Source organism: Acinonyx jubatus, chromosome A1, assembly GCF_027475565.1.
Source record: "Acinonyx jubatus isolate Ajub_Pintada_27869175 chromosome A1, VMU_Ajub_asm_v1.0, whole genome shotgun sequence".
Lineage (NCBI taxonomy): Eukaryota > Metazoa > Chordata > Mammalia > Carnivora > Felidae > Acinonyx > Acinonyx jubatus.
This window is the reverse complement of record NC_069380.1, coordinates 231,186,715-231,329,428: the sequence shown is the minus strand read 5'-3', so window position 1 is coordinate 231,329,428 and position 142,714 is coordinate 231,186,715. Positions and strand designations below refer to the sequence as shown.

General features: G+C 50.1%; 2 protein-coding genes and 1 long non-coding RNA gene across 5 annotated transcripts; 1 reads left to right on the top strand and 2 right to left on the bottom strand.

Moving 5' to 3' along the window:
- Positions 1-33,802: 33,802 nt before the first annotated feature.
- On the bottom strand, positions 33,803-61,750 carry NSUN2 (NOP2/Sun RNA methyltransferase 2). 2 transcript variants are annotated; one of them, XM_027074010.2, is made up of 19 exons: positions 61,419-61,748; positions 61,144-61,301; positions 60,433-60,537; positions 55,208-55,313; positions 52,809-52,880; positions 51,985-52,069; positions 50,699-50,891; positions 48,679-48,753; positions 47,481-47,611; positions 45,332-45,405; positions 44,625-44,755; positions 43,910-44,006; positions 41,202-41,353; positions 40,855-40,947; positions 39,993-40,128; positions 39,234-39,314; positions 38,833-38,971; positions 37,697-37,736; positions 33,803-34,569 (listed from the first exon to the last, which is right to left on the bottom strand). In XM_027074010.2, exons 1-19 carry the CDS (start codon positions 61,506-61,508, stop codon positions 34,278-34,280), a joined length of 2,250 nt encoding a protein of 749 aa, XP_026929811.2. In that variant the 5' UTR covers positions 61,509-61,748; the 3' UTR covers positions 33,803-34,277. The 2 variants fall into 2 exon arrangements, with proteins under 2 accessions (XP_026929811.2, XP_026929802.2); XM_027074001.2 differs by lacking the exons at positions 33,803-34,569; positions 37,697-37,736 and adding an exon at positions 37,743-38,024 and having other exon boundaries at positions 61,419-61,750.
- Positions 61,751-61,939: 189 nt separating this feature from the next.
- SRD5A1 (steroid 5 alpha-reductase 1) lies at positions 61,940-86,932 on the top strand. Its single transcript, XM_027074022.2, has 5 exons — positions 61,940-62,302; positions 73,589-73,755; positions 77,613-77,714; positions 79,182-79,332; positions 85,030-86,932. The coding sequence occupies exons 1-5, from the start codon at positions 62,022-62,024 to the stop codon at positions 85,094-85,096; spliced, it is 768 nt and encodes a 255-aa protein (XP_026929823.1). The 5' UTR covers positions 61,940-62,021; the 3' UTR covers positions 85,097-86,932.
- Positions 86,933-87,061: 129 nt separating this feature from the next.
- Positions 87,062-103,343, bottom strand: LOC128311594 (uncharacterized). 2 transcript variants are annotated; one of them, XR_008290100.1, is made up of 6 exons: positions 103,140-103,343; positions 94,240-94,446; positions 92,351-93,266; positions 91,875-91,996; positions 89,574-91,099; positions 87,062-87,385 (listed from the first exon to the last, which is right to left on the bottom strand). It is a non-coding gene; the product is annotated as an uncharacterized LOC128311594 (long non-coding RNA). The 2 variants fall into 2 exon arrangements; XR_008290099.1 differs by having other exon boundaries at positions 89,574-91,996.
- Positions 103,344-142,714: the final 39,371 nt, after the last annotated feature.

Here is a 142,714-nt window from a genome sequence, read left to right as displayed (position 1 = left end):
TAAAAAAAAAAAGTCATTTCAGTGGAAGCATTGGCAGAATCCTGTGAAAAACTGTACACGGGAGGTGACGAGGGTGGAAGGGGATCCCACGGGCTGTAGGCACAGCCTTGGGGTCACAGGACTCTGCCCTATTCTTGTCTCCAGTCTCCTCCAGTTCCCTTTGGGCCTGTAGCCTGCTGGGCTCCAAAGTAAATAAGGCGCAGGGGGGGGGGTGGGGGGTAATGTTACAACAGGGAGTTGCTCAAACCAGAGGCAGGAAGCTACCCACGGAGGGAGGAGGAGGGGGGAGGGCCCCAAAGCAGGGAAGGGATGCATTCTGTTTTGCAGGAACACTAGTTCCAGCCCGGGAGACACCCCTCCTCCCCAGCTAGGTGTTTCCCCTGGTGGCCCCTTTCGTGAGCCAGTCTGAGCAGGTTTGGAGCTGGGCACCTGTGCAGCAGCCCCCCGAGTTGTCCTGAACTTACCTTTAGCTCATGATAATACCAAGATCTCCTCCTGTGGACACAGTTTCCTGCCAGTGTTTGAACACAGGACGCAGGCACCACATGCGGACATTTAACGCAGGTACCTAAGTAATAGGACACAAATAGAAGATGTGAGAATACGGAGAAAGGGGAACGCTTTTTCCTGTTGGTGGGAATGCCAACTGGGGCAGCCGCTCTGGAGAACAGGATGGAGGTTCCTCAGGAAGTTAAAAACAGAACTTCCCTACGACCCAGCAATGGCACTACTAGGTATTTATCCAAGGGATACAGGTGTGCTGTTTCGAAGGGACACAGGCACCCCAATGTTTATAGCGGCACTATCGACAATAACGAAAGTATGGAAAGAGCCCAAATGTCCATCGATGGAGGAATGGATAAAGAAGATGTGGTTTATATCCACAATGGAATACTACTCGGTGATCCAAAGGAACAAAATCTTGCCATTTACAACGACATGGATGGAATAGAGGGTATTAGGCTAAGCGAAATAAATCAGGCAGAGAAAGACAAATATAATTTCATTCATGCGTAGAATTTAAGAAACACAGCAGGTGAATGTAGGGGAAGGGGAGGAAAAATAAGATAAAAACAGAGAGGGAGGCAGACCATAAGAGGCTCTTAAATACAGAATACAATCTGAGGGTTCCTGGAGGGGAGGCGGGTGAGGGGGCTGGGCTAGATGGGGGCTGGGCGTTGAGGAGGGCACTTGCTGGAATGGGCACTGGGTGCTGTATGTAAGAGATGAATCACTGGGATCTCCCCCTGAAACTAACTTGAAGTTAAATAAACAAAGTTTTAAAAAGATGTGTAATACCCCAAGGCACATGCATGCTTCCAGGGGTACTGAACAGGCTTCCGGCACCAACCCCAAGGGGAGGCAGTGCTTTGGGAGCCACCTCCTCGCTGGCTCCTCAGTTGTCGCACATAATAAAAACCATTTGCTCAAAGCAAGAAGACGCGGGCTGATCTTCTGGCCGAGGCACCCCAAGCTGCGAGCCCTCTGCGTTCAGTGACAGTCAGAGGAGAAAGCGGAAGAGCCAGGGCGGGAAACGGGGAGCTCGTCAGCCCATGGCCCGGATACACACAATCACAAATCTGCGGGAAGGCAGAGGTGAGGCTGAGCCTTCAGCCACAGAATTTCGGCATTTCGAGAGCTAGACGAGCGAAGACATCCGTCCTCACCCAGTGCACGAATCTCACCGGCTCCCCGTTAGCCTGAGATGTTCTCAAGGCTTGGGCAGGAAAGTGTTTTGAAAGTGACAGGTAGATTTAGACGCCTGAGGGTAGCAAAGCCCTCGTCACTGTCACCGCCGCCACCGCTCGCTCCCCAACCTGGAACAAGCCATCCCGTCTTCCAGCCCGTCCTCCTCACCACCAGCGGAGGTCACAGAACAGATCTTTCAGGGACTCGTTTGTGCTGTGAATGCAATAAAAAAAAGTTACCGTGAAGCATTTCTACCTGCCAAGTGTCTGAAATGTGCTGAGGGCTGATAAAATGCCTCTGTCAAGGCTATGGCCGGCTACCTCTGATGATCCATTTTGCAGAAGAGCAGCAGAGGAAAGCCCAGAAAAGTTGTATTCAAAACTGGACACTTGGAGCAGGCAGGGGATTTTTCCCCAACATTTCCCCAATCACACTTTTTCCTTTCTTATCACAGTAGGTCCACATGTGGCTTTCTCCAGCTGTTACCTTGTCATTTCTGTACCGCCCCCTTTGACACTACGGGAGTGGAAGAACCAGGCAGTAAGCACGACCTCCGGGACGTCTCGCTGTGGACAGCAACTCTGCAGGAACCAGAGAAGCAGGCACCCTTGTCCTCACCTTGTTTTCTCCTCACGCATCGCATCTCAGGCGGAGCATGCAGACGGCGTCTACTCGAGGCCTCGCCTGCAGGCCAGCTGCCCATCTATTCCCAGCGTGACCAACGGAAACAAAGAAAGAAGCAGACACAGGAAAGGATGGAAGCAAGGATGTGGAGGAAAGGGACCTGAACTGTTCGTGGACTCGCAAACTGGTGCGGCCACCCCGGGGAACAGCGCGGGGTGTGGGGGGTCCTGAAAACATCACAAACAGAAATAGCACTTGATCTGGCACTCCCTCCCACTTCCGGGTAGTTATGCACAGAAAACACTAATTTGAAAAGATATCTGAGACCCCATGGCCACAGAGCTATTCACAATAGCCAAGACATAAAACAACCTAAGTCCCATGGATGGATGGACAGGAGGATGTATGGACAGATGGGTGGCTAGATGGATGGATGGATGGATGGATGGATGGATGGATGGATGGATGGATAAAGCCATTCAGCCATAAGAAAGAAAGACATCTGGGGCCTGGGTAGTTCAGATCAAGCATCTGACTTCAGCTCAGGTCATAATCTCACAGTTCATGAGTTCGAGCCCCACATCAGGCTCTGTGCTGACAGCTCAGAGCCTGGAGCCTGCTTCGCATTCTGTGTCTCCCTCTCTCTCTGCTCTGCTCCTCCCTCGCTCACACTCTGTCTCTCCCTCAAAAATAAATAAACGTAAGAAAGAAAGAAAGGAAAGAAGAGAAAAGAAAAGGAAGGAAGGAAGGAAGGAAGGAAGGAAGGAAGGAAGGAAGGAAGGAAGGAAGGAAATCTTGCCACTGGTGACAACATGGATGGACCCTGAGGGCATTATGCAAAGTGACATAAGTAGACAGAGAAAGACAAATACTGTGATCTCACTTATATGTGGAACCTAACAAAACAAAACAAACAAACAACAACAACAAAAATGAGCTCATAGATCCAGGGAAACGTTGGTGGTTGCCAGAGTTCGGGGTGGGGGGAGGAGGGGGGGGCGGGTCAAAGCACAAACTTCCAGTTATAAGATAAATAAGTCCTGGGGATATAATGATCAGCCTGGTGACTAGTTAGCTATTTGTAAATCGGTGAAAAAAAATTGCATAACTGTGTGTGCTGACAGATGTTAACTCAACTTTTGGGGGAGATCATGTGACCATATACACAAACAGCAAATCATTATATTGTACAGCTTGGGCTCATACAACGTTAGATGCCAATTATATTTCAATAAAACTGGAAACAAAACCAACAAAAATAATTCTTTCGTGTGGAGATTAGAGAAGAGAAATGAAAACCAGATTGCCAACCAACAAAAACACTGTGGATCTTTCCAGAGCCGGTTCAGTGGCTGTTCATCCTTGGGGGGAGCAGGAGAGAGGACAGGGAGCCGGGGGGACGCTGCCTGGGGCCTGCGGGACCCCCGCGTGCCCCCCTGAGCCGCAGCAGGCAGCCCCGACCGCAGGGACAGCTGTCCTGGCTGTGACTTACTCCCCTGACTCACCGGTCGGCTGCCCAGGGTAACAGTGCCCCTCACCAGCTTAGCGGGTTGAGAAGCCAGCCTGCAACTGGCTCATCGCGTAGCTCTCTGTGCCTTGCCTTCTTGGGACATTGTGGGTCAGCCCCAGAAGGGGGATGGGGGCTTCTGGCCAGAGACCTCTCTCCCCTCCCCTGCCCTGCAGGCCCCAGGGAAGCTGCATCCGGCTTCCCGCTGGGGCTGTCCTGAGATGGAAGAGGCCCTTCCCCGTGGGGCCACAGTGCCAATGCCGCCAAGTGCAGAAGGGGGCAGCCAGGGGCACCGGGGAGGGCACAAGGCCCCACGCTTGCCTCGCCAGCTGTCTGAATCCCCCGAAGCCACAGGATGATGGTTTCTCACCTTCAGCTTTGGGGAGCCTGCCTCCCCCCCCCCAGGGGCTCTGGCCAACACGAAACCTGTCCAGGGTCTAGAGTCTGACCTCTCCAGTCTGTGCTCACGTGGACGGAGGATGCCGGGTCCCTGGGAGAGAAGACACGGGCACTGCCCTGGACTCTGCAGAGCACCTGACACAGGAGCTCACCTATAAGGGTTTCCCTCCAGCAAAGCCTCCGGAAGCCCGGGTTCCCAGGGGATTGTGCCTTGGCTCGGCTGGTCCACCTGACGTGCCACCAAGCCCCATCACCCCCCCCACCTCCAAGATGGGTGCCCCGCTTGATGGACGGGGCTGTCTGCAGGGCAGGAGGGGCCCCTGCCAGCTGAGTGTTCTGCCCCCACTTACCCCATGGCGCTTGGAGCCGGTGGCAGTGGTGGTGGCACCCAGCAGGCTCTGCCTCTTCTCTGCAGGGCTGGGCAGGGGTGCGAGCGTCCCTCCCGACTCAGCGGCAAGCGGCTCTGGGATCCTTCGTGTTTTTCCAGACACAGCGTTGCCTCACCTGGATCTGGGTTTCCGTTGGGAAGAAAGTGGGGAATGAACGCTGACCCAAACGTGGAGAAGGTCTCTTGGAAGGAAACGGGGGGGCCCGGGGAGCCTGCAGCAGTTGGGGAGAAGGCGTGCCTGGGAAGGACAGGCGGCAGGTGCACGCAACGTTCTCAGGTTGCAAAGTGGAGAAAGAAGGCTGTTTGCCTACTTAGGACAGCAGGAGCAAGGCGGCATACTCTGGTAGGGGGGAGGCTTGTAGGGGGGACGGGGTGAATAACATCCCAGGGACAGAGGGGCTGTGGACCCCATCCCAGAGGAGCACGGGACCCAGGGGTCTTGCTCACTCCCTCCTCCTTCCTCCCAGGTGCCGCCCCGGAGCTGAGGCCCCTCCCCTCCCACCTGCTACAGCCCCTCATGGGGTCCCCTCCCACCTTCTACGGCCCCTTGGCCCCTCGGCCCCTCGTGGGGTCCCCTCCCACCTGCTATGGCCCCTTGGCCCCTCGGCCCCTCGGCCCCTCGTGGGGCGAGCTTAGTCTCCGAGGATCCAGCCCCAGGCCAAATCCTACCCGTGAGCTCTCAGGCCAGGCCTCAGAGGGGCAGAGGCTTTGCCCAGTGGGCCTCCTGCGGAGAGCTGCCCCCTAACCTGCCCAGGTGGGCAGCAGGTGCATTGGTTTCCCAGAGGGAACTGCAGTCTGGATGAAGCCCCCGGGCAGATGTGCTCACAGGTGTCTGAATCCCCAGCTCAGGCGCCTGCACTCACCTCCTCGCTGGCGCCCTGCTCTCCACTCCGCCCAGCACCCCGCCCCTGTACTTCTCCGCCCTGCTTCCCTCTCCCCCAGTCTCTCCCCCTCCCCCTGCCTGGAGCCCCCAAGAGCCATGGCAGCCAGTGAGCCCCTGAGCCCCTGAGCTCCTGAGCCTGGGGAGGAAGGGAGCTCTGGGAGCCCGCCCTCCTTCTGTCCTTGCGCTGCCACCAACACCAATGTCTGTTACCTTCCCTTTGGCTCCTGGATCTAATCGACCATTTTCAATGTTGATCTGGGGGCCTGCAGACTCCCTGTGTGGGGTGCAGATGCCGGGAGGAAGGCAGCTGCGAGCCAGCCTCGAGAGGGAGAGTTGGGGCTGCAGCTGACCCCCGCCCAGGCTGAGCCATGGCAGCCCCCCCCGCCCCCCCCTGCCATGGGACCTCTCTGCAAAGGTCAGCCCCTGCTGCCAGCTGCCAGCCACGTGGACCAGCTCTGTTGCATATCACGGCTGGCCCGGCCGGGAGGCACCGTCCCCAGATATGGGGAGGGAGAGGATGGGGGACAGAAGCCAGCCCCATTTCCAGCTTTGCTCGTGCTCCCCGACCCCAGCGCCAGCATTCAGGGCACTCAGCCGATGGAAGGCATCCCCCCGTCCCCCCCGTCTGCCACCTCCCTCTGAAACCCTTCCCCAACTCAAGCCCCTGTGCAAATGGGTCCTCCTCTGTGTGTTCACACCCTGGAGCCGAGCACGACCCCTGGTGCCGCTTCTGTCCAGCCCAGGACCCGAGAAGAGAAGCTTCTTAATTCTGTGTCTTGGGACTTAGTCCTACCCAGCCGCCATGCTGGGGGGAAGCCCGGGCCACCTGGAGGGGCCGCAGGGAAGTGTTCTGGCCGACAGCCCGCCCCCCACCCCCTGAGATAGACACCCGCCCCAATCGCCCCCCGAGTGCAGTCATGCAACATCCCCCAAAAACCACCCTGCAGAGCCCAGCCAAGCCCCTGAAGGAAGGGGAAGAGAGGGGCAACAGCGTGAATAAATAAAACCGCTGTTTTCACTTTAGGAGGATGAGACATTCAGCGATAGTAAGTGCGACAAATAGCCAGCCAGGAAGGGATTCTGGAACTGTAGTAACAGCTCATCCCCTGGCCGTCTTAGAGCAAGCACGCTGAGCTACCCCACTTAAACACAAACAAGTCGTACTTCTTAGCAAAACCTCAGTCCTCTCCTTTGTCCCTTTGAATCTCTTTTGAGAGATACCAGTAGGCATCACCCACCTCGTGTGCCTGGGCAGAAGGCAGCTGGATCATTTAAGGGGTCTTTAAATTTTAAAAAGTCCGTTTGCCATGCATGCCCTCAAGGCTACACATACTAAATACCTCCGTGAATCTGTTCAGCTTGCTCATTAATACAGTATTTTCTGCCAGGCTCTCTCTTTGAGCAACATAAAACTGTTTGCTCACAGACCCGGTGCTTGAGCACGGACAGGTTGCTTTAATAATTGATCACTGAATAACTTCAGTCAAGGACAGAAGTTAGACTGAGGCATGGGAGAAAAGCAGCAACACCAATGAAGATGGGCAGAATCGCTGCGGACAAGACCCCCCGACGCCAAGCAGGTCAGTGCTTCTCCACAAAAAGTCGGTCACCCCTTAAGCACTACTTAAAGAGGGTCAGAGTGTGTTGGCCAAGAGCAGAGAGCTTGGCAAGGGGCAGTTCGGTGGCTGGAAGGAAGCTCATTGCATGTCAGCGGGGACTTCTCCCAACAGTGAGTGTTTACAGAGCACAGGCTCTGGACCACGCGCACACGAGCCCCCAGGAACACGATGCCACTTCCCGGTGCCAGAAAGACAAAATCCAAACATTTCCGGAGGAAGCTGCTGACAGCTTCCTGGTGGCTCCATGCAGACTCTGTACCTGGATCCTCGAGCAGCCCAGAACACAGTAAGCGTTTACGGGGTGGGGATGACCAACATTGTCTGGGAGATGTTTATCGCATCCTGTCTCCAGACCTGTCCATCGTTCATGACACACCCTTTGATCAACCACATCTGTCCATCTTAGAAGGTAGATTTGGAAACAGACCAACCCACCAGATTTGTAAACAGTGCATTTGTTCCTGCGCTTCCTGACAAGTGTAGTAGCTCAATTCAAGTAAGATTCATTTTCTCCTTTTCAAAAAAAAAAACTGGACCTCATGGGCGCCTGGGTGGCTCAGCTGGCTGAGCGTCCACCTCTTGATTTTGGCTCAGGTCATGATCTCACGGTTTGTGACTTTGAGCTCTGAGTCAGGCTGTATGCCGGGTGTGGAGTCTGCTTGGGATTCTCTCTCTCTTTCTCTCTGTCTCTCTCAAAATAAATACATAAACCTAAAAAAAAAAATTGGACCTCAGAGGCACAGAATTGGGTTCTGTGCATGAACCTAGATTTGGGTTCCAATATCAGCACTGGTCCACACATGGCCTGGATTGTTGTGTCCCACCATCCCTCCTCTGTACTCAGCATCCAACCCAAGGCTGAGGACACCGCAGATAACAAATACCTCCACGTGCATGCTTCTCATTACCACTCTGCCTCTCCCCAGAGGCAGCCCCCACCTTGAACTTGGGGTTCACCATTTCTTTAAGAAAAATCTGTTATAACATACATACGGAGGCCTAAACATATTTTATTCAGCTGTACATTTTTAAGACCATATAATATAAAAAGAATCTCAAAAAATACTGTATAAAAAAGATCTCATACTATAGAAAGCCTTTCAGGATTTGCTTTCTCATCCATGTTCTTTTTTTAAAATTTTTTAAATTTATTTTGAGAGAAAGAGGTGAGGGAAGGGCAGAGAGAGGGGGAGAGAGAGAATCCCAAGCAGGCTCCACACTGTCAGCACAGAGCCCAAAGTGGGGCTCAATCCCACGAATGGTGAGATCATGTACTAAACCCAAATCAAGAGTTGGATGCTCAACCAACTGAGCCACCCAGGCGCCCCTCTTATCCGTGTTCTTAATGAGGCAATGACTACAGTTCATTCCTTTTCACTGCTATACAGGACTGTCTTGTGGGGATAGACCCCAATTTTTATAGGCATTGAGATGTTCCCAGTTTTGTTTTACAAATAGCCCTGCTATGCATGTTCTCGTTCATAACTTCTTACATGCATCTGTGTTTGTCTTAGCTAGATACCTAGAAATGGAATTGCCAGATTCCATTAGGTGTGCTAATGTTCCAATTTACAAGAGTGATTTCCAAAGTGGTTGTAACATCTTGCACTCCCACAAAAATATAATGTTTAAAACCTTTTTTATCTGAGTATAGTTGACACACAATGTTACATTTGTTTCAGGTGTAAAACAGAGTCACTACGGGAACAAATATCGTCTTAGTTCACTTCCTCTCCAACACTTGGACTTCAAGAATCAGACTTAATTATCTTGCTAACCAAACAAGGGTGTACAATCGCAGATCATTGCGTGACTCATATGCCTCTGATTTCTAGTGAAGTTTATCATCTCCTCTTTGCCTATTGGTTCCACATATTTCCTCATCTTTGAAATGCCTGTTCCTGTCTTTTGCTCATTCTTAAAAATTCAGTTGTCTTTTCTTATTAACTTGTGGAAGCTCAAAGAACCGTTAAATTTTTGGTATGATGTGAGGTGGGAAATCCCATTTTACTGTCTTCTGTATGAACAAAGGAAAACCAAATTCTTCTGCTCCATTTACTGAGCAGTCTCCCCTTCAACCAATGATGTTCCATCTCATTTCTGTCATGTACCAACTGGTCGTGCACCTGTGGTTCTTCATTACATCCCATTGGTTGATTTGTTATGCTTAGTCCAAAAGCAGACTGCCTTATTACTACTTACTGCTATGTATGATAAGACGAGGTGTCTGCTAGGCAAATCCTCCTCCCCTTCTTCTTTAGAATAGTCATGGCTTGGGGGTGCCTGGGTGGCTCCGCCTGATAAGCATCAGACTCTCGATTTTGGCTCAGGTCATGATCTCATGGTTCATGAGACCGAGCCCCACATCACGCTCTGCATTGACAGCAAGAAGCCTGTTGTGTGGTTCTCTCTCTCCCTCCCTCTCTCTCTCTGCCCCTCCCCTGTACTCTCTGACAGTGCGGAGCCTGATGTGGGGATCAGACTCATGAACCATGAGATCAAAACCTGAGCTAAAGTCAAGAGTAGGACGCTTAACCCCTTGAGCCACCCAGGGACCCCTCTCAAATAAATTTTGTCTCCACTGGTTGACCTCCTCAAGTTAACCTGGCCATCTCAGTAAGATGGGAAGGAGTTTAAAAAGAAGAGGAGCTGGGGTGCTTGGGTGGCTCAGTCAGTTGAATGTCAGACTTCAGCTCAGGTCATGATCTCACGGTTCATGAGTTCGAGGCCCATGTCGGGCTCTGTGCTGACAGCTCAGAGCCTGGAGCCTGCTTCGGATTCTGTCTCCCTCTCTCTCTGTCCCTCCCCTGTTCACACTCTGTCTCTCTCAAAAAGAAATAGACATTAAAAAAAAAGAGAAAGAGAAGCATTCCACAAGGTATTAAGATATGAACATGCAACTGTTTTATAAAAACTGCCTATGTTATCAGTCAGTGCTCATGGAGTTGCTGATGAAAAAATATTTTTAAAATTTTTAATTAAAGCAAAACAAACAAACAAACGAAAAACAGCTGCCTATTCCAGTGTCTCTACCCTGGCTGCAAATTAGAAAGAGCTTTATAAAACAAACAACAAAAGGAAGGAAAGGAAAGGGAAGGGAAGGGAAGGGAAGGGAAGGGAAGGGAAGGGAAGGGAAGGGAAGGAAAGGAAAGGAAAGGAAAGGAAAGGTGGAAGGAAGGAAGAAAGAAAAAGAAAGAAAGAAAGAAAGAAAGAAAGAAAGAAAGAAAGAAAGAAAGAAAAGAAAAGAAAAGGAAGAAAGGAGGGAGGGGGTGGGAGGGAGGAAGGAAGGGAAGGAAGGAAGGAAGGGAGGGAGGAAGGAAGAAAGGAGGGAGGAAGGAAGGGAGGGAGGGAGGGAGGAAGGAAGGAAGGGAGGGGGGAGGGAGGGAGAGAGGGAGGAAAGAAAGAAAGAAAGAAAGAAAGAAAGAAAGAAAGAAAGAAAGAAAAAGGAGAAAGAAAGAAAGAAAGAAAGAAAGAAAGAAAGAAAGAAAGAAAGAAAGAAAGAAAAGAAAGAAAGAAAGAAAGAAAGAAAGGGAGAGAGAGAAAGACCTATGATGGGCACACTCGGGCCAATTAAATTCCAATCTCCTGGGTTGGGACCAGTAGTTATTAAAAGCCCCACAAGTGAGTCTAATCTGCAGCCAGGATTTGAAATAGTGGCACGTCAGAATCTGAATTTTCTTTCCATGAAGCGGTCCCACAGATGTCCATCCTATTAATGGGTCAATCAATATACCACCCAGTATCTGCCAAATGCTGGCATATTTTGCATGCTAACGAGGGTGCTGATCACAACAGACACTCAACAACACATAGTCAGATAAACTGTGGCTCGTTTATCTGATGAAATCTCTGCAGCCCCCCAAAGAAAGTTCTAAAAGTTGCTAGTGATCTACAGTTCACGCACACGACAAAACAGTAGGTGTTATAAATTTTCAGAAAATATTTAGGTACAGAAAAAAGTTGCATAGAAAAAGCAACAAATACACACGTCCGCTGATTTATGTTGAAAGCAGGAATTGTTTTTAGTTTGCTTCTATGGGTTTTTCCCCCTAGCTTGTTTGAAATGCATAAAAATTTCTTATGCAAAAAGGAAAGAATAAATACAAAATATAATAAGAGATCGTTACGTAATCACCGATTTTATTTAAGGCCTTTCTGTTGCAAGGAAAAGTTCGCTCCTGTTAGCTCTAGTGTCTGGGGTGCAGGGGTTTTGTGTGGGACTTTCACAGACATGGAGAAGTCAACGAAGTCAAGCCGGTGTGGACGTAGGACCTGGAAATTCAGGTGCTGTCCCTTGTCTGGGGTCCTGCCTCGCTGTCCCCAGGAAACTGCTCCTGCCTCCGCCTCCCCAGAAGTCCCGTTTGCCCGGGTGCCTGGTCTCCGTGGAGGGACTCGGACACCGGTCAGGACCGCGTGATCTTTTGAATCCAGTGTCATCCCTTTAGGCAAACTGCTAACTTCCACAAACCTTAGTCTGTCATGTGTAAACAGGGACATAACTGAACCACCACGAATATTTGAGAGTTAAATTTTTAGCAAGGTACCTGTTGTATTACAAACTTTCAGCAAATGTTCCCTATAAACCAGTAAGTGTTATGACTTGCTGAAGATGTGCAATTTTTCAACTTTATTCATTTACTTTGAGAGAGAGAGAGAGAGAGAGAGAGAGAGAGAGAGAGAGAGAGAGAGAGAGAATTCCAAGCAGGCTCCATGCTGTCAGCAAAGAAGAGCCCACCATGGGGGTCAATCCCATGAACCATGAGATCCTGACCTGAGCCAAAACCAAGAGCTGGACACTCAACCAACTGAGCCACCCAAGCGTCCCTGAAGATGGGCAATTAGACCTCAGCATTGCTCTGGGGGCAGAGGGGAACAGGGACATTCTGGGTGGGCGCGACTGTGTGAACCGACCTTGGCTGTCCAGGGGACCAGCAGGGAGGCAGGCTGATGGCAGCGGGGACAATGGGCTCCTCGGAAGTCAGATAGAGGAGCTGGATGTGGGAGGACCAGGACCCAGGGCTCTTCCGAGCATGAGGCTCGGTGGGCAGTGGCGGGCCCTCTACCGTCAGTGTCACCGAGCCATCACCACGAGCCTGGATGTGACCGTCCTGGCCAGCACACGGAGACAGTCTGGGCGCACGGACAGAAACAGGAGCGAATGCTCACTGCAGAGACAAAACGAAGCCCCTTTCTCCAGCTCTCTGCAGAATGTACCCCTGGCCGGCAGGTTTATGGAGCGCTCGCTCTGAGTCGGACTGTGTCAGGCGGGGCCTTTGCGCCTGCTGACCTACTGAGTTCTCTGACCCGCGGAGGCCACTGTCGTCCCCCCTTGTACAGGAAAGGTGTGAGGCACAGAGGTTCGGGGCACATATCAACCTCCATGTTCAAATCAGCCACGGTGACCATTTAAACCGCCCGCCTGGCCATGCCAGCCCCCCGGTTCCCCATTACCCGCAGCCACGCTTCCTAAGGCAAGACCTTAGAACTTTATTCCCGGGAGATGCTCTCTGCAAAAGTTCTTTCGAGCAAAAGTACTGCGGCTCAAATACATCTGGTAAGGGCAGCACACCGCCTGCTCCTCCTGGGACCCGCGGAGCAGGTGAGCACGTTCAAGGCTCTGAAGCGGCCCGCTCCTCCCCCCTCACCTTCTTCCCCTTCTGTGTCCATACAACCCCTCCAAGCAACCCCTCACACCCCCTAACTCCACGAGATCTTCCTCCAATCCTGCCGACTGAGCCCAGCGCTTGGCCCGGGGGGAACGCTCAACAGCTTATCACATACTCCCATCCAACCAGACGGGAGAGAGACTTTGATGCAAAACCAACGTTCATGCCCTTCATCCCGTTTCTCCTTTTCAGCTAGGCGGCAGCTGAAAACAAAACTGTCACCTTAAAAGTGTCTCCCTTCTCATGGGTATGACCTCCGTAGACCTTCAGTCTAAGTTAAAATGCATGGACACCCTCCAAACTCATTCTAGAAGCATCACCAACTGTCATGGCCATCAGCCTGCAAGTGTGATATGTTCTGTAGAAACACTTTCAAGAAACAAGCTCTCCATTTGATTTAAAAATACGTGGGGCGCCTGGGTGGCTCAGTCAGTTGAGCGTCCGACTTCGGCTCAGGTCATGATCTCGCGGTCCATGTGTTCGAGCCCTGCGTCGGGCTCTGGGCTGACAGCTGGGAGCCCGGAGCCTGCTTCGGAATCTGTCTCTCCCTCTCTCTCTCTCTCTGCCCCTCCCCTGCTCATGCTCTGTCTCTCTCTGTCTCTCAAATACAAATAAACATTAAAGAAAATTCGAAAATACATGCTGTTTATCCCTTGGCTGTTTCCAAGGGTTTCAAAGGAACTATTTTCAAAAATATATCATCATAATACCCTGAGGTGAAGGGCTGGGATTTTAGGGCCACCCCAGAGAAAGAGCTGCCCGCCAGTGGCCTCACAGCCTTCCTGCGCTCCAGCCCGGGGGACACACGTGCTGCCCTTTCTTTTCCTGCAGGTCCTGGCTCAGGCGGGAGCCCACTCGGCCGTGACCCCTGACTGACCAAGGACGACCGTATCCCCAGCACAAGGCACTGAGTCACAGGGACATGCTGGTCTGGACGAGGCGGGGGGAGGCTCGAGGAAGGGCAGCTGGCTGCAGAAGGACTGTTTGCACGAGACTTACACCGTGCGACCCAGCATGCCAGAGGTGGACGGGGCCACTTCTGCACATGCTCCCCACCCGCGGCTGCTGGCAAGGTCAGCAGGACAACTGTAGACAAGCCCTGGGACATTTACAAAGCCTTTGGTCTACAAACACAACACACGACATGAAGAGTTCCTTCTAGAACCGACTTTCCCTTCTGTGTCAGTTTTCTGTGGCTGCATAACAGATGACAACACATTCCGCAACCTGGGAACTAGAGCACATTCTTGTCACCCTCGTTCACAGCGGTGTTATTCACGATGGCCAGAAAGTGGGTAAACACCAGGGGGGGTCTGTCTGTAAAATGCAATATCGTCCAACCATAAAAAGGAAGAAAAATCTGACACGTGCTCCAACATGGGGAGAACCTTGAAGACATTATGCTGAGATAAGCCAAAAGAGGCAAATACTCCATAGATTCCAGTTAGAGGAGGGACCTAGAATAGTCAATTTCCTAGAGGCCGAAAGTAGAAAGGAGGTTGCTGGGAAAACAGGGCGTTAGGGTTTACTGGGAACAGTGTTTCAGTTTGGGAAGGTGAAACACTTCTGGAAATAGTGGTGATAGCCACACAGAACTGTGAATGAATTGAATGCCACTGAATCGTATGCTTAAAATTGATTTAAGTGATACATTATATACATACATATATACATATATATATACATATACACATATATACATATATGTGTGTGTGTGTGTATATATATATATATATATATATAACACAAATAAACCTAAACCAACAAACAAAAACCCACAAGTGTATTATCTCACTGGTTTCCATGGAGTCTGACACGCATTAGCTGGGTCCCCTGCTCAGGGTCTCAGCCAACGACGTCCTTATCCGGAAGCTCAGCTGGGGAAGGACCCACTGCCAGCGTCTGTCCCTCAGGTTGTTGGTAGGACAGATTTCCTTGTGGTCATAGTACTGAGGTCCCCATTGTCTTGCAAGCTGTCTCTAGGTCACCCTCAGGTTCTTGCCACGTGGTCCCCCCCTCCATAAGCCTTTCAAACTTCCAAGCTCTCCCTCCAGGAAGGGCCCAGTCCCTGGTGAGGCTCACCTGATTAGGCCAGGCCCGCCCACCAGGACTGGCTCCCTTTTGATTAATTCAAAGTCAACGGACTAGTAACCTAGTAACTAGTAACTCACAGGCATGATATATCCCATCATAGTTGTCAGTTCTGCCTGCAATCCAGGGAGGGGGGAGGCTTAAAGGGCATACCCCCCAGGGGACAGGGATCATGGGGTCATCCTAGAATTGTGTTGTGGAAATCCCACTAAATCTGATTTAACCTACAATTACCAGGTGATGACAGGTGCCCGCTGAGGTTCTCTGCATGGCCTGTAGCACCTCTACTGAGGGACGCAGAAGGCATAAAAAAGAGTCTTTACCTTTCTGAAGGGCCCAGCCTGCTTTGAAGTCGTCAGGAGCATCAAATACAAGACTCAGACGGTGGGGGAGGGCCTGTCGGAGCTGCTCATCTCTCTGGGAAAGAGCCCCTCGTGGTTTTCAATTAGCTGTGCCGGCTGGCTTCACGGCCTGGCTCCAGCTGTTGCCTGGGCTTGAAAATAAAATCCGAGCCAAACAGATGATTTCAGGCATCCCGAGCAATATTTCTGCTGGTCAGCGGGTCTGCGGCCCGGACGCTGTCACTGCTTGGAGAATGCGGGGACAGCGGTCTCCACCCAGGCCGCCCGGTGGATCCACGGAGGATCCTTGTGAAACCCCCGGCCTCTGCTCTGCGTGCCCAGACCCACAGTATCCGATTCTCTAGGGAGGTCTCGCGGCCACTCAGGTGATTCTAATGGGCGGCCAGGGTGGAGAACCAGTAGGTTGGATAATCATTTGGGGAACGAGTCCTAATAAGATAAAAATTGGAATGCCAGCTGATTCCACTGAAGGGTGCTCAGCTTACTAGAGCAGGGAGCGAAGTCCTGCAGGGAGCGGTAACGCGGTCCGGGGAGAAATCGGGGAGGAAACGGCTTATTTCGGGACATCCACAGTCATCCGATGAGGGTTTCCGGAGCTCTCCCAAGTGCAGGTGCCGGAGATACAGACGATTGTGCATGAGATCGACACGGCCCCTCACGGAGCTGACGGTCTCCTGGGAACGTGCAGTGACAACACGGTGAGCCCGGAAGGCCGCCGCGATCCTGGCTGGCTTTTTTTAACTGGGGCATGACAGGATTCGACTCTACCCACCTTGCACTTTTTAGGTGAGCAAACCGTATCAGGGTGTGGCAAGAAAAAAAACGCGTCTGTTTCTCCTGGAAATTTGTGAATGAAACGATAGACCGTGTTGGGTTTGCTTCAAAATCACCTGGGGCAGGTGTGTGTTCGTCTCAGGAAGGAGGGTCTGTGTGCGGACATAACACGATGAGACGAAATGTCGCTTGTTGGATTGTTGCGTGGGGGGGTGGGGGGGTGGGGGGGGGTTCACGGTACCGTCCTCCCCGCGTATGTATGCTCGAAATTTTCCAATACAAAAAGTCAACAAAAATTGGTGAATCAAGAGACAAAAGACTAACGTATCAATTAAAATTTCCAGGTAAATGAAAAAGCAAAAGCTGAGTTCAGAGGGGGGCAGACGATGAGTGTTGGGGACAAGGCCCTAGACAACATGGGATTTTTAAACCACGCGAATCATTACTTGATGCAAATGTGCAGTCGCCACGCGGGGCTGGGAGCCCTGCCCCTCCCGGCTCTCTAGGTCAGACCTGCGGGGAGCCAGCCTCTGTCCCTAGTGACAACCCAGGAAGCTAATGGACAGCACTTGGGTAATAACTGACAGCTGCCATTAGGTTTCGGTTTTTCTTTTTTTCTTTTCTTTTTTTTTGCTGTTTCCTACTTAGGACCAGCCAGAGAAAGCCAAATGTGCTCTCTGCAGTCAGCACGGAGCCTGCTTTGGATCCTCTCTCCCTCTCTCTCTCTCTCTCTGCCTCTCCCCTGCTCGTGCTCGCTCTCTCTCTCTCCCTCTCAAAAAATAAACATTAAAAAAAAAACAACAGAAAAAGCGTGCTGGGGCAGGGGCACGGGCAAGTGGTGGCCGATGGAGCCTGCAAGATGGCACCTAACCAGAAGCTTGTCCACCGTGGTTTCCAGACAGAGTGTTTCCCCCCCGCCCCGCCCCCGGCAGGCTGATTAGGAACCTGTGCTTCCTGACCTGTGCTCCCGGTGTGGTGCTGCCTCCTGGTCTGGAAAGCAGAGGGGCCAGGGCTCTTCTGGGATCAGTATTATGTCCCCCTGGGGACAAGCCATCCCCCACTCCCTCCCCAAACAACGAGGCAGGTGGACCAGGGGCCCTAAGCCTCAGCTACGGGGAGAGGCTATTTCAAACCTCCCCAAAGCAGAGTGATGTTGTTCCTCACAAGCATTAGTCAAAATGAAGAGCCCAGTGCTAACCCCAAAAGGCACTGTTTTTTCATAGATCTCAGCCGTCGGACGTTAGAAAAGAAAGCGTCTTCTCAAACTAATCTCTTTTGCCCCCTTGGCCTTCAAGGGTCTCCTGTCAGTTTCTTTCTCTCCATTCAGTTGCTCCTCGATCTGCTTCAGATTCACAGAACCGTGAAAAGGAAAAACATTCCCCTTCCCCCTACTTCTCACCTCCGAAGGGATTCCAAAAGCAATCTGGAGGGGAAAACCTATCAGAAATAAACAGGATGGATGCTGCATTACAAATGAAAATTGAATGGTCAGGGTTTGGGAGGGCAGCCTGTCACCCAGGCTTCCTGCAGACAGACGGGAAGAAAACCAGCAGAACATCTACAGAGGGGCAGAGGGAGGGGAGGGGGCGGGAGAGAAATTTAAAGGAATGGCTCCTGCAGTCGTGGGGCTGACACGTGTGGAAGCCGTGGGGCAGGCCGGCAGGAAGGGCGGGCTGGAGACCCTCGGCAGAGGCAGATGCAGCAGTCTTGAGATAGACTCTCTTCTTTCTCAGGGAAACCTCAGTTCTGCTCGTAAGGCCTTCAACTGATTGGATGAGACCCACCCACACCATGGAGGGTAATCTCCTGGACTACAAAACAGTGCCATGGCAATACCTAGATTTGGTGTGGTCCCTTGGCCAGGGTGTCACGTGAAACTGCCCATCGCAAACACAAACTGACGTTCCCAGCAGAGCAGACATCATTCCCGCCTTTGCGAGCTGCCTAGCATCAGGAGAGCCGGGGTGCAAGCTGCCCCCTGCACCGCAGACACACACCGCGGGCCCTCAGTCACCCTCCGAACGTGTGGGGGCAAGAGCCCCGTCTTCCAGCCTCCCGCCCCAAGTGCGAGACCACTGGGCGAGAAGACACCGGCAGCTTTCAGCTCTCAGCCCCCGTAGCGCCGTGCGAGCCCTGCTGTCACAGGTGAGAAACTGAGGCCGAGAGCCAGCCCGTATGACTGTTCGGGGCGCACGGATACAGGACTGGACGCCATCCTAGCGAAGGAGTAACAGGGACCTCACACGCCGTCAGTTCCTCCTCATTCTGGATGATGTGGAGGAGACAGGGCTGCCCAGGCAATTCCCCGCCTCCCCCACCGCAAATCCCGTCCACACCCAAGTGTAAGAAATATGATCAGCGAAGCGTTCCTCGTTTCGCGGAGCCGGGATATAGGTCTCAGGCAGGTGGGGATGTGTGATCCTAGGGGCGACGTTTCCATGTGTGGGGTGCACCGGCTGGTCACCTGTGGGCCCCCTGAACTTGGGCACAGCACCCCCTCACTCGGAAGGCAGTGCTGCGTGGAAAGTGCCGTTTCTGGGGGAGGACGCCCGCATGTCCCCGGGCCCCTGCCCTGCTGTGTCCGGCTCTGTGACTTTGGATGAGAGCCCTTGTCTATCGGGAACACCGTTTCCTTACCTACAGGCGGGGACGGAGGGTGAAGCGGAGCTCCAAAATTCGTGGATACGGATGTTCATTCCCTTCATCACTGACGTTTACTGTCGCCTCGCTTCTGTGTTCATGACACGTGTTTTGGTTTCGGCTATGACTGATTTGGTGCCGGGTCTTTGGTACAACAGGCAGCCCCCAACCATTTCCTGCCGTATGTTATTCCTTTGGGAAAATGCTGCCTGCCTTCCAAAGCAGTTTCTAGAAAGGCGCTGCAGCAAAATGCGTGTGGTGGTTGTGCCTCGTCTCTCCTGGCCACCTGGGTGCTAGAGTGGCCACGGCGGCCAGCGGGGTCAGCCTGGGAGCTCTCTGCCATCGGTGACTCCAGGGGACTAGAAAAACACATTCCTGAAAGCTGGTCCTGGCCGTGGCTCTCCCTGGAAGAGTGAGACACGTAATGGTACAGGACGGAGAGCTCGGGAAGGAGGGGGCACACCTTGCACCCCCACCCGCAGCCCTTGGGGGGAGAGGGGGTGCGCAGAATGGAGGCACTGCAGCTCTTTTTGGCTCGTGAGGATTAATTGGTGCTTGTTTGCAGCTGAGTGGAATCCAGACCACCGGCCACCTAATTTGGTCCATGAGAAACCCCCAGGGGAGGCGGGTGGCTGATGTGCGGCAACATGCCTTTCTTTGTCTATAAGACAGAGTCATTCGTTGTGCACCCCATGGCGACCATCCTCTTCCCAGTGCCCCTACATCACAGCAATGCTGTCGAAGCCTCTGCTACCTGCCCTCAAATAGATCCGTGTGACCTTCTGCTCCACCCTGTAACTCACTGGGGCCAGGACTAGAGGGTGGGTCCAGGGCCCCCCTCTGGTTAAGGCAGCAAACCACCCCCCACACGCGGAGCTGGTTGCCATGAGCCAGGTCAGGGGACGTCAGGCGATGGAGGGAAGCCTGCTCAGCGCATCCCTGGTGCTGTTCCCACCAGGCAGAGTTGAAAATGGGATGGAAGGCTGGAGGTGAGGGGGTGGGGGGCACGCGGGGAAGGAGGACGGTCAGGGGCATCGTCACCCCCCGTTGGTCTGATCTTTGTATTCACGTTTATCAGGGGCCACATGGCCTGCGGTGCAGGCCCCGCACAAGAACATGTGGAAAGGCCACGTACCCGTGTGGCCTCCTAGGGCTGAGCTGGCCCCTACCAACCCCCCATCCCCAGCGCCCAGGCCTTCCCCGGGGTGTCCCTGTGAGCGGAGCCCACGCTCCCAGGCTCCAGAGGCTCATCCCGCCCGGTCATCGGGAAGAAGCCATGGAATGCACCGCGATCCCGAGGCACAGGGACCCGGCCGGCTCCCACCACCCCCTCTGTCCTGGGCCAGCCGAGGGTCACCTGGCAGGTGAGTCCTTCCTCTGCCGCAGCCCACCCAGCCACCCTGCCGTCCCTCAGCTGACAGCCTAAGGGCCGCACACATGGGGACCAGAGCCAGCCTGAAGTCCCGGCACGGGGTCCAGGGGCGCAGATGGTCTGCAGTCTACACTTCCTTCCGCAGCCACTGGTATCGGTGCGTTTCTTCCTGATATTGGGGGTCTCTGGTCCCGCTGCACATGCACCCCGACTGAGGGCAGGCCAGTGAAGGTGGCAGCCCCAGCCACACCCCAGACCGCTCCACGGGACTCAGACGCCGGTGGCCGCAGTGCCCCCTCCAGATGACAAAGCATGAGACGGGCGTGGGTGCAGGAGGCCCCACCCCAGGCCCAGCCCGGCCCCGCCGTCTGGCTCCAGGAACCCCTACTGTCCCTTTCAGAGGAGGCCTGGCCTGTGTCCCCTGCCCCAGCCCTGGAGGTTTGGCCCCTGAGGTTTGGTGGGGAGCCGCCCGGGGGTGGAAGGGGAATCATCTCCATCTCCTCCCCCTCCTCCTTTGTGACATTACCGGGAAAGAGACAGGTGCTCCCTGTCTGCTAGATTTGCGGGGGTTTTCTTTTAATAATTTATTTTTTAATTTACATCCAAGTTAGTATATAGTGCAACAATGATTCAGGAGTAGGTTCCTTAATGCCCCTTACGCTTTTAGCCCATCCCCCTTCCCACAACCCCTCCCGTGACCCTCAGTTTGTTCTCCATGTTTATGAGTCTCTTCTGTTTTGTCCCCCTCCCTGTTTTTATACTATTTTTGTTTCCCTTCTCTTATGTTCATATGTTTTGTCTCTTAAAGTCCTCATATGAGTGAAGTCACATGATTGTTGTCTTTCTCTGACTAATTTCAGTTAGCATAATACCCTCCGGTTCCATCCACGTAGTTGCAAATGGCAAGATTTCATTCTTTTTGACTGCCGAGGAATACTCCATTGTATATATAGACCACATCTTCTTTCTCCATTCCTCCATCGATGGACATTTGGGCTCTTTCCGTACTTTGGCTACTGTTGATAGTGCTGCTGTAAACATGGGGTTGCATGTGCCCCTTCAAAACAGCACACCTGTATCCCGTGGATAAATGCCTAGTAGTGCAATTGCTGGGTTGTAGGGTAGTTCTATTTTTAGTTTTTTGAGGAGCCTCCATACTGTTTTCCAGAGTGGCTGTACCAGTTTGCATTCCCACCAACAATGCAAAAGAGATCCTCTCTCTCCGCATCCTCGCCAACATCTGTTGTTGCCTGAGTTGTTAGTGTTAGCCGTTCTGACAGGTGTGAGGTGGTATCTCATTGTGGTTTTGATTTGTATTTGCCTGATGATGAGTGGTGTTGAGCAGTTTTTCATGTGTCGGTTGGCCATCTGGATGTCTTCTTTGGAGAAGTGTCTATTCATGTCTTTTGTCCATTTCTCCACTGGATTGTTTGTTTTTGGGGTGTTGAGTTTGGTAAGTTCTTTATAGGTTTTGGATACTAAGCCTTTATCTGATAGGTCATTTGCAAATATCTTCTCCCATTCTGTCGGTTGCCTTTTAGTTTTGCTGATTGTTTCCTTCGCTGTGCAGAAGATTTTTATTTTGATGAGGTCCCAGTAGTTCATTTTTGCTTTTGTTTCCCTTGCCTCTGGAGACGTGTTGACTAAGAAGTTGCTGTGGGCAAGATCAAAGAGGTTTTTGGCTGCTTTCTCCTTGAGGATTTTGATGGCTTCCTGTCTTACTTTTAGGTCTTTCATCCATTTTGAGTTTATTTTTGTGTCTGGTGTCAGAAAGTGGCCCAGGTTCATTCTTCTGCACGTTGCTGTCCAGTTTTCCCAGCACCACTTGCTGAAGAGACTGTCTTTATTCCATTGGATATTCTTTCCTGCTTTGTCAAAGATTCGTTGGCCATACGTTTGTGGGTCCATTTCTGGGTTCTCTATTCTGTTCCATTGACCTGAGTGTCTGTTTTTGTGCCAGTACCATACTGTCTTGATGATTACAGCTTTATAATACATCTTGAAGTCCGGGATTGTGATGCCTCCTGCTTTGGTTTTCTTTTCCAAGATTGCTTTGGCTATTCGGAGTCTTTTCTGGTTCCACACAAATTTTTGGATGGTTCTAGCTCTGTGAAGAATGCTGGTGTTACTTTGATAGGGATTGCATTAGAATATGTAGATTGCTTTGGGTAGTATCGACATTTTAACAATATTTGTTCTTCCTATCCAGGAGCATGGAATCTTTTTCCATTTTTTTGTGTCTTCTTCAGTTTCTTTCATCAGCTTTCTCTAGTTTTCAGTGTATAGATTTTTCACCTCTTTGGTGAGATTTATTCCTAGGTATTTTACGGTTTTCGGTGCAAGGGGAAGTCTTGTACACAAGCCAAGAGGATTGTAATGAGCTTCATTTCCTGCAACTAATGTTTGTTTTTTTTAACATTTGGGTGTCATCTTCCAAATGTACAATTCATATTCGTAAGCTGAATAAATAGGTTTTTTTCAACTACATGCCCAAAGGTCTCCAAAAGGAGTGTCTGTTCCCACTGCTGCCCTCGGGAGGCAGGAGACCACGCCCCCAGGGAGCTTCCTCATTCTGAACCGTGCCAGGTAACGGGGCCCACCTCCGAGCACGTTTCTCTGTTGAAATGAGGCGATGGGCACTCGGCACTTGCTGGCTAAGGAGACGAGCGGGGGATCCAGGTGGGGAATCACCGGCCAGGTACAAGCTTCACAAAGCACTGCCTGATTCAGGGCCAGCTCCTGCAGTGGAGGAGGACCTGGTGGCCCAGGGGCAGGTGGCCTGGTAGCCTGAGACAAGCTCCGCCCCCTCCCTGAGTCTCGTGACAGGAGGCAGGCGAAGCAGAGACTCCCCCACTTCCTCCCTTCCAAACTGTACCCCTGAGGCTGAGACACCTCACCTGTCACCAGGACAGAGAACTCAGTGTCCCCCACGAGAGGCCGCCATCGCACAGGGCACCTGCCGCTGGGTATTCATTCACCAACGTTCGCTCAACAGAGGCTCGCAGATTGCCCCCTGGGCACCAGGCACTGGCACCAGGCACTGTCTTCGTGGGGCTGGCTGTCTGGAGGGAGGGGGGCTGATGGGAAGCAAAACGAACTAGCCAATGGACAGCATGTCAACGAACAGGTGCAATGCTGCTCGCGCGGGTCTGCAGTGAGCGGGCGCGGCCTGAGAACTTCAGCTGGTCAAAGAACGTGGGGACCTCTCCGCTCTCCGACTTTCGGGCGATACTGGAGAACAGCCATATGGCTTCTGCTTTGACCCTTTGCATGTCTCACGCTAGTGAAGGACTCCACTGGGATTATCACCTTCAGAGGTGTCACAGCCAGCAGGACGGAAACTAAATGCTGCCCACAGACGAGCTCGGCCACCGTTGGGCACCGTGAGAGGGACGAGGCTGCGGGGAGGAGGCTCCCCATCCATCCGACTCCTGGCTTCCGGCAGCTCCTGGGACCCAAACCCCAGAGACAGCAACGGTGACCCACGTGCTCAGACGTTCACTTAACCCGAAGGCACGACGGTGGCCTCAGAAACGGCACCTCCCCTGAAGTGAAGCCAGGAGCACGGGGAAAGCCCACCTTCCAAACAGATGGCGATGAATGAAGCTGCCCACTTTCTCACACCATCATCATCACCGGATATTATTACTCCTTAAACTTTTGTCACTCTGATGAGTGAAAAGTGGAATCTATGCGCGGGGCTGTCTACTGTAGGTCTTCTGCAAATTACCTCTTCATATCCTTTGTCTGCTTGCAAACTGCTCATATTATTGATTAGTGGAGGCTATTTACATATGGACACGTGTCATCTACTACGTGTATATACGTAGGTGGTGAATATTTTCTCCCCATGTGTCAATTTGTTAAAAACCTTGGTCTTTCATCTTCATTCAATTGCTAAACTAGTATGAGCTTGTATACCTTTCCTGTTTATTCTCTGGGGTTTTCACCCATGGATAATGATCTGACCTGCACAGAACGGCATTAGTCTCCGCTCTCTCCCTGCTACACCTGATCTCTTCTTGTGGTCCTCTTGCACTGACGGGGATTTCAGTGTGGACTAGCTGAGGTGAAGTGAGCAGTATGCGTTACCCGGTTCCTGTCTGTCGCTAATATTTTACTATTCAGTAGGTTGTGTGACACAGGATTTCTGACAAATATCCTTCGTCGAGTTAAACAGGTTTCCCTTCCATTCTTAGCTTACTGTTGTTTTTCAAAATAAGGGATGAGTCTTGAATTTTATCAAACCGAGGTTTTAATTGTTCTCCTTTATCCTCTTAATATTTATAATTCCTATATAGTTGTGTTAAACCATGTAAGTTCATAGCTGATGCATTTTACAATATGGATATATAATAAATACTATCTATGATATATGGAATAAGGGCGTCGTATAAAGTTTAGAAGTCCTCTTTTTCCATGAATACATAATGATGAATCCATTTTGCAACTGCCTGCTCCTTCTGTTTCGCTAATATTCACTTAGTCTTACATGAGTGGTTTCGCAACAACGTTTCCTTTTCTGTATGGACCCTTGTCCGTGGGGGGGGGGTCTCCCAGGTATGCCAGCATGGAATAATGGGGGAAACGTTCTGACTTTTTCTATAAAATGAATTTAACATAGGAAAGAGGTGTTTTCCTGGAAATGTGGCAAAGCCAACCTCAAAAATCTCCCTGGGCCCGGTGTCCACGTTGGGGGTGGTGTGAATGTGGACACATCTCCAGCTGACTGTTTCTTCTTTCTATGGTTATTATTCCTGCCGACATTTTTCTCCTCTTCTTGAAATAATGCTGGTAACTTGTGCTTTCCTGGGTGTTTTTATTTCAGCTGTTTTCAAACTGTTGGCACGAAAGGCAACGTCGTGTTCTTGTAAGCTTGAGAGTCTCTCCAGTGGCGTAATGGTCTTTTTCTTTCTTGAGTAGGTACCTGAGATTTGTCTATTTTATCGGTCTTTTCAAAAGCTTCCGAATTATTGAGCACCCTAAATATATTTTCTATTTCATTGCTTTGTGTTCACTCGCATTTGTTAACTGATACCCACATCCCTTTATCCTACTGTCAATTTCCAATTGATGCTGTTATTAAAATTTCTTGTTTTTAAAAAAAAATTTTAATGTTTATTTTTGAGAAAGAGACAGAGAGACAGAGAGACAGAGAGTGAGCAGGGGAGGGGCAGAGAGAGGGAGACAGAATCGGAAGCAGGCTCCAGGCTCTGAGCTGTCAGCACAGAGCCTGACATGGGGCTCGAACCCACCAACCGTGAGATCATGACCTGAGCCAAAGTCGGATGCTTAAGCGAATGAACCACCCAGGCGCCCCCCAAATTTTTTTTTCCCCAAAATTTCTTAATATAAATGTAGACTTGCCAATTTCTTCTGTTGGTAACATTTCTTTGTTTTCAGTATTTTGCTTTAAGGTTAAAGTATGTCGTATGTTCTTACAAAATATGTTCTACAATTCATTGGTATAAAACCTATAAAGTATTCGTGTTTTTCCCATTTAACGTGTCTTGCTACAAACTCCATTTTATTTGATATTAATATTGATACACGTAATACCTATTATAATTAAAAACGCACATCCTCCTTGACCAACAAGTAGTACTTCCAGGAATTATCCTAGTCCATGTGCATGTGCAACATTGGAAATGAGATGTACGGTTATTCACTAGATTTTTGGGTAGTAGCAAAACACTGGAACCACCCCAAGTGTCTGTTCACAGGGTCTGGTTAAAAGGACCCTCTGCACCTGGTGAAGGAATTGGAGCTCCTGGGGCATCTGAATGGCTCAGCAGGTTGAGCGTCCAACTCTTCATTTTGGCTCAGGTCATGATCCCCGGGTCCTGGGTTCAAGCCCCGTGGCGAACTCTGTGCTGACCATGGAGCCTGCTGAATATTCTTTTGGTCTCTCTCTCTGCTCCTCCCCCACTCTCTCTCTCTCTCTCAAAATAAACTTTAAAAAATAGAAAAATAAGTTTTAAACAATGATTGGAGCTCCTGATGTACTGATAGGAAGTAATCTCCAAGCTCTATTATCAAATGAAAACAGCTGGCAGCTGAACGTTCTGTACAGATGTCAGCATCTAATAGGGGGAACATCGACCCGTGTCTGCTGTGTGGGACACTTCCCTGGGAGGACAGTCTTCCTGCTGGTGGCCTCGGGGAGGAGGATCGGGCTGGAGGCGGCCCATTGACTGGAACCCCTCAAATACTGAGCCCTCTGCACGTCGACCTCTTCAAAACACACAAAAAACCCCAAAAAAACCCACCCGCACCTCCCATTAGTATAGTCAGTCCTGTTTCCGTTATTTTGAGCTATTTGCGTTTTCTGTTTATTATGTTTCCTCATCTCTAACTTCTTCCCCTCCCCCCCATCCTTGGTTGGACTCATACAATTTTGTGACTCTTTCCTCCGGCCCTTGGGAAGGCACAGTGCCTCTCTCGGTCTTCCTGCCATGTTGGCAAGCGGGTCTCACTGGCGGAGCAGATGTGAGCCTGCACCTGCGTGTGTGTGACCCAACCCCAGGGGACGGAGCCAAACCTCCCGCATGCAACTCTCCAGCCCACGGTCCGTCTCCCGGGGAACCTGCGGAAACAAAAACACTGCTGAATCAGCCTTAATGCAAACTCCGGCCTCCCTCCCAGGCAGGCCGGTCCGGCTCACCTTGGCCTTCCCTCACCCACCCAGACTTGATGTCCCGGAGCAAAAGCACTGGGAGCAAAAGCCTGCACGGTTACACGTGGTATGTACTGTGTGACTCTTCTGCACGGGTGGCTTGTCTAACAGTTCGAAGAGCCCCCCGCCCCAAAATGTAAATGGATCCAATGCTATCAGTGAGAGATGACTGATTATTAAAAAGCGTAGCCGTCCCCGGGTACCGAACAGACCCCTTTGCTGTGCGCTCTGGACTCTTGTGGTTGTCGTTGTTTAAAACCGGTGGAACTCCTTAGAAACTTTATTACCATTTTACTTTAAAAAGTACAGTCCAGGAGCGCCTGGGTGGCTCAGTCGGTTGAGCGTCCGATTTCGGCTCAGGTCATGACCTCGCGGTCCGTGAGTCCGAGCCCCGTGTCGGGCTCATTGCCGACAGCTCGGAGCCTGGAGCCTCCTTTGGATTCTGTGTCTCCGTCTCTCTCTGCCCCTCCCCTGCTCATGCTCTGTCCGCCCGCCCCCTTCAAACATAAACAAACATACAAAGGTTTTTTTTTAAAGTGCAGTCTTTCTCCAGACGCCAACAACAATCTTACAAAAAATCTAACCGGGACACAAATTTGTGTTATTTCCCAGGTGGTTGGATACTTTTAATGCGAGGCCAACGTTTACCAGTTTCTGTTAGTTTTTCATCCACGAGTTTAAAGCAATCTTCACTACTGCAGTTTGGCTCTGAGGGCGGGAGGGACAGGGACTGGGGCCGTATTTGCTGCTGCGGCCAGCTCCTGGGCTGTGCGCCCCTGGCCGCTTAGGAGATGCATCCTGAACGCCCCGTCCCCAAACCGAAGGAAGGAGAACGAGAGCACAGGAACCACGCATGGATGCTCGGTTGTAAGGGCCCCACCGTCGGGACCGACCGTACCACTGAGACTCAGCACCGTCCCAGGAGCAGACCGAGGGGGCAAAACCCACAATTTCACTTCACCCGCGTGACCGGTCTCCCTTGATCAAAAGGTTTTACTCAATCCCAAAAGGAACCAAGGCCTGAGCCCAAAAGCCCAGCCTCCACCTTGAAAGGCTTGCTGGTCCAGGGCTGTTTACACTCAGCATGTCTCACACGGTCACAAAGTCAGCGCTCAGCACCCCCGATCGGGAGGGTGCCATCGCTATGCTCATTTCACAGATGAGGAAATGGAGGTCTGGTGACATTAAGAAACTTGCCCAGGGTCACACAGTCAGTAACCTACTGTGTCTGTCGTCTACGGCCGCACGACGGTCACCCCAGCATCTGGGGGCTTGGACCATCTCGTCTCAGATTCTGTGGGTCAGGAATCTGGGTGAGGCTCACGGGGGGTGGGGGGTGGGTCTTCTGCTTCAAGGCCTCTCCCGAGGCTGCGGTCCTCTCAAGGAGGGGCACAGACGGCGGCCACGCTTGCGGGGAGCATCGCATGACGAATAAACTTGTCACGTCACTACGTCATACACCTGAAACTAATGGAGAATTGCGTGTCAACTGTACTCACATTTTTTTATTTTTAAAAAATTTTTTTTTCAACGTTTTTTATTTATTTTTTTGGGGACAGAGCGAGACAGAGCATGAACGGGGGAGGGGCAGAGAGAGAGGGAGACACAGAATCGGAAACAGGCTCCAGGCTCTGAGCCATCAGCCCAGAGCCCGACGCGGGGCTCGAACTCACGGACCGCGAGATCGTGACCTGGCTGAAGTCGGACGCTTAACCGACTGCGCCACCCAGGCGTCCCATGTACTCACATTTTTTTAAAAACTACAAAAAACAAAGACTCTGCTCGGGAAGGACCCACTTCCAAGCTCAAGTACACGGCTGTTGGCAGGATTCAGGCGCACAGGGCTTGAGGGACGGAAGGGCCTTCATCAGTTCCTGTTCTCCACGCGTGGCACTCACTCCATCGGTGACTGAGCCAGTGCGGGGAAGGGTCGGCACAACAGGGCCGAAACCGCCATCCTCGGAAGGCGCCGGTACGAGGCCGGCCTTTGGTCGGCATCTGGAAATGTGGATTTGGGGAGTGTCTCCCCACCCTAACGGATAAGGAGGGTTCTCTGTGCCCGAACCGCTCATGCTGAAGATACACAGGGCACCTGCTTTCCTGGTGGAGCTCTGGAGCTTTCCACGTGCCTGTGTGGCCCCGGTGTGGAGTCTCTCGTGAGCTTCCCCAGCAGACATTTCACACACGCCGTCCCGTCCTGCTGGGTGAGCCAAGCGTGTGCTGCGCGACTCCCCTGGGCTGGGGCTCTTGCACCGTGGGGCCTGGTTTCTCCTGGAGGTCACCCCGCGCCCCCTTCCCTCTGAGTCTGCACTCCTTCCCAGTACGAATCAGGGCTGGGAGCCCAACCACAGTCTGAGTCCGGGGGAACCATGGAACCTAAGAATGGTCTTGGGACTCTGGACTCCACCAGGGAGAGTTCTAGCAGGACAGAAGCCACCGCCTCTAAAACCTTACATTAGAAGTACGTGTGCCATCCGTCCTGACTTGGAAGCCACTCACCAGGTCCAGCCTGAGCACACAGAGGGGGTGCCGGGGGCGGCATCACGGGGGGCAGTCTGGGAAGCGGTTACCCCTGGGGGTGGGCGGCGGAGACAGGATTCAACGTGGACGACTGCCTCCAGGGGCCCACCCTCCACGCCACGCCACTCACCACGTGCCACAGATACCCAGAAGGGCAGCTGGAGATCTGTTTCCTGAGAAGTGCTGAGGACGGAATTGGATTTTCTGGTGTGAAACACGACCACGGGTCACTGGCGCCCTCTGGACTCATAGGCACGGCACGCTTTCTGCGTCACTTAAATTTATTGACAAAAAAACATTTTTAAATGTTTATTCTTGAAAGAGTGAGAGCAGGGAAGGGGCAGCGAGAGAGGGGGGGGACACAGAATCCGAAGCAGGCTTCAGGCTCTGAGCTGTCAGCACAGAGCCCGACATGGGGCTCGAACCGACAAACTGTGAGCTCATGACCTGAGCCGAAGTTGGACACTCACTTAACTGAGCCACCTACTCGCCCCCTTAAATTCATTTTCTGAATGTGTCCAACACTCCCATGGTTCAGTGTTCAAAATCTCCATCCTGACCCTGGGCCTCGGCCCACCTAGATCCCCTCCCACGAGGCAACCAGAACAGTCAACTTCTTCCATACCCTTCCTGAGTCAGCTGACGCACTTTCCGAAGTTCAAGCGTGTGTAAGCGTGTGTTTCTTCCTGCTCACACAAAGGGCGGCGGAGTAAACACACTTCGCGCACCCGGCCTTCGTCTCTTACGTTTCTTGGCGACCCCTTCATTTCCAGCACGTGCCCAGTGGTGGCGACGCCATGCTCATTTCACCAGAGCCCCTTGGGGAATCCAGGGTGTTCCTGGTTTTCTGCTACCGTAAACGATGTCACAGCAAATGGCACTGGGGACGCGTGTTGCACATTTGCCGTCCTTTTCTAGGAACTTTCTTTTATTTGTCTCAATAGGGATTCCAAAGTTCAAAGGGCACAGAAGGGCTTCAGTGAAAAATCTGTCCTCCAGCCCACCTGCAAGAACAGCGATCCCCTGGCCCGTGGGTCCATCCAGAGGCGTCCCAGGCCCGCGCAACCTGGCGGTCCACGGACGAGAGCCCTTCTTCAGCCACATCTGCCACCTGCAATGCCTTCTTCGGGAGAAGCCGTGCTGCCACGCTGTCGATTAAAATTGGAGGAAAAACCTTCAGTGTAATTGTTCATGTCGGCAACACCTTTTTTTTTTAAAGGGTCTCATCAGGCTTCGTCCAGCTTATTTTTCAGTAACAGGGATTTTAAATTAAAAAAAAAAAAAATTTTAATGTTTATTTATTTGAGAGAGAGAGAAAGAGAGAGAGAGAGAGAGAGAGAGAGGGAGACACAGAATCCAGAGCAAGCTGCAGGCTCCAGGCTCCGAGCTGTCAGCACAGAGCCCAATGCGGGGCTTGAACTCATGAACCACGAGATCGTAACCTGAGCTGAAGTCGGATGCTTAACCGACTGAGCCACCCAGGCGCCCCTAAGTAACAGGGATTTTTAAAAACGTTCCTGCTCCCTGCACGTCTGTGCCTCTTCCTAGCTGCTTTTCCCTGTTTGCTCTGATCCCCGTATTCGGTGCCAGCAGCTGCTGCCAGGTGTCCCCGATCCCGGCTGTCTGTCCCTGATGAAGAGGGGGGCTCCGTGCCATCCGGGATGAGCAGCACTGAGTTGGAACAACCCGTCCTCTCTGCGGGGACGTGACAGGCTGTACCTTGAGAGATGCGGCAGGGAGGCCACTATCTTTAGGTCTTTTCTCTGGAGCTGGACAGGTTCCAGAACAGCGTCTTCCAATGATGTCAGCTGGGAAAGCGAGGTTCTGGCTGCCCGAAGCATGCTGGGAGTGGAGGCAAGAGGGGCGTGCAGACAGCCGCTCGCCCCCAGGCCAGCAGTGCGGAGGAGGGACCCCCGGAACCGGCCGCTCGCAAACCCGGCCAGGTCTGACACTTAGAACTCTGTGGGACGCAGGGACCGCCTCTCCGGGGCTCTGCCCTTGCTTCTGCGGAACCGCCTGCCCATTTGCTTGCCAGCTTCCCGAACTGCACCATGCCACACTCCCCTTCCCTGCTTTTAATTCCGTTCGTGTAGTTGTCCTCGGGTTTGGGAAGCAGCAAAATTGTACATGTGGATTCAATTCACATCTCAACCCAGACAGACCCTAATTATTCTGTGCTTTGATGAAAGTGAAGTTTACATGCGACCAAAAAAAACTTAGAGATTTTAAAAAGCCTTAATTAAAAAACAAAACAAAACCATACATATATAAATACGACACTTGTCCCTCTGCAGATTCCTTCATTTCTGGCAATTTCGAAAAGCGGCTAAAATCTTGAAAGTCACAACAGCGTGGCTGCTGCACTGCGGACGGCCCATTAAAAGGGATGTAATTCAAGGCAGAGACCCCCACGTACAGACCAACTGGCTCTACTTCTGCTGGCCAAGACTTCTTTAAAAACTGCACTCCTGTCTTTTGTCACTTCTCCTGTGACATTACTGCTTCAGTTTTCTTACCTGTAAGTAAGGTTAGTCACACCCCTCCACCTCTATTAGGTTGTTGGATTAAATGAGCCACAAATTAGTAATCACTTTGGGTCTCAGGGCTCTACGCCAGTCACTGCCCTCCATCCAAAGGTCTGCGCCCTTGAAATGCTCTTTGCCAGCTGGCCCCGCGCTGCACTGGGTCTGTAGGGGGCACCAGAGAGACACCGCAGGAAGCTGGCCTTGTGTCTCTGGGCTGTGGTGCCCTGGGTCCCCAGGGTTCTCCACTGGGAGCGGTGCACTCAGGCCGTAGAAGCCCAGGTGTGGGGCTGACATCTGCTGTACTGGTGTGACGTGTGTGCGTTTGTATGCGTGCAGGGCGTGTGTCCACAGACACATTTAATTCCTAGTTCTGTGTGATTCGTAAGAAACGACCCCTCGTGGGGCGCCTGGGAGGCTCTCCGTCGGTTGAGCATCTGACTCCGGCTCAGGTCACAGTCTGTGACTTCAAGCCCCACGTCAGGCTCGGTGCTGACGGCTCAGAACCTGGAGGCTGCTTCGGATTCCGTCTTCCCCTCTCTCTGCTCCTCTCCCCCTCGCTCTCTCTCGCTCAAAAACAAGTAAACATTAAAAAAATTTTTTTTTTTTAAATAAAAAAGAAATGATGCCTCAGTAGCTATGCACACACCTACCTCCAGATCTTGGTTTCCAACCACCGTGCTCCGTGAAAGCGGGGGCTCCCCAGGGGTGACTCCAGGACCCGGCATCTCACCGTATGAGAAAGCAGCATGACGGGTGTGTGTGCAAGGCCAGGGGGACCAAGTGGAAGCAGCTCCCAGCAGCCATTTCGGGGACAAGGTGGGCAACAACATCAGGGATATACATAAATGAACGTGAAGTGACCGGAGGAGGAGGAGGAGGAGGAACAAGGAACGTTGAGGACAAACCAGTAACATGGCAGGGCGGTGGGGGACAGACCGCCCAGAGACGCTGCAGCCGGGAAGCCTGGTACGGAACAGGTGCACGCAGTCCTGCGGCGTCTCCCGGCAGAGTGCGGGACCTTCTCGTGGGGACACAAGGCCAGCACACGCCACGCGAACCATGGGAAACCACGGGAAACCTACCAGGAGGCGGACAAGTCCACGAGGGCCTCGTCCCACGTCCCAGTGAGCGAGCGGAGCTCCTCTGCGGTATTCTTGCTGAACACAGGACACAGACCAAAACCGAAGCAGTCCACAAGGTAACTGACCTGTGACCCCCAAAAATGTCACGATCACGGAGGACAGACAGCCGCTCCGCATCGGAAGGGACTCAAAAGGCGGGACAGCTGGACCGGGCCGACAGGCGGGATGGGGGCCCAGGACTGAGGGTCATCTGACGTCAACGTCAACGCTAACATTTATGCTGCAACCACCTACCAGGTGCCGCAGGAGGACACGGGGTCATTTGCCACAGAGAAAAAAGGTCCTCATCTTGGGAGTTGTGATTCAAAGAGGTGGGTGGGGGAAGGGAATCAGCAGGGGCCCTGATAACTAAGATGGTAACAACTGGGCCAGCGAGGGGGCAGGGACCTGATGGTTCTCCACACCGCACTCTCCTTTCTCACAACCATCACACTTCTGGAAAACCCTCGCCACCAGCCCCAGGACCTTGCCTGGCACGTGGCAGGAACTCAGGAAGCAATTGAGGGCAAGGGCCCCCTGCAGCACCTGCCTGAAGTGTATCACCTGCAGGCTGGGAACCACGGTGCCCCAGGGGCCCAGGTGAGCCCCCAGCCAAGCCCACACCTCCTGTGACCCGACCGACTGGACCCTCTGGCACAAGGAGGGCGAAGCCCACAGGAATGCTTTGTGACACCTTCACGCTAAAAGTCCTTTGACCAGCTAAGAATGCGTGAATTCTACCATTTCCATTTGCCCAAAAGGAAGTTTAGTCCTTCCGCCTCCTGAAGACTGAAATGGGTCATTCGCACATACACATCGTCATCAACAATTTATTTAAACGTTCCAAGGATCCCAACCCCATTTAAAGACTAAAACCGCAACGTCCCCCATTCAATAAAAGCACACAAAGCTCTCAGAGTTAGTACCACAGCCCACGAGACAGCTCTTCCTCTGAGAAAAGTTTATTTGACTTTTATTACGAAGGCACACAAGTCATCTGAGGCTTCAGATATTAGCCCACCGCGTGTGAACGTCACACTGTTAACGTGCAACTTCACAGCTATTAAGGTTTACAAAACGGTCTTCCGTCGATTCAGGAGTTAGATTCTTTCCATAAATAATAATTAAAACAATAATTAAGCCCAATAGAGGCGTAGCAAAAGGGACCTGAAAATTCCTTCAAGGGCAGTTTTGTTTCTCGATAGAAGTTTAAGACCTTAACGGTGAAAGTCTACGACTGCCTGAAACACGCACCATGGACCAGCTTTGCCAAAGAAACTGTAAACGGGCTAAAAAAGTATCGTGAAAGCAGCACTGAGGTCATTTACAGACTGTTCTATCATTTCACCAGTTTTCAAAAATATGCACTTTGTGGGTCACAAGCTCCGGGTTTGGCTCTGGGCACCAAGGCGGAGGCCTCCTCACCGGGGCAGGGCGCCCTCGGCCGGGTCGGGGCCCGGGGCCGCGTCCACGCTGGCACTGGCGGCCGGCTCCACGCCGTGTTCGGCCCCTGCCTCCTCGGCCTCCGGCGGCCCCGAGCCGCCCGCGCTCTCAGGCGCCAGGACGGCCCCTTCCTTCTTCTTCTCCGCCAGCACCTCCAGCCCCATCATCCTGAGATAATGAAGCCGTTCGTTCTTGGGCACGAAAGTCCGAATGGAGGCCTTTCCCCGCCATCCACATAACACGATGGGACACTGGAGGGTGTCCGGTTTCCTACGAACAAGATGGCTGTGCGTGAGCGTTAAGCGTCCTCCCTTCATCTAGAGAGGGGAACACGCAACCTCTCCAGAAACAACATGCCCAAACCCCGGGGGGGCATTTTAGTCTGTGATCCTACGGAAGGTTTTCTCAAAGCCGATCAGCAACTTCCTCACGTCCTAAATATCCTCGACATCCTCGCGTTGGCCGGTTTTTCTTTCTACAAGCTCCCAGTGGAATAAGCCCCAAATCCAGAGTTCACACACACTGCCGATGCCAGAATCTCTAGATTCTTCCAGCTGCTCAAATGCGAACACGGGTCACACCTCACACCACCGACAACAGGCACGGCTGCCCGGGGCCTCCCCGCCCATCGTCGGAGACGAGGCTCCTTGCAGGTTGCAGAGCCGGGCCTGGAGCCACACAGCCCTTCCTCGCCACCCTCAGTGCTTCCCCTACCTCGGTCCAGGTGACCCCGAGTCTCCTTGGCCCCCCCCACCCCGCAGAGCAGCGTGGGGCCCCCACACACCGTGCTCACTTGTTTCCAGCCCGCTGGGTCACCGCCTCCCGCAGTCCAGGGATCCGCCTCAGACCCACCCACCCGCTGGCCTTTCCTCGGCTGACGTGGCAGTGACTGTCCTGCCCCCGTGTCCCTGACGAGCACTACGCAATCATCACTGCCTTTCAAACGAGACTCTGGTCTGGTTTTGGGGCTCCTAAAGCCCTGCTCCATTAACCCCACGTCCCACCGCCGTGCGACGCCAGGCATCAGTGACGTGGGCGGAGAGAGGAACACACTCTAGGTTAAAAAAGCAAACAAGGAGGCTCCCGGGTGGCTCGATCCGTTGAGCGTCCAACTTGGGCTCAGGTCATGATCTCGCAGTCCGTGAGTTCAAGCCCCGCGTCGGGTTCTGGGCTGACAGCTCAGAGCCTGGAGCCTGCTTCGGATTCTGTGTCTCCCTCCCTCTCTGCCCCTCCCCTGCTCGCTCACTCTCTCTCTCAAAAATAAATATTGGGCACCTGGGTGGCTTAGTCGATTAAGCGTCTGACTTCAGCTCAGGTCATGTTCTCACAGCTCTCGTGAATTCAAGCCACGTCAGGCCCTGTGCTGACAGCTCAAGAGCCTGGAGCCTGCTTTGGATTCTGTGTCTCCCTCTCTCTCTGCCTCTCCCCTGCTTGTGCTCTCTCTTTCTCTCTCAAAGAATAAATAAACATTAAAACAAAAAAATTTTAGGGGCGCCTGGGTGGCTCAGCCAGTTAAGCATCTGACTTCAGCTCAGGTCATGGTCTCACTGCTCGTAGGTTCGAGCCCCACGTCAGGCTCTGCGCTGACAGCTCAGAGCCTGGAGCCTGCTTCGGATTCTGTGTCTCCCTCCCTCTCTGCCCCTCCCCTGCTCGTGCTCTGTCTCTCAAAAATTAACAATGAAAAATAAATAAAAACAAACAAACAGAAAAAGGGGCTGAACCAACACGAGAAACAAGCCACTACCAAGAGAGGGAAGGACACCCGTGTCCGTCTCTCCAGGGGGGTGGTGGGGAAACGTGGACAGCATGTTGGTAAGAAGGATGAGAGGAATCGACCGGAATTCCCAAACTCCCACTGGCTTTTTCTGTGCTTTCTCCCCAGTAATCCCCGCAGCTGTCTTCCCGCTCGTACAACAGGTCAGCACGGGAGAAGCACCTGGCATCACTATGGCTAAAGACCACATCCGGGTCCTTGTCTGAGCAGTTCTGCGAAACCGCCCCCTGTTCCCGACACCACTGGCCCTTCCTTTTTCCTTTCTGTGGACCTTCCGGGGGTCCGGGAGCGGGAGAGGCATCTCCCACCTAAACCACCTCCTGGCCTGGCTGCGCCAGGAAAGCCCGTCTCCGTCGTGCACAGAAGACACCTGGCAAGTGAGGTCGACACGGGCGCTCCGCGGCTCGGCGTGTGCCTGGGTCTCCTCTGTCCTGCTTCGTGCCCCTCCCTTTTGTGCCCGTGTCACAGATGCGGACCTCGGATGCTGGCCCAAGAGCCCGCGAACCCTGGTTCCCGTCTACACCGCCCTCCGGAGCTCCGGCACCGTGCTTGTGGCGGACGCGGCATCAACATGCTCGGGCCCCGAAGGTCCACACCTGGGACTCCGAGTCCCCTCGCTTCCCAAAGCGTGTGAGCGGCGGCCTGCCAGCGTCTCTAGCACGTACCGACCCAGCAGGTGAGCTCTGCCCTCACTTCCCCCTTCATCAGACGACACCTGCCCAGTCAAAAGCCAGAAGCCGACCCATGAGCTCCCGTGCCTTCGCCCCCACAACCCACCTTGTCTGCACCAGCCCCAGACGCACCAACCCTTGGTCCCCGGCACCCGGCTCCCACTCCCCAGCTGCCCGATGCCGCACAGCTTGGGCCACCGTCTTCACAGCAGCCGGAGGCCGTGGAGACCGTGCAGGGTGCTGGGGCCTGCCGCACCTCCACAAGCTCCACCCAGGCTGCCTTCCGGCCCGTTCCATCCCCTGGACGGGTGCTTCTCAGCTTCCTCGTCACCACCCAGAGTCAGGCCAAACACACCTCCCCGAACACGGCCCGTGGCCCCACCTAAGCTCTCCTGCAAACCCCTCTCCAGTCCCGTGTTTTTACTTGAGAAAGCGGCCCTGGGTGCAAACCCTCACTCCCCTCTACCTAGCGGGGTACACTGGCCACGCCCCCTGGGCTCCTCGCCCCGCTTCCAGCAAGTGCTGCCCACGGGACCTAGTGTCCGCGGGCACGCGAGGGCCGCCAAGGAACAGCGGTCAGTGAGTGAGCTGTCTGTCTGCTTCAGCGAAACCCCACACCCGGCCTTCGAACAACGCTGCCTGACGCGTGACAAGAAGCCCACGGACACTGGCCGACCCCTCGGTAGAGACAGGACTCCACGTCTCCTGACTGTTCAACCTGTATGCCCCTTTTGCGGGAGACAGAAATCAGAGCTAGATTTCCCAGGCACAGGGAGAAAGTTCTATACGTTTAATTCTCTAGGTAGAAGCTGAACGTTCTAGGAGAAGACGACGTACCGGAACACCTGTCCTCAAGTTCCCACAAGGCCGTCTTCTGGAGCATGTTCTCGACAGGCCCCACGGCCACCCACAGCCCCCCCCACCCCCCGCTGGCAGGAGCGCCCGCACTTACGTGGGGTCCGGCTCGTACTTCAGGACGATGCTCCCCTTGGCTGGAAAAGAGACAGACAAGCGTGGGCCAGGCTGCCGGTCAACGGACGCCGTCTGCGTGTCCGGCACTGTGGACGGCCAGCAACACACAGCCTGCACTCCTGGCCTCTAGGACCTCCGTGCGGAGATGGGGACTCTTTGCACCCGGACACGCAGAGCCTCTGGCAAGCCCGGCACCGAGTGGGCGGTCCACGCAGCCTGGCGGAGGACGGGTGGGACCCTCAGGCATTTCCGGGAAGCCTCTCCGTCACTCTCAGCAGCAGGGGGATGGGGAAAACTACGGGTGAATCCTCAAAATTTGAGACGAAACACGTAACTGCTCCAACTTCCAGAAACAGCATGACACACACGTGAGAACCGTCAACAACGAGACTGCCACCACCCCCCTGCAGGACGAAGACGAAGAAGAAAACAAGACGGTGCCCTCGTCCCTGCGATCGCGTCTGCTTCAGGTGCGGCTCCTGCCCGAGACCACGGGACACCGCGTCCACCCAGCACGTTTTACGCCCTTCCGTTCCGAACAGAAAACACAGAACCACAGAACCACAGTAACTTCGTGGGTGCAGTGTGTGTGCAAATTGAGCCAGAAACCGTGAACACGTAATAAACAACAAGAAATGAAAAGAAAACTTAGCACCTCTGGTGGGATTATTGTTATTCTTAGGTGAAAACATCACCAGAATAACTTGAAGTAGAAAGTTTATGAAATACCCAAACAACTTGACCCACAACCTTTTTTGGCGGGCTAGGAAAGCAGCCTGCTTCAAGCTGGCTGATTCCATGCCAAACGAACCTGACGGCCTGTGCTGGTGAGTGCCCTGTGCCTCCGCACAGGACGGCCAGGCCCCAGCACCCACAGAGCACCCCCCCTGCCCCCATGAAGGCCTGGGGAAGCAGGGCAATGTAACGGATGCCTCTGACCCTCAGCGTGCTAAGACACCAATCCCATTTCCACAGAGCCCTCTGGAAAATGACAGGGAAAAGAAAACCACGCTGTGTTAAACGTGAGACGGAGGAAGATCTAAGCAGCTTGAACGCCGACATCCTCACTGTCTTTAGAAGAGCAAATTACGCTTCTATGCAAGTTAAACTGCTTACCCAAGTCCTTGGCTTGGCTGTAGGTCTCACTGCTAAGTTTTCTAAAAAATGGGTTTTCCTGGGTTAACAGAATTTTAACATCTTCCATTGACACAGTGATAATTCTTGAATTAATAAATGGATACAACGTGTATATTCCCTGCGGGGAATAAAGAGACGCCACCATTATGAACGGTAACAATCACCCACTGTCCCCAGGGCCTTTCCACATGCCACGCCCAACCCTCCCCTCACCACAGCCCCTGGAGAATGTGTAAGCAAACGAGCCCAGGGGAGTCAAAGAGGCCGGCAGGGCTCTATTCGCCCGGACCCATCGGACTAGCTCAGCAACAGCCGTCTGCCACAGAGCACGGCAGGTCAGCTCACGGCTGCTGCTACCCCAAGTCTCTTTCCCAAATTACCTCCTGCGCTAACCGAAAAGCACAATCAAACTCTTCGCCACTGTTATTCCGACACCAGACTTTTATCCCAGTGTTTATAACCTGTCGGTGAAGACATAAGACGAAACACGTATGACCAAAAGCCAAACAGTCGATTACAATACTCCCTTCCACCACAAGGCAGAGCCGCGAGGACGTGCTGACAGAGAAGAGACGGCAAAGCTGTGAAAGTCGTGGGATCGGAGCAGGGGTTCTCTAGCCTGGCGCTCTCAAATGGCGTTGGTTTTAGGTGGCTCAGATCGACTAACAATCACCACAACAGACATTAAAACCAGGAAAGCTCTGAAAACGCAGGGACGTGACACACACATTCCACGGGCCGTCAAGAGCCAGGAGGCGTCCGCCCTGGAAAACACCGGGGGACACCCAAGCGAGCAGAGCAAAAGGGGCGGAAATGAGGTCTCAGCATTGGTTCAGAAACAATTTAGATGTCGTGCACCTCCAGACCACACCTGGAGATCTGCCAGGGAGGAAGCAGTTGGGAAAAGAGCAGAGCAATGAAGGCAGGGCCTAGGGGCAGAGAAACGAAGGGGAACAGAAGGGCCCGCAACAGCAAGAGCGCCCAGGAGCAGCAGCGGAGCTGTGGACGCCCCATTCCGTCCTCCCGGACACGCCCGCCGAGCGCAGCCCGCACCTGCTGGGCGGGGCTCAGGGCCCCTGTGCGAGCCACCCCAGAAGCGCACCCAGCCGGACCGTCTGGCAGTCCCACGCACGGCGTACCTTCACCCTCTCACTGTTATTCAGCAGGACGTTCCTCAGCTCCTTGGAGACCATGTAGAGTTGCCTTTTCTTCCCTTCTGTGGTTCGAGTCAACAAATTCATCTTTGGGAACGAAGGATCCAACGCGTAAAATTTCCTACGCACAAGACAGAGCTGCTGACGAGTTCGGTTCAAGTGTGACAGACGGTCTCCAAGCAGGACGCTCTTCCCCGACAGAATTCGGTTTCAAGACTGTGGCTTACGGCACTCGCTCTGCTGTGCGGTCCGTCTCCTAAGCTCGATCGAATTCACCCAAAACCCCAGGCAAGTTTTACTTGCGGCACAACTAGACCAGGGACGTGGGCAGACAAGTGCGAGGCCTCTCCGTCACCTGCTGCTCCAGTGACCAGGACCTGAGAGAACACCTCTGCTACTTGAGAAGGACCAGTCACGCACATGCAGAACAAGTGCCCACCGTGGGAAATGTATACTGACGGGAGGATGAACGGCGGGAGCTGTTTACCCTCAACCCTTCCTCTCTGTTCCGCTTGGAGGTTTCCAATCAGGGTCCCCAACCTCCCACCCAGACCCACTCTTCTCCCCTTCCCACACGGGGGCCCAGGCAGGCAGCCCCCTGATCTGGAAGCTCAGCTGGGTCACGGACATTCGGGGCCACAGTGCCCCCTACCCCCCGGCCCCGGGCACTTCTCGGTCGCTGGCCGCTTACACTGAAGTGCATGGTGAACACGCCCTAGGATTTCACCCGGCTCTAGCGTGCGGTTACGTGGAAGGAGATACTACACACGACTAAATAAAAGGCATGATGAAATGCGATCAGTTACACATTTATGATGAGAATTTAGAAGCCTGAATTAATTCTTACTGGATCGGTGGAAATAACGGGTCGTCTTCAGGAATAAACACAAACGGGTCTTCTTTAAACCCAAACAACTTCATCTTCTTGGATGGAGGAGGGCTGAAGACAGAGGCAGGAGAAACACCACCCAGGTCGGAGGGGAGCATCGGACGCCAGCAGCCCACTCTCCACCCCCCGCCCAGCCCTCCTCCTCGGCCTGCGCAGCACAGGCCCCCCGCACACAGGCTCTGCAGGGACCCGCACCCCGTCAAGCACAGCGGAGCCCACACTGCACCACCGCCAGGAGGCCACGTGAGCCAAGGGGCCGGGAAGACACTAAGACGTCAGGGACCACACGGATGCCCTCTTCTTACCCACACACTCCGTCTCTCTTACTTCCGTTGTTCTCTACGTTCTCAGCTCTTTCCGTGATCTCTGTGTCGTCAATTCCACCGACTGGTTTACTCTCCAGCTCGGCGGGGTCCGTGGGGCCCGACCGCACAAGCTCTCTGGGCTCGCCCTGCAGCTGCAACGGGAACAAGTGTGTTTACGCTCCGAGAGCAAGCCACTCTGCACTGCCACAGGACCTCGGCACCCGAGGTGCATCCTGTTTTTCTACAGCATTTTATATGTAAAAGACAATAGAATTTTTGCAACTATCTGAAATCTATTTGCTATGATGAACAGAATTCACGGGCATGGTTTCTTTCGAAGTTCTGACTTGGGCTCAGGTCGTGATCTCATGGTTTGTGGGTTCAAACCCTGAATCAGGCTCTATCCTGACAGTGGGGAGCCTGGAGCCTGCTTTGTATTGTGTCTCCCTCTCTCTGTCCCTCCTCTGCTCGCGCTGTCTCTTGCTGTCTCTCAAAAATAAACAAAAACATTAAAAAAAATAAAATAATTTAAAAAACATGCCCCCCAAATTCACGAAGCTCTAAAGCAGACGAGCTGGTGGGACGCATGCTGTGCAACACTGCCTCCCAGAAAATGTTTAATTTAAAAGTAAAAAACAAGGGCGCCCGGATAGCTCAGTCAGTTAAGCATCTGACTTCAGCTCAGGTCATTATCTCACAGTTCGTGGGTTCAAGCCCCGCATCAGGTTCTGTACTGACAGCCCAGAGCCTGGAGCCTGCTTTGGATTCTGTGTCTCCCTCTCTCTCTGCCACTCCCCCACTCATGCTCTGTCTCTCTCTCTCTGTCAAAATAAATAAACGTTAAAAAAAATAAAAAATAAAAAAAGTAAAAAGACAGCCACCCCAACCCCCTGCCCAGGCTGCCTATGCCCTGCCCACCCCTGTTGGGCTCCTGGAAATGCGGCCCTGCCCTTCACAGCCTGTCTCAAGTGCCCCTTCCCCACGGGCCACCTCTGCACACTGTCAACGCTCGAGTCGAGCCTCACTTGGCCAGCACACCTGCCCTGGCTGGGATTCCAGCCGTGTTTACGGGCCTCACTTCTACACCAGGGCATCCTGAGGACGAGGCACCGGAGTCCTCAGCACGGCCCCAGCAGCACTGAGCTGTGCTCATGTGCAGGGCAGGTGACTGAAACACAGCGACTCAATGAAAAGGAAAAAGGAACTGAAAAAACAACAGAAAAGGAAAACAGCAGTCATGCTAAACGAGCAAGTGACGCCACGCTGTTCTAAACGACAAGACGCCACACCGGAGCAGGCGGACTGGAGGCAAGTTCGACGCCCATCCACGTAGGCTGCGCCGGGACAAGAGTGTCCACGCGGCACGTGGCGAGGCGACGTACCGTGTCACACGACAGGCCCTGCACCTGCACAGCGCCGCGGCCGTGGGCCACGCGCACTTTCTCACCACTTCAGAGGTGACTAGGGCAGGGAAGAGGCATCTCAGAGTGTAAGTTCACACGGTTTTAAAAACCGCACAAAAGCATGTAAAATAACTCATTCATAGTTTGTTGTACGATTACCACAGAGTAAACCTTTACGCTGGGATAAATAAAATATTACTGAAACTACTTTCGCTTTGGTTTTTGCACGTCTGAAAGCGGCTGCGAGAATGTGGAAGTTACACGTGTAGCTGGCGCTCCAGGTCTGAGAGGGCAGTGCTCAGAGCTCCCGCCCCGGGACTCGGGGGGCCTGGAGTCCAGAAGACGAGCTCCACGAGCATTGCCCTCGAGCCCCTAACTCGGGCAGCACAGTGGTGCCCAGAGGTGCGGGTTCGCCCCCGTGCCAGGCTCTACGTGCACACGGTCATCTGGATCAGCCACGACCCAGGGACGGTCGGTCTCCTCTCTGCTTCTCCCAAGGCTAAGCATCATTCATCCACGTCTGTAAGCTCTGATCTGAAGGAAATGCTGACCTTCGGACTGTGATTCCTGCCACGTTCTGACACGACGCAGGCTGAGGTACGCACTAACGGAGAGAGGTCATGTCGATACAGAGAAGAGCGGACACCACGCGGCAAGACTCGAAAGGCTGCCCTCTCACCGACCTCCCTGCTTCGGGGCCTCCTACAGCATCCAGGAGGCAGGGGACTCAGGAAGACAGGCCGGGCCTACTCGATCTCCTTTTCAGCCAGGCCTGGACAAAGTCTCACGGCCACCGTTGAAGACAGGCCGGCTTGAGGCTGGCAGAGCTCTATCAACCTGCAACAGGCTGAACGGGAGCAACCTCTGGGGACACAGCACCGCAGCCAGCTCAGGGGGCTCGGACTCTCGGGGGACACTGCACCGCAGCCAGCTCGGGGGGCTTGGATTCTCGGGGGACACTGCACCGCAGCCAGCTCGGGGGGGCTCGGATTCTCGGGGGACACAGCACCACAGCCAGCTCAGGGGGCTCGCACTCTGAACCACAGAGCAGTCATGGTGTCTTTTCAATCTGCATTTGAGACGCAGAAGGAGCGTATTCGCCCAACTCTGCCTCCTCCAGGGACCTATCCCTTTATGACGCTGCCACTTTTCTGCAAAGTAAAAATTTAGATGAATCCCTGGCCCTGCCACACACATGCTCATGGACAGCTGCTCTCCACACCCAAAAACTACCCCAGTGACCATGGTCAGCGTGGTCCTGCCTTGAACACACGAAAAGAGCTCGTAATATGCTGTGTCACTTACCTTTGGTGGACGCTTATTCCATGGCATTGAAGACTTTTTCACCAATACTGCCACAAAGAACCCGCCGGTATTCTGATGATGTGGTAATATTCTAAGACTAAAAAAAAAAAAAAAAACAACACAGTGCAAACTTTTTAACTGAAAATACATTCTCTTAGGAGCACCTGGGTGGCTCAGTCGGTTGAGCGTCCAACTTTGGCTAAGGTCACGATCTCACAGTTTGTGAGTTCGAGCCCCACATCTGGCTCTGTGCTGACAGCTCGGAGCCTGAAGCCTGCTGCAGATTCTTTGTCTCCCTCTCTCTCTCTGCTCCTCCCCCACTCACGCTCTGTCTCTCAAAGATGAATAAGTGTTAAAAAAAAAAATTAAAAAAAGAAAATACACTCTTCTAGTACTAAGACAAAAGCTGCAAAGGTGATCTGTGACAGAGAAGTCACGTCTCCCTGCAAATATTCACACCCCCCTCACATGTGGAACGGCCAGCGTGTAACATGTAGAAAGTTCGTGCGGTTTGCAGAGCACAACCGTGGAAGTTCTTTCCGCTTCCATTATTTATAAATGCTCAATGCCAGCAGCCAATAGGAATTGGGAACTTCTTTCTTGCTGGGAAGTTCACATGCCTGGGGTCAGCCACGGGCATAGCCCAGACCTCTCAGGAATGCCGGGGGCCCGAAGTCCCCACCTCCCCAAGCCTCTGAGAGCCCCACAAACCCACCACCGCTCCAGATGCATCGCCTGTAACCGCTCCGGGTCCTTTGGTGGGAACATGGTGGGCCGGATCTGGGTGTGTCTGCCGTGAGGAACAGCCTCCCACTCTGAAAACCACTGTCCATCTTTTGTCATCACCTACGGACACGATGGCGGAAGTCTGCATTACCAGCACCGTCCAACGGTAAGAAATCACACGGTGCCAATGTAAATGGTGTCCACACGATAAATGGCGAGTCTCATTTCTCTCCGAAGCTGAGACTGTGTGTGCACGTAAAAATGCGATAATCTCGTGGTCCATAAAACACGATGATCATTTTATAAAACAGCATTTTCCGTGTAGGTTTTTTTTTTTTTTTAACAAGCCTCAGAGTGTTTCTGGTTTAAAACTGAAAAATTGTTTCATATTGGAAATGAAGCTTGAACCCCAGCCAATAACAAAAATAAAGCACAGCTACACTTACAGGGATAAGAATAAATAGCTGATTTCTAACTGCAGAATAAAGACAGGGAAACTTTTCCACTGCCAGAGAAAAATACTTGTATAATCGTGTACCATTTGTCATTATATCTAGTTTTGAAGTTAATTCTACATCAAAACTGACCACGTAACTAAAAGCGTTTATGGAAGTCACCCAAATATGGACGCTCTCAAAGTGCCTGCTTGCTCAGCGGTACGTGCTCCCACAACCAGGCTCCTCCCAGAATCATCACCTTCCACTGTGTGATTCCAGGCATCCATTTCAGTCCCGGCAGCTCGGAAGACACGTCAGCGAGCTCCAAGGCACCTGGGGACCAAAAATAAAACCTTTTCACCTTATACCCAAAGAAGCCGGACGCATGAGATCACACACCGTGTGATTTATTTCTACAAGATGCCCAGGGAGGGCAATTCCATACACACAGCACCTCAGTGGGTCGGGGGTGCGGGCCACACAGGCAGTGACCACACGCGGGCAGCTCTCCGTGGGGGGGGGGGGGGGGGGGGGGCAGGGGACCAGACCACAGGGAGGACTATGCGCGTGTGAGGTCACTAGTCGTACCCTTACAACGGGGGACGCTGAGGCGTGTGCATCACAGCAAAACGGAGCTTCAGAAACGAGGCGGCGGCAGGGTCCCGCCCGTGTCCCAGGGGAGCCCACGGCAACCGTGCCCGCTCCACCCCCGGCTTCTAGACACACACACGCCAGTTAGAGGACACGGTCTTCGTGCCCTCGTGTCTAACACACACCCCAGAACCAGAAAGCAACACATAAAGGGAACTGTGAACATCTGTAAACGTTCTGTGTCAGGCCCAAGCCAGTTTCCTAAAAATGCCCAGCAAGGCATCCGTCCAGCTTTGAGGACATCGTGTCTATGGTAACATTACAAGAGGTTGTAAGATGGGGCCATTCGGGGGATCCTTTCAAATAAACCTCCATCCACAGATCGTGGATACAGATTGGACAGCCTCACAGAAAGGGAACGTCCAACAAAGCTCCACGGAAGCTGTGAAAACGCACATGATCGTAAAAACGAAGCAAAAGAATCCTCAAGGCCGAGGTGGAACGGTACGAAACCCCCGACAAAAGCACGGCCCTGACTTCTACTACGCTATCTGAATATTCTTACTTTGTTAAAAGCAAACACCAAATTCTAGTGCAGGTTTGAGGAAACCAAACATAACACACAAAATTCCAATCGAGAGGACTCCGAAGGGGTGAACAACTAAGGGCAGACCCCACGGCACGGGTCAACCAGGCACTGAGAACGAGGTAACTGGAAGCCTAGACAGTTGGCTTTCAGTCAGGTTTCAAGCTACTTCATACACGTGCATGTGGTAAGTTCGGAAGTGTCTTATTCTGGATCGTAGTTAGTTTGAAACTCCTCGTTATTTCCTTTAAGGACAAGATGACGGGAAAAGCTAACATTTCAGTAAAAGCTTACACAAAGGAAGAAATAATTTACGACAAAACGTTGTGAAAACTGGTTTAAAAACATTTTAGGCACCTGTCCAGTTTGTCCGTATCCAGCAGTGTGGTAAGACCTCACACCCGTTAGGACGCCTACCGCCACAAACACGGAAAATAACAAGGGCTGGTGAGGACGTGGAGAAGTCAGGATCTGTGCACCGTCGGCGGGAATGCCCTCCAAACTGAGCAGTGAATCATCATCATCCAGCAATTCCAGAAGATACTCACCAAGAAAACTGAAAGCAGGGTCCTGAGCTGCGTGTACAGCTGGGGTCACAGACGCACTATTCCCAACAGCTAAACCGAGGAAGCAACTCGCGTCCATGGACAGATGAATGGGGTCAACAAAATGTGGTGTAGGCCTGACGTGGGAGATGTTCAGCCTTGAAGGCTGAAGGAAGGGAATTCTGTCACCTGCTACAGCGTGGATGAACCCCGAGGACAGTGTGCTGGGTGAGCTACGCCAGTCACAGATACAGCATGATCCCACAGGGAGATCCCTAGCGATCCCTAGACAGACTCGAGACAGCAAACAGGAAAGTGGGGACTGGTTTCACGGGTCCATAATTCCAGTTTTGCAAGACCAAGAGCTCTGGAGACCGGCTACGCGACAACGTGTTCCTAATGCGATGGAAACGTAGGCTTTAAAACAGTTAAGGTGGTAAAACTTCAAGTTGCGAGTGTTTTACCACAACTACAATTCTTTCAAAAAAACCATCGTGGTAAGGACGGACATCGGCTTTCAAACTCGAGAGATAACGAAACATATGAAACAGACAATCCTCGAAATTCGTTAACTACGACACATCCGCCACATAAGCGTGTTTTTAAGTCAGGGCACCTCACCGTAGAGTTTAGAGTCTAATTTAGCAAACGCCCAGGGAAAGGTCCACGAGAATATAGACTCTTACCTTCACTTTTCTCCAGCAAAGACGCTATGACTGCCTCGTCTTCGATGGGGTTCAGCGAGCAAGTGGAGTACACCATGCGACCGCCCTCCACCAGCTGCTCAGCACCGCGTGTGGCGATCCGCAGCTGTAAGCTAAGGGTGGACACCAGGTCACCCTGGGACCAAATGTGTCCGTGTGGCCCACAGAGCACAGGCACCTACCATACCACGTGTTCGTTACACATTGTCATGACAGACTTACGACAAATTACAAAACAACCCCGAGGAAAAGAACTCTTTAAGGCTGCAAATGAAGTTAGAGTAAACCCACAGGAGGTGGTTCGTGTTCACCAAATCAGCATGTGTCCGTATAAACAACACGTTTGCTATTCTGTTAGCCTTTCCCAACATGCCAACGAGCAAAGCACGAAGCTAATGACTGAAAGCAACATATTACGGGAGTTTCACTGTGAAGAGGCCTCCGTACCTGTGCAGATATGTGACTTTTCTTTCTACGAACAACTCATAACCCTTAGCACTTTCTAATCCTAATACCTACTTCACAAAAGCGATAAACTATTTAACAGAGAAACCATCTCCCGCCGGCATTATTTACGGTGAATACTCATTAGGACACTGCAGACTGCCCACAAGTCTACAATTACGAATGTATAATTTTAATGTTAAAAGGAAAAAAGGACATAGTCCTGTAGACAATATAATCCAAACTGGTGTGGCTAACATCCCTACACACAGAAAAACCACTGAAAGGCGTTAGACATTACAGAAGTTATCTTTGACTTATGAGATGTTCTTTTTCCTTCTACTTTTAAGGATTTTTCCAAATTTTCTTTAAAGACAGTCAATAAATATTTGAGATCAAAATGTTAAGCAAAATAATTCAACACAAAAGAACAGAAAGCAGAGAGAAGATGAGTGAGACACTAAGTTAGGTTATTTTGTGGAAAACAGAGGTTTGAAATGTTACAGGAAATGGTCCCAAAAAGCATTTTAAACAAATGTGTACCTGAAATGCATATGGTCTTCAGTTTACTACTCCGAAAATGTTCCAAAAACAACCGCTTCTGATACATAAGCAAACTCTCTCGAAGATGACCATTAATTGGCCCTTAGAGTCCGGTGAACTCAAGATCCGGGCACCGAGTTACGAAACTGGGCGATAACCCTTCCCGACCCTGCCTGTGGGACGCCGGACTCACCCGTGCAGCTGCAAGCTGTTCAAGGTCGTCCACTTTTTCCAAACATCAATGTTTTTTCTCATAGTGCCATCCCCACTGGAAAGGAAGGTATTTAAGAACTTACAGGTCTGTTCAGGTAGACGATTCAAATTTATCAATTATGTCCTATTCCAGCTAAATTACAAAACAGGTTATTGTTATTATAAACACCAACCAGAACAGCTAAACTCTCACAGACTACAATCAACTTTCTATTTCTGCTTTCGGGGCCACTCTAATTACACTAAACTTTTAAGTTATACCTGAATTTGCAATTAAGTAAGGAAATAACAGATTTGAACAGAAAACCTCATTCAAAACTTAAAGAGGTAAACATACACTTCCGTGTGACAGAAATACTAGCAAAACTAATTTTGAGACCAGGACATGGAACCGTGAATATACAGAAGACGTGTGGATCCTGTTACTTAACAATTCGGTGAATCAACGGTGGCATTTTAATCAGATTTACATGAATAACAACAAACTTACACTCACAGGGATTTTCCACAGTGGATTCAATTAGGCCAATGGAACTTCTTTATCAAGAGCTTTCTGCGTAGCAGTTAAATATTTTTGATTTTCTACTTTTATTTAATGGAAATTACTTTTTTGTTAATTTTACAATACAGACCTGATGAATTAATCTTTCTGTCCACATCTAACTTTATCTACCCATTTTTTCCCAGGATAATTCCTGGAGCTGCTGGCTTTCTGTGTAAAGTTGAATCTCCCTTGGACATCTAGGTATCTGTCTTGAGGGGAAGGGGCTGCGGGGAGAAAACATCCCGAGAGATCTAATGGCTTTCAAATGACATCCCTTGCCTGCACAGTGGTGGCTCCAAATTCTGCCGTAACGTTTAGAGATTTCCTCAGCTTACGCCTCAGTGCTCAGGTTACCACATTCTGCTAAGATGACACGAGACAGGAATTCTAGGTTTCTTTTCTTTCTTTCTTTTTTTAATGTTTATTTATTATTAACAGACAGAGAGTGAACAGGGGAGGGGCAGAGAGAGAGGGAGACAAAGAATCCGAAGCAGGATCCAGGCTCCATGCTGTCAGCACAGAGCCCGATGCGGGGCTCGAACTCAGAGACCGCAAGATCATGACCTGAGCCAAAGTTGGACGCTTAACTGACTGAGCCACCCAGGTGCCCCAAGGAATTCTAGGTGTCTGACCAGAAGAGCACAGGGATGGGAAAACACTGATCCAAAGGAAAATCAGACAACTGTGGCTCGTGACCCATGTTAAATTTCCCTTCACAGGGGCATCCTTTCCGGGATTTGAAAGCGCACTCACACTCAGTATGCCCAACCACAGCTTTCACAACGAGCTCTGCCACAGGCAGGCAGTCTGCCGCGGTTTAAAGGAGAGAGTTTGAGATCGGCCATTGTACTCAAAACACTGTGTTCTGGGCCGACGGAGTTTTCCGACAGACAAATCCACGTGTTCAGAGTCTTAAACACCTACGTCACTGCCTCTGGGAACTTAAAAGATGGCTTCAGTGTACAAACACAACTGTACACACGCAATTACAGTAAGTTTCTCCAAGGCGTCAACTCCTGAACTGCAGCGTGCCGAAGGACGGAAGACTTGCCATAAAAACCCAACCTGATTAGGTTTGGCTCCTCAACGAACTGCTTTACATAGTCACCGCTCATGCGAAGAGGAGTGACGGGGTCAAACAAATCATTCCTGACATCCACCACGGCGAGAGTCACTGCTGTCATTCTCTCGGGGAATTTAACTCATGTGAAGACTGTACAACCGTCCCGCCTTGTACCTCCTTGTTTGGGACCCTATCTCTGCTGTGCTGTCCATCACTAAAACCGTGAGGATACGGTCCAGGGCCACAGAGTCTCTGTCCTCCTCCCAGCTGCCCCGAGAACGGCGCCTACAATTGTGTGTGTGTGCGCACACGTGTCCAAGTTAATCTAGGCCACACCTCATGTGATCTCCTTAGTGGATTTCCGGCTTTCTGGCCTCTTAATAACACAAATACCTGCAAGGGACATCACACAGAATGCGATCATAGAAGAGAATCTCTTTCTTCCCGTTCACATCTATCGTGAGCCGAGGTATGCTGGACGCGTCGTGGTTCACCACCATGATGCAGGGGCTGCTCAGCCTTTTGGCCTGATGCACGAGCAGATAGCAACGCTTGTTGTCCACATCATTCGCAATGACAAACCCCTCTGAGAACATGAAATGATAGCGTCAGGCGAAATGTAGCACCCGCAGGATAATTTTCTACAATACTCAACCTCCTGGTTGGCCGGTGAGAAGAAGCAATCCACCAAAACGTAACACCCAAGCTTAAGATTTGCCAGAATTATCTGAGCAGTCCAAAACGGTGGCTCAGCGTAGATTTTTACAGTCACCTAGGATTCCCAAACCGCAAGATTTATTTTTCCGATTATTCAACAACTATTCATTTTGTACCAGTTATCATGCCAAAAGCATCTTTTCCATTATCTTCACTAACAACTAAAACGGAGGCTGAGGGGAGAGACAAAGCTGTAGAAAACAAAAGAATCACCCGACAAGTGTTCAAAATACTGCACCTGTATGCTGGGTCCCCACTCCAGACCCTGTGAATCGGAAGCCCTTTTAGCAAAGTGATTAGTCAGAGAAGAGAATGCCTAGGACAAAGCTAACCAAGCAGGCCCACTAGAACAGAGCGGGAGCAGGGGGCTTGCACGAAAAGGGGAAGGCTGGGAGGGAGGGACGTAAAACGGCACGAGAGTAGCGACAGCATTCCTCAGCCGCGGGGAAGGAGCCCCAGCAAGGCTACAACGGCCTGAGCACTCCGAGGGCTCAGAACAGCCACGAGTCCAGGCCTGACGCCCACATGACGTGCGAGGGCTAACACTGTCACCTATGCCGCGGGGGGCGGGAAGCTCGGGCAGCTGATGGCGGCTCCTAACAGCTCTACAGCCTCTCGTGCGGCCGGGGAGTCATCACAAAACCCACCGAAACAAAAACCCAACGTGATAATGTTACCGGAAACTCAAACTGCAATCTACCTACTAGTGAGTTAATGGAGAAACGCCACCTGCTTTCACAGAGGACACACAGAATTCTCAAGTGAAGCCACCATCCCACCCCCACATATGAGCACGGTGGCTTGGGAACTGGTCACAGCGGCGTGCAAAATGTTTCAGAGACAGAAAGCCATCAGCTTGTCACAGGAGGCTTCAGGACCCCACCCACAAGTGACGTCACCACTCTACCTCACCTACCCCAGCACAGGAGCACACTGACCCTCTGGGGCAGCCCAGCGCGTACCTGGGAAAGGGACGTTCATGTCGGCGTGTAACATCTCAATGAGCTGTGTGGTCTTTGATCCGGGCGCTGCACACATATCTAAGATCTATGAAAAAGCAAGAAATGGCTGACGTCTTTAAGATATCAAATACTCCACACTCATTTTAAAACAACCTTATGAGTCATTCTAGTATTTTAATTTCTAGGATCTAAATACGTTTCTTTATAGAATGAATCTACAATGTGATATACTGAACTTCCGGGGATCACAGGCACAGAACGGCACTAGAAACCAGTGGGAGCAATAAATTCAGGGGTGAACGGACAAGGCCACAAAGTGCAAGCAGCACTTCTGTTGACAGCCTGCTAAGGGACAGAACTACCCGGCCTCAAATCTCCGCCTGGCCCCTTCTGGCCCCGGGACCCTGAGCTAATTGCTTCGGTTTTTCTTTGCCTCCTTCCCCTCATCTGGAAAAACAGGACAGTGACAGCATCTACCCTCACAGGGACGTGCAGATAACAAAATGAATTAATCCACAAGAAGAGTGCAGAGCAGCGCTTGGCCTGTAACAAGTTCTCAGTACGTGCCCATTACGATCTTCAAGCTGATGGACTCAGTCAAGGCCACTGAAGATAAACAGTGCAGTAAGTAAATGAGGGAGCAAATCTTAAAACAGGAGAAAAGTTATGGGTTGTAAATTTTAAATATGACAAAAATGCAAAAACAGAACCTGAAACAAAATACACAGCATTCTCTATCAAAAGTAAACGGGAAAAATCCAAAGATTATATGAAGAAAAAAAAGCATCAATAAACAAAGGCGCTTTCTATCTAATCCACAATACCTTATGGTGAGGGTGAGCATTAAGTAACAGCGGTGGAATCATGCTAACGGCTTCTTGACGACTGATATTTCCCTTAGAAAATTAAAACAAAAAAAAAATCAGAATGTTTAAAAAGGCAGAAAAATTTCAATATTGGGCATTATTTCATACGTAACAGAATAAGACCATTTATTCACCATACATGAAACAAAACAGCTAATACTATCACACAGCACATGATATAATTAGGACATATTTTCATACTAGTGGGTAAATGGTTGCTATTTCAAGGCCAAAGAAGGACCGTTTATGGCAAAACTTACCGTTAGGACATCAGAAAGGCAGGTGTAATACTCAATTTTATAAAGAATGAGGATTTAAGCTGACATGGTCCCAACGCGCCATCAAGAATGGAAGCTGGGGGTAGCAACTCTCAAAGGTGGACAATGGCCCTAAGGCACCGGCAGCAACAGAGAGAGCAATCCCTGCGAGCACAGGACAGAGAGCCACCCAGCAGGGCCTTCCCTCTCAGCTAAACCTGTACCTTCCATTTTAGTCCTCATCTGGTTTTAGGAACAGCCCGTGTCTTTCTACTCCTGAGAACTGCCCCTCAAAAAGATGGACACACCGACCAGCGCTCCCATCTCCCCGCCTCGAAGATACACAGGATCTACCATTCTCACGACGCCAACGGTCCTCTAGGTCTTTGCTGGTGGCTCAGGGGACCTGTGACGACCCCTCCACGTTCGGACAAACGTTCACGATGGAGTCCAGCACTCGCCTCAATCACCACTCTATTTTAACAGCCTTAAGACTGAACGCCTCGAAGATAACAGTACTTTAAGAAGCAGTGAAACTTCGGCTGCCGGGAGACTTCGGCTCCATTACAACCTGGGTCTTCTGTACCGGAACAGCCATCCAGGCAGCCTTCACTTACCCCACACTTAGCATCTGTCCGAACCTAAATACAGACTCACATCCGAACCCGATCTTCTGGCCAGCAAGGGGTCTCTGAAGACGATCTGACTCCCCATCGACTCTCAAGACACGCGGACTCCTGGCTCCAGGTTATACGTACGATACTGATAAGCCTGCCCTGTCCTCATCCAAGTCTTCGTTCAAAGCATCTGAGTAGTATGGGGACACACAGTCCCCGACCAGACAGCCTGGCGGTCAGTCACTTCTTCCGTACACGTTTGGAAGCGGTTTGCGGGCAGCTGTGAATACCCCAGCACAATCTCACCCTACGGACTCCCGGCCCAAAATCCATACTGGGTCCCTACGGTCCGTATACGCCACCCACACTCGACACCCACCTCCCCACAAACCCTCCGCTCTGCTGACGTTCACACTGGAACTGTTCTGAGTTTCTCCTCACCTGACATTCCACCTAGGTCGAAAGTAGAGCCAGAAGGTCCCTGCTTGTATCCATGCAAGGAAAGAGCCAAGACTGTGGCCGCACCTGTTTTTTTCCCTTACGGGGGTTGGGGGAAAGCCTGGCCAACACAAGCCTGGGCAGCGGGTTACCTCCGCGGACAGAGCGCCAGGGTGGCAGTTAAGAGCTGCAGGTGGAGCAGAGGTCAGGACTGGGCAAGGTGAAGAGCTTCTAGACTGATCACGGCTTCAAGGGGAGACACGTGGGAAGCACAGGGGTCCTGCCAGTGTTCCCAGAAGCTCAGAATGAACAAAATGAAACGTCATCTGGGGAAACACAGAGGGTTCCTTGGCTAGAGAAAGCAGACTAGAGGACAGGAAGGGGGAACCCTGGTTTCAAACAGGAGAGTAACGATTCCCAAAAACCAAGATGGAAGCAGCTCGTCTTACAACAGCCAAACCCAGGGGTGTCTGTTTAATCACGTGGGGCAGGAGGGGCACAGCTACTTTGGGAGAGGAGGTCTGATGCTGAGGGTGAGTCCACACACGGACCCACAATCGAGAGACTCGGGATGGCAAAGAGACAGGGCGAGGGCACGGTATCACACAGGAGAACCTGAGGCGTCAAATTCAGGTCCTGTTTTTTGGGGCAAAGGTGGGGTACAGACAGGAGCAAGGAAGGAACAGAGATGATACACCGAGAGCAGACCGCCAGCTGTCTCCAGAAGGACACCTTACTGCGCGGAGGGCCGTGCTCCGTCCGCTTTGGTGGCAGCCAAAACCCCAGAGAGGCAGGAAGACAGGACGCCCAGCGGACAAGCGTCCCTGACGTCCTCCCTGACGTCCTCCCTACGTTCCACTGGGACACGAGCCAAACCAGGGAGCAGCTGTGTGGATCACTGGAAACGACTGGCGACAAACACGCTTTTCCGCGTGCCCCATCTACCTCATCGCTCCCAGGAACGCGTGCGGAGAAAACATACCCGTGACAGTCACGTGCGGCTAGGGCTTTAAGGAAACCAACAGATGTAAAGAAATCTACTCACAGATTCAGTTTCGCTAACCAGGAACTGGTGAAACTTTTCCAACTGTGGAGACTTTCTCAAGATTTTTCGACTTAAGTTTGTGTGCCAGGCCAGTTCTTCTGGATACCTGACCAAACAAAAAGAAGGAAAAGCAAGCGTTTACGGCTTAAATCTATCAAAGTGCTCTCTTGACAACCCCTTGCTCACACAGATCCTGCAACCAGAGACACCCAATTCTGCTCGGTTCCTCACTTCGGTGGTCTTCGCAGGCCGCCAGCGAGCATGGCACGGGGCCCCCTAGGCCATAGGGAGCCCGGCTGTAACCTTATCATGGCCCAGACAGGAACAGCAGAGCTGACCGTTTTGAGAGAGACGTGTACAACATCACCATGGACCCACGATGACGAACGTGCAAGAGGAAATGACAAAGAGCCGCTCTGCTCTCCGCCGCCGATGTTAACGACGGTAGAGAGGCTGTCGGAAGAGACGTAACGAATTGAAGAAACGCACATCACACCGTCAAAGAATGCAGTCAAGGACCCATCAGAAGGCCTGGCGAACATGTAACTGCAACCTTTCCCGCTGTATCTCTCACCACGTCTAAAACAAAACAGCCCGATAACGTACTCAACTGTCTTACACACCAGAAAACCTTAGCGCCACCGTGTTGACTAGCACGGCCAGGCTGTTATTTACACACACCCGAGAATGAAGAAACTTCTCCTGCTGTTTCCATACACGCGTTTAAACTTTCTGTGATGATGACATTGCTGATTAATAGGTCTCTTTTTTAACGTTTATTTTTTAGCAAGTGCGTGCGCGCGCGCGAGCGAGAGAGAGAGAGAGAGAGAGAGAGAGAGAGAGAGGGAGACACCGTGTGTGTGCATGCAATCGGGGGAGGGACAGAGAGAAGGAGATATAGACTCCAAAGCAGACTCCAGGCTCTGAGCTGTCAGCACAGGGCCCAACGCGGGGCTTGAACCCACGAACCGCGAGATCACGACCTGAGCCGCAGTCAGACGCTTAACCGACTGGGCCATCCAGGAGCCCCAGGACACAGACCTCTTCAAACGTGGCTCAGCCCTGATCACTGAGCTCCAGCGGCTCCGGGAGGCACACTGCTGTGACACAGAGCCTTGCTCCAAGGACCCAGGCTCAAGCTATGCACAACATGGTACTCGGTGGTCTCACTGCGGTCTTAGTACTTACAGCTCAGTCTCAAGGGAACAACCAGCTCAATTTAACAATGCAGGATGACAATATTTTCACGTGTCAGTTGCAGCTAAGGTGACAGCCATGAAAGTGAAATGAGAACACTGGCAAAACAATACATCTGACTCCCATGAAGCAGTGATTACTTGAAAGAAACTCAGGCCTTGAGATTTTTAAGACATGACCCAACTGTCAGATTATGGGACGTGTCTTGAGAAGTACTTTCCACCAGGTAATAAAGATTAAACTGGCTGAATCTCTGTGGCCACCCCCCAAATGTCTCAGCACCTTGTCTCTATTTCCTATGCCTGCTTCCTTCTTCAGTATTTAACCTGCTTCAAAAATCTAAAACCAAAACACAATCATACTTACTCAGCAATTAGAGCGTTTAGTCTGAACACTTCCCTTTGGCCTCCTTGGAGGTGAAGCGCGGAACACATTCAAATGTGCCTTCCCCTGCAGGGTCTGCAAAATCTGCTGTTCCAACGAACCTTTCCGAGACTGGAGAGCCAGACACTTCGTTTTATATAATTCCTTGCAACCCTGAACTGCCTGCTATCAGAGACAGTGAATTTTGCAAGGGACTGCCGTAGCAAATCACCAACACATCATAAATTTGAATGCCACACGCCATAATTATTCGTCAATAGCTGAATTTTCATTTTCAAATATAGGTCAACAGTCCAGATAGAGCCAGAGCAAACATTTCCTTACGTGCCTTTTAGACTGAATTTCCAATAGTTAAAAAACGTTAAGTTTACTAAGGTCAAAATTCTTCTCCAAGTGGTTAAGGTCGTGACAGCTACTAATGTCACAAAAAAAAAATACATAAGGGGCACCAGAGTGGCTCAGTCGGTTAAGCGTCTGACTTCGGCTCAGGTCATGATCTCACAGTTCATGGGTTCAAGCCCTGCATCCGGCTCTGTGCTGACAGCTTGGACCCTGGAGCTGCTTCGGATTCTCTGTCTCCCTCTCTCTCTGCAACCTCTCCCGCACACTATCAAAAACAAATAAAACCATTAAAAAAAAAAAACAAAAAAAAACCTCTGTAGATTTTAACATCAAATAAAATATCTTTAAAGAACTAATTAGTTTTCAGTTAATGCAATTTGACTGTAACTCCTCAGTCTTTAAAGTCCTGTTTGGAAATTTGTTGTGTCTTCTGAGGATAAAGTAAAAGCACCACTGTCATCTTTATGCCTCGTGAATTCTTACAGGGGAAAAGTAACATTTACGAGAAGTCATCTTCAAACCAGACACTGAAAAGGACACAAACAGAATGACAATAAGGTGTATTCTCAACAACTGATCATCAAAAAGAGGCTTTCATAAAAATACTTTGGGATAATTCCTTACAGTTCTGAGTCTACAAAAAGGTAAAAAAGAAATCAGTCCGAGCTATGCGTCCTATACTTAATATTCCTTCAAGAAAAACATGGTTCCCTTGGGGTGCCTGGTGGTTCAGTTGGTCAAGCGTCCCGACTCTTGGGTTTCGGCTCAGGTCACGATCTCATGGTTTGTGAGTCCAAACCCTAAGTTGGGCTCTGCGCTGACGGTGTGGAGCCTGCTTGGGATTCTCTCCCTCCCTCTCTCTCTGACCCTCCTGTGTCTCTTTCTCTCTCAAATAAATTTGTTAATAAATCATTTAAAATATCATGGCTCCCCGGGGCACCTGGGTGGCTCAGTTGGTCGGGCGTCCGACTTCAGCTCAGGTCATGATCTTGTGGTCCATGACTTCGAGCCCTGCATTGGGCTCTGTGCTGACAGCTCAGAGCCTGGAGCCTGCTTCCGACTCTGTGTCTCCCTCTCTCTGACCCTCCCCTGCTCACTCTGTCTCACTCTTTCTCTCAAAAATAAATAAACATTAAAAAAATTTTTTTAATAAAAAAAAATAAAAAATATCACGACTCCCCAAAACGCTTTCCTAAATTTATTTCTACCATATACCAAAACATTTAGACTATTTTGCGACTTGTTTTTTGGACGATACAGAAAACCACCGGAAGTGTCTTCTTTGCTTGCTTGCTGAGAGATCTATGGGTAGCCTACGCCGGACGAGTGACTGTGACTGAACGTTTGTACAGTACAACTTGTCATGTAGCTGTCACAGATCATGGAAAAGCTGACCATTCGGAACCCAAATAGGGCAGTATTTGAGCTGTTTACACCCTTTAGCTGTGTGCTCAGATGAAAGTGGAGAATGACTGGGAGTTACTAGAGTCGCCCCCGTTCATCCTCCAACCAAACAGCCCACAGGGCCTTTCTCAGCTGTTGGAGAACTCCTTTTCAGGTACCCATCGCCATTCTTCAACAATCAAGATGGAAAAGTGTCTGTCAAATGTGAAAAGGGCAGGGCGACTGGGGTGGCTCAGGACACGATCTCACGGTCTGTGAGTTCGAGCCTCGCATCGGGCTCTGTGCTGAGAGCTCAGAACCAGGGATCCTGTTTCGGATTCTGTGTCTCCCTCTCTGCTCCACTTCTGTTTGCATTCTGTCTCTCAAAAATGAATACACATTAAAAAAAAATGTTAAAAGGGCTAATCAAACAAAATTTTAACTGTAGTTTCCAGTGAACGATAAAAATAGCAAGACTAATCCTCATAGATCTTTTGGAACCTGCAGAAGAGAAGTCCCACAATGACCCACCCAGAAGCACTTCTTCCCTTACAGGATGCACGCTTTTCAGCTCCTCCTACGGGCCAGACTTGCTCTTCCAAAAAACTTCATTTCTAAATATAAGGCTGAAGGAACAAATGTTTTCAGGTGATTATGTGAAGGAGTCAACACATGCAGAACTATTAGAAACGTACACAAACACAACCTTAAACCCGCTTCTGAAAATATCAGATGGCCCCTGCTACAAACACCAGTAACATCAGTCCAATCTCCAAACCAAGGCACTGGGGGGAGTTAAGTCTGTAACCTGGTTACTAAGACAGCAGAGGAAGCTGGATTATGCGAAGGTGAGGTGACCTAGCAATGTCACAGGTACAGCAGTTGGAAAAACATTCCTTTTCTGATGACCTCAGTACAGGGGTCCATGCATCTAGTAACCACTCAAGTCATTTCCTGCATTAGAACATTTGAGCTTTTAAAATCTTCGTACAAAATCCATCATGGTATTTTTTTGGCTTAAAACCGTAGATTTATTTTCATATCCAAGAAGTGCATTCTATAATGGTGTATCTGCTCTTGAGCTTGGCTGAATGCAGACTTAAACGTTTGGCCAGTCTGCATTCACTCCAACTGTGTGTGCTGCACACATCTGTGATATGGCCCCTGGAAAACCCGTATGACCCCTGGAAGAGAAAATTCAGCTTTTTACAGCAATCATTTAAAATCATCGCTTTGGGAGGACTCACAATGCCTCAAAGTTGATAATCCGAAATGTGGAACTCTAACAATTCAATGACTTTTATGTTTACAGATTACCCTGGGCTTGGCGCCTCTGCAGTCTCTGCGTGAATACTACAGGCGCCTTCCAAGACTTTGGGGACTGCCTTCACTTCACTGAGACCTGAACTAGGCCATGAGGAGCAAATAATCCACAGGATACTTCCAGGGCAAGTAAAGAAAGGGTCAGCACGGAGGGCAGGAGTCCCCACCAGCGCTGGACACAGTGGAAATCCACAATCAGCTGGACTGGTCCTTGGCGACCCTGGTCAGATGGACTGTATCCTTCTGCTGAAGGTAGAAACCACACAGCAGCAGTTCTGACGTGAGAAAACAAGGGGTGCAGGTGAAAATAGGTAGAAGTGTCCATCATGGAAGGACAGAGGCTGATGCACTTGGAAAAATTAACTGAACTGAATGACTCCGGGACAGCTGCAAATCACGCGTGAAAAGCTATATACTCCAGTATAAAGTAACACAGATAAAAAGTACCGCGTAAAAAGAACACGAGGGTGTCTATAAAGTACATTCAGATTCTCGCACGCTCCTAACAAACACGTTGCCCAGAAAACACACTGCCAAACGACAAAGACTAAAATCCCAAAGAAACATCCAACAGGACGAAGACTTGTTTTACCTACCAACTCAGGGGCTGGGGAACTTCAACTTTCTGACCGTCCACCTCCAGGTCCTCCAGTTCCTTGAAATACTTGTTCTTTAAGCAATGGAGAATCTCTTTTGCATGGCTATTTAAAAAAAAAAAAAAAAAGTAAGTTTCAAACCCATCGGAAAGACTACTATGAATGAATCTAAGATGACGAGTGTTTTATTTAACACAAAAACCATCTTAGCGCCGAACGAAGACATTCTTGCATCCTGCCCTTTTCCTCTTCCTTCAGAGTTTAAACAATCCGCGCTGCTCCTTGGCTAACCGGTAAGCTAAAGGGACGACTACCTGCATTCCTTCCCTCCTAAACATTCCCACAGGTTCTCATTTGCTTGCAACTCCTCGCGGAAAGATGCAACGGACAGAGACGCGGAGTTTCACAGGAACTCTGGAACGCCACTAACGTTCACGTGTCGCAAAGGGGGAGGCGTCCTCAGCTCACGAATCCCTCTTGGATCGCACTTTCACGCCTGATCCCAGCCTCCCACCTTGCAACACCTCCTCGGCCTGTTCCGTCCGACCCTCGTGCTCCCTCCTCCGTGCTGTGTTTGCAGACCCTCGGGTCCACAGCGCCGACGAGCAGCAGCTCTCCAGCACCGCAGCACTTATCGGGGTGACGGGGGCGCCCGCGTCTCTAGCCAGCCCCAACTCCCCCGGCACAGGAAGGCTGGGCGCGGCCCCTTACCTCTTGTAGCCAGTAATTCGTAGGGTGGCGGGGAGGGGCTCCCTGAGCGCTTCCATGAACTGGTCCCACTCTCCCTCGGGCACGATCTTGAGCTCCTGGTAGTAGTGCTCGAAGAGCTTGTTCTCCTTGACGATCTCGGGGTACCCGCCTTCCCAGCCCTGAGGAACGAAAGAGGGGTCTACCCAGGGCCGGAGGAGCCGCCCCGCGCCGTCCCGCAGGCCTCGGGGGCCGGGCGGCGGACGGGGGACCCGGCCCGCCCTCGCCCCGACTCCTACCGCCTCACGGCGCTTCCCGCCGCCCTCGGCGCCGTCCTCCGCTCCCTGCGGCCGCTGCTGGAGCCGCCGGCCCCGCGCCCGCCGCCCCATGGCCCACGCGGCCGCGCACGCCGCCCGCACACAGCGCCCCGCCACCGTCGGCCGCGCAGACTTCCGGGCTGGGGCGCGAGGACCCCGGCTCCGCGCCTGCGCCGCCCCCGGGCCTGCGGGGGCCTGCGGGGCCGAAGCGCAAAGCGCCGGGCCCCGGGTTCCCGGAGAGCCGCGAGCTAGGGGGAGGGGGAGGCGCCTCCGAACCGCAGCCGCCAGGGTGCCAGTCCCGGCTCCGGCAGCTCCGCGGACAGCCCGCGGTCGCGCGTGCGCAGAGCGGCGAGGGGCGGGGAGCCGGCCGCGGGGGCGGGGCCCGTCGGGCGCGGTGCGTCGAGTCCCACCCGCCCGAGCGGGGCGCTTGCCCTCGGGGCCGCGGGGGGCGGAGGTGGGGCTCGGCGCCCGGCGTCTGCGGCCCGCGCCGGCCTCAGGTAACCGCACCTCCCGCCCCCTCGCCGCCGCCCTATAAGTTGCCCGGCGCGGACGCCGGGCCATGGGGCGCGCCCGCTGTCCCCCGCGATGGAGCCGGCCGAGGGCTCCCACCTGGACGCGCTCGCCTACCTGGAGTGCGCGCTGGGCTTGCTGGGCTCCGTGCTGCTGAAGCTGGTGCGCTCGGCCTACGGGCGCTACGCGTCTCCGCGCCCCGCCTGCGGCGTGCCGGCGCGGGCCGCCTGGGCGCTGCAGGAGCTGCCCTCGCTGGCCGTGCCGCTCTGGGTGTGCGCCCGCACGGCTGCCGAGCGCCTCCGCCACGCGCCCAACCGCGTCCTCCTGGCCATGTTCCTCGTCCACTACGCGCAACGGTAACCGCGGGCCGGCCCGCGCCCCTCCGCCCGGCTCGCCGCCTGTGCTAGCCCCGGCGCCCTCTCCCGGGGTCCCCTCCTCACTGGTCCCCGTCCCTTCCTTCCTCCGCCCGGTGCCTCCTTCCCCGACCCTCCCTGCCGCACCTCTCCGCTCGCCCTCCCGTGCTGTCTCCCTGCTGTCCCCTCCCCGGTGTCCTCTCGGGCGCCTGGACCCCCTCTCCGTCCCTGCTGCCCTCGCCCTCTACCCCGCATCTTCCAGCTCCTTCCCCGGTGCGTGCGGACGGTTCCTTTAGCGCTGTTAGTCTGGGAGAGTGGGGGAGACGGGTAGAGAGGACTGGAAAGGGAAGAGGACTGGAAAGAAGAGAAGGGCTTTTTTTGGTTTTGGTTTTGGTTTTGCAACACTTTGGTCGAGAAATGGGTGTGTTACACGGTAAGACTGGTCCGTGTTCTCTTCTATGAAGACGAGATTATCTGACCCAAAGGTGAATGCAGATGACCTCAAATTATCTTAGGCAATGGTTTTTGGCTCCTTTTTGTGCTTTTTCTATTTTGGTCTCATTGTAGTGGGTGGAGCTGTTTTTATCTAGCCAAGTGATCACCTGCAAGCTGGAAGCCTAGTTTTCTAGAAGTGCATGCTTGGTGATACCCCCTTTACCATACATGGACTGCATGCACTCGAAGGCATCGTGTGCAGAGACCTTCACCCCTACATTGTGGAAGGGGTCCCAAGACTGTGGGAGTAGCTTTCCAGCCAATGACCTTAAAGACATAAAATCTTTAAGGAGATTTCCAAATGTTTTGGTAATTTAAAATGGCTGTGCCTGAAATCTTCAGGTCTCCCAGTAAGTTGGGGCTCTCTCCAGCTCTTAAGTGTTGACTTTTACACAGCTAAAACAAATGGCTGAACAAAAGTTTCAACTCAAAATTTAAAATTTTTCATTCAGGGGCACCTGGGTGTCTCGGTTGAGCGTCCAACTTCGGCTCCAGTCATGATCACGGTCCATGAGTTCGAGCCCCACATTGGTGTCTGTGCTGACAGCTCAGAGCCTGGAGCCTGCTTCGGATTCCGTGTCTCCCCCTGTGTCCCCTACTCGCGATGTCGCGATATCTCTCTGTCAAAAATAAACATTAATTTTTTTTTTTTTTTTAATTTTCATTCAGACTTCAAACACCTGCACAGTTTAAAAGGACGTTTTCGGCATCTGAGAGAGCTGGGTTCACTTACTCTGTAACTGGGGGCAGTTGACTTGACCTCTCTGATTTTGGGTCCCACCTCACAACACCTACTTGATAAATAGGAAAAAGGAAGCATCCGTGTGTGCCCATCTTCCGGACTATTCTCGCTTCAGGAGTCCCTGGTTCAGTGTGTTCCCCATCTGCGTTTATGCAGGTGCTTTAAACAGGCAGAGTCAAATGTTCAACAGAGGCTTTCTGAGTCCTGTGTTCCTGACTCTCCACGATTATTCCTGTAAGCAAAATTGTTGTCCGACTGCTAGTTTTCCTTTGTAACATGTTTGAGCATTATTGCAATTTGAACGTCGGTACAGTTCTCATGTCTGCCTACGTTTCTCCATAAACATGCTGGAACACGTGTCCGCCCATTTTTCTAATGGCCAAAAGCAAGTTCTGGGGTCAGACTGCTATGTGGTCGGGTCAGATCCCAACCACATCACCGGGGGACATGGGATAAGTTACAAAGCTGTTCTGCACCAGGTTTCCCATCAATGAAATGGGCACAGTGATGGTGCCAGCCCGCGGGACCGGCATGCATTTAAATAAAGACAACTCCATAAAATGCCTGCACAGTGCTGGCAAATCTAAATGCTCAGTAGACAGTTAGCAACCCTGTTCCATATCACTGTGCAGATGGGCACATGTACATGTACTCCAGATATTGTTCGTGGATGCCTGTGGCCAGTCTCAAGTACCAACAAGAGTTTCTGAAGACGTGACACTGAAAATGTGTAAAGGGAACACTTTACAGAACTTTGAAAGCCTGTGTTGAGCTTTTTAACTTAAAACATTATGTTTAATTGTTTCTGAACTCACTGTAGTGGGAGACTGGTTGAATGCAGCGTCCCCCGGGGCCAGAGTCACCTTGAGCATGACAGAGCTTGACTAGACCATTCAGATAGGGGAGGCCACTGAGACTCAGAATTTGGGTGTTTTACCAGAGGCTATTGGACAAGAGGGTGTTGAGACTAAGCCCTGATTCCAAAAACAGTGGTTTTAAAAACGACTCCAGAGAATTTGCTAGGTCAGGCATGGGTTTTTAACCGGCTGGGCTATTCCTTTTTCTTTTTTTCTTTTCTTTCTAAAGTTCATTTATTTTTGAGAGAAAGAGACAGACAGGATGAACAGGGGAGGGGCAGAGAGAGAAGGAAACACAGAATCCTAAGCAGGCTCCAGGCTCTGAGCTGTCAGTACAGAGCCCGATGCGGGACTCGAACTCATGAGCAGTGAGATCATGACAGCTGAAGTCAGATGCTTAACTGACTGAGCCTCCTGGGCACACCCCGACCCCCCCACCCCCCGACTTTGTTTTTATGTTTATTTGAGAGAGAGAGAGAGAGCGAGCACGAGCCAGGGAAGGACAGAGAGAGGGAGACACAGAATCTGAAGCAGGCTCCAGGCTCTGAGCTGTCAGCACAGAGCCCATATTTTCAAGTCCTACATGTTATAGTACATCTATAGCCTGTGGGTTTTGGGACATTTGTTTTCAAATAGGGAAGATCAACATTTTCCATTCTACTCAAGCAACTAATTTATTAAACGGTCATTTGACCTAAGCGAGAGCTCGGAACAGAAACGCAAACAGCATTTAGCACTTGTTGTAAAGCATCCGGCCAACCCAGCCAGCATTTGTGCAACCCCGCCATTTGCACGGGGCCCTGCCCAGGACACAAGACTGAGGAAGACCAGACACTGTGAGCTGCGGAGGCCCTATGCTGAGCTCTGAGATCACCCAGGAGTGAGGCAGGGCCCTGCCCCAGGGAAGTTTTAGCCACCTGAAGGAGTGGGGAGGACCAAAGGCAGGTGCAGAGGCTTTCCCACCGTCAATGGGAAAGGGGGTGTTTGCTTACAGGAGAGGGGCAGCCCGTGTGTCTTCATGCATTTATTCGGCACACGTTTCTGAAGATTGGTTAACATACCTGGCACTATACTCATTACTGGGGATGTAGAGACAAGATACTTCCTTAAGGAGTGCAGGAACGCAAGACAGAAGAATCTACAGGATCTTCTTGGCAGAAGAGTCAGAGAAGGAGGGGAAGAGGGGATAGGTGTGGGAAAGAACGTCCCGGGGCCCTGAGCACTTCCCCCATAGGCAGGAAAGGACATTTGTAGGCGCATTTTTAATCCATGGCAGACAGCACAGTCCCACAGCCCTGGATGGTTACAGTGTGCACCTGAATCCCGTCTGCACTGAGCTCCCACGCTGATCGCAGGGCTTCTGGGTCCTTGAGGGCTCGGGTGGTATCTTCTCACACCACCCTTGGTTTTGCTGTGCGTGGAGCGGTGCCTGGGGTCCTGCAGGCAAGCGCGCGCTGGCCATTGGCAGTGGTTCCCTGCGGGCACTCACCAAGCATCCGTGCGTCTGCAGAGTCCCTTGGTATGGCTCCCTAGACTGCCCTGGGCCCTCCTGTTCTGCTGCTCTCTCTCCTGCCAAGCAGGTTTTTTCAGTATTCACTGAGCCTAAGGCTGCCCTTGCTCATGAACTTCTGCTTCCCACGAGGCAGTGAGTTAGTGAATGAGGGAGTTGCTGGATTTATTCATTCACTTGCCCGTTTAACCGTTGTCAGGAAGTCCCACTTGAGCACATGGCGCTGGTTACCACCGAGGCCCCAGTGACCACCTTTACCCTGAGGCAGAGGGAGAGAGCTGGATGGCCCCCGGAGGGCAGACTTTCAGATGCCCACAAGGCCCTGGTCATCCTAACACCCTCCCCCAAGGTCTGTGCCCAGCCAGATCTGTGACCTTACAGGACCTCGATTCTGTTGTTAACCCCTGATTGTGATCCCCAAAGAATCTCCCCTACATCGACTCATCCTTTCTCCTGTTCTGTTCTGCTGGTGGCCCCTTGGGGAGAGCCAGGCCCTAGCCTCACTTTTAAATGTGGCATATGCTGGGGCGCCTGGGTGATTCAGTCGGTTAAGCATCCAGCTTTGGCTCAGGTCATGATCTTATGGTTTGTGGGTTCGAGCCCCGCATCAGGCTCTGTGCTGACAGCTCAGAGCCTGGAGCCTGCTTCAGATTCTGTGTCTCCCTCTCTCTCCCTGCCCTCCCCAGCTGGCACTCTGTCTCTCTTTCTTTCTCAAAAATAAATACACATTTAAAAAATAAGTAAATAAAAGTGGCATATGGCGTGTATGATGTTAGAAGATGTCAGGAAACACTGGCGGTGGGGGATACACCGAACCCCTGGCCCTTGCCTTGTGGACGCAAATAATTTGAGAGAAAAAAACCTTTTATACAAAAGTATAGAATTACAGGTAGTGAAATATTCATCGTGTCTGTAACCTTGCCTTAAAAGCGCACAGAGCTTAATTAAGTATGTGGCCTTATAGGGATCTGTGCAGTTCGTTGCAAAAGAGTGTTACAGAGGGGAAAAAAAAAAAACCCAAACAGGAACTGATCCACATCTTGGAGGTGCTGTAGAATTCAGTGACGTCGAATTGTTGAGAAAAAAAAGTGGTGACAGCCTGTTATTAAAATTAACAACCATTCTCAGTTTTAAACGTCTAAAATGATTAAGTCGACCGTTACCTAAATGGCTGCCGAATCACCAAAAGGGATGTTTTGTTGTACCTGGGACATGATGTCCAATTGCTTCTATTTCGAGAGTCAAATCACTTGCTGGATGAACATGCTGTTTCTCTTTGCAAAAATAACTACATGTTGTTATTCTAGTTTGCTGGGAAAACATTTCAGGAGATAATTCTCATAGTTCAGTTTGTGAATTACGTGGTCCCACAGCTCATATCTGGATTTGGAAACCTGAAAATCAGGGGCGCCCCGGTGGCTCCATCGGTTAAGCCTCTGACTCTTGATTTTGGCTCGGGTCATGATCTCAAGTTTTGTGGGTTCGAGACCCCCGTCGGGCTCCCAGCTGGCAGCACGGAGTCTGCTTGGGATTCTCTCTCTCCAAATGAACAAATCAATAAAACTTTAAAACTATTAAAATAGTAAATAACTATGTCCGAAAAGAAACATTTAACATTTTAGAAACCTGAAAATCGTACCTTAAAAGTTTAAAGGCTCGTGATTTCAAGTTGTTGCCCAAGTGTTGACGTCTGATGGGGATGCTTCCCCTCAGGTATTTCTCCCTCCGAGCAGACCACACCTAGCACACGGGCGTGGACTTACTGACCAGTGAGTTGGGTTTTGTACGGCATCAGTCTCTCTGGCTCGTAGCCCAAGGAAACACTCCATGCAGCACAGGGCTTGAGAGGGCGAGGAGCACGGAGCTCTGGTCACCACTGTGCAGCAACCACAGTGACACAGGCTAGCTTTGGTGACCTTTGTTCTTGTTGGTAATCCATTTCCCTTCCCAGGTATTTACAGAATACTTTCTGTTTTCCTTACCATCCGGGAACTTGCCTGCAGACACTCTGCGTGTCTACTTGTAGTTAGTTTTGCCCGATCCTCCCTGAGCTCTTCCGATGGCGATCACAGACCTTCAGCCTGGGAAGCCTCATTTCTCTCCCTCTTACTCCTCTGGTCTGTTCCAGACATATGAGGGGCCAGGACTTGCAATCCATGCTGGTATCACATGCAAATAAACCTGCAGTTGAAGTATGTGCTCCTTGTAGAAGGCTTAGAATCCAAGGAAGCGATTAAAAACCACTTGAAATTGCATCACTTAAAACGCTGACAATTCTAGTGTATCCTTTTCCCCCGTCTGCCATTGTCTTTAGGAGGTTTGGGTTGTCTTTTCAAAGCAGTAAGGATGTATACAGGCATAAACACACAATCTTGTTACCCCCTCCCTTTGTCAATCAGTATAATAACGGCAGTGTCCTTCTGGCTTAGTAGAAACACTTAACGAAAACGACCGTGTCATGTGCCGTGGGGTGGCCAGGCAAGGACGGCCCTGGCACCCCAGTCCTGCTTCTCAGTGTGTCCTGTGGATGCAGTAGGTAGAACACCTGGGAAGGTGACATTGCCTGAGTGGGTCTGTCACCGAAGTCACCGTGCTCCTCTGAGCCCCCCGGGTCCCGATCTGTTAAATAGGGTAATAGTAACAGGTTTGAAGTGTTAAAAAAAAAAAAAAGCATGTTGTATAGGATTAGGAGTTACTAGGAACGTTTCATCGGGAACAGTGAGAAACACATACATCATGCTCTGTGCCCAAGCCTGTAAACTCGCCCAAGTGGGAGACAGACAGGAGCCCCACAGAGATTCTGAAAGCTCCCTGTCCAGCCCCCTCATCAGACGTGTCCCACAGCCCTGGTGGCCCGACAGCCACAGAGATGTGCACGTTTCCGTGGCTAAACACAACTTGATGGAAAGTAAGTACTGTTTCTTTACACGGGACAGAAAGAAAGAAAATAAATAGGATATTGTTACATGGTGGAGAACAAAGCATCAGATTCAGTCCCACACTCCATCTGACGAGTTGAAAAACAGAATCTCTTTGTAGCTCCCTGGGACCTTACCGTTTCATATCCTTCAGCTCATTATCAGAACCAAACGTGGATTTGTGTAACACATCACCGAAATAAAGTATTTTTAAGTCTGAGCACGTCACAGTTTGTCTTGCAGATGATTTCGGTGTTCGGGGATTTTCAATTTCTGACTTCATACCTCTTCTCGAAGAGGGGTAGTGTTCATTCCCCACGGTTCCTGCGGAAGGGTGCTTGTGCACGCAGATGAGACACCACGTGAGGGCTGTTGACACGCGGGCCTGTCATCACCGAGGCAGCCTGGGCTCCAGAGCACCGGCTCGCGACAAGTGCCGTGTGGCTCCAGCACACGTGTCCACCTTCCTCACTGAGCCCGGCCCCGCATCTTAAAGAGATCCTACACCATGATAAGCCGCCTGGGGTCCACTGCAACCCTTGGTTTGCCCTTGTCCGTCTAGAGACTAGATGAAGGTTCGGATAAAATTCATGCCCAGAAGCCCCCGCACCCACCCACCATTTTGGTTCCTAGTGGGCCCAATTCAAAGAAACCCTTTAGGGGCCCCTGGGTGGCTCAGTCGGCTAAGCGTCTGACTTTGGCTCAGGTCATGATCTCGAGGTTCATGAGTTCGAGTCCTACATCGGACCCTGTGCTGACAGTGCAGAGCCTGCTTCAGATCCTTTGCTCCCCATTTCAAAAATGAATAAACATTTATTTAAAACAAAAACAAAGGAAACCCTTCCTGACATGCTGCATGGACTTCCAAGGCAAAAGAAGTAAAGCTGAAAGGGATAGCCTAAAAGGAGAAAGACAATCCAAAAACTACCAAGATCGAGCAGAGTGGTTCGCCTGGGAAGGTGCGTTGCATCTGAAGACCTCATGGCCAGGAGCACTTGACCCACGCTGGTGCACGGAGCCTTTTGGAAGGCGGCTGGGGGGGGTGGGGGTGGGGAGGAAGATGTTATCTCCCCGCTTGAGGTCTGAAGGCATAGGCCGCATCGCCTGAGCCAACGTGTTCTCCTGACCTCGGTGGTTTTATGGCCAGGCCTGTGGACGTCCGGGTCACTGCTGTCCCCTCAAGGGCAGAGATAAGAGAAACAGGAGAGGTCTGTGTCGACCTTTCTGAGGCCCTATTTCCAGTCCTTGCCACTTTTCTGAAATTCACCTTCTTTGAGACTAGAGAGAAGTGAATCCTCTCCCCGGGTCCTTTACGCACGTCCTTTCCGGGCTCCCCCAGGACACTCTCTGGAGCAGATCAGTGCGACTCTCTCTCCCATTGCGTAGCTGAGGACACAGGCGTGCTGTCCCCACCTCGTGGCCCAGACGGACCCCAGACCCAAGGGGCTGGCTGCCTGCAACCTGAGTCCTGGGGTGTGGAGGAAGCGAGCTTTCTGAGGAAGGCAAAGTGACGTTTCCAGAGTGTAACTCCTATTTTCATTTCAGTTGGAGGTCAAAACTGCTTTTTCAGAAAGGGCCAGATAGTGCTTTTTCTAAGCTTTATGGACCAAGGGACAAAGTAAGGGATATTGAGAAAGAGATATTTCACAAGACGTATACTTGTAAAATTCACGCTCTGTTACCTTAGTGTAATTTTTGTAACACAGCTGTGATGGGAAGCATGGAATTCTTTATTTGGTGGGGGGGAGGGGTCACATTCCCTTTTTTGGCCTCAGAGTCAGTGTGCATGCTTCCCAATACCCACAGTAAGCATTCACCCCTTACTGCTGATGGGCAATGAGACTTTAGCTTTGAAAATGTCTTCACGTGTGTGGGTTCTACCAAATATTAATTTCAGTCCACAAGTTTCTCACTTTATTTATTTATTTAGAGAGTGAGTGCACACGAGCAGGGGGGAGGGGGCATAGAGAGAGGGAGGGGGAGAATCTTAAGCAGGTTCCACGCTCAGCATGGAGCCCGACACGGGACTCGATCCCATGACCGTGAGATCCTGACCTGAGACAAAATCAAGAGGCGAAATCACACTTACCTGACTGAGCCACCCAGGCGCCCCAACAAGTTTCTGATTTTAATTTAACGTATTCAGATTGCTCGAAAGGCATCTCTGGAATTCTAGACTCTTCTGCCGAGGGTTGTCCTTCCGAATTCTAGATTCTTCTGCTGAGGTTTGTCCTTCCATGCGTCATTACATCGTAGATGAGTCTCTTCCACTTGGCTGGTGGAAGCTCCTCAATTATACAGTGAAATAGGTTTTGAAATGTTCAAAACACACTGGATTTCTAAGCTCTGGTTTGAGCTGAGAAATCACATCCATTTCAAGTTTCTGTGAGAATGGAGATCTCACTGCCAGTTTTGATTTCAACGGCACAGAAAGTAGTCTGGCATGACCTGTGGTTCAGACAACGTCCGTTTTTGCTGAAGTGACTAACATAGCATAGGTTTTGCACAAAAGTGATATTTTGCCTTATAATTTTAGGTCGAATTCCCTGAGGAACACTATCAACTCTGCAGCAAAAAAGGCTAATTTCCAGAGCCCTTTGAAACGCAGTAATAGTGGTCGAGGGCCATTTTTCTCATAAAGAAAACGTTCAGTCTTGGCTCTGAACTGAAAATGGTGGTTAGGTCCAGGGAGGGACCATCAGGTTCGCTGCTGACACTGTTAATTCAGTCACACGCAATAGAGTTTGCCGGGAGGCGGGGGGGAGGCAAAGTACCTGCTGATCCAGAGGGTGGCTTTCAACACCTGACATTGGCACGGGCTGTGTAAGTCTGCCAAGTTCGTTTCCACCCCCAGCAGCTACAACACCCTAGCAGATCCCACCACGGTTGTACCGAGTCAGTGTTTCCTCAATGGCGGAGACACTGTCACCATCAGTTGCTTCTCGAGGACCATTTACAGCCAACTCAGCCTCGGCCCCCACTGCTCAGCGGTACGGGCGACACCCGGGACCAGGAAGATGGCTTGCTCCAACGTTGGCCTTGATTTTGGACGGTTTGCTGAACTTCACTCCTGGCGTCCAGACTCCTGGAGCAGCCGTCCTCACCGAAGGGCAATCCCACGCTGCACACCGTTCTGCCATCTGAACGTGCTTCTTGGCCGCAGGCGGCGAGCTCGGGGCTGGCACGCGGCTTTCCTCGGCTAACCGAAGGGGCACCGGGCAGCTTCAGTGCTTGCGGCCTCATTTGCATTTCTTCTGTAAAATTGTGTCACGCGTTTCCGTTTCCAGTTCTCCGTTTTTTTCTGACCGTCGCTTTCCCGTGTGTCGGGGACAACGCGGCGGTGACCTCTTAGTCCCGTCGTGCCAACCTCTGGCGTGGTCTCCCGGAGGAGCCCAGGCGTCATTGTGAACCACACTGCTTTGCTGTCCGGAGCAGTAATAAACTTAGCCACACTCCACCGTACCTCCCGAGCACGAAGAGCCCGCTTCCCTGTCTGTGCGGGACACGTGTGTGCCGGTAAGAGAATAAGGTGCGCGGTACAGGGATACAGGCGGCACTCAGAATGCCGCCACACGGTGGTTTGTGGCGCTCCGAGCAGGGACACGGACAGGTGAGGCTTGAGACGCCGCACCACAGACCGCGTGCCCCCCCAGCCCCTCCCCCTGTCCCCGGGTCTGCAGGCCTAGCTGGTGAGCAGCCCCAGGCAGGACCCAAGCAAGTGACCGTGGCCTTGTTGTGATTTGGTCAATTTTGAGGATTGTAGACCGCGTGTAATCATCACCACATTCAAGATACAGAACGGCTGCGTTCCCGTCAATGTCCCTGTGCCTTTCCGAAGCCATCCCCCTCCCCTGACTCCAGTTGTGCCTGTTAGAACTTCCTAAGTCTGCTTCCGTTTCTTTCCTTAAGAGATGGCTATTCAGCCTGTCGGTTTCTCCTTGGGTCAGCTTTGGTCGCCTGTGCCTTTTAAGGATTTTGTGTATGCTGTCCAGATTGTCACATTTATTGGCATAAAGTTGTAGATGACAGTTCTTTACTATCCTCTTAAGGCCCATGGGATGTGTAGTGACGGCCCCTTTCGGTGTATTACGTATTGATGTTACAGAAGGAATTCACACTCCAGTATCGCCTCCTCTTTTCTTCACAAGGGTCACTTACTTGTCCTTACGTTTTCTCTCCCTAAACTTTCAGTAGTGTGCTGGAACAGAGGAATGTGGCCTTTGAGTTACCTGGGTTTACACTTGAGCTCTGTGACCTTGGACCGATTGCTTAACCGCTGTGAGTCCGTTCTATCTCCCTACCCTCCCCCCACCCCTGCCAAGAAGGTGTAATGGTGTTTCCTGTGCGGGTGTCTCTGAGTGCTGTGAGTGGGGTGGTGAGTGCTCAGTGAATACAGCCACTGTGCTGACTGAGGACATGATGGTGTCCCCACATCCCACTGCTCAGACTAGAGCAAGGGAGGATCGTGCACATTCCGAGAGCCTCTGGAAGCCTTCGGCTCTCTCTCAGCATGTCTGTTTCCCGTTCTGTATCATTAGAATCCTGAGTTTGCACACCGTGATGAGCATTACTGGAACATGGTGAATTCTTGATTGAGGAATTCTGCTTTGAACATAGTAAATGAGGACCAGTAGTATGACGATGACTTGTGTACAAGGAAGGAAGCAAGATGAAAAACCCAAGACTTTAAAGAGAATTGCGGAAATGATGTTCTGGACCATCGGTCTGTGTTTTATTTAAATTTGTTTCTGTTTCATATTTCCTAAGGTCCTTGATTTTCCCGCTTCTCATCCGAGGAGGAAAGCCGATGCCCCTGTACACGTGTACGTTGGCGTTCACGTTCTGTGTCTATAACGGCTACTTGCAGAGCAGATATTTGAGTCAGTATGCGGTGTATGCGGATGACTGGGTCACTGATCCCCGATTTCTAGTAGGTGAGTGTCGCCCCGGTGATGCATTCTGTCGTTCGAGTCATAACTCGGATTGTAACGTCCCGGTGGCTCCTAGATAGAAAGCCCACGCTTGTTGAGCAAGAGAAAAGTCTGTGATGGTCCATGACCTGGCGGCAGGGAGGCCGAGCGCCGGAGGGAGAGTCAGGCGGTCCCAGCAGCAGCATGTGACACAAATGCCTGGTACCATCGCCCTCTCGGCACTAAAAGCACAGATACCTGTCCCTAAAGCGAGCCTGAAAATAGCAGCGGGCAACAGGCTCCAGCAGAGAGAACAGCAGACTACGACTGTGGGGCGTGGACGCTAACTGGCCATGTCATCCAACAGAGTCGTCAAATCAAGCCTCCCACGGTTTCCTCCAGAACACGAGAAGTCAGACTGGGTCGCCTTCCAGCGAGGCAGGAAGAGTTTTCTGATTATACTAACTTGAATAAACTCTTAGGCTTGCGAAGTTTTCAATTTTTTACCGTCCTTATCGGTGAATGTAAATTACCGTACATTTTCAAGTCCTAATTATAACCTCGTAAGTTCTGAGCCAAAAGGAAAATAAAACAGCAGCAGTCAAAAAGATTGGCAAGCGTGTGAAACAATACGTCCTCTCGAGGCTCTTGTGTATAAGGAGATTGCTTCTAAGTTTCAGAGCGCCCCGTGGCTCCCGGCTCCAGCCCCGTGACACGGCCTTCCCCTGTCCGCTGGCCTCTGTCTGCGTGAATGTCTGATCATGGAGAGCCTCACGCTGGGGCGCCGCTTTGTTGATGACGAGGCGTGTTTATGTTTCTCGATCGTATTTTTTTCCGTGAGTTGAAATTCTCACTCATCATGCCTGGGCATCATGGCCGTGGGCGTGTGCCCCCTCCCCAACCCCGCCAGATGAAGGATGGGCAAGAGAGTCCCCAAGGGGCTCGGCAGCTCCACAAGCCTGTGCCTCCACGAAATGCCAGACCCAGGTTATGTTGTGGGTGCAGTGCCCCCAGATGCTTGCTTTCCTCACCCGCCGTTTGACTACCTGATTTCCTTCTGCCCAACCAGCAAGAGAAGGAGGAAGAATGGGCTGTGGTCGCTGTGGTCGCCCTGTGGAGAAGATCCTGTTCTCTGCCAGGAGCCACACACATGCTTCCTGCCGCCCCACGTTCCTGAAAGGGCAGAGATTAGGGTCCTTTCACAGGCACAGGGACGATCCGATGGCTAAACACCTGCTCAAGATCTAAACTGAGTAAATAGCGGAGCCCGGGGTTCAGCCATTTCACTGTCCTGGTGCCCCCAGAGCAGGCGGTGAGGGACAAGGGAAGGGAGGTTTTAACGAAGGGATACAGGCTTTAAACGTTTATTTGAGTTTCTCCCGCAAATCATTTCTGTGATGAGTTGTTTGGCTACTTTTGATGAACCACGGCAAAGCAAAGAATCCTCTTGGTATGTGAATTTCAGTGTCGTTTGCAATAGCAGGGCAGACAGACCCCGTCACCTGCAGGTGTCGCCGAAGCTGGTCTAAAATTAAAGACTCCACTAAATTGTATGCAAACCTCTCAGCTTCTCTACCGTTGAACAGAAGGAATCAGAAATGAAAAAAATATATATAACGGTTGGGAAACAAACAGGGCTACTTTTTTGGTGTTATATTTATTTCATAGAGTTTATAGTTTTTGTAAGGAGATAAACATGAAATGACGCAAATATTTAGCAGCATTTATGATTCTTACCGTGAAGAACTAAGCAAATAGCAATAATAGTAATATCCTAACAAAAACTTTTTCAGAGCAGTGAAAGTGGTTAACGTAAAAGATTACATACCAAGACTTTACGATTCCTAAAAACAGTTCAATGTGTAGCTTAGATGAGCGCAAATACTAGCTTTCTTTACCAACCTGGGTGATAAAGGGAGCTTATCTCCGAGAAGAGAAATAAAGTCAAACATGGAATTGTGAGAACATAATTCTTTCTGGAACCACAAACTGCGGGACAGGTCACCTGGAGGTGACATACTGAAATGCAAGACAGGTATCGAATCGACTACAAATTTATGGATCTAGTAAGTGACTTATAATACATATTGCAAAATTTGGTATGAACTCTGTAGAAAAACCTGCCTATAATTGGTGCAATCGGAAGGAAGAAATTTTCCAGAAAATTCCAGAAATGTTCTGGTCCTGGCTGTGGACCAGAATGTGTCACGTGTCCCTGTTGTAACTGACAGATGATTCCATGCCACTGGGATGACTGGGGACTCATTACTGACCAGGCTACTCCAGTTGTATGTTTCCTTGACAATGACTTGAACTCCACCAATATGCACCGTCCCACCTTCGCATTTCTCTAGTGTCAGAGAGTGATCAAACTAAGTCAAGTTATTCCTTTTCTAAGATTTTTTTTTTAACGTTTATTTATTTTTGAGACAGAGAGAGACAGAGCATGAACGGGGGAGGGGCAGAGAGAGGGAGACACAGAGTTGGAAACAGGCTCCAGGCTCTGAGCTGTCAGCACAGAGCCCAACACGGGGCTCAAACTCACGGACTGCGAGATCATGACCTGAGCCAAAGTCGGCCGCTTAACCGACTGAGCCACCCAGGCGCCCCAAGTTATTCCTTTTCTAAAACACTATTGGGCATTTTACCTCTTCTTGTTGGAATGAAGACACGTGATACTAATAAATCTCCTTTTTTTTAATTGTTTTTAATGTTTTTATTTTATTTTTGAGAGACAGAGAGAGACAGCATGAGTCAGGGAGGAGCAAAGAGAGAGGGACACGCAGAATCCGAAGCAGGCTCCAGGCTCCGAGCTGTCAGCACAGAGCCTGACGTGGGGCTTGAACCCATGGACCGCAAGATCATGACCTGAGCCGAACTCAGACGCCTAACCGACTGAGCCACCCAGGCGTCCCAATAAATCTCCTTTTTAAGTGATGAACAACCTCTGAAGGCTTTTCAGAGCCAGCGAGGAAACACCCAGGACGCTACTGGATGTCCAGGGAGAGCCGTGGAGCCAGCAGCAGAGGATGCTGTGCGGAGCTGGGGGTGTGACTGGCGAGTGGGCAGGTGGGTGGCAGGCGAGGCCGTGGATGTGCAGGAACCTGTTCCAACAGGGCTATAGAGAAAGAAAAGCGGAGTGCTGGAAATGAGCTACCAGGAACCACCACCCCGGGAGCCCGTGTGCAGCTAGCCCATCGGGGGCGGGGGCAGCGTGTGCCACACGAGGAGGCCGGCCACACCGTGCATGTTTTCCGCGAGGACCGAGTGAATCCATGAAGCCGCCCCACGGATGGTGACGCTACCTCTCCCTGGAAAGGAGCCCTGTGCCGGGGTCCTAGGTCATGTCCAAGCATGCCAGCCCTTAGACATGGGCCACGAGGTCCACGTGTTTAGGGCAGGTTCGATTACACAGTAGTGGTATTAGAAAAACAGAGCTCTAGGGGCACCTGGGTGGCTCCGTCGGTTGAGGGTCCGACCTCGGCTCAGGTCATGATCTCATAGTTCGTGAGTTCGAGCCCCACATCGGGCTCTGTGCTGATGTCTCAGAGCCTGCAGCCTGCTTCGGATTCTGTGTCTCCCTCTCTCTCTGCCCCTTCCCAACTCTTGCTCTCTCTCTGTCTCTCACAAATAAATAAATGTTAAAAAAAATTTTTTAATGAAAAACAGAACTCTATTTAGCAGACCTAACAGCAGTGCTGTGTAAATTATTTTTCTAAATGAAACATATTAATTATAATGATTTTTACTGTCATTTGTGGCTAACGTGGTTTGCTAATAATGAATAGAACAGATTATAGTAACACCGTTCATTCATGCTTGGGTTTGTGAATTTCGTAGTTTGTTGATTATAATACTCTTGTGTATTTTCTTATCTTTAGGTTTCTGCTTATGGTTAGTAGGCATGCTGATAAACATCCATTCCGACCATATCCTGAGGAATCTCCGGAAACCAGGGGAGACTGGATACAAAATACCAAGGGGTACGTACTGAAAAGTGGAGAGCTGATTCTCAAGTCATTTCACACGATGCGTCGCTGTTGCAGTTTTGTCGGGATCCAATAACTAAAGCATAGTATTGGCCGCAGGTTTTTGACATGAGTCACAATTATTGATGGCAATCGCTGTGACCGTTGTTTTATCAGATTCTGGCTAACTGAACGGTTATTAAGGAAAAAGGAAGCTAGTCCTATCTGTGCGACAGCATAGACCAGACAACCAGTCCTCTCTCCGCAAACAATTAAAATCATTGGGTAAAGGTGTTTTTTTCATCTTTTAAAATGCATCCACGTGGTAGGATGGTAAAAAGGAAGTAATAATCATCGAGAGGGCAAAACCTGGGTGAATATCGGAGGCCAGGGCACGTCTCGTGAGAGTCCATAACCACCAGCGGCCCTCACGTAGGTTTGTGGCCCAAACGTGCACCTCAAGCCGTGAATTAGGACCCACGTGACCCTAGGGAGGTGGTGCCCTCATGCACGTAGCCTGTACAAGCCCAGATCCCTGAGGGGACCTGCCTTTAACCCAGGCCTCAGGGAGCCCGATGGACCACATGCCACACAGTAAGGGCCACACTCAAAAGTGGCAGAACCCACGAGAACATGTGCTACCACGAGATCTTAGAGTTAATAGAAACAGATCATAAAGTGATTACCTAATTGTTTAATAACTAAGAGAGATTGAACTTATGAGAAAAGGAGTAATATACGATAGAAAGAACTAAGTAGATACAAAACAGAAAGCAAGACAGCCTCTGAAACTGAAAAACGTTAAATACTCAGGAGGTAAAACTAAAATGCCAGGGGCCCATGACCAGGACTGTCTCCACCCCCAGTCTGACTTCTGGCCCCTCTCACCTGCTCTGGTCCTCCTCACGGCCCACCTCCTGCTGTATGCCACGCTTTCCTTGTGCATCACGTTGGGGTTTAATGTTCTAGAACAGGAGGCAGGGTCTTGTCCCGGTTCACCCCGAGCGCCTAGAGCAGGGCCTGGTCTGTGATGTAGACTGAAGGGTCTGTGAACATTGAGGAGGGAATGAACAAAGGACGGAAGGAAGGCGTCTGCCCTTGAAAATTATTATTTTCTTCCACTTTGGGTCCAGGGCCCTGTACAGGTCCGTCTTCTTAAGCTGGTTCGTTAATTGTTATCCTGTGTTCTCTGTGTTTACTTGGGTGTTACCAGTGTGATTCATGAACTAGTGAAGGGATTTTAAAAGGGTAGTTTTTTATATTCAGATAAATGCATAGCTATTCATACAGGTTTATGCCACCAGAAAGTGTGGTATGAGACAGTAAAACTAGTAATGTTGGGTGTTTCATTCACTCAAATTCTCTGAGTTGTTTTTCCCGGAGTTGGATTTATGTTCTCCAGGTACGTATCCACTGCTGCCTCGTAGGTCAGTAACATATCACGTTGTTGGAAACGCCTCACTTGCCTGTGTGTCTTTGCAGGAGGCTTATTTGAATACGTAACAGCAGCCAACTACTTTGGGGAGGTGGTCGAGTGGTGTGGCTACGCCCTGGCCAGCTGGTCCATTCAAGGCGGGGCCTTCGCAGCCTTTACCTTCTGTATTTTAGTCTCCCGAGCACAGCAGCACCACCAGTAAGTTCTAAAACACTCTTGGCACATTGCGTCTGTTCTCGGGCCTCATTCGAACAATTTTCAGTTCCATCTTTGAAATGTTAATGTGCATTTGAATTGCCAAAGCCTAGTGTATACCGTGGGTTAGCCGACCAAGCGCAAAACCACGCACACGTCCCAAGAATAACCTGTTCCAAGGGACCGACAGGTACACGTCAGCATCATTATTTGCTCCGCCCCTACTCTGAGCCTCCTGAAATTTTTGCCGCTGGGCCTGATAGTCAAGTGAAATGTCAGGCAGGGGACCCGTGGTCTGACTGGGAACCCGCGGTTTACGGTGGAGAATGCTGACCGCCAGGGACAGGGCGCAGAGGAGTGCCGTGCTCAGGAAGCCTGACTTGGCCATGCACCTGGCTCCTTCATGCAAGCGTCCTGTGCCCTGCAGCCCCGCGGTCCCTGTCAGGCTCCCGGGCTCTGTGCACCCTCGAAATCACGTTGTTTTCCAAAGTGCAGGGCCATAACCTCTATCCAGTCCCCAGAAGGGCCTGTCACCATTTGACCAACAGGAATGCATATAAAACAGTCCAAGGCTGTTAAAGCTGACGTGAACTTAGGGAGCGCCTTGCCCATCCAACACGTGAAGAGATGAGGCTCCGTGAACAAAGCCTCAGGCTTCCTGGAAGGGAGACATCTCGGGGGGCACCTGGTTGGCTCAGTTGGTTGAGCATCCGACTCTTGATTTCAGGTCAGGATCCCAGGGTCATGGGATTGAGCCCCATGTCCGGCTCTGCACTGAGTGTGGAGCCTGCTTGAGGTTCTCTCTCTCTCTGTCTCTCTCTCTTGATCTCTCTCTCTCTCTCTCCCCCCTCCCCCCCCCCTTTGCCCCTCTTCTCTGTTCATGCTCTCTCTCTCTCAACAAAACAAAACAAAAGATTAGAAGGGAGAGATCTCAGGCCTTCCCCTGATGCCACAGCGATGATGGAAATATGGCACAGGCACTCACCCTGGTGCCCACGTCGATCGCTCGTGCCCTCCGAGCTAGACAGGGTGCTGCCCTGCTTCCCTGGCTTCATTCACCCAAAAACATTTCCTGGAGGCCTTTGATGCTGGCAGTCATCCGTAGAGATGCAATGTTGTCTTCCTTCATGGCGTTTGTCACCGCTTGGGAATGAGGAAGAAGGAAAAAGCCAACAGAAGAATAGATTGGTATCATGGCATAGTGGAAAACACACAGACTTTTTAGAGCCAGAATTCCCAGGTTTCTTTCCAGGCTCACCACGTATTTAAAGATGCAGAGGATTATTACCAGAGACACTGACGAGAACGGGCAGAACTGGACTGTTGGTTTAGCTAATATTTGTGGACATTACCCCCAGAAGCATGCGAGTTGAGATCAGAGCAGCACTACCCCACGTGGCCAGGTGCTCCATTGTGCCCCATACCGACAGCAGGGACTGGGCCCAGGACCCGTCTTCATCCAGAGCTGCTGAGAAGGACGGGGGCAGAGAAGAGCCCCCACCATGGAGGGCTCAGGAGGGGGATGCACTGTGAAAAGTGGCCGAAAACCGGATGATTTGCTATGATGGCTTGAGTTGTGTGTCCCCCTCCCCGAAATAGGTTGCCATCCTAACCCATGAGAGTGACCTTATTTGGCAACAGGGGTCGTCACAGATGTAATTCATTAAGGGGAGGTCACACTGGAGTAGGACTGGTGACTTTACCAGGAGGGAAGTCAGGACACGCACACAGGTCACGTGAAGACATGTGGACGGCCGTGGGAGGGTGCAGGCAGGGGATGCGCTGACACCACGAACTGAGGCTGCCAGAAGCCGGAAGCTGGAAGAGGCAGAGCTTGGGAGGGAGGACAGTCCTGCCCACCGCTCCACCTCAGACTTCTGGCCTCCGGACCTGGGAGAGAATACATTCCTGTTGCTTGAAGCCCCCCAGGGTGTGGTCCTTTGTTACAGAAGCCCCAGGAAATGGGACACCAGCCTTTCAGCCATTTAAAATCAATTGGGCCAGAACTGAAGGCAACACATATGAGTTCTGAAGCCCTCCTTCCTCCTCTGCCGATGATGCCACACCAGGATGCCTTCAGATCTCGTGCTGATGCAGAATGCGTCTTTCGTAGAAAGCATTTCGTAGAAAAATAACAGTGACCACAACAGTCAGTGGATCTTGGCCCAGCCTGATGGTCCTGTGTTGCTGGGGACCTCTCCTCCCCTCCTCCCCTCCTTGTTCCTCCTCTTCCCCCCTCCCCTCCTCCTTCCTCCTCCTCCCTTCCTCCTCCTCTTCCCTTCCTCCTCCTCTCCCTCCTTCTCTTCCTCCTCCCTCCTCCTCCTCCCCTTCCTCCTCCTCCCCGCCTTCTCCCCCTCCTCCCCTCCCTCCTTCTCCCCTGGCAGGGGCCCGAGACCACCTTCTCATGAGCAGCATCACCTCTGGAGGAAGATGCTATTCTTGAATGTTTGTTACATTAGACAGTAAGAAGCAAATATTGGCTAGTTTCTAATAGTAGAAGTACATGAGATAATACTGATATTTTAAGAAATTGGATCAGAGGAAGATTGAACAAAGAGCATGCCAAGTCAGTTGTAAAGATGTTTTCTCAAATGAAAACAGGAAAATCTCTCTTCAACATTTGAATAGGAAACATAGAAACAGAAATAAATCATTTCATTTTCCAAATGAAAGTCTAGGGTACTAAAAACCCAAATGTATTCTTGGCGGAAAGCTTCATGAGTTGAAAGGGCTCTTTTTCATTCATTCGCTACTCATATTGATGTCAGTGCAAACCCGATTTTAATTGCTGAAAAACTAATGAATTCAGCTTAGTGGCAGTATGTTCAGAAATGTTGGATTTATAAGCTGAGGACAAAATAAAAGCTATCCTTTTTTTCCCTTTAATAATCCAATGAACCCAGCTAATTAAACTAAAAGAAAACAATCCATGGGGCCCTTCCGAGCACTGTATTTGACTTATTATAATGTTCTCAAAGCAGTATTTTACTAAACGAATTTATTTCTATAATTAGATGTGAGGGATTTAAATTCACAGATAATTTACCGATAATTAAGCTCTAGGTCAGAAACATCGGGTCAGCTGTGCCGAGTTGCTAGCAAACTGTTTTGAGGGCAAAATGTCAAGGAATTAGAAAGACGGCTGTTTTCATACCATTCTCTTCCCCGCCAGCCCCTAGCAGCCGTGCTCATTAGTGGAGCGACGTTCTTGGTGCCCAAGCTTCTGCCGCGTCCTGCCAAGTGTGCTAGCCTGTGTGCAGATGTTTGCTTGTTCACACCAAAGTCCTGCAAGTTGGAGGCCAGCCGTCAAGGGCAGCCTTGGAGAAGGGACTCTGTTGAAATAAAATAAAGAAATATGCAGTGTTTCCCCAGTAAGTTTTTTTTTTTTTAATGTTTATTTATTTTTGAGAGAGAGAGAGAGAGACTGCAAACAGGAGAGGGACAGAGAGAGAGGGAGGCACAGAATCCAAAGCAGGCTCCAGGCTCCGAGCTGTCAGCACAGAGCCCAACTCAGGGCGACAACCCACGAGCTATGAGATCATGACCTGAGTCGAAGTTGGACTTTGAGCCGCCCAGGTGCCCTCATCCCATTAAATTTAATGTCACTTAGAAAAATGAAGTCAGCACGTCTTCAAGACACTATGACAGATGGCATAATGACCTAAACATATAAGGACACACCAGAATAGGTTTATGAAAGACTTCCTCTCTCACAGCTCCCATCACCAGACTTGAACAGAAGACGTGACTTGTGAGCACTTGGAGGACGCTTCCTGTCTTCTCAGTGGCCTGTGTCCACCAGGGGAAGACTTGTTCGAGAGGAGCTTGGGGATACTTTGGCTGTTTGTGAGCCGGAAAAACAGTCAATGCTTTAAAGAATAACTTAGTAGACGCCAAATGTGATGCAGTGGGCATCCGTTCGTCAGGAGCATCTCACTTTCCACCCTAGTTCGGGCTCAGCGAGAATAAAATCAAGACAAAAAATTCATGTCAGTGTCACCTAAGTGACACCTTCGATTCTAGGGACAGAACAACAAGGGAGAAAAAGTAGAAATGGTGCTGCCCTCCCTTTAAAAAGACTGATACATACGCACGTCTATGTATCTTAAGATACAGTCTCTCAAGGTGGATTTAAGATCCCAGGGATGTACGCGAATGCGAGAAGCTGAATCATTTTAACAAAGTAAATTTTATTTCTATATGATGGTTTCTGTGAGATGAATTTAACACATTTGACAAACCCGTCCGTCCTCATCGGGGGAGAAAAGTCTGACGCAGTCCGACATCATACGGAGCTCAGCCGCTCATGCGACAATCCCGTGGGCGTGCGTGGGCCTCGCTGCCCTGGTTTCGCGGATTTTGAACTGCCCTTTGCTCCCGTGCACAGTGCGTGGCGCTGCTGAAGGTCCCGGGTCCTAGCAGGCCTGGTCCGTTCGGCTTCTGAATAACGTAGATTTCTCGCAGATCTAGAGTCCAGAGGTCTGGGGTCAGGGGCCAGGATGGTGGAGTTCTGGTGAAGGCCACTCTGGGTTGCAGAGGGTACCGTCTCTCTGTGCCCTCGCATGATGGGGGTGGGGGGTGGGGGGGACCGGAGGACAGGATCCCATTCCTGAAGGCTCCACCTCCCAAAGGCCCCACCCCCTCATACTGCAACAACAGGCACTAGGTGTTTCACATATGAATGGGGGGGGGGGGGAGGACATGTGCAAAGGGTGGCACAGGCCCCCAAGAACCTCTGTACCCAGAGAGCATGCGGCACCTTTTCCCGTACTTGGCGTTGCAGTCGTGAGCGCCCCACGCTGAGAGGCAGGCGCCCTTGTCTCCAGGCAGGTCACTGATGTGGAAGAGAAGGGCTGTGACCGTGGCCTCGCGACAGAAGTGACGCTTGCTCCAGAGTCCACCCACCAGCTTCCCACTCGGTGGCTTTCTGGCCGTTGAAAGCGCACCCAGCAGGCAGACATGCTGGGGCTCCCCATTTGCAGACTGAGCGTGAAACTTACCTGAAACCGGCAGATTTTGCCGATTCCCTGGCCGCTGGCTGTTGCCACCTGTTTCTGCCCTGTAAACAAACAGTCGCTTTCCACCATGAGTTTATCTGTTGTGCTTATGGAAACTCCTTCTCTTCTGCCCATTTCTCCATCTCCTCAAGTTACTTGAAGTTTTCACTCCATCCACTTAGCCACCACCCTCCCCAGCCAGCCAGTACCTCGGAACCAACGGGCGTCAGCCTGGCTGGTGTCATTCATACCAAAACTGAAAATACCTGTTTGTTCCGAGTGCAGGGTTCCGTTGCGTTCTCCCAGCTTTGTCTGAGAGCCCCCGGGGCGCGTGGCTGGGCGCACATCTCCCCCACCCCGGTCTGGAGGCACGGTCCTCTCCTGGGGAGACTTCCTGCGGGAATCTGAGTCACCACAAGTGCCAGTCCTCTGCCCCAGTCTGCATGCTCCCGGGGTCTGCAGACCTTGCCCACCCCCCCACCCCCCCACCCCCCCCGCTGCATTGATCGGCACCCTCACACGCCAGTAACCTTCGTGGCCAGCATGAATCCTGCTTTCGCGACACAGGCAGAATCAAACTGTGCACCTGAAATGCCGAACTTTTTATTACTACTTTTAAAAATCTCTGTACTCCTGCATAATGAAAAGTGACAAAATCATTTCCTTTTCTTAGTGTGTTTTTTTTTTGTGTGTCTGATTTTAGGTGGTACCTTGAGAAATTTGAAGATTATCCAAAGTTCAGGAAAATTATAATCCCGTTTTTGTTGTAAATTTGTTGTCAGTGGATGGTCTCCAACTTGCCGTGTTTCAGTGATGTTTCTCTAGGGATCGTGTAAATGAATTGCTTTCTGTCATTTTCCTGTTCCTTCATCTGTTTCAAGATTTGCTCTAGGAATGTGTTCCTGGTAAGTGCGTAAGCTGCCTAACACCAAGCTAATGAGACTGAAATGCAGGCTGGAGTAGCGGGTTGCATGCCGGCTCGAAAATCTGCAGCTCTGGGTCATTCCCACTGACCACTTCTCGGATTTTGGAGTCTCCTCTTTTGGCTGCATACAGCTAAGTGAGCACAAGACCAGGATTACGAGCCATTTCTGACGGCCTCCGTGGACTGAAACATGTCACTGCCCCTGTACTACCCATTCCAACCATCAGTTCAAGGCCGGAGGTGATGTCGCCCCCTCCCCTGATAAAGGCAGAACTGTCTCCATGGTCCCACTCACCCTGCTGGGTCAGCGAGGCCAGGGGGCACCCAGAGTGGTCCCAGCCCCAGGGAAACGTCCAGGCTCTCACTGGGGTGCTGCGCAGCAGAGAACTCGGGGGCAGAGAGAGGAGACACGGGGCCAGCTGAGGCCTGGACAAGAGGCCTCTGGCACCTGCAGCATCCTGGCTCCCCGGGCGACTAGACTACAGGGCAGGGAGCTGTGTGCACTCATGTAAGGGGTAAGGCGCTCTGTCCCCCACAGAGAGGACTTCTTGGAGGCCCGGGTGGGAGCAGGGAGCCCCTTGTGCTGATCACCACAGGCACCAGCAGTCTCTGGTTTAAGATGATTTTTCTCCCTTCCAGGTAGAACTAGCAAGTTTTAAAGCACTTTTTTCTCAGTACCCTCAGTATCCCAAAACAGTATCTTGAAACAGAATGTCTTACTCTAGATGCCCTTGAGAGGTCCGCGGAGGTAAATCATAGGAATAAAATGGACCACATACTGCCTGATATGTAAAAGATATCTTAGAAGGCTGAGAATCTATAAAAGAAATCTAACAGAAGGCTACTAAGTCTCTGGGCCGCTCTGTGAAGCTCTGATGGGACACGTGGCGGAGGTCCCCTCCTGGCTGTGGCAGCAGTGCCTCAGTGGCCACCGCGTCTGTGGAGCCAGAATCTGCAGGAGCAGGGGAGGAAGGAGGAGACTGTTCACTCTGATCCGCTGACCTGCTAGGTGGGTGGCTGGGGACGTCCAGAGCATGCGCAGCCCCAGAGCCCCCCATGGGCTCCCCGACCCCTCTCCTGGCTGACCTCCCCAGCCACGGTCTCGCCCCTCTCGAGGTTTTATGTAGGAGCCATGTTCTCGGTGTTAGTGATTTGTGGAGTCTTCGTTTGATTTCAGAATTACGCAGCCAACGTCTCCGATGGAACTATGCTTCATTGTAACTGGGGACAGAACGTTTTTGAAGAGAAATTTTGGTATTCAATGCACTTCGTTCCTTTTTCTGAGCCTTTTCCAATTACTTGAGAACACGAAGCAATAAATATTTTGGATCTCCTCGGGAAAACTCAAAAGTCCAAGCAAGTCACGATGGATTTGGGCTGCTGTGCTCTGGAAGGCTCACGCGGCCGGGAGAAGGATGCTAGTCTGAGAGCCGGAGAAGCTCGCTGTGATGTTTTTCTCCTTTTGTGAACGGCCCGAGTGAAGGAATGCTTGGGTTGACTCAGGCTTTGATGTGTGGTTCATGCTTTCACCCGCCCGCACTGGGTGGACGATTGATAGGAACAAATCTTCCATCTTGTCTCTCCGCCCTCCCTCCATTTCCTAAAAACTGCCACTTAGCAAATTGTCATCAATTACCGTGTTAATCATAACAAGGAGATTAATAAAATTACTTCAAGCCCAGTCGTTTTGTGTTCAGGGTTACTCCAGTGTCTCGGCACGTCTTCACTCCACAAACTCACGCCGTATCGTTGTGCTGAGCCCGGACACCTGCTTCTCCTCGATGTCCCCATTCCATCGTGTCAGACACGATGACGCGTCTCCGGTCCTCGGCGGAGCTGAGGGACACTCTGTAAATGCCGTGCCTGCCTGTTCAGGTAGTTCTTCGGTATCTGACGGTTTGCTCATTGTGGATGACAGTGCGTCCCCAAGCACGTTTTGTAACGAGGGTAAATGAGCACCATCGGTGTTCACGTGTTTGTCCTGTCAGCCCAGCCTCTGGGGGCATTTTGTGCATCCCTGCCATTCTCTCCGGTTGAGCTCCGGTTCTGGAGCGTCACCGTCCCACCATCCGCAAACCTGTCACGTTCTTGTTTAGCGGTACTTGAGGCTGTTGTTTCTGCTGTCGCTTGCTTCCTATAGCAACAAGAAATTCGAGAACAATGCTGATTGTCAGGATTCTTGTGTGATTTTAACAGCAGTGCCTTTCTGTGAGATTACGGTTTAGAACGTTTCTTTTATTTTCTTACTTGGTCATTGGTCTGTTTTCTACTGGAGCCAATAGAATTGTTTCTTTGCTTTAAAAAAAAATCTGCAATATTTCTCTTGAGATTTTCAAGGGGACTGCATACACACCAGAAATGAGAAAGAGGGCTTTCCGTCAGGTGCAGAGGGGGAAGGTGAACTGAGAACACACCCACATGGGACGCTGATCTTGTGGGTTTTCTCCATTAAATGTTCTCTGCATGTCCTTTATGATGGTGATTTCCTCTGTGTCTCCTGACTTCCTATTTGCTTATCTTCACTGTTCTAATTTAGGGGAAATCTTTTCATCGTGCTCGTAACTGCTTGGGAGGACCACCTCAGTCATCTGTTTGCCTAGCAGGTGTATTTGTAGCTTTTAAAGCTGTGTGTTTCTGCTCCGTGACACTTCCTAAGGTTTTGCAGGGTTTTTTGTTTTTTTTTTTAACACATTAAATTACTTTTGAGAGAGAGAGAGAGACACAGAATCTGAAGCAGGCTCCAAGTTCCGAGCTGTCAGCACAGAGCCCGAGACGGGGCTTGAACTCACAAACGTGAGATCATGACTTGAGCCAAAGTCGTTTGCTTAACCCACTGAGCCCCCCAGGCGCCCCTGCACTTCCTAGAGTTTAATGACCTTCCTATAATTATGACCCTAAATAGTCTCCAGCTGTACTTGTTAGGTTTGTCTCAATCTCACTATTTCTAGGAAATTCATTTTGGTTTGAAAGGTGCTTTTTTTCTTCTCAACCGTTTGAGAGATTTCATTGAAAGGTTTTCTTCATTTTCACACATGTGGATACAGTAGAGTTCATTTTCTGTGAAATCTCTCCCGCGCAGATTTTGAGTTTTCCTTCTGTGGCCTCAAGCTCTTCATAACAAGGCTGTTCTCCAAAGCTGATGCTGTTTGTTCTGTCGTGTGTTAATTCAGAGATATTGACCCCATTGTTAAACTTGTCTGCAACCTTATTTCTCTTCCAGGTCAGATTTCCCTTGTGTGTCTAATGGTTTTTGCTTTGTGTTTTGCTGCTGGCATTCTGCAAAACTTTTCATCCACCCTGTTATCGATGTGAGATAATCTTCCCGCTGAGTGCTACTCTCCTGGGATCCGGCTTTGCTCCGAATACTGCCATGCTACGGCTTTCGTTGGCGCGTTCACCCGGCGTTTCCCGGCCCTTCCAAGCACTCAGATTTGTTTCGTTTTCTTTAACAACACGAGAAACAGACTTGGCCGTGGAATAAGCTGGCTCAGATTCTCTCATTAACTGCGATACTGAAATGTCCTTTTATTGTGTTTTCTATTTTTAGTATTTGTAACTTACTTTTTTAAAAAATTTTCTATAGTGACTTAGGGAAATATTTCCTTTAAAGAGGCACCCGTGTCTGACTCTTGATTTCGGCTCAGGTCACCATCTCACGGTTAACAAGTTCCAGTCTCGCATCGGGCTCTACGCTGACAGTTCTGAGCCTGCTTGGGATTCTGTCTGTCTCCCTCACTCTCTGCCCCTCCCCCTACTTGTGTGTGCACGTGCATTCTCTCTCTCTCTCTCTCTCTCTCTCTCTCTCTGTCTCTCAAATACACTTTAAAAAAGGCAACATTAGGAATGGTTTTTATATTTTCAGGAGTACATTTAAACTCTCTCAATTCAAAATGATGAACTGAACACGTGCCTTTCCTCCCCCTCCCGGTCCTGAGCCGTTACAATCGCTGTGAAGGAATCTAAGGGCCTACGGCTGGGACTGATAAAGCAGGGCAGGGGGCCGTGGCGCTGGAGAGCCCACGGTGTGCCCTGCTGAGACGGCAGGACAGAGGGGGAGGTGAGGTGTGCCCCTGGAAGTGAGGCCGTGCACCTGTGCACCTGGGCTCTGGACTCAGAGCTGACAACAGTGCCCTCTCCATTCTTGCTCCCCACAAACAGCACATAAGCCCCAGGAGCTCTGCACCCATTTCTGGGGAAAATGCAGTGGGAGCAGGGTCAGGGAAGGAGCTAAGTAAAAACTAGCTATCTGGGTACAGCCAGAGTAAGCAGATGTTGGCATCCCAGAAAAAAATAAATCCACATTTTGGTTCTTAGGGACCCACCAGTGTAGTAGCCAGCCACCTTCTGCCTCGTGTTGCAGGAGAGCCCCAGGAGGTGTGGTCCCCGCAATCACAGGCTCCCACTCAGCTCTTCTGGAACTTTTTCAGAAATGTGCACTGATGGTCAGGGATCACCAGATACTGAGAAAAGGTTACATCGTGGAAGAAAAGCAAATGCCTCTGAAGAAAACATCATTCCAGAAGCAAAAGGGAAATGTTTTAGAAACAAATTGTAACATCAGGGGATACTGGGCCTCGGCAGGTGAGTGGCCAGAGGGACGCGGTGCCCTGGAATGTGACCCAGCAATGTTCAGGAATGGACTGCTGGTGTGACTGACAAATCGCGTGTCTGATAAGAGTTCTGCATCCAAATACACAAAGAACTCTCAAATTTCAACAATAAAAACTTCAGAACAATCTTTACCACGGGCAAAAGATTTGAACAGACTCTTCATCAAAGAACACGTACAGACGGCAGGCCAGTAAGTAGGTGCAAAGACGCTTACCACCTCTAGTCATTAGGGAAACGCCAATCACACCACACTCCCCGTCCCTTAGAATAACTGAAATCGAAGAAAACGACCAACGAAGGCTTGGTGAGGAAGCAGAGACTCTGAAACTCACACACACTCGCTGGTGGGAATGTGAGATGGTGAAAACACTCTGGCAGTTTCTTTAAAAGTTAGACATACACTTGCTATACGACCCAAATATTTCACTCCTAGGTAATTGCCCAAGAGAAATGAAAGCGTATAATATATACAGAGACATTTACATGAATGATCATAGCAGCTTTATTTGCAACAGCCCCAAACTGGAAACAACCCAATTATCTGTAGGCAGGTGAATGACTAACTGTATTGTGGTATATCCATACGATGGAATACTACTGTGCAGGAAGAGAGGAAGAAACTATGAACAGTGGCAGGAAAATAATGTCTCAGTGTCACCATGCTGACGGAAAGGGGCGAGACAAAAAAGGACGCATGCTGTATTAGGTACGGGAAGCGTTTGCCTGCGGGTGGGGGCTCGGGTGGGGGCTTTACAAAAGGACCAGAGAACACATTCGGGGTTGATGCTCCTTATCTTGCTTGTGCGATGGTTTCACATCTGTATGCATCATGTTATACGCTTTATAAATACATGCGGTTCATTGAACGTCCATTACACCTCAATGAAGCGGTTTTTAAAAATATAAGTTTATTATACCCGCATTAACAACAGGACGCCATGAAAGCAAAATTATCCAAGGACAGTGACTCCCGGAAATGAGAGAAGAAAAATGTGGTAGAAGAGATAGAAGGTGAAATCAAGTCTGTCCTAGAAAATAATCACAAAAGGCCAAGAAGCAAGAAACACGAGATGGCGTGGGAGCCCGACATGAGACCGGTGGGTGTCACAGAACGGCACCCTTCCCAGCATTTCTTTGGCCTGGGTGATTTCAGACACTTCTCTCCACAAAAGCTCATCAGAGTTTGCTTCGAGGTGACCCTCGAGACAGGGTGGGCTCACCAGAACCGAAGACCTTCCTGGTGAAGGAAGGAAGCAAGAGGGAGAACAGTTCACTGGAGAAGAACACAGGGTTTGCCGTCGTGAGGAAACCCAAAGCAACACTACCAACACCACATGCAGAGAGCGAGTGTCGTAAAAGTATGAAAATATGGATTGGAGACTCATTAAGCCCATGACTGTGGTTGTCCTTGAAGATGAGGGGACTGAAGAGGGAATCTAGGTGATTGTCACGGTCCGTGATGGGCATTTCTTCTTGTTTGAGAAATCTGAAGCAAATAGATCAGATCTGGGTTTTTGGATGTTACTATTTATACTGGGTGGCTATGTTATACTTTGTAGTTTTATGTATTGTTTATTTCTTAACGAAAATAAAAAGAATATAGAGAAGGCTGTGGAGCCTAGACTGTGAGGAAAGTATGTAAATCGGAAGGGAGAAAATGTGTTGTGAATCAGGGTGGGGCCCTGGAGTGCCCCACGCAGGCACCTGTGGCTGCCACTGTGTCCTTAGGACCGAGAGTCTTACCATATTCTTTCCTGTCATCAGTTATTATTCTGGGGCTGGGGGTCACATAGGGAGTTCAGTTCAATGACAGTTCCTGCAGACTGGGTGGGGCAGTTTAACAGGATCAACACTATATCCCCCCGAGCCCTGGTACCCAGGGGAGTAGCACAGGGGCAGGTCACCCGATACGTGGCCCACTGTGGTCAGGCTCGCATCAGATGACAGAGGTCAAAGGCAGAACGCAGTTTTGTCCTCAGGAGACCTGCGGTCTAGTGTGGAGACAGACGTACCATGAGAATACAATGGGATGTTTGCGTCATGGAAAATTACGAGGGCAGAGGGACCTCCAGTCTGCTCAGAGAGTGTGGCTCCAGTATGACTCGAGGAGAAACAGTCTCGGCAGAAGTCACACCTGTAGGGGCCGAAAGTGTGGGAGAGCCCCTGCTCTTCCAAGGAGGCTTTCCCGGGGCTGCATTTAGGCTGATGTTGGTGAAAATAAAGTGAGAAGGGGGGTAGGGGATGGGCGCCAGGGTGAAACGGACAGGGGAGCAGCGGATCGAGAAGGTGCCCACGTGGCAGCTGAAGGACGGTGGAAAGACCCTGTCGCTCGGCACCCTCTGGCGATGCCTGCACGGGAGGACGTGAGCCCCACGCGTGGACGCACTTCTTCTGGTAGCGTGGCGGGGGCGCAGTGCAGGTGGCGGGGCCGTGGCTGGGAGAAAATGAGGATCGGAACTAGAGAGTGTGGGAGGGGGTGAATATGAACCCCATTTGGGAGCTGGCAGTTGAAGGCCGTATTTTTAAATGAGCGTAACATTCGAACAGACGTTTCACTAAAGAAGATACACCTGCGACTGAGAAGTACCGGAAACGATGTTTAACCTCTTTACTCACTAGGAAAACGCAAGTTAAAACCATTACCACGAACAACACAGGTGGCAGAAGGGCTGAAATGAAGGGGCCAAGTGCTGGCGAGGGGCCCCAGCCGCCCAAACCGTCACCCTGCATCACGGGGGGACGTGAGAGAGTGAGACCACTCGAGGGAACTTCCAAATTCCGATTTCCTTCCCTTCTTTCCTCTTCTCTCTTTCTCTTTCCCTTCCTTTCATTTTTTTCATTCTTTCTCCCTCTCACCTTTTTTTTTTTTTTAAATTTTCAGAATTTTAATGCTAATCAAAAGCCCAGTAATTCATGGTCTTACTTTTTACCACTATTTGGTCACAAACGGCAAACGCTATTGGTCTACAACATTATCATCTATCCATACACAAGAGCAGAACATTTTCTTAATCTTTTAACTCTGAGTTTCAAAGTTTAGCTGAATTTCTGTTGAAACTTAGGTTTTAGTCATAAACAATAATTGAATTAAAAAGCATTTTTTTTTTGCATGTTCTTTGAAGGACATTCACGGTGTGAATTGAATTTAGTAAAAGCACCACTACCAAGTTTAGAAATTACACTTCTGACATTCATCATCCCTGGACTTAAAATTACTGAAAGCTTTCTCCTTCAATGTCAAAGATCTGGAGTATTTATCCCGTGGCATCCGGAATTAGAAGCCTGTTGTTAGAGGATTTGGAAACGGTTTGTCACATGCTGAGTGTAGACTGTAATACGGTCAGATATTCCAGCTCAAGTAGACAGGCAAAACATCACCGAGACTTAGAGTTCTGTATCGAGTTCTGTATTTAAGAGAGTAAAATTTCAATTTGGATAAATAAAACTAATTTCACTTTCAAAGGCCTGACATTGTAAAGAATGCAATGTGCACACAAGAACCATTACCACACCCTTGCCCCACTTCACTCTTTCGAGAAACTTGCAGCTGGTCAAGCAGGGGAGACGTTTGATGAGTCATAACCCAAGAGTTCACAGGCTCTTACTTTAGCTGGCTTTACATAGAGCTCTCAGATGTTAAGAGTTGAAATCTATAAAAGTTTATTCTAAATATGCCAGTTACCAAAATATGAACATTTTCCCAGTAACACTCAAAAGTCATAACTTAATTTATACTACTGTACTATGGATATAGCATCGATATACTATGTATATACCATAAGACACTAGTATACTATGAATATAGCATATATATGCTATGCATATACTATAAGAAACTATACTATGGATATAGCATATGTATGTTGTGTATATACTATAAGTCATACTATTATACTGTGTGTGTATACTATAGTTATATATGCTATACTAAGTTACAATACTTCATTAAAAATTTTTACATTTACATCACATAGTTTAAAAACTACAGGTTTGCTCAAAGTGAACCTTCACTGGTTGGACCAGAAAAAAAGGGAAATATTATTAACTAAAAATACCAATTTTAATTAACAAAAATTTAAGCCTTTTTTTAAATTGAAAAAAAAAAACTAGTCCAGAAGTGGCCTCATCCCATAAAGATGGACCTTTGCCCAAACACAGTGAAAGAGACCTGAATAATTTCCTATCTTAGTTTCCACTCTGTGCCTTAGAATCCCTCACTCCGTCACCCTCTGACACACAGCACAGCATCTGCAGAAGATGTGACGGTAACGAGAGTGTATGGACCGTCAGACACACATTCAGCAGAACCAATAGGTCGATTGTCAACATGCTAAATTGTCCAGATATTGAGTGGTTGGTTCTACGCTAACTACTTACCTCGAACGTTGGCATTTTCCCAAGTTATTGCCTGAAGAGTGTGCCAGCGGCCATCCTAAGCAGTAGACCACCCAGAGGGTTCCCTTCACACGAGCTGGTCAGTGCCCCGGAGGCCGGCCGCCAAGGATCCGAGGCGAGCACTGCACGGCCTCCTCCGTGGTTACACCCACTGTCCGCCACCGACCATGAGAAGACCCGGTAGGGAACCTGGAATGATGGTCCGGGCTCAGAAAATTGTTAAACGAAGAGAACGACTTCCACTTTGCCTCTCAGCTGGACGAGAAGGCCAAGGTTGAATAGCTCCACGCTTCAGGGAGAGCGGGGACACGGCAACAAAGCCTGAGACTCTGGGTCCCGAAGCGTCCCGTGGGGAGCTGGTGGCTTTCAGGACAGTCTGCAACACTGTGCCGGTCTCTGCCTCTGGCTAAAGGCCGTTCACGTCTGCTGCCACACACAACTGCCTGTGTATTTTCAGACCTATGACAGTCGTGGATGCCTATGGGGGTGGCTGTGGGAGTGTCCCGTCAGGGGGCCCTGTGGGGCAGAAGCAACTTCTAGAAGCTAAAGCCTCTCCCTAGGCCAGTTTGAGGCCCTACATCTGCCTCTCTCCTGTTACTTGACCTCCTTCTCAAAGCCCTCACTCAACCCCAACTGGCTTTGCCAAGGATGACATTTGCAGTTTCCTTGGGCTACAATGAAGTCCAAGATCACCAAAGAAATGGCTTTAGAAGCTGTACTAAGTATGATTCAGTGGTTCCTGGCCCTGCGGCCTTCCACTCCCCCCGGGGAGGACTCACTGCCTTGTCAGTTCCCGTGTGGGAACACAGGTCCGCCACCCCACCGTGGGCCCCGCGCCCTGTCCCCCAGGGCCGGCTGGGCAGGAGGCTGCTCCATAGGAAGACGGCCCTGCTGCTGGTGCTGCAGCCTCTCCTCAGGGACCTGTGTCCCAGCCTTACTTGTCAGGGTGGTGGCCCCCAGGCCTCCCTCTGGGAAGTGGGTGCATCCAAGAGCCCCGCCCACTGCTCTGCTCCCTTTGGAGACACCCCCCCCCCCCGAGTCTGGAAGCCCCTCTGAGCTCCTGTGTCCCCACACCTGCCTTCCTCTGCCAAAATTACTCTGCTGTGGCAGCACCTGGGGCTGGGGCGGAGGCAAAAGCCCTTTCCCACCTGTTCTGACCCTCTCCCTGCTTCCGGCCAGGTCTGGAGAGCCCCTCCTTCCACCCTTTGGTGTCCCCGGGCTTGGAGGAGGCAGGTTCCCCGGCTTGTCCTCTGCAACCCAGCTTCTCCATGACGTCAGCTGTTCTGCCCAGAATTCATGATCCCCAAAAACCACCAGGGAGCCGAGTCCGATGCAAAAGCAAAGAGCCTTCATTCGAGCTAGCTCGAGCTCAATCCCCTACCTGCACCAATGCAGCGATGAGATACCTGAGAGAGAGAATGAGTTTCAAAAGCACAAAGGTTTTATAGGGATCATGGCCTTAGCCAATTGGCTGGGGAAGGGTCGTGGCCTCAGCCGATTGGCTGCCAAAGTGTGGTCCCAGATCAGCAATTATCAGCGTCACCTGGAACTTGTTAAAAAATGCAAATGTTGGGCCTGGTGGTCACAGACCTACTGAATCAGAAACCCTGGGGGTGGGGCTCAGCAATCTATGTTTGAACAAGTCTTCCAGGAGATTCTGATGCACCTGAAGTTTAAGAACCACTGTGTCTGAGGATCTCTAACATGTTTGGCCTCAGTGTATACAGAACGTTTCTCACTGGTCACCTATGAACCATTGGCTGTCAGCCTTGCTGTGCTATATAAATACCTAACACCAAACACCATCCCCAGAGACTCTGATGAATTGGTTTGGGGAGGGGTAAAATGCTCCCAGGTCATTCTAAGCCTGGACAGGGTTGAGGGCTCCTGCCTCTGGCCCCTACCTGAGAGAAGCCCTCCCTCTTCTACTCACACTTTCCACGCCTCTCACACTCCCCTTCCTCCCACCTCAGACTTCAGAAGAATGCATCAATCGGTAGCCTGCTTTCTTAGAAAACATAAGTTACTCAAGGGGAGGAGGCGTGTTCTGAGGTTTGAGCGGGAACTTCTTTCTGCGGCCACGTTGGGGACACAGTCACTAGTCAGCCGGCCTAGGTCTGCTCTTTCATCAGCCTTGTGGTTGGGATGTTGCACGGGCTGCAGGGCGGAGGGAGGGACTGGCCTGGCAGGAAGGGGTGGGAGTTGGAGGACATCCCAAAGTTGTCACCATCTTCCAGTCACCAGCAGCATCTGCCTCCAGTGCCCTGAGGGCTCCGTTGCGAAGCTTCTCCCCACTGGGCTTTGCAGCATCCGGCGGGGACCGCCCTCCCACCTTTTACCTGCTTTTCACCCAAACCACGTGTCCTCCCTCCTCGCTCAGCAAGGCCGCTGGGCACGGTCACCTGCTCTCTGGGGACGTGCCGTGGGCTGCCATCTAGGGAGGACTTCACCCACTGGCCATGTTGGTTAAAGTTGAACTGCAACGAGGCAGGGGACTCATTGGACCCGTGTCCTCCTCACGGGACGCTTCTCCAGGGCCAGGACTGCACTCAGTACTATTTACTGAACACAGACTACGTGCCAAGCGCCGTCAGAGATGCTCCGACGGATGGGCAGCTGAAGCAGTCCCCGCCCAGGCGCCGTGAAACGCAAGAAACTAGTAAGTAGCTAAAATAATGACCGGTAGGAAAAAGTGACAGAAATAAACACGAGGCCAAGTGAGGGGCTTACGGTCCATCCCAGGCCATTGTGGTGGCCAAACCCTGAGCAGTGCACTCCAGCCCTCTCCCACTGTCGCCCTCCTGGGGACACACTTCCCTGTGTCCTGCTTATAGCAAGCACAGGCTTCATCCCGGTGCATTCTTCCTCAAACCCTTCTAGGTCCTTCCATACTGACTGGATCCAGGGGCATCTACTGCTCTGGGTTCTGGGACGCTGTCCCACGATTCCACCTCGAGAATCGCTGATCCTGGTGGGTAGGACCCTACATTACAGGAAGGGAAGTGCAGGAGGGGCCGCACGTCAGGGGCCAGCTCCTGAGGGGAAGCCTCGCCCTCCCCTAGCCAGCCTGGAGGGGAGCGGGAGGGGGTCCTGTGGACCAAGCCCACCCCCAAGGCACACTTGCACCCTGTGCTCTGAGATTTGCAGTCGCTGCTGGGAGTCAGGGAAAGCACTTTAGCTCTAAAAAACTCATTTGAGTCAAGGTGCCTGGGTGGTTAAGCGTCTGACTTCCGGCTCAGGTCATGATCTCGCAGTTTGTGGGTTCGATCCCCACATTGGGCTCTGTGCTGTCAGCTTGGAGCCTGGAGCCTACTTTGGATTCTTTGTCTCTCTCTCTCTGCCCCTCCCCACTTGTACTCCGTGTCTGTCTTTGTCTCTCTCAAAAATAAACATAAAAAAACCCCACCTCCTTTGAATCAAGATTTTACAAAATGTAGATTCGAATCCCTTGTTCAGAAATCCATTGTTCAGAAACCATTTAGAACAGTTGGGGGAAAAAAGACATCAGATACGATGCCAATAGATGGAGAATTCACAAGAGGTAAAGTCACATCTTGCTTCTTTTCTGGAGACGTGTGGTGGCTGCTTTGAGGACCCAGCTGTGCTGGCCGTCTGAGGCCTCACCCCTTGGAGACTTTCACCAAATTCGTCACAACGGATGGTGCCAGTCCAGTCCACCCCGGCCACGAGTCGCTGCCCCCGCTGTGCCGGGCAGGCAGCACGAGGCCGCACACTAAATGCACCACCCGGTGTCCAGGTGTCTCGGGCCACCTGGTGCACTGTGCGTCCCAGCTTCTAGCACTGGTAGGACCTCACTCAGGCTCAGCTGCCTCTCTCCCGGCCCCAATGCCAGGCCTCTTCCTCCCCCGGATCCCTGCCTCTTCCTTCCATCATGTCCCAATCTGCCCCGTGAGTGTGAGTTTTAGGGGGCACGGATAACCTGTTCACTAGAGGACACGTGTCCCCGGGCCACAGGCTACCTCCACCTTAGTGTAGACCAGTTAGGACACGCAGAGCAGTTGAAATCACCGGGCTGAACCCTGGCTCCACAGTCTCCTACCCATGTGACCTTGAACAAATCATCCAAATCCTGTGCCTCCATTTCCTCGTTTGCAAAAAAGGGTAATAGCATTGGCCACCTGGCACAGGCATGAGCATTATGTAAAATAACACTTGGAAAGGGGCGCCTGGGGGGCTCAGTCGGTTGAGTGTCTGACTTCAGCTCAGGTCATGATCTCGCAGTTCGTGAATTCGAGCTCTGCGTCAGCCTCTGTGCTGACAGCTCAGAGCCTGGAGCCTGCTTCGGATTCTGTCTCCCTCTCTCTCTCTCTCTGCCCCTCCCCTGCTCACTCTCTCTCTCTCTCTCTCTCTCTCTCTCTCTCTCTCTCAAAAATAAATAAACATTAAAAACTTAAAAAAAATAACATTTGGAAAGCTCTCAGACACTGTTGGGCACATGGACGTATTTAATAAATACTAAAAAAATAACGTCTGCATTGTTGGAGAATACCAATATGGAGCCTCCGACTCTGCACCCATATGCTGTTGAAATCACCCATTCGGAAGAAGGATACTGTCTGCCTCTTGGTCTCAGCTAGATTCCTTCTTAGGACAGTGAGCACCTTCACCTCCTTGTCTCGTGCTCTGAAAGTGACATTTCTCCCTGCAGAAGTACAGTATTTAATAGCTCTGTAAGATGTGTGGTTGTAGGATGCACCTACAGCGGTCCCGTGGTCCCTCCCTCCTGCTAGGCTCATATGACCAGGCTAGGCTAGGCTCACAGACGACTAGGATCATATGTATAGAACTTAGTATATGGAATTGGCTTACGCAATTATGAAGGCCGAGAAGCCCCCAACCAGCCACTCACAGACCGGGACTCAGGAACGTCAGTGGTGGGTGTGGTTCCAAGTAGTTTGAATCCAAAGGCCTAAGAACCAGGAATGCCAACAGCATGGGGGCCAATGTCCCAGCTCGAAAAAGGCAGAGAGAAAGACATTCTCACTCTGTCTTTTGTTCTGCACAGGCCTCTGCGGGACTGGATGAGGCCCCCCCGCACTAGGGAGGACCGCCTGCTTTGCTCAGTCTATCAAAGCAAATACTGTCTCATCCAGACACACCTTCACAGACATGCCCAGAATCAAGCTGAACCAAATATCTGGGTACCCCTGTCCTCCCCGTCAAGGTAACAGGGAACTAACCGTTACGTCTCCTCATGCAGCGGTGCTAGGAGGATTATAATTACACATATGTGATTATGATACACAAGACTGTAACACCCATCTTGTGAGGAGATCCCCCCCCCCCCGGGTGGCTTCTTCAAAGTCACTTTGGAAGCTGCCCCCCAGAGGAGGCCACACGGCCAGCAGACTCCCAGCAGGAAACAGAAGCCCTCAGTCCCACAGCCACCGGCGTGGAAGTAGATACTTTCCCAGACGAGTCTCTGATGAGACCCCAGCCCCACTGACACCTCGTCTACAGCCTGGAGAGGCCCTGGGCAGAGGACCCGGCTAAGCTGTGCCTAGACTCCTGAGCCTCAGATACTCTGAGGTCATGGATGTGTGTGGTTTGACCCCTCTACGTTTGTGGTGCCATCATTATGCCACGATAGACAACTAATACGATTACAACGCCCACGAGCGTAAGGGCTTGCTTTTTTCGAAAACCACAATTGTCCAGGGACGGGAAACTGAAAATGGCTGAGACGAATATCCATGTGTCAAGATATCAGTTCTGCCTTGCAAAGAACAGACCTTGATGGCCTTTGGTGTGTCTGTCTGTCCCAACCCCGCTGGCAGTAGAACGCTCTGGTCATACTGTTCTGGCTGCTTTGGGTCATTTCAACACCCAAAGCATAGGAAGAGAAAAACAGAACTGCTAGGTAAGCAAACCAGTTTCCCTGGACTTTCAGGGCCTCACTGTGCAGGAATGGGGTCTAAGTAACACTACCAAGCAACTGAGAACCAGTTTGGAAACTGTTGGAAGGAGACGGCTTTCCCGGGATTTATTTTTTTAAATGACATTCTCCCCTTTCCCTGAAGACAATGGGGCCGGAAAGTCACATTTCTGTCACTGCTGACTAACGGAATCCAACGATAATAATTCAGAATGCTCACCTGTCATTTATAAAAAAAACCCACATCTCTGTCAAAGGTGATACAAGTGAACTATTACGTTGTCATTTCTTCAATGCCTGGTTCCACTAGGGCAATCAGTTTTTACTTAAAATGAATAGCTATCCGATAGGCAATATAAAAATCCTTCCGCATTCAGTGGTCTGTCTAGATATCTGCTGGCAAACGGACAGTTGTCTGTCTGTGGGGCGGAGCATGAGGGGTTAGACACCTGCATTCTGGAAGAATGATGGCCTCTTTCTCCCACTAAGCAGGAAACAAGACCTGGGCTGGAGCATAGATGGTTGAGGGAGGGTCTCGGAGGGACTGGGTGTCTTCACCTTTCGTGCGGCTAGTCCTGTGATGAGCGTTGTTTCTGCCTTGAATGGGAAGGGAACATGGAATTTATGTCCCCGGAAGGCAGATGCTGGCCTCCTGGTAGGAGGACAGCCTTGTCCACGGTGGCCCTTTGCCAGGGGACCTCTCCAACTTTACACTTCCTTTAAGAAGATGCTGGAAACCAGGTGTCTTTATGGATTACACTGGAAGGATGGGTTCTTCGGCATCTACAGAAGAGCTGGTTAAGAAAGAATGACCAAGGGCCGCCTGGGTGGCTCAGTTTGTTAAGCATCCGACTTCTGCTCAGGTCATGATCTCGCGGTTTGTGGGTTTGAGCCCCACATCAGGCTCTGTGCTCACAGCTCAGAGCCTGGAGCCTGTTTCAGATTCTGTGTCTCCCCCTCTCTCTCTCTGCCCCTCCTCCAATCACACTCCATCTCTTTCTCTCTCTCTCTCTGTCTCTCAAAAATAAATGACATTAAAAAATTAAAAAAAAAAAAAAGAAGAAGAGGAAAGAATGACCAAGATTGTTAAAACTCTGTGTGCTGGAGAGAATATGTGGGAAGCCTTTGTGTGATGCTCAGAGCCGACTGAAAACCACAGTCAGTGAAGGGGCCTTGGCCCAGACCACAAACCCCAGATGATGTTACAAGACACGTCACTTCCCATCTTGCTCAGAGCGACGCTCCTCGGAGTGCGGCCAGGACGGGAACGAGCAGTAGGAAGCTCGTGGTCAGGCTGCACAAGTGTGGGTGAGTTTAGGAAGGGTCTGGCCTGGATACCCGGGAACAATGAATTAAAGAGACATTTCGGAAAGCGAAACGTTCATCAATTCCCAATGCTTAGGGAGAAAAAGCATCGAAGCCTCTAGGACCAGTGCTGCGTGCCCACTGACTGTTGCAGGGTCCCGTTAAGTGTCGTGGCCCACAGCCACCCAGCTGTCATACAGCCCCACCTCCAGAGGTGCACCCGAGAGCAGACAGCGTCCAACTGGAGATTGCAACAGGGTCATGGTCAAACTGGACACCGAAAGTCCTGGCCATCATAGTCTTTTTTTTTTAATTTTTTGAAATTTATTTATTTAGATTGAGACAGAGAACGAGAGTTGGGGAGGGGCAGGGAGAGAGGGAGAGAGAATCCCAACCACACAGAGCCCAACGTGGAGCTTGAACTCACGAACTGTGAGATCATGACCTGAGCCGAAACCAAGAGTCTGACGCTTAAGCGACTGAGCCCCCCTGGTGTCCTGGGCCGTCACATGCTTATGAGTAGACGTTTGCTATCCCTGCTGATGTCTGTATATTAATACTGTCTGCCCACGGTGGTGAGGATAGAGCCACCGCTCTGTGCATCTCTCGCTGAACCTGACTCGGTGGTCCTCAGTGTTACCGTCCTAGTAAGCAGTGGCTTAGGGAGAATTTTCTGGAGCAAGCACAGACACTGAATTTCTTCAGTTTGACAGAATTAAAAGCAAGCTGGTTCTGTCAATGAGATGATGATTTTCTTTCTCTCTTCAAATCCAGCTGGCCTGGCCTAACACACACACGTGAGAGGCAGGATTGTGGAAATACCTCACATCTCTTAGTGTCTTACTCTTTGCAGAGTAGTCAGCAGTCTGGATTGGTTGCTTTCGCTCCATGGCAAAGCGGCAAAATCTGTTCTCAAAGGCTCCACGTGGCTGGGAAAACTTCATTCCCAGCTGGGACCCCCTAAGGAGGGGGTCTTATTTATTTTGAGAGAGAGAGAGAACGAGAGCAGGAGTATGAGTGGGGGAGGGGCAGAGAGAGAGGGAGAATCCCAAGCTGCCTCCACCCTCAGAGTAGAGCTTGACACTGGGCTCAATCTCAAGACCATGAGATCATGACCTGAGCTGATAATCAAAAGTCAGAAGCGTAACTGACTGAGCCACCCAGGAGCCCCTCTCCATTACTTTCGAAAGATGTGTTAAGAGAAGGTTGGGCCCAATTAGTCTAGAAACATATTTCTCTCATAACGATAAGCCAATTTATTCTGCTTACAAGAAGAAATATCTACATTAGGCCCATGAAGAAGAAGAAGAAGAAGAAGAAGAAGAAGAAGAAGAAGAAGAAGAAGAAGAAGGAGAAGAAGAAGAAGAAAAAATACCTGGGTAACAGGCATATGAACAAACACTCAATATCAAATTAAAACCACCCCAAGGTACCACTACATGCCTATTAGAATAGTCCACATCCAAAACCCTGACAACCCCAAATGCTGATGGGGTGTGGAGCACAAGGAACTCCCGTACATTACTGACGGGAATGCAACTTGGGGCACCCACTTCGGAAGACAGAACTGACCCCATTCTTACCAAATGATCCAGCGTGTCAACTCACCTGGTTGAAATGAGCTGAACATTTACATCCACCCCAAACCCCGCACACGAACGCTTCTAGCAGCTTTACTCACAATTGTCAAAGTTCAGATGCCTTCCAATAGGTGAGTGGATAAAGACACTGGTCCATCCAGACAGTGTGATATTTACAGAGATCAAAAGAAATGAGCTATGAAGCCACAAACAGACAAGGAAGAAATTTGACCCATTTGCCGCGTGAAAGAAGCCAATATGGAAAGAGTTTATGCTGTATGACTCCAACTACATGACATCCTGGAGGAGGCGGAACCACGGAGACGATAAAAAGACGAGTGGTTGCCAGGGGTTGGGGGTGGGGAGAGGGATGACGCGACAGAGCCCGGAGGATTGTTAGGACAGTGAAACTACTCTGTGTGATACTGTAACGATGGACACACTCCATTATGCATTTGTCCAAACCCACAGGGTGGACAGCACCAAGGAGGCACGCTAACGGAGACCACGGACTTCAGTTCCTAATAATGGATTGTTACCATAATGCTATTTCATTATAGTTAGGTTTATCGCTTAAATTTTAATCTACTTTAGTTATTAAGTTTAAATGCTATTTGTGTTTTCCTCCATTTGAGTGATCACTACACTATTAATATCTCCAGCTGTTACAAATGTGCCACGCTAACGGACGATGTCCCTAACGAGGGAATCTGTGTCCAGGGAGAGCGCAGTAAGAACGGTAAACGGGAACGCCTCTTCCCACCCAATTTCTGAGGCTCGGATTTTCACGGGGCTCTGCTCCAGCGCCCTCCTGCTCAAGGCGGCCAGGCAAATGGACACTTGACTCTGAGCCGCTTCACAGAGCCCTTGTGCTGGACGGATTTCTCACAGGCAGGTGTGTGAACTCCCAACAGGGGCTGCCCTCCCAGGAGTCGATCCCAGGACCCACTGGCACAGCTGGTCCCTTCTGCAAACCAGACCATCTGGAGGGACAGCTAAGGTGGGATGGGCCTGCCCCACGTGGTTGTATCTCAGGTGGCACTCTGGGGCACGTTATAAAAAGATGCCCTTCTCGGGGCGCCGGGCTGGCTCAGTCGATTAAGCATCTGACTTCGGCTCAGGTCATGATCTCTGGGTCAGTGAGTTTCGAGCGCCGTGTTGGGCTCTGTGCTGACAGCTCGGAGCCTGGAGCCTGCTTGGGATTCTGTGTCTCCCTCTCTCTCTGCCCCTCCCCTGCTCATGCTCTGTCTCTGTCTCTCTCTCTCAAAAATAAATAAACATTAAAAAAATTAAAAAAAAAGAAAGTTACAAAAAATAAAAAGGTGCCCTTCCTCAAGACACTTCATATCTATCTGTCAGAAAATTGTTGCAATGTTCTGATTATTTCAGAACCAGACCCTTCCGTCCTGCTATATTACTGTTTAGAGAAACATAAACCTGTGCTGTTCACACCTCTGAGGGCGTCCCCGAGATGTGGTACCCCAATTCAGCCACCACCCATCAGCTCCTGGCACATCCCCGGCTCGTGATGGACTCCCTGGACGACAGACCAGGACCCAGAGAAGCTTCCTTCTCCATACTCACACAGCCCAGCTTAGGACCCAGAGACATTTCAGATGATGGTCAGAATCCCTTTGTGCAACCTCATCAGGAGTCCTTTGTTTCTTAGATTAATAGGAAACAAACAGGCTATTGTCCCACATGTCTACGTATTTCAATCAGTTGATTGGACTCAGTTCTGCCTGACCAGAAAGGGTTTCTATCTTGAGCCCTTTGGATAGAGAAGTCTTGGGACACAGTCCTAAATCTCCAGGGGACAGACTCCCCACACATCTCCCTCTGGTACTAAGTGGCAACTTGGGTCCTGAGAATGTCTGATGCCCACATCTTTGGGCTTTTTTTTTTTTCTCTTATACGTAACAATTTAATATAGGAGAAGAGATACTATTCAAAGAAATAGAAATAATGGCCTGTACTGAGAGCTTTCATTGCATGGAGACTAATCCATTGGGAAATGCAAAATTACCAAGTAAATGCCAAGAATGAGAAGGGGGAAACAGTTTGCCCACTTGAATAAATTAAAGAGAGAAGGACGTTACTTTCATTTTTATTAGAAAATATGTCTGATAACGACCCTTGATTTCCCCCTTCCTGATGGAGAAAACCCATGCTGCTCTACACAGAGGATAGCCTCTCAATATTTACTCCTAGCCTGGCCTCCCTCCCGTCTCGACCTTCTCTTGACAAATGCTCTCTCAGCACCCGTGTGTGCCAGGCCCGGCCAGGGTACCAGCTCACAGGCTAGGGGACGTGTCCGGGACAGTTCCTAACCCCAAGGCCCTCATTACCCGGCGGGTCTACAGACAATAAAATAATTTGTTGCCATGATGCAAGTTACATATGAGACACAGCATATGTGGAGGGGAACTGCCTGATTCTGCAGAGAAATCAGGTGACTCTTCAGATTGGTCTTTGCAGCAGAAAGAATTCTAATTATTGTCAACCATTTAATTACCTTCCTGGGCACCCCAGAGGATGACATTTACCAGCCCCCGTGTACCTGATGGGGCCGCAAAACTAAGTCCGACTGACGGAGTGCAGGTAGATGTGACGTCTGATACGTCCGGCCCCATAAACTGCCTCGTACACCCGATCCTTTCCCTCCTTCTCCTGTGGCAAAATTGGAGCCACTTTTTGGAAATGGCAGCATCCCAGGATAGAAAGAGCCTGGATCACTGAGACGTTGTCTGAAGGAGGTGCCCTCACTGGAAAATCTTCAAAGGACATGGGGAAGACAGGAAGCACATTTATTTTGCTGTGCCTCTGCAATTTGGGGGCTGTTTCCAGCAACTAGCACGATTTATTTAATAGCATGGAGACTGGTATCTTGCAGGGGGTTTCTGCTAAAACAAAAAGATGTGGCCATTTTCTTAGCAATTGGGCAAGAGGTGAGGAAGACCTAGGCAAGCTGGAGGGCTGGACATCTGTGGTACCTATTGACAAAACACGGCAAAACGGTTGTCCGCAGGGACTTGGAAGGCAGACCCATCACTGTAGGCTCCTGGGAGGAGTCACTGGAAAATGGAACATTGGAAATCTCTTTTAACTGGAAGTTGGCTCTGTTTGGAGAGGCAATGCCAGAAAGAGATGAGCTCAGGAAGTAACTGGCTGTTTTTAAGCAGAAAATGACAGGTAATAGATGGAGTCCAGAAATCCTTGGCCGTGTAGGGCTGCCAAAGGTAAGCTGCTTCTAGTCCCCAAATGGTAAGTATGGGAAGGAAGAATAGTTTGAACTGATTGAGTGCCGGTGAACCGTCTCAGCTACGTGAAGTCACGCGGAGCAGAGGTGCGGGTGAGCGCGTGGACGTCCCGCTCAGCCCTGGGGCCTCAGAGAGGCTGCCGTCGTGTTGAGGGACAGATTCAGAGGCATGGAATCGATTCCAGAAGGACATCCAAGAAAGGACGTGGAGTTGTGGTATTGATACAAACAGATCAGAAGTCACTAAGTTTTTGAGATGATCACACTGCCAAGAAGACCACGCGTATCTGGACCAAAAGAAAGAGAAAAAATCCTTCGATTGTTTGGGACTCGAAAACAATCTTTGAGTCCCCAGCCTCTCTTAAGCAGGAGGCGAGCTCCCAAAGCTGTATTGCCACAAGGGGACAAGGGGAGGACACCACCCGAAGTCCATGTGGCCCTGCAGAGAGTAAGGAGCACCGAGGAGCCCCCCAGAGGGTGAAGTCGGGGGCCGGGACCATGGGGGGCCTGGCATCCCGAGCAGAGGAACTTGGGCACACCCGTCCTGCAGGACTGAAGCACGTCTCTGGGCTAGTGCTGGGAGGAGACGCCCCTACTTCCTCTCTCCAAGGGGGGAGGCCTCCATGCAGGTCCCCTGCCCTGATCCATCACTGCTGATTGGAAATCAGGGAAGCCAGGGACAGATCAGTGATCTCTCAGGTCACAGGCGACCGGACCTCAGGGCTGTTCCTGCTTTTCACCGAGAGGCCGAATCCATTCAGAGATCCTGGATGGGTGTCCGCGTTCTCCGCCTTGGGCAGAGGGGGGCAAGTTGTATTATTATGTGAGAAGAAGAAGAAAGCAATTTGGTGACTCGACGGGTCCAGCGGCAGAGACGATTCTGGCTGGCACTTGATTAGGCTGCTTCATTTTCCTCCTGGGATCCAGTTAACGACAGTGCCCTTTCTCCTGCCTGTGGGTATGACCTAGGATTCGTTCTGACCAGAACTGATGGGCAGAAATGATGCGAGCCTGTGTCAGCTTGTGCTATTTAAATAAACAACAGGGGCGCCTGGGTGGCTCCAGTCGGTTACACGTCCGATTTTGGCTCAGGTCGTGATCTTGCGGTTTGTGGGTTTGAGTCCCACATCGGGGTCCATGCTGACGGCTCGGAGCCTGGAGCCTGCTTCGGGTTCTGTGTCTCCCTCTCTCTCTGCCCCTCCCCGGCTCACACTCTGTCTCTCTCTCTCTCTCTCTCAAAAATAAAGAAACATTAAAAAAGAAAAAAAAATTAAAGAAACAACAAACGCTTCTGCACATCTTTCTGCTGCAGTGAGGACAGATGCTGAAGTGAGTTCCCTGGAGGGGACCAGGATGGACGTCACCGAAGACAGGGACAGCCTGAGGATCTGTCACAGGCTGGAAGAGACTAAGGACACAACAAATTAGACCTGATGTGGAATCCTGGGCAATGAAAGGACATCTCTGGTAAAATTTCACAAGATCCTCGGGCACGTGGGTGGCTTAGTTGGTTAAGCGTCTGGCTCTTGGTTTTGGCTCAGGTCATGACCCCAAGGTCATGGGATCGAGCATTGCTGTCAGTGCAGAGCCTGCTTGGGATTCTCCCTCCCCTCCCCCCACCTCTCCCCTGCTTATGCTCTCCCTCTCTCTCTCTCTCTCTCTTAAAAACAAATAAACTTTAAACAAAAAAAGTCACGAGACCTGCAATTTAGTGTTGATTTCCCGGTGTGATGACTGCATGAAGGGTGTAGCAGGTACTCTCTACCATTTTGCAACTTCTCTGTGTTCATCTAACCCCATGACAAAGTGAAAGAATTAAAAAACACATTGCAGGACATGGTATCAGATTGAACAGCGGAGCAGGTATTCAGGAATTCTGTCAAAAAGGCCTCTGGCAACAGGTGGGTGGGGGGAGGGGTGGGAAGGCCGGTAGGGTAGCAAAGGTGGACAGAGGGGCAGGTGGAACCCTCTAGCCATCAAAGCCACGTACAGGTTATTCAGTCAAGGCCTCAGACTTGGACCCCAGCTGCCCGTGAACGTGGATGGGGCATGAGTCCTGACTCAAATGGATGTCAAGGGTGACTCAGTCTCAGAGATCGGACAGGCGCTTCTGCAGTCCTTTTTGTGTTCAGCCAAGATTTATCCTTGGAGCTGAGACATGGGTAAGCCTGGACGTGGAGAGCGGCGAGGTGAGTTGGGAAAAGAGGCCGTCTCCAGCCAAAACAAGAGCCTATCTCCGGATGAGAGATGGTCAAGATTCGGTATTCTACCGGCAAAACCCGAACTTCCCATTACGGGCTAGGTGCTACCTGACCCAGCCGGCTGGGCTGAGTGTGGCAACATTCATCATCAGGCGGGTGTTGGCGTCCACGCAGCTGGCCTCCAGCAGGTACAGAAGGCCCCAGCGAGTTGCATGATCACGAGGTTCAGGGTCTGACACCTGTCCCTGCTATGCTGCCTCCTTTTCCTCGTGGGGAGCTCTGTATTCCAGTTGACCGGGGGAGGCCGTCCTGCGTGCGTTATGGATGGTCCTGCACGACGCGGAGAAGCAGACTGGAAGCGGTCTACTGAAGCATGTCAACTGACTTTCCAGTCAGGAAAGTCCCAGGAAGACCATGCTGGAGGGAGAGCTCCCCGAAAGGCGGGGCGTGAAGCAGTTCATCCACGCGTCCACTTTGCCTGGACCGAGAACGACCGGGACAGATCTACGCTCGTTTATGCGCGACTGCTGATCTGTGTGGTCGCTCGGAGACTCAAAAGGCGAAGGATTGGGAGACTGGTAACGAGGAGACGGGAGGAGCAGGTATGTGCATGATTCTCTCGGAATTTTATGTGAAATCTCTGGAGTTTTTAGATGTAACTAATTCAAACATTTCAAAAACACTGCACAGACCCAAAAATCCATGTCCTTGAGACACTTGTAAATTGTAAAAACACAATTAAACAAGCGCTGGAGACATGACATGTGCCTGCACTTCGGGGACAAATTGGGACAAACAAAAAATCGAGACAAAAGGAGACATGTGTAAACTTCTTCATTTTGGGCTCTGAGGATTGAGGTTGGGGATTCAGGTGAGCAGGGGTGCCGTGCAGTGGCCTCAGTTATCGTGGGAGAATGGCTACCACAGCTGACGACACCTAGGCCATGCTGCGCGTCGTATTTCTGCGACATTAGATACAGCCGGTTCCCGCCACCCCCTTTCCTTATGCCTGCGAAGCTGCCCCACATGTCAAGTTGGCAAATCCTGAGCCACCGCTCCTTGAGAAGGTGCAGGGTTAGCGTCCCGTGAGCCTCCCGTCATGACATTTTCACCAACCAATCAATACAATATTTTGTTTCATCATTGATTAATTAATGAATTATTGAAGACGCCTTACCTGATACATATAATTGATCATTTCACGTTGGATTCACTGTCAATAGTACACCAGCATATGTGTGAACCCGGGTTATCGGACGCGCAGATCTCCCCCGTGAGGTGCATCACAGCCCTCTTGCCCTTAGGGTCACTAGACGGCGCGGCAGCATGTGCCGGGGCCACTTTACACGGGGAAATCCACAAAAGGCCCCAAAGTGAGGAAAACGGGGTCCTACATACGCCACCTAAAGGACTCTCGTTTACAGTGTGCAGTTGGGGGCAGGGAGACCAAGAAGGCAGAGTGCTGCTCTGTTCTCTCTCGGCAGGAAACGTGCACGTTGGGTGATTCTTTTTATCCTCGCTCTACGCATGTCCGTGAATGGCTGCGGCAGTGCTGCAGGTGGTTGACGGGGAGGGACTATCAATGTTAGCAAGTAGGTGAATGCATGGATATGGAATCCATGAGTAATGAGGGTTGACCCCATATGTGTGTGTCCACGTATGTGAACATTACGTGTGTGTGTGTGTGTGTGTGTGTGTGTGATGGGGAGGGGTCAGGAGGCCAGCACAGACAGGTGCCGAGACAGCGGGGAGGGCTCCACAGCAACCGGGCCCCCACGCCAGCTGCAGCACACCCATTACACGGGGCGTAGACTGCGGACACAAGGTGTCGCAGAAGTCGGGGAGAACGAATCTCGGAAGCTTCCATCCGGTGACGGATCTCGGGGGCTTCGTGTCCTGCGTAGAGCCCTCCCGGAGCACCCAGCCCCGGGGAGCAGTGCTGGGGGACTGGAGAGTCTGCGGGCTGGAGAGTGGGGGGCAGCAGGTGCACAGCCCTGCCAGCTCCCGCTCAGCAGTCCTATTACCTTTGCAACATTCCGGTGGGTTCCTACCACCAGGTCTCTGGCTGCAAGGATTTTATTTCAAAGGTCAGATGGTGTTTTCATCTGTCAGTGGTCACTAAGACAGACGCTTTTACGCATAAAAGAAAACTAAGGAAGTTTTTTTTTATCTTGTTTCAATTTTTTGAAAAGAACAAATGGATACCTTAAATTGATATAAAGCAGCGGAAAACAACCCCCACTCCCACCCGAGGGGAACCGTTCAGAAAAAGTACAAATGTTCATGCAGCACACGTTTCTATTCATCATGACCAAAAATGAAAGTCCCCCGGGAATAAAATGCAGATTCTTGCCATTATGTTGCCTGTTCGGTGAGTATGAGAAGACCACTGACAAAACAGCCCGTGCATTTTAAGTACAATGTTCCTCGTTTAAGCCCAATTGAGAAGTCACCAGAAAGAAGCCGGGCTCCAGTTTTCTTTTGCCCTCCTGTTTGCCCCGCGTTTTATACGCTCTCTGGCGTGTGTGCTATGCTTGGAAGTCTGCCTTCAGCTTGTTCTTGAACATTGTGCCTCTATATTTTGAACACAGAAACCTACCAATTTTGACTAAATTTTGACTAAATTTTGACCAATTTTCACTAAACCTACCAAAATTGACTAAATTTTCTTCTCTAGTCAAAACTCAGCAATATTTATATAACTGAGAACACTGTGTTTTAGATGTGATAATTAAATATTAAAATATGATGCATAATATTAAGACTATCTTAGGATGAGTCATTCATAATAATAGTGAGGGCTTTCTATGAAAATTAAATAAAAAGAGATGTTTGGAGTCATTACGATGAAAGAGGAAGATAAAGTAGAGGGAAAAGGCAAACCCTCTGACCGCCCATGGCAGGGTTGGGCAAGCTTTATCTGAACGGCAAGACGGAAAATATTTTTGGCTTTGCGGGCCATAGCGTCTCAGTCACAATGAGTCAACTCTAATGTGAAAACAGAAAAGCAGCCAGAAACAATATGGGCCAAACGGACATGACTGTGTCCCAATAAGACTTTACTTATAAAGACAGAAGGCTAGAGCGGGCAAGGGCCATAGTTTCCGACCCGTGATCTATGGGAGACAGACTACGAAATTAATGATGAGTAAGATGAATCAGCGACCATCACAGACCCTCCGTAACCACACAGAGAATATTAAAAACCACTCGGGATTTGATAATATGCCCGGGGCATCCATCTGCTATGAATTATTTCATACCTTCCCTTAAAGGGAAAGCTTACATTTACTTTTCATTTCTAGAAGGATTTTAAAGTACGCGGAAGATGTATTTTGTTACGAGATAAACTAGCATAGCGGATACTCACAATAAATTAAACAGTGATTGTTCTCAGGGAGTAAGTGATTCTGTGTTTTCCAAAAGAAGTTGATTTTGAATTTCTTTAATATGCATAGCCCGTGTTGAATTTACTGCGTGGGATCTAGAAACCGGGATTTTCAATATGGGTAATTGGGGGGTAAGTGGGGGCAGGGGAAATTTCTAACCTGATGAAGTATTGTAGCTAATTCATTTCAAAATAGTGAGAGGCCCGATCAGTGGGACGGGCTTGCGTGGCCCTTGAGTTGCTGTGTGTGCTTGTGTGCCTGGTTGCATGCAGGTCCTGTCTTTCTCCCTCTGGCGCATGTACAGCTACCCTCCAAATGGCCACAGGCCACCCCTGTCCTGGAGCAGGCCGCGTGGTGGGCAAGGATGGTGAGACAAAGACCCTTCGGGAGGGGCGGCCACCAGGTATAGGGTCTCTCCTCCAGGCCAGCTTAGACTCCCTGTCTCACTCTCCTGTCCTCCCCCTGGGGGCCTGCGTCGTGCTCCAGAAAGAGCTGGAGCTCTGGACGGGCCCCCAGCACCCCCCCCACCAACCGTGTGATTCTTCATGTCCCTAACTGCTCTAAGCCTCAGTTTGCCCATCTGCAAAGTGGGAACAATCGAATTTCCCTGGCAGAGTTCCTCTGATTAAATAAGACAGCGTTTGAGCTCCCAAGACGGGGACCCCAGGCAAGGGTGGCTCTTAGCCCAGTTCAAGGTCTGCTTAGCCCAGTTCAAGGTCTGCTTCCTGTATTCATTCAGCCTTCAGTGAACACGAGCTCTGGTCCGCGTGCCTTCTTTAACAGAACATCACACACATACAGGCACGCTTGTTTCAATACCTACATTACGTTTAAATATGTACCTTTTCAGGGGCGCCTGGGTGGTTCAGTTGGTTAAACGTCAGACTTCGGCTCAGGTCACAATCTCAAAGTTCATTCTGTCTCTCTCTTGGGATTCTTTCTCTCTCTCTCACACACACGTTCAATCTCTCTCTAAAAAAAAAAAAAAACAGAAACAAAAACACTTTTAATATGTATCTTATGAATCAGAGTTTTCTAGAGAAATGGAACCAATTGAATGGATGGATGGATGGATGGATGGATGGATGATCAATTGATCAATCAATAGATAGAAATAGAGGAATCTATTTCAAGTAATTAGCTCGCATTTTTGTGGAGCTGGCAAGTCTAAAATCTGTAGGGCAGACCAGCAGGAGGGCAGGCTAGAGATGATGTTGATGTTTCCATCTTGAGGCAGAATTCCTTATTCTCTGAGAGACTCCAGTGTTTGCTGTAAGGTCTCCATCTGATTAGATGAGGCCCACCCATGGTATTACTTGTTCTCTCTGACTTAAAGTTGGTTGATTATAAATGTTAATAATTCCTACAAAATATCTTTACAAGAACGCCCGCATTAGTGTTTGCCCAAACAACCGGTCACCGTGGCCTAGCCCGGTTAACACATAAAGCTAGCCATCCCAGTAACATTTACAAGCCCATACATAGCCTATTCCTAAATTTTAATCAAGAGGGATCCCACTAGGGGCGCCTGGGTGGCACAGTCCAGTAAGTGTCCGACTCTTGATTTCAGCTCAGGTCATGATCTCATGGTTCGTGAGATCAAGCCCTGAGCTGGGCTCCATGCTGACAGCACAGAGCTTGCTTGGGGTTCTCTCTCTCTCTCTCTCTCTCTCTGTCTCTCTCTCTCCCTCTTTGTCCCTTCCTTGCTCTCTCTCTCTCATTCTCCAAAATAAATAAACTTAAAAAAAAAAAAGAGGGATCCACAGTAAGAGTTTATAACGCTGCGGGGCAGGTCGAGGCCTCGGCTGTTGGAAGCTGCCTGGGGAGGCAGGCACGCCTCCTCAAGCAGAGGGAAGTACAGAAGGCACACAGCCTGCTGCTCTGGGATCACCCCACAGCCCCCAGGGCTGCCATGAAGTCACACAGGACTTCCTGGGCTCCCGCCTGCTTGGGGTCAGATCCCTGGGGAGGTCCCAGGCTGGCAGGTTCCTGCCCTCAACACCCCCCCCCATGTTTACCCTTCCTTTCACAGTAGATTTATTCCCACCTTCATATTCATTGAGTATCTGCTGGCCCTGGAATGTGAGACCAGGAAGCCAGAAACCCAGAAGTCAGAAGGGGGTGGCCTCTAGGCTGACTGTGGGAAGGATAGGTTAGCTGTGGGTGGTCATGGGAGCTTGGGGTGAGGGGGGAGGGAAGGAAGGGGGGAGGGACATTCCTACATTTTGAGAAGGTCAGGGAAGGCTTCCTGGAAGAGGTGACCCCCAGCAGTCTTGAAAATCCTTTAGCCCTTTTGTAAAAACAAATAACCTGAGGCCGTTTGTTAAGGTTCCAAATGATGGTGGGGAAATACAACATGTTAGGAAAGACTTCAGACTTTCTCTGTGACATGAATTATATAAACGGTCCAAGCTGAGTGTCACAAACTCCCATCTGCCTACTCTTCTCCTATTTCCCGTGCATCTGAATCGGGGTTCTCAGAAGTTATCTCTGGGAAATCTTATAGAAGTCTCTTCAAGACAACTTAGACTCATTTACACGCCATCTATAAGGCAGCTCAAAACCCAGCAAGCTGGGGTGGGGGGGCGGGGAATGACTAAAAACCCAACAAGCAACTCGAGCCTTTCCAAAAAGGTTGAAAATCCAGTACGGGCGTGAAGCAGGTTGGAGGCCACCTAAATTAGCCGAGTGCCTTTGAAAGATCCATCAAGGCAAGTTTAGGACCCAGCAAACTGACAAACCCACGGGGACATCCGAGTGTACATTTACGGTGTGAGCCTTTCCGCTTGAGGGGGAGTTAATGAGTCATTAATACACCACAGTTCTTTATTGAAGGCCCTCTCGCCACAGCGGCCCCTATTCAGTGGCATTCTTGGAGGGGAAAGTGGGCGCAGAAACGAATGTGTGCTCAGTAGTTTAATTTATACGTGAATGAAACTCGGGGACTCAGCAAGAGGAACAGCATGGATGCCTGTGTGGCCGCCACACAGACAGGGCACAGAGATGTTAATCCATGTGGGGTCGGTGAGCAAACGGTCCAGAAAGAATTCTTGAGACATTTTTGGTGCAAAAAAAGCTGTCTTTATTACAGCACGGGGACGGGACCCTGGGCAGGAAGAGCTGCTCTGGAATCACGGGACTGGCTGATTCTATGCTTTTTAGTCGGTGGGGGTCAGGGGTAGCATGTCTCTAAGGAATTTGTGTCTGCTGAAAGTGAGGTTTACAGGACCTTAGAGGGCTGGTTATCATCAAGATAAGGTTACCCTTTATTATCTAGTAAACATTACTCATGAGACCACCTACGGATGCCATGTTCTATCTGTCTCAGACGTGCATCAGTGAGCCACGTGTAAGATGATTTTTTTTTGGTTACATTTCCCTTGCTTTTGTTCTCCTCCGCATTCCCCTCCTGAACATTTTTGACTCTTCAATCTTTAAGGTTGCCGAGGGTGGTAGGTCTCACCTTCCGTAAGTTCTTTGTCTTGAACGAGGGGTGTAGAGACATCCCTTCCTAGAGGCCAGCATTGGTCAGTATGTAGGAATTTCGAAAGGCAGGGGCTGCTGAATCCAAGGTGGACAACATGTATGAGTCTCCTTGAGTAGAAAGGATCATCTGTCGGCTTCAAGTTACGGCAGTGAGAGAGACATTGGAAAAAAAGATCAAAACGTGATTAAAATCATTTTGAGAAAAAGAAGCCCGAATAAGAAATCTTTGATGATCACAATCCCCCTTCAGTCCAGGAGTTTAATTTTTTTAAGAAGAGGAAGGGATCATTTCAAGCACCAATTTGAGTATTCATATATTTTTTTGCCACGCTGTTACATTTTTGCGATCATCTGGAATATATACACAACATTCCATTTTAATAAATGGTGCAGGGGCACCTGGGTGGCTCAGTCGGTTGGGCGTCCGACTTCAGCTCAGGTCACGATCCGTGGTCCGTGAGTTCGAGCCCCGCGTCGGGCTCTGGGCTGATGGCTCGGAGCCTGGAGCCTGCTTCCAATTCTGTGTCTCCCTCTCTCTCTGCCCCTCCCCCGTTCATGCTCTGTCTCTCTCTGTCTCAAAAATAAATAAAACGTTAAAAAAATTTTAAATAAATGGTGCAAATACCTCCTTGTGCTCCTGTCAGAACCTCCAGTGCCGTTCTGTTTTATAGAACTTCTTTATGCAGGTGTGTGACTTCAGTATCTAATAGGGTCATGCTATGTTGGGAGTCATGTAGGGCTCTGACTGTGCACTTACTATGAAGAGATCTGATTGTGGCCTGGGAGATTCCAGGTGGTACTGACGGTAGGCCAGAGGGCAACATTTTGTTTTGTGATAGAGCTATCACGAAATACAGCGGTCCTCGAGTCACGCGTCACATCTGAGACACAGGCGTACAAGGAACGCCAATCTGTGTGCGGTAATGAGGAGACCCACCAAGGCTGACCGAATGTGCTCGATGCAGGCAGAATTCCACATATCTAGCCACCTGTTCGACTTTGAAGTTCGGCATAATGTTGTGTCCATGGTAAGAGGGAATCGTCAGTATAAACGGGGGGAAAGAGAATGAGAAAGACGAGTGCAGCCTTTCTTGTCATTTGAAGAGAAGTTCGAGGTCTTCTAGGCTTCGTGTGGCTTGCCTGGCTGCACGGTCTACTTGGTTATTTCCTCCAGATTCCATAGATATGTCCTTATGACGTCCCCTGAGGTGAATTACAGCCACCTTCTTAGGCATGTGTACCGCCTCTAAAAGGGCTATTAGTTCAGGTCCATATTTAATGGGAGAGTTATGACGTGATGATAACCCTCTCTCTTTCCAAATTGCCCCGTGTGTGTGTAGGGCTAGGAAGGCATAGTTAGAGTCAGTATAGATATTAATCCTGAGGCCCTTTGCCAGTTGTAAAGCACGAACGAGGGCTATTCGCTCCGCTTTCTGGGCCGACGTATTTGCTGGGAGAGCTTTGACCTCAATAGTCTGGGTTAAACTGACTACAGCCTACCCTTCACCGTGAAACTGCTGCCATCAGTAAAGCAATTGTAATCTGCATCATCAACAGGAGAATCTTTTCAGGTCTGATCTGCTGGAATGAACAAGATCAAAAGCGTCTGGACAGCTATGTTGTGTAGACGTACTGTGGTCAGGTCCCAGCATAAGGGAAGCCGGGTTGAAAGCCGGACAGGTCTTGAGGACCACTTCAGGTGTGTCTAAAAGCACAGCCGTCTTTTACAGTCTTGCTGCAAAGCAGTGGGTCATTTAGCACGTGGGTCGTCCATTGGTGGCCTTGAGTTTCTAAAACACTTTGGACCAGACGTGACGTCATCACGGTCAGGGACCGTCCCATGGTCACTTTCGAGGCTTCCTCTTTCAGGAGGGCTGTGGCAGCCACCGCGCTAAGACAAGCCCGCCACCCTTGTGCTACACTGTCAAGGGACTTTGAGAAATAGTCCGCTGGTCTTTTTTCATTTCATAATTTTTGGGTAAGAACTCCCAAAGCTTGACCTTGTTTCTCTGCTACATATAAAGTGAAAGGTTTTTTCTAAGTTTGGTAGAGCCACATCTGGTGCTGATAAAAGCTTAGCTTTTAATGTTTTGAAGGCTGTCTGCTGGGCGTTAGTCCAGAATAAAGGCTCTTTATCAGGGCCTTTCACTGAATCATACAATGGCTTGGCTAAGAGCCCAAATCCAAAAATCCGCAGGCGGCAAAAGCCTGCCATGCCCAGGAAAGTGCGGAGTTGTGTCTTTGTAGTTGGGAGCTCAAGATCTAATATAGCTTTTTTTCCGATTAGTCGATAGAGTATGGTGACCTAGTGTTAGTTTATATCCCAAATATTGTACTTTCTGTTTAGATATTTGAGCTTTTTTTTTGGGGGCGGGGGGGACATGATACCTTCTGTCTGCCAAGAAATTAAGTAAGGTTAGAGAATTGTTACCAGACGTTTCCTTTGTGGGACTACACATTAAAATATCATCCACAAATTGAATTATATAGTCGCTCGAGGCAAGGCGACATCACGGAGGTCTTCACTAAGTGCAGCCCCGAATAAGTGAAGACTGTGTCTAAATCCCTGCCACGAGACTGTCCAAGTTCATTGAGCAGCCCGTGGACTTGAAGGTGAGGTCCATTCAAAGGCAAATAGTGGCTGCCTTCTCTCACTTAGAGGGCTGCAAAAGAAGGCATCTTTTAAATCAAGTACTGTGAACCAGTTAGCCTCCCCATGGACCTGGGTGAGAATGGTACATGGATTTGGCACTGTGGGATGGGGAGACCCTGGTGCTTCACTTACGGTTCTTAAATCTGGGACCATTCGATAGTCCCCATTTGGGAATGGTAAAATGGCAGGGTTCTAAGAAGACTGACGAGGCCTCAAAATACCAAGTTGGAGAAACCTGTCAATAAGTGATTGGAACCCAGCTTTTGCCTCTGGTTTTAAGGGATACTGTCTCTTATGAGGTATAGTGGTTGGGCCCTTTAAGGTCACTTGAACTGGTTGGGCTTTTAGAGCCTGTCCTGGGACCCTGCAGTCCCAGACGTGCAGATTTACTTCCTTCCAGATATTAGAAGGGATATCAGGGTAAGGTTTTAATTCTCCAGGTGTTAAAGGGAATAAGCCATGCCCTTCTTTAGTAACAGCAAACCTGCTTCCTAGACTGTACATTAACTCTTATCCAAGTAATGGAGTGGGACAAGATGGAAGGACTCGAAAAACATGAGTAACCAACTGACTTCTGTATTTACAAGTCAAAGGCATTGTCTGAGGGCACGTTTTAGTCCCCCCCTCCCCCCACCCCCGCCATGCCAACAGTCTTATGGTGAGAAAGACAAATACCGGAGTGCAGAATAAGAAAAGACTAACCGTTCCTGTATCAGTAAGAAAATTGATAAAGAAATTGTTGTTGACATACACAATGGAATACTACGTGGCAATGAGAAAGAATGAAATATGGCCTTCTGTGGCAACGTGGCTGGAATTGGAGAGTGTTATGCTAAGTGAAATAAGTCATCCGGAGAAAGATAGGTACCATATGTTTTCACTCTTATGTGGATCCTGAGAAACTTAACAGAAGACTGTGGGAGAGGGGAAGGGGGGAAAAAAGTTAGAGAGGGAGAAGGCAAACCATAAGAGACTCTTAAAAACTGAGAATAAACTGAGGGTTGATGGGAGGTGGGAGGGAGAGGAGGGTGGGTGATGAGCATTGAGGAGGACACCTGTTGGGACGAGCACTGGGTGTTGTATGGAAACCAATTTGACAATAAATTTCATATTTAAAAAAAAAAAAAGAAGAGGAAATTGATGAGCTTACCTCCCACATCCAGGGTAACCTGGGGCTCAGACATCTTGATGTCAGAGGAAGTCAGACCAGCCTCAGGGCCGCGTCATGCCAGATCCCCCAGTTCCTGCTTTCAGGCGGGGAAGTGATTGCCTGACTCCCCCTCTCTCTCTGGAGACGAGGACAGTCTCTCTTCCAAGGCCCAGGGACATCCTCTGCTCCAATGCCAGTCTGGTCACATCTGAAACATGGGCTCTCACCTGACTTCTAATGCGGAGCCAGCCCTTTCTCTGGCCCCTGGCTAGCCTGGTGTTACACAGAGTCCACAATAGCGGCAGCCAATGCTCGGACGTGTATCTTACCCTGTAACTTAGCCCTTTGATTCTTTTCCTGTTTTAATAGCACGTATCTATTATTAAAAACTCCTGTAGTCACCTCCAGGAGGTGTTGAGTGGGAGTTTGAGGGCCCAAAGCCATTTTAGTTCATTTTCACCAGATGTAAGGTGCCTACTGATTTATAAAGTGCACGTTTAAAATAGTTACTCCCTCAGGTGTAGTCGGGTCCAGGTTTGTGTATTTACAGACAGCTTCTGTTAAGCGACCCTGAAATAGAGCTGGATTTTGATCAGCAATTTAAAGGACTTTCTGAATTTTGTTGAATTTCACAGGTTTGAAGAATCCTTTTTTTTTTTTTTTTCTCATTCCTTCTATCAGACCAGTGATCATAGGAGCCCATCTCCCTCTTCTTCGACCCTTTTCCTGGTAGGTCCAACGTGGCTCCGGATTGGGACAGCAGCGCCCCCTACCGGGTAACGTCCCCTGTCTCTTCTCGCCTGTTGGTCAGCAAACCCTGGAGCCCCTACCCAGATACGGTTCTCTTCCTCAGGGGTGCAGCGGTGAGTTAGTCAGGTCCAATCAAACATGATGGATACTTGTTGAAAACCCTCGATAAATTAAGGGATAGTGACAGAATCAATGTCCTCTCTCTTTGGAGAGGCTTGTGATCCCTCTGGTAGCCTGGGCTTATTAGGAGGAATGGGCCCCTTTAGACAATCATCATCCGATATGTCGGGAGGGGTTTATGAGCCTGGTTAGTGGCCAATTACATTCCGCAAGAAGCCCTTAGGTCGGGGTCCTGAACTAGAGCCACCAAGGCCTGGACATAGGTACCTCAGCCCATTTGCCCTGTTTCCTGCAGAAGAGATCTAACTGATAGATCATACTGAAGTTTAATGTCCCATTAAGGGCCATTTTTCCTCATCTCCTAAGAAGTACCGAGGCCATACAGTGTTACAGAAGAAGATCAGGCTTTTCTTTCTTAAATATTGCAATCCGAATTGATTCCAGTGGGTTGCATCCCAAGGGAGCATCCCTGGGGACTAAAGAAGAAGATCTCATGTTCCTGGAAAAATAGGGAAGGCTTATTACCAAAAATCCACCCCCCCCCCAACTCTCAGGTGGCACCCTATACAGGGTATGTCAGAGGTTCCTAGTGTCAAAGTGACTGGAGGCATTCCTCAAACAAAATCACTATGAACACAACCTTGCCCTCTGGGAGGGACCATGGCATCCCTCCACTACCCCATGGCCCCCTAGGCTACAAATGGGTGCCAGTGAACAGACATAAATAACATGCTGTTTTTAACCCATGGAAAACACTAGAAAAGTTTTACAAGTGGAAACTACCCAATATTGTAATTTAAGTAGTCAGTAGGGGACACTGATGAAAACCAGTGGAGACGGAAATCTGCCATATTCTAAGTGACATCCCAACACACGCAGTCGTCACAGCTGACTTCCCTAGGAAATGCCCCTGGTTGGGTTTTAATTCGGTCGGGTCCTAGTTTCAGCTGGCTCTGGGTGGAGGTCTTGTGGCCCCAAGTGGCTAGACCAGGGATGTGGAGTGGACCACATTAGACCCATGAGGAGGACACCTCACATCTAAGTCTTTTTTTTTTATGTTTATTTATGTTTGAGAGAGAGAGGCAGAGCATGAGCAGGGGAGACAAAGAGAGAGAGGGAGACACAGAATCTGAAACAGGCTCCAGGCTCTGAGCTGTCAGCACAGAGCCTGACGCTGGGCTCGAACTCACAGACCGTGAGATCCTGACCTGAGCCGAAGTCGGACGCTCAACCGACCGAGCCACCAAGGCGCTCCTCACACCTAAGTCTTAACTGAAAGCCGTGCTAGTCACTTAGGTGGCTGTCTCCTGCCCAAGACAGGCAGCTTTTTACAAGGACAGAAATAAAGAGAAGGCATCATGTTTCTGGGTCTCACTACCATTCTGGCCAGGGTACTAACTTCTGGTCAAAAGGGAGGCTTTTGTGCCTCCCTGTAGAGTAGCCATGGGCTACAGGATTGCAGCCTGAGCAATCGATATGAAAGTGTTCCAGTAAGACCACACTCTCTGAAAAGGCCCTGGTATGAAAGTAAAGGAAGAGAAAGTACTCACTGAGTTTGCACTAAGACTCAGAGTCCCGATGAGAAGACAGACCCCATGCTGGGCACCGAAATATGTATTGTCAGTGAGCGAACAGTCAAGAAAGAATTCTTGAGATGTTTTTGGTGCAAAAAGGTGCTTTCGTTATAGCACAGGGACAGGACCCTGGGCAGGAAGAGCTGCCTGGGATTGTCGGACTGACTGATTCTATACTTTTTAGTTAGTGGGGGTTAGGGATAGCATAAGTCTCTAAGGAATTTGTGTCTGCTGAAAGTGAGGTTTACAGGATCTTAGAGGGCTGGCTATTGTCAAGATAAGATTACCCTTTATTATCTAGTAAAACATTAATCATAAGACCCTTTAGGGATGCCATGATCTGTCTGTCTCAGACGTGTATCAGTGAGCCGCATGTAAGATGATTCTTTTTTTGTTACTTGTGTTCTCCTCCTCATTTATGTTCTACCAGTTCTGGAGACTGGAAGTCCAAGACCAAGGTGTTTCTCCTGAGGCTTCTCTCCTTGGTGTGCAGATGGCTGCCTTTGCACTGTGGCCACATGTGGTCTTTCCTTTGTGATGATATCCATGGTGTCTCTCTGTGCATCCAGGACACCAGTTCTGGGGTGCCTGGGTGGCTCAGTCAGTTACGCATCCGACTTTCACTCAGGTCATGATTTCCTCGTTCATGCGTTCGAGCCCCGCGTCGGGCTCTGTGCTGACAGCTCAGAGCCTGGAGCCTGCTTACGATTCTGTGTCTCCCTCTCTCTCTCTGCCCCTCCCCCACTCACGCTCTTTCTCTCTCAAATAAAATGTTTAAAAATTAAAAAAATATAAGGACACCAGTTCTGTTTGTTTAGGGCCCACTCCAATGGCCTCATTTTAACTGAATCCCCTCTTTAAAGGTCCTACTTCCAAAGACAGTCACATTCTGAGGTCCTGGGGTTAGGGTTCACATAGGAATCTGGAGGGACACCATTCAGCCCATAGCACTTCTTTAGATTTTGGGGAAATGAGGAGGGGTGTCTGTGACCACCTCTCCAAGAAGGTTTGCACTAAGGTGAAGGTGGGACAGGTGAGGAGTCAGACACAGCAGGGGGTGGAGGGCCTTCCAGATGAAGGAAGTGGCCAGGGGCTCCGGGCATTGCCAGGAGGCCAAAGCGGCTGCAGTTGGGTACAGCGGGGTCCGAGGGACTAGATGGGCTGGGGGGAGACCTGGGTCAGATCTGTAGGACCCAGGAAGGGGTTGGGCTTGATAGAAACATAGGGACTATCTGGTATAGTTTTAACCCCAGAAGTTGCCTTTGCCTTCCTGGTAGCTGGCTGCTATTATATCTGACAGTGCTAGAGACCTGGAATGTTTTCTCGGTCGGGTAGTTTTTATAGGAATTCCTTCTGTCCTCAAGACCAGCCTCTTATGCCCTCCCCCCATTACCCCCAAGGCCAGATCAGCCTGACAAGTGCTTCCAACTCCTTGGCCCAATTATTCCCACCAAATTAAATTTCTAGTGCACAAAGGCCTCACTCTGTCTTTCTGGCCGTTCTGTCTCTTGCTGTCAGCCATCGGGGTGTCAGGCCCGTGCCTTGATGGAGGGAGGAAGGCTGGTATGAGGGCTCGGGTGTTCCTGACGGTGGTTAGGGGTCAGAATCCCAGCGGACAGGAAGATGTTGGTATAAAGGGCCAGGGCCACACCCAAACCTCCTTTCTGGGCTGTCCTGTCCCCAGCTGCCCTGCCCAAGCCCTGGCGTGTATAAAGAGAAGAGCCAAGGTCGACCAACATTGCATTCCAATAGATGCCAGATCTCTTGTAGGATAGCAGACATTTGTTTTTCTCAGGGAGTCTCAAATTTAAGCCGGACGCTATTCCCTGCTGCTCTCACAAGGCCGTTCTGAAAAGCAGAAGTGTCTCAGGCATCCCGTGAGGTGTTCCCGCGCAAGGTCAGCGAGGCTGAGTCCGTGAGCGGCAAAGCCCGCCCCGTAGAGCCGCCATCCAGGCTCTACAAAGCATTCGGCGAGACAGGATCAGAAAAACCAAGTTCGAGAGAATTGCCATCCCCTGTGGCCACACTTGAGAGGAGAGCGCACAGTCTGATGACTGGAGGCCAGAGAAGAAAAGTGTGGCCTTGACCTTTAAGTACCGTCCCCTGCGGCATCCCGCGGCGCGCCCCGCCCCGCACAGGTGAGCAGTGCAGGGCGAGCGAGGGCCACGCCTGGGGCAGGGGGGCGGATGGCTCACGGGGACAGGGAAATACACCAGCAACACGGAGGCCACGCTGCCGTGGGCAAGAAGCGGGCCCTGGGCCCGGACAGCCTGAGGCTGGACTCCTGGGAAGAGTGGCCCACGAACCTCCCTTTCTTACCTGGGAACGGGGACGCTCCCATCGTGGAGTTGGAGGCCCTCGGGGATGCCGTTTTCCTTGCAGAAAACCGTTAGGACCACCTGCCTCACCCGATCACTTCCCTCTACTGTTCCCGTTTCCACTTTATAAAAATCAGATGTTCCTGAGACGGAGCCGTTTCCCACCTCCCACACACAACTGCGCCCCAACACACACCCACACACCACACACTCCCTCGCACGCACACCGCACACTCGCTCACACATATGCATTCCCACGCACACTCACTGGCACTACGCACACTCACACACATTCGCCCACATACACACACTCTTGCGCGGGAACCCACACCACAACAGGCTCGGAAAAGTGTCAGTCATTTCGCTAATGCACCAGCCTCTCAGGGACCCAACACGGGGCCGCCTGCATCGATGTTTATGAAATTTGACAACTGTCTGCTTCCGAGCCACGTTACCTTTTTTTCTTTTCTAGGAAAAGCCAGTACCTGACCTTTTCCTCAAGTGTTTGAGACACCACATCTTTTCATCCACTAGAACTTACATCCACTGGGGTCTGTTTGGGTGCTCCCTACTTTGCTTCTTAGTGCACCAAACACAAGAGTCGCAGAATACCCTATTGTTGGAGCGTATTCAACTACCCAATACACCCAATGGGTTGGAATCCGATCCTTTTATGCTATTGTTTGATATCCGGAAGGACACGTTTCCTCTCATTAGTTTTCTTTCAAAATGTTTCTCGTTTAAAACATTTTTTAATGCTTTCAGACATTTTCCATTATTGCACGTCAGTTTTACTTTATCCCACTTGCAATTTTAGCCGGTGGAAGGGGGCTAGATGACCCATAGTACGCTTTGCTGAGGGATTTGTTCAAGTTTTCCTGGCTCGAAGCACCCGAGTGAGTTAGATGAGGATGTGCGCCTCTCGGCTAAGACGTAAAGCAAAAGCTGGAGCCTGGAAAGAAAGTTAGACGCACGCTGGCAGTGAGTGTAGGACTCTCGGAATGTAAATAATGCATTTGTTCTTAAAAGAGAGGATTGAGAATGTAAAAACCAGTGAAATTAAATGAGTGGATACAAGATGCCAGATCATATTTAAAATGTGCAAAAGTGGATAGAAGATAGCGCTAAAATCAGCGTAGGGGGCATGTGTGCACTTGTGTGTACTTGGGGAGTTGGGTGAGATCCAGAAATGGATGATAAATCATAAAGTAACATGTAAACCTTCACTCTGAATTCGGGAAGGCTAGCTCATAAGCGTATATTAAAAGTAATCCATATAGTCATTGCCAGAATTAAAAGCCAGGATATAAAACTTTTAAAGACCAGAGCATATAAAGCACCTCCTCCAAACCAGCAAAAAAATAAATGAAACAAATAAAAACTAACAAATAAATAAACAAATAAGGGATATCAAGGAAGTGGAAAACAAATCCAAAGAACAAGAGAAATAATAGAATAAAAAAATATAAATGGGGTAATACCCTAGAGTAAGAAAGAAAACTTCCAGAAAGTTCCTTAAGACAAAATACAAGCATGTGCTCTTTATGAGTCATGTCTACAAAAAAGCCGATGTTCATAGGTTAGAAGTTGAAGGAAGTGTCTAACAGCAGAAGGAAGCCAACTCTGTTCTAATTTAAGATTCTCTTGGCTATTCTTAGCATTTTGCATTTCCATATACATTATGGAATCAGCTTGCCAAGCTTCACGATGCTGGAATTTTGCTTAGGATTGGGTTCAACCCACAGATCAATCCAAGAGAGTTGGCATCCTTACAACGCTGGCTTTCCAATCTATGGAGATGGAATGTCCTCCGCTCACAGAATCCTCCTTTCTTTCTCCCAAGAATGCCTCGTACCTTTCAGTGTAAAAGATCATACACGTATTTAAAAAAAAGATTTTTTTTTTACATTTATTTATTTTTGAGAGACAGAGCATGAGTGGGGAAGGGCAGAGGGAGAGGGAGACACAGAATCTGAAGCAGGCTCCAGGCTCTGAGCTGTCAGCACAGAGCCTGATATGGGGCTCGAACCCACGAACTGTGACATGACCTGAGCCAAAGTCGGATGCTCAACCGACTGAGCCACCCAGGCACCCCAATCCTGCACGTATTTTGATAAATCTTTATTTGTAGGTATTTTATTTTTATACTATTGTAAACGACGCAGTTTTGAAATTTCATGTTCTCCTTGTTTACTGCTGATATTTAGAAATACAATTGATTTTTTTTTTTTTTTTTGGTGTATTGGCCTTGTGTTCAGTAACCTGAATTTCCAAATAGAAATTGTTTCTTTTTCCTTTTTCTTCATCAATTTTATTGAGGATAAGAATATGCTTTTTGCTTTGTTTTTCTCTATTGTAAATTTGCTTTCTATTTCATGAATCTCTGCCCTTGTTTTTATTCATTCCTTCTTATACATTGTAGATTTTCTATTCTTTTTCCAGTTTCTTGAGATGAAAGCTTAGATGGCTGACTTTTAGCCTGTCTTCTCTGTAATATATGAATTTCAGGCTGTGAAATTTGCTTTCAGCTTTAGCTTTCTAGTACAGTTTTAATATGTCATATCCTCATCATCACCTACTTCCAAATATTCTCTAATGTCTTTTCTGATTTCTCCTTTTACCTGTGGATTATTTAAAACTGTATAGTTTAATTTTCAAACAGTTGGAGATTTTCTAGTTTTTTTCTCCCGCTATGATACTTCCATTGTGGGAAGAATATTCTCTTTATTATTTTAATTTTTGAAAAGTTTTTGGAGGCTTGTTTTATTGCCCAGCCATGATCAATTCTGGCAAATGCTTCACATGTGATTTAAAAGAATGTGCATGTCGTGGGTTTAGAGTGCAGGATTCTACATATGTCAATTAAGCCAAATTTGCTATTTGTGTTATTCAAGTTTTGGTTTTTTTTCTTTTTATAACACATTTGAACGTGTTAAAATCTACCATTATGATTGTGAATTCCTCTATCCTCTATATCTTGTCAATTTTGCTTTACATATATTTTGAAGCTCTGTTATTAGTTGCATAGATTAAGATTTGTGGTATCTTCTTTGTAGACTGACCCCTTTATCATGTTCAGATGTTTATCTCTAGCAACTCTTGCCTTAGAGTTGACCCTGTCTGATGTCAGTATACATATATCAACTTTGTTTGCTTTACCTGCCATATCATTTCCATCCTAGTACATTCAACCTTTCTGTGTCTCGATATTTAAAGTCTGATTTTGTAAACAGCATACAGTTGGGTTTTAAAAGCTTTGAGTTGCAGACTTCATCTTTTACACGGAATATCTAGACTGTTTCTGTTTAATGTAGTTAGTGACGAGAGTTGTGTTAAACTTGCCTTTTATTCCATTCCCCTGCTTTCTGTTCTTTTTTTCTCTTTCACGCCTTCTTTTGTGCTAATTAGATATTTGCATCATTTTATTTTCCCCACATTAATATTGGTTACACATTGGGGTGCCTCAGTGGCTCGGTCGATTAAGTGTCTGACTCTTGATTTTGGCTCAGGTCATGATCTCATGGTTCGTGGGATCAAGCCTTGTGTCGGGCTCTGTGCCGCTCTCTTTCTGCCCCTCCCCCATGCACATGCTCTCTTGTGCTCTCTTACTCTCCCTCAAAAATAAATAAACATTTAAAATAATATACCGGTTACACATTCTTGCAATACTCTTAAACTGGTTAGAGAACTTTGTAGTTTAAAATCAGAGAAGAAAAAATCTAGTTAAACAAGTATCAAAGCATGCTCCAGAGCATATTGGGAAAATACATCAAAACGAAAATACCAATGACAAACTGTAACTCAGTGTATGTTGGTTTGTATTATATAAACTGAGTGCAGGCCTGATGAAACTACATTTCCCAGAACCCCCTTTTCTCTATGGTTCTGTTTAGAGTTGAAAGGAGAAAAGCACAAAATTTGGAAGGTGGGATTCCTAAGCCTTAGAGGCAGAGTCATTAAACCTAACAGGTTGTCCTGGTCGGCTACAATGACAGGCAAATGCAGAGATGAGTGGCAGACCCCAGCTGTCTTCACTCCCCCCTGCTCTGGGTCCAACGCATCCTCCTAACTGCTGGCCCTGCTAACCAACCCTGTCTGCAGGCCACCACCGGGCACCTGGTGTGGACCTGCACAGGTGGCGGTTACTCAGAGGCAGGCTCTCCCTTGAGGCAGAAGTTTCCGTAGAGTTCACCACAGACGCCACCCTCTGTGATCCCACTCTGGAAGCTAGACTTGCAAGCTCCCTTATGTCCACCAGCTCTGGCACTTGAGGGGAGCTGGTGCGTAGCTTCTCTGATCCTCCCCTTCCCTTTCTAGACCTCCACTCACTGAGCTCCGCCTGCGCCTAGGAGAAGTTCCTTATTCTCGTCGTGCTAACCGTGGCTCTGTTCTTCTGATAGAACGCTGACTTACATACAAGACAAAAAGTACTGAATGGAGCACGGGAAGCCATTTTACACTGGTAGATTATACAGTTCAGAATGGATATATGACTCTAATGAATCTTCGGTTACCAAACAACAGCGCTTAAAAACAAAAGGCGAAACTGTTCGGAAATAGAAACAAGAAATGGATAGAAACGCCGGTTCTTGCTCTGTCACCTTGAAAACACTGATGTTTTGCTAGAAAGACGCAAATAACTCAAGATAATAACTCAGGATTTGATAAGAAATAGGAAACCGGGAAAGAGCTCTTGAAATTTTGCAAGTTATCAAAAATCTGTCTTCAGTAATATTGTTGTAGCCACATAATTTTACAAATCATTATCATGAAATCTTTAGGGAACAAATGCCACTCTTTAAACTATATAAGCGCCTCACAGATGCAAAAACTTTAATACAACATTAATGTATATCATCTAGTGGTCTATTCCAGTAATAACCCACCCAAAATATGTCTTATTGCTGGAATGTAAAAATAATTTTAACGTAAATGAAGCCATTCTATAATTCTTTTTTTTTATTTTTATTTTTTCAACGTTTATTTATTTTTGGGACAGAGAGAGACAGAGCATGAATGGGGGAGGGGCAGAGAGAGAGGGAGACACAGAATCGGAAACAGGCTCCAGGCTCTGAGCCATCAGCCCAGAGCCTGACGCGGGGCTCGAACTCACAGACCGCGAGATCGTGACCTGGCTGAAGTCGGACGCTTAACCGACTGCGCCACCCAGGCACCCCTATAATTCTTTTTTTTAAGATGTTTATTCATTTTTGAGAGACAGAGAGCAAGTGTGAGTGGGGGAGGGGGAGAGGGGAGGAGGACAGAGGATCCAAAGTGGGCTCTGCGCTGATAGCAATGAGCCTGATGTGGGGCTTGAACCCACGGACTGTGAGATCATAACCTGAGCTGAAGTCGGATGCTCAATCAACAGAGCCACCCAGGTGCTCCAGGCATTCTATAATTCTTTTTTTTTTTTCAGGCATTCTATAATTTTTGAATGAATAAATAGGTCAAAGGGAAAAGGCTATATGCTCTTTTGATAAATATAAGAAAGGTATTTGATAATATTCATCGCTAAAATTTAAAAAAAGCTTCTAGAACTAGGAATATAATGCTATTTTCTTAGTAATCTAATAACCTACAGGAAACTATCAAAGTATATTTAGCAATTAAAAAATATGAGCACTCCCATTAAAATCAAGACTAAGGAAAACGCCTGCATCACTGGTTTGGTTCATCATTGATTTGAAGTTTTAGATAATGAAATAAGATGAGAAAACCATGAAGCCGCATATACTGCAAAGTAGTAAACGGTGTTGTCTGTCTTTACAGACAGATTGTCTACCTGAAGAGCCCAACGGATTCAACCTATTAAAACTACTTTAATTAACCACAAACTCAAATGGAAGGGCCAGTTAGCAATCCAATGTACAGAAATCAATATCCTTCTGACATGCAACAATAAAGTCATCTATATATTTTTAATAAAAACAATAAAGATAGTAGCAATAAACTTAAAAAGAATGCACAGTCTCTGTGAAGTCGCTAATCGTATTCTACTAAGAGACACAAAATTCCCGAATAAGGGAAGACACAGAAAATTCTTCTGGGTTGGAAGACATATTAATTTTTATATATACCTAATACGATTTAATAGAACTAATTTATAGAATCTAAAAACATAATAGTTAATGTGTTTACATTTATAGAATTCTATTAGTTTTTTTTAACCTTGAAAAATTATTCCAAGATTTACCTAGAACAATAATACATTTACCGAAATTAACATGATAATTTGTTTCTTATAAAATAACATTCAATTTTGGAGGACGGAAGCTCCCCCTTCCTTACCAGACATTAAACATCTCAATTTATAATCTAATAATTAAAATGGTATTTTTCTGGTCAAGCAACAGACAAACTAATAATGATCAGAGCAGAGAGAAACTTCAGAAACACGCTCAAGTGTTTGTAAGAATTTAGTATGTCATTATCTCAATAATCATAGAAATAGTATATTGGATGGAATGACTAATTATTTGAAAAAAGTAAATTAGATTTCCCATCTCACATCATATAGGAAAATCAATTCAAAATGCACTGAAGATTTAAATGTAAAATACAAAGGCAGATGGTGGAAATATATGTATTTGACTGGGGGAGGAAATGCTAAGCATGACTCACGGAAAAAGTATCCCATAAATAGCTCTTCTCTTTGCTTTGGTTGATCATTAGCCTTCAAGTTTGGGCTTTGTTTTATTTTTTTTATTCTTTAAATTTTTTTAACGGAATCTCTACACCCAACATGGGGCTCAAACCCGATGACCCCGATATCGAGAGCTGTATGTTCTACCAACTAAGCCAGGGAGGCACCCTGGACCACCATTCTTAAAATATTATGCTAACCCATCAAACTGTTGTTTTATGTTTCATGACCTACTAGTTGAAAACAGTGGACAGGCTTTTCTCTCAAATTATTCAATCATACAAGGAAAAAAAAAAAAACCTCACAAATGTAGAACGTATTTTCCAGTGCTGGGCTTACATTTACTATAAATATTTTTTTTCTTCCCATGAAATCATGCATCACATTTTAAACATCAGGAGACTGGGTCCTCAGCTGTCCCAGGTTGAATTTCAACTTTTCTACCTTTTAAAAACCAACCGTAGAGAATGTGCCTGTGTTGGCAATAATTGTTCACAGCTATTTTCGAATCTCGAATTCTGGAAATGCCTTGGCCTGGCTGGCATGTTTTGTTTGCTTTGGGCATTCTGCAAATAAGATGCTTTTGGAACAGTACTTTCTGTCTTCCCCCAAGATAATTTGAAAAACACTCCCATGGTTTGTCATTTCATTGTTTGGACATGAGGTGGATTCATCTGTCCATCACCAATCAAGCCTTTATTAACTACTAACATAATTACAGCATTTATGCGTATATTTCCTAAGACACTTCAAGTTTCACTGACTTGTTCTTAGAAATCAGTGGTAAAGAACAAGGGCAAGGTTCCCCCATCTCCCTCCAGCAGCTGTGTGCCCTGTGGAAAACATGTACTATGTTCTGTGTCTCTAAAATAGGCTGAGAGCATTGTCCTAAAAAGAGCCAGCTTCTTTGGAGGAGAAAAAAAAAAAACTTAGCCAACTCAAACTGTATGATAAAATGTAGTGTTCCAATGAGAAAGCACGAATTCCATCACAAAAGGAACGGAAGTGAATTTTAGAAATATTGCTTGAGCCAAAGGTGAAGACTAAATAAATTGAATATTTCCCTTTACTGTAACTGACATTTTCTCTGAAAGTTTTAGCACCCGGATAATCCAACGGATTAGCGATTCTGTTCAGTTCATAAATATTACTTGACTAATTAAGCAACCCACTCCAGTCGTTTAGTTTTTACTTAATAAGTACTTCTTTTTCCAAACCAGTGTGAAAACCTCTCTCTTATCAAGGACTTGTAGACGGTGGCTGGTTCAGAGGCCGACAGGCACCCTGGGCCTGGAGGGGATACTCCTGAAATGTTCACAGATTCAGATACATTTTTGTCCTCAGACTCCTTTGTTCTGTCTTCGGTCCGGAGTGTTTGGAGGTGAACAGTATCCATCACCTGCTAGTTCGGGATTTTTTTAAGTTTTCTTTTTTTTTTTTTAATTTTAGTTAGTTAACATACAGTGCAGCACTGAATAGAATTCAGTGATTCATCACTTACAGACAACACCCAGTACTCATCCCAGCAAGTGCCCTCCTCAGTGCTCACCCCCCATCTAGCCCATCTCCCTCCATCAACCCTCAGTTTGTTCTCCGTCACTAAGAGTCTCTTGTGGTTGGTTTCCCTCTCTCTTCTTCCTCCTCCCCCTTCATACGTTTGCTTCTCAAGTGCTTCCAAAAGACCTACACCCAATCGTTGCTTGCCTGTGCGATGCAGGGGTCTCAGGACACCCCTGTCCCTCCGTGAATCATAGGGGAGGGTGCTAGAGGCTCTAAGTCGCCCATGCATACCGAGCGCCTCCCGCCAGCAGGTGTGGGGCTGGGGCTGAAGGGCTCCGTCGGATTCCCAAGGAGGTTGGGCTGAAACTGAACACTCCTCCGATTCAAGGATGTACTTGAATGCACAACGGCAGAGAATGGCGTCCTGGCCTCTATCGTTTTCTTAAACGTTGGTATGTGCCCTTTCTCTGCTGGTGGGGAAACTCCTGCCTTTTTCACAACTACTGATCTGTTAAGGAAGCACTGTAGCATCCTCGACTGACTCACAGCCTCGGAAATGCATTCCCCCGATCGCACACGCGTTTTCTGGGGTGTTGCCCTGTGTTTCTCACAGACGGGGTCCATCTTCTGCTTCTCCCACCTGCCACGTGGCCCCCCTTTGCCGGGGCGGGGATCTGGCCAACGTCCTGCTGTGCCTCACATTCAGAAGGAAGGAGACGTTATGATGAGCACTTTTTCTCAACCAACAGCCGATTGGTGGGCTGGAGACAGCCCAGTCATAGCCTCCATCTGTTTTTCTGGTGGCACGGAATTCACTGGAAAGCTCTCTGCCAGCACGTCTCCGTGTCCAGCCTCCGACTGTGCCTCTAAGGGGGCCCTGCGCCCCCCCCCCCCACTTCCTGGCTGGGCCCCGGAGGCCTCGCTGTCATGAGAAAAGAATCCACAGGTCCGCAAACTCGCTATTTTTAGGTCTTGGTGGACCTGAGCCAGTTTCCCGAGTGTAGTAATTATCCAAATATTTTATTGAATAGGGCCTTGAAAAATAACAACACACATCTTGAATCTGCTCGGAAATTTAAACAGGTTTAAAATGCCATGCAGCTAACTTACAAAGACAAACGGCAGGCACCTTGGCCCTGCGCTCTGGGGCCGGCCGCACCCCGCTCCTGGGTTCACGCCACACCCACTCCTCACAGGCCAGCAGTGCCCGGTTCGTGCCCAGGCACGCCTTTGCAGACCAGCTTCTCTTCTAAATGCAGCACTTGTGTGCCCCGCTGCCTCCGGGACCTGTCCTCAAACCTGACCTTTCCAAAAGGGAACGCCTCCTGCTCCCCGCAAGGCGCTGCATCTGGGGAGAAGACGACTTCTTCAACTGCTCAGGCCACCAAACTGGGTCCGATGCTTTGCTCTTCCCTCTGCCTTACTTCCCCAGTTGAGCCTGATGACTCTCCCCTCAGACTCTCCGCTGAATCTGCTCCTCCGACCAGTGCCCTTGCCTTTTCCCGAGGAACTGGTTCCCTGCCTCGAGACTGGCGCCCCCCGCCCCAGCCCAGGTACCTTTTCACAGACATACAGATTGATCTGTTAGAGAACGTAAACCCCATTTCGACTGCTTGGCACAGACACCCAGGTGGTTCCCACCTCTTGTCCTGGCCTGGGACGGAGGGGTGGCGTATCTGTGGGTTTTGAGGCCCCTCTTATCTCTGGTTGTTACATGTCAGCTACAGAAGCTCCTGAGTCAAACGGTGGTTTAGCAACGAGAGGTGCCTTCAGCCTACCCCCCTCCTCACCCCCAAGTCCCAGTTTGTACAACAGAACAAAACACTCACCCCAAGGGTTTGGCTGGGAACGGAGAACAGTTAGAGAAATAGAAAAATTAATGAGTTCATTAGGGTGGGGAGCAGTGAGCTGTTCCCTTCCATCAACGGGCAGTTGGGGCCTGCCCAAGAGCCGTGCGCCCTCGGCCCCGTCTCCCCCTCATTAGAGGACAGACCGGCAGGAGACAACATTGCAAGGGAAATTCCAGCTTCTCTAAGAATCTCGAAGGCATAACATCCTGAGCACAGGTCTGGCAGGTGCCGTGTATGGGTCACTCTGGCAAGCACCTGAGGTGCACTGATCCTTTTAACCTTCACACAACCCAAAGCTTCACTTACAACTATTGTCCCATTCTGCAGATGAGGAAACTGAGGCCACCCACCGAGGTTCATGAGCTTGCCCGAGACCTCACAGTCAGGAAACAGTACAGCTATTGCAAAGAAAACTCGCTCCACAGTCCCTGCTCCTAACCAAAGAGACAGATCTGAGTTTGGCAATGGGCTGTACGCCCTGACTCAAGTCCAAAAACAGAGGAATTTCAGCAAACTCCCTAAGCTGGACCATCGGGTTCATTTACCCACAACGGCGTCCCCGCACAGAGTCACAGCTCACAGCGCTTTGGGTTATGAAGACAAGGTTTGGACAAGGCTGCTGATGAGCTCAGTGCGAGAGGGACATGGCAGCCTGGGGGCGACTCAGCTGCAGGTGTCGAGATGGAGGAGGGCAGGGGATCTGGAGCATCACACGCTCCACGTACGTAAAACAGTAAGTGCTTCTTGGAAAGAGTAAAGGCAGGGAGCAAGGAGCATACTAGGAGACACTGGTCTAAGTGGAACACAGGTCACACAGTAAAACACGTGCCACATGTCAAGTGTCCTGTGATGCTTCTGGAATGGACCCATTGCGTCACCTGCTAAGGCAGGGGCTCCTGCGTGCACCCCCAAGGCATCCACCCGAAGCCCCTTGGTGGGAACCCGGAGGCTCTCCGCTCCGCCATGTGGAATCAATTACGCGGCCCGATGATGATTTTACCCCTGAAACATTCTGTGGCAGTCAGGGCTGTCTGTTGGCCAGACCCGTTTCCTTTCTGCTCTGGGCTCCCCGCTCCACTCCATTTTCGAGCCTCCCTCACGGGATATGGGGCCACGGCCCCAGTTCTGACAGGCGGGATGCGGGCAGGAATTACGTGTGGGCTCCCCAGGCCTGGGCCCTCAGCCTCCTGCAGGATCTCTCGTGCTATTTGGTCCCTCTCCCACTGGCACTCTGCCGAGGACCACAAGGCCCTGGGAATGGCAGAACTTCTGGATGGAGGAGGCTGGGTCCCCGAGTGACTGCGTGGCGTGGGCCCCCCCCCTGCCACAGCCGGGCCCCATCACAGACTCACACTGGGCTCGCGTGCGAGTGAGAAGGAACTCGGCCTCGGGCAGGCCCTGAGACGTGAGCTTGCTTCCTCTGCCAACTGTGGCTGCTTGACCAATCTCTTCTCCTTGGAAATCCCTCTGAAGTTAATGCTGTGCCCGTCACTGCCTCTCTGCTTCTCTCCAAGTCTAGGAGACACCTCTCCTCCACCTCCAACCTCTGCCTCACAATGCCAGCCACTAAGGCAGACTCAGCCTCTTAGGCCACAAGTCAGTCCATCGGCTCCTCAGTGTAGATCTTTCAATGGCGCCTCCAGACACAGCCTTCCAGGGGCTCTGATGTGGTGAACGGACTTCCTGTGACTGTCGGGTCTACAGCACCGCCCATGGGGGTCCGGCCGCGGGACCACTGGGCATTTCTGCCCTCGGGGCGGTTTCTCTCACCAGCCTCATCCTGGAGCATCCTTCCATCTCTCTGCCTTCTACTTCCCTCGGCCAGCTTAACCCCTCCGCATCTTGTAGGATCAGTCTGGCAACGTCCACCGTGTGGTTCCCCACCCCCCCACCCCGCCCTGGCCAAGAACCTGCACATTGTGCACATCACCATGTCTTCTGCACCAAGAACACTTAGGACAGAAACTCTGCCTTGGTTGTCTGTGTGCCTGACACACAGAAGGGCCTCAACAGCTACTTCTCAGTCGTGACAACGAAAAATGTCTCCTGTTGGGGCATCTGGGTGGCTCAGTTGGTTAAGCATCTAAATTAAAAAAAAAAAAAAAATTTTTTTTTGTTTATTTTTGAGAAAGAGAAAGACAGGGTGTGAGTGGGGGAGGGGCAAGGAGAGAGGGAGACAGTGAATCAGAAGCAGGCTTCAGGCTCCGAGCTGTCAGCACAGAGCCTGAAGTAGGGCTTGAACTCACAGACTGTGAGATCATGACCTGAGCTGAAGTAGGACACCCAACCCCACTGAGCCACCCAGGTGCCCCAAGCATCCAGCTTCTGCTCAGGTCATGATCTCATGGTTTGTGAGTTCAAGCCCCATGTCGGGCTCTGTGCTGATAGTGCAGAGCCTGCTTGGGATTCTCTCTCTCTCTCTCTCTCTCTCTCTCTCTCTGTCCTTCCCCCACTCGTGCTTTCTCTCTCTCTCTCTCTTTCTCTCAAAATAAATAAACTTAAAAAAATGGGCTCCAAGTATTTGCCACTAATTTAGTCTTTATTTTTTATCATTGAGATGTTTAAAATAGACACCATACATAATACATCATTTATCTTACACTCTGAGGGAACAGGACTTTCCACACCAACTGATACTACAGAGAACTTTCTGTGTTGACAAACTTCTAATATTCTCTACTCTATACCTACTTAATATTAATCTTGAAGCATTTTGAAATATGCATTTTCTGCTTTCTCAAACCAATCTTTTAAAAATATGCTTTAATTTATGAGAATTAAAAAAATTCAATCTCCTTTATATTAGTTTAATAATGATTGTATGTATTTAAGGTATACAACATGGTGATGTGATACACACAGTAACACGATTACTACAGTGAAGCTAATTAACGTATCCACCTTCTCACATAGTTACTCCCCCCCCTTTTCTTTAGGTGGGGCCCTTTGACATCTTCCCCCTCCTACAGAGCCCACCTTCTGTTGTGCCCACCACAGTCAGGGAGTGCCTTCTTGGTCCAAGAGAGTCAAAGCATAATTTGGGGCTCCCTGTTTCTAGATTCCCTAACAGACTATTTCCCCAATCCTTGCACATTCGATTATGTCATACTCCGTGTGACATAACAAAGTTAATTTTTATGGGGTCTAATTAGTACAACTTGCTCTGCTGAGCCCCCAACTCTAATCGTCCCTATTGGGCCTTTTTTGCGGGCAAGCCTCAGACTCCTCATCTGGAAAGACAGGAGACTGACCTGACCATCTGCAGGGCATCGGTTTCTCAAATCCCGGGAGAGTGGCAGTCCTGGGATCCCATGCTGTTTAAAGGGGATGGTTCCTACTGCAGAGACAGAGGAGCAGGGCTTGGGGCAGTGCTCAGCAAAGGGGCTCATGCTCACATCACCAAAGACAGCACCAGATGCCGTAGGCCTCCAGGTGAGACACAGCATCACTTCTGCAGTTGTCTTGCCGATAAAAGACAGAACCCGAATTCGATCAAGACCTTAGATTCGACCGCCCGTTTACAAAAAATACAGATGACAGGAAATGTGTCAAATGATACCACAGGGAGATATAATTGGCAAAATCCAGACTGTGGGAACAAACGAACCATTTGTTCTTCAACAACAGATTGCCCCCCGCCCCCCCCAAAAGATAGGAGAAACCATAGATTAAAAGCATTAGAAAACACAAATCAATGAATTGCAATTTATAGACCTCTTTTTTGAGATATCAATAACACATTTTATGATAATCAAAAATATTTATTTTAGATCAGATGTTTGGTGATATTAAGTAAAACATCATTCACGCTTTATGATAATATTGTACTTATGTTTCAAAACACGTATGACTATAACTTAGTGATGCATACTGAATTATTATTTTTTAATGTTTTTATTTCCGAGAGTGAGAGAACGAGAGCAAGCATGGGGGAGGGGCAGAGAGAGAGGGAGACAGGATCCAAGGTGGGCTGTGTGCTGACAGCAGTGAGCCCGATGTGGGGCTCGAACTCACAAGCCACGGGAACATGACCTGAGTCGAAGCTGGACGCTCAACCGACTGAGCCACAAAGGCACCCCCCCACATACTGAATTATTTATGGGTGAGATGAAATATTATCTGGGATTGGCTTCAAAATAATTGGAGAAGGAGAAAGCAGGTGAGGACACTGGTGAACAAGTGTGACCTCGACTTGGAGTTACTGAAGCTGGGTAAGGAGCACACGGGAGTTCAATACGTATGGTCTCTCCACTTGTTGTCGAAGTTTGCAACTTTCCTTAATTAAGGATAAAAGGATGATCATTTTGCCAAAAAATTCATTCCCAAGATTTCCTTTCACGAGCGACACTGGTGCTTGAAACTCAAAAATCTCAGCAGCCACCTGGGCAGAACGCCGCTCTCCGAAGGAAGCCTGTCTCCGTGAATGTGCACGGTATCGCCCGGCCACCCCATCGTATCACGTGCTTTCTGGGGATCGGAGATTACTCACCAGCCAGACACAACTCACCTCCTACTGTCCGCTTTCCATGCTGCGTTGGCACTTTCTGAACTGGCTGCTGCTTTAAGGTGCTGTCCGTAGCAAGTGGCAGTGAGATGCATCCAGAAAACGGTACAAGTCACCAGAGAGCCTAGCGCTTCCGATGCCAGGGATCTGCAGGGGGCCCATGGTGGAGCTCGTTCTGCTGCTTGGTGGCACGGTCCAGGCTGTCTTTCCCTCATTCGGCCTGGTTCCTGGGGTGGTGGTCACATCTCTCCTCTGGCCTCAAGGTGGCTGCAGCTGTCCCAGGCGTCCTCTGCGGATGCAACCCTGTCCAGGGGTGAAGCAGGGAGTGTCCCCCTGCCGTGTCTCTTTTTATTCATCCAGAGGGCTTTCCCACGAGTGTAGTGTCCTGACAGCCTTTTCCTCTAGAACGGAGGCGGGTATTGTGCTTACATTGGTGCTGGCAGAGAGGATGAGACCACCAGCAGTGACAGGGACCCTTCCCCCATGCCTGGCCATGAAAATACCTGAGCAGAATCAGGGCTCTGCCGGCTAAAGCAGAAAGGGGCAGTGGGGACAAGGGACTTGTGTGGCAACCAGCAGCATCCACCTAGAGGTTGACATTTCAAGACAGGAGAATTCAGGCTCACGGTGCCACAGCTGGTTTCTCAGGAGAATGGCCGTCTCGTACCTTGGGTGGCTCCCGCGTTCCCGCCAGCTGCAGAGGAGTGGCTTTACACCCCTTTACACCAGGCAGGTGCTCTCTAGGACCCTACCGTCCCTACTGCTCCTGGCTCACGTCATACTGGGGCCCTGATTATTCCCCTCCCAGCTCCCAGCGTCCCATGCCCCTCACAATGTGACTGCAGCTTCTGCAGCTTCTTCCATCGAGAGGTGGAGGCTACAACCCCCCTCCCCTTGAATCTTGTCAAGGCCTCGTCACTAGCTCGAGTTCGGTGAGGAAGGAAGTGAAGGCATGCCAGTTCGTAATTCGTGCATGTCTGCTTGCCTTCCTGAAACCCTGTTCAGCCACCCTGAGAACAAGCTGGGGCTAGCCTGCTGGATAATGAGAGATACATGCACCAGTTGACCCTGGTGTCCCAGCTGCCCGCCAGACAGCCAGACAGTCAACGGCCGGCCGTGTGAGTGTGGCCACTCTAGACCAGCTGGCTTCAGCTCACCTGGCCGCGGACTGCAGCCTGGAAGCGATCCGTTAGCCAAGATGAGCCGTGTCTGAAGCAGATCAGTAGAACCACACAGGTGATGTGCAGACTTCTGAGCCACACTACACCTTAATTTTAGGCCACTGTGTTTGGGAGTGGTCTATCTCCCAGCAGTAGCTGACTAATACACGCACACCCAGATTTTTTTTCAGCTATTTTTATAACCTATTCAGTTCCTATGAGCAACTGGGCTCGGGGACCCTGAATTAGGCAGAGTTTTTCCAACTTCACTGTGCTTGGGAATTGGCCAGGGAATTTACTTATCCAGATTCCTGGACTTCACTCTTAGAAACTTACCATAGATTGGGTGAGCTCCAGATATCTGCATTTTAACCAGCATATCTGATTCTGGCACAGGAAGCCCATGGTAGTGTCAGCTTCGGAAACCATTTGTTCACGAGAATGAATCACTAAACCACAGTATAATCTCTAACATTACCTGTCCTTTAACATCAGGAGAGAGACAGAGAAAAGTTGATTTTGGCCACAGAAAAAAAAGCCTGGCTTATCTGTGAAAACTGATAAGCAATGACCAAGACCTCCCCTACCCAGAGTCACAGGGGATGCAGCTGACTTAGTATCATTTCTTGTTTTACAGGAAGAAATATATTGTTTCTCATTTATGTAAAAACTCATGATCAGATACATAAATAATGAAACCCTGGATTTAATGATAGGAAGTTAACTATGGCTGATGAACCAAAGTTAGAGGGGTCAGCTGGAGACAAAATACAAGCATAGAGCAGACCGCCACAGGGAAAACAAACTGAGAACGTTGAAAAGGAGTAAACAACAATCTGTGGAAGAGATCCTGGAAGCCAGGAAAGGCTTTCATTCCTGTTGAGTTGGTCAACCGACCGTTGGCCATTTCACCAGCGTTCATCCAGGGCCTACCATGTGCCAATCACAGTCCTCAAGCTTGCACACAGCAGGGAAAAACACAGATAAACCACCAGCGTTCATCCAGGACCTACCATGTGCCAATCACAGTCCTGCTTGCACACAGCAGGGAAAAACACAGATAAACAGCCCTCTCCTTGTGGAGCCTTGGATTCTAATGGGGGGAGGGGACATAGATAATAAACAAGGTAAATAAAATTCACGCGATGGCATAGCGGACTGAACTGTGCCCCTCCCCCTGCCAAGATGAACTTCAAGTCGTAACCCTCCAGTAGAATGTTAGCCTTATTTGAAATAAGGTCTCTGCAGATGTAATCAAGGTAACATGAGGTCATTAGGGTGAGCCCTAATCCAGTATGAACGGCATCTTTCTAACAAGAGGAAACATAGACACAGGGAAAACGCCACGCAATGACGGAGGCAGAGCCCGGAGTGGGGCACCTATAAGCCAGAGAATGCCAAAGAAAAGAGCAGAAGCTAAGAGAAAGCCATGGAGCAGGTCCTCCCCTAGAGACCTCGGAGGCAGCCTGGCCTTGCTGCCTACATTGCGGGCATTTAGCCTCCAGAACCGTAGGAGAATAAATTTGTTGTTATAGGTCACCCAGTTTGTGGTATTTTGTCATGTTCGTGGCCCTAGGAAACCAATGGAGATGAATGCTAAGAGAAAAATAAAACAGGGAATGGACAGGGGTGTGCTGAGGATCAGGTTTGCGAGAGCGGGGAAGGAGAGAGCCAGGTGCGGACGTGGGGGAGGAGAATCCAGGTGGATGCAGCAAGTGCAAAAGTCCTGAGGCTCAAGTCTGCCTGCTAATGCTCGAGGCTTGGAGCAGGCTGGGTTAGGGGAAGAGCTGAAAGACTAAATGAGAGATACAGGGATGAGAACAAGACAAGGTAGGGACTTATAGGTCACAGTAAGCCTCAGTTCGAGAAAGAAAGCCAGGGTTTCTTTCTCTGGGGGTTTCTCTTTCTCTCAGGGTTTTGAGTAAGAGAGCGTCATAATCTTTTTTCTTTCTTCTTAAACGATCACTCACAAGCTGCTCTGTGGAGAAAAATGCCAAAGAGGGCAAGAATGGAACGTGGAAAACTAGCAGGGAGGCACTGGCTTAAAATATGCTAGAAATAGCAGTGGCTTGAAGGGGCTATAGGTGAGAGCAGGGAGGGAGGAAGGGGTAGCTGTTGGATTTGGATGTTTCTTGCAGGTAAACCCAGGAGAATTTGTTGGTTATGGAGAGAGGAAGCTGGGATGACTCCAAGAATTTTGGCCCTAGGCCCTGGAAGCAAGGGGTTCCAGAATAACGACTTGTTTCTCCAGTTTGTTTAATGCACACGTTCTAATCCTTGGTCGTGATTTCCACGTGTACAATATACACTGGCTGAAAAACGTCTGAACCAAAAGTCATTTTTATTATTTATACCATTTGCCAAAACGCCTCCGTAGGCAATCCACGGATTTTTCACCGTGTTAGGATGTTTGAAGTGTCAGCGCTTAGTAACGTGTACTCACCTACGGCAGAGGCCAGGCAGGAGAGCATGTTGAAAAGGCCTTGTTTCAATATGTTTCAAAGGAATGCAGCCCAAGCGCTGCGCTTCCTCGAAGTTGCCCGGCCAGGGCTTGCATCCGCTGGGCGGGGACCAGATCTGGCGGAGGGGGTGTGGGGGCTCTGGAAGGGCCATGGTGTCCGCGCTGGCCGGGCTCCAGTGGCTACACGCAGACTTACATAATGACACAATGGCGTTTGCCTTGGACTTCACAAAACGTGTGGTTAGCGTCACATTCCAAACAATACCATTGTCACACGGGGCTTAGAGCATCCTCGGGCACCCGGGACTCGCACAGCGGACAGGACCTCTACGGAATCCTGCCAACCCAGTGCCGGCCTAGAGGCCAGACACCCAAGCACGCAGGCAGCACTGCCAAGTCGGCCTCGGGGAATCGCACCAGCGAGCTAGCTTGGAAGTTTTAACTTCATTTTCTTCATAGAAAATCATTTTTAAAAGGAAACAAAAAAGCCTTAAAAAAAAAAAAAACCCCGCCAAGGAGAGTCCTGCTCCGGGGCCGCGACTTAGCAGGCAGTGCTGCCCAGGCCACCGGCGAACACGTGGGCGGGCACGAGTGACCGCAGCGTGACCGGCTGCACACGGGCGCCTGAGGATGCACGGGACGGGACTCGGGGCAT

Excerpts from the sequence above, each read along its gene's own strand:
- NSUN2 (XM_027074010.2), bottom strand. The coding sequence starts at position 61,508 with ATGGGGCGGCGGGCGCGGGGCCGGCGGCTCCAGCAGCGGCCGCAGGGA. Across the intron at positions 52,070-52,808 it reads ATGCTCACCCTCACCATAAG|ATCTTAGATATGTGTGCAGC; the intron begins GTATTGTGGATT and ends GCTTTTTCATAG. Across the intron at positions 48,754-50,698 it reads CTGTGTGATGTCCCTTGCAG|TGGGGATGGCACTATGAGAA; the intron begins GTATTTGTGTTA and ends CTTCCTTTCCAG.
- SRD5A1 (XM_027074022.2), top strand. The coding sequence starts at position 62,022 with ATGGAGCCGGCCGAGGGCTCCCACCTGGACGCGCTCGCCTACCTGGAG. Across the intron at positions 62,303-73,588 it reads CTCGTCCACTACGCGCAACG|GTCCTTGATTTTCCCGCTTC; the intron begins GTAACCGCGGGC and ends ATATTTCCTAAG. Across the intron at positions 77,715-79,181 it reads TGGATACAAAATACCAAGGG|GAGGCTTATTTGAATACGTA; the intron begins GTACGTACTGAA and ends GTGTCTTTGCAG.